This window comes from Scyliorhinus canicula, chromosome 6 (assembly GCF_902713615.1).
Source record: "Scyliorhinus canicula chromosome 6, sScyCan1.1, whole genome shotgun sequence".
Lineage (NCBI taxonomy): Eukaryota > Metazoa > Chordata > Chondrichthyes > Carcharhiniformes > Scyliorhinidae > Scyliorhinus > Scyliorhinus canicula.
In genome coordinates this window covers 69,507,024-69,651,202 of record NC_052151.1, presented here as the reverse complement: position 1 = coordinate 69,651,202, position 144,179 = coordinate 69,507,024, and the positions used below count along the sequence as shown (strand labels likewise).

At 45.8% G+C, this 144,179-nt stretch overlaps 1 protein-coding gene across 3 annotated transcripts; it reads right to left on the bottom strand.

Annotated features, from left to right (window-relative positions):
• Positions 1-66,013: 66,013 nt before the first annotated feature.
• eif2b4 (eukaryotic translation initiation factor 2B, subunit 4 delta) lies at positions 66,014-143,360 on the bottom strand. 3 transcript variants are annotated; one of them, XM_038799468.1, is made up of 15 exons: positions 143,233-143,360; positions 138,018-138,049; positions 117,490-117,640; positions 115,595-115,789; positions 113,409-113,491; positions 111,585-111,626; positions 91,379-91,470; positions 90,309-90,423; positions 79,402-79,478; positions 77,719-77,821; positions 73,691-73,818; positions 73,016-73,190; positions 71,431-71,611; positions 66,816-66,869; positions 66,182-66,318 (listed from the first exon to the last, which is right to left on the bottom strand). In XM_038799468.1, the coding sequence occupies exons 1-14, from the start codon at positions 143,306-143,308 to the stop codon at positions 66,859-66,861; spliced, it is 1,461 nt and encodes a 486-aa protein (XP_038655396.1). In that variant the 5' UTR covers positions 143,309-143,360; the 3' UTR covers positions 66,182-66,318; positions 66,816-66,858. The 3 variants fall into 3 exon arrangements, with proteins under 3 accessions (XP_038655394.1, XP_038655395.1, XP_038655396.1); XM_038799466.1 differs by lacking the exon at positions 66,816-66,869 and having other exon boundaries at positions 66,014-66,318; positions 143,233-143,357; XM_038799467.1 differs by lacking the exons at positions 66,816-66,869; positions 111,585-111,626 and having other exon boundaries at positions 66,014-66,318; positions 143,233-143,355.
• Between the last annotated feature and the right edge of the window lie 819 nt (positions 143,361-144,179).

Genomic DNA, 144,179 nt, shown 5'->3' with positions numbered 1-144,179 from the left:
CGCAGAGGCAGATAGAAAACTTCAAATTGTTGTTTGAACTTTGCCCAATTCGAGCAACGTTTACCGACATTCTGAAGTGATCTGGTTTCTTCACTGCTTCCAATTTGCTCTCGGGGCTTTCTTGCATATTCTGAGATGTGTAGCGGTGCGATGATTTTTCTTTCTTCTTTTCTTATTGCTCACTCTTTAGGAACACACACAACCTGGTACCATGTGGTGATCTTTAACATTAACTCTTCACATGCTGTATATTTGTATAATGTCACATGATCTATCTCTGCTCTAAAGACACTCAGTGGCTTGGCCTCCACAGCCTTCTGCAGCAATGAATTCTACAGGTTCACCACCCTCTGGCTGAAGGAATTTTCTCTCAGCTCAGTTCTAAAGGATCATACCTTCAGTCTCAGGCTGTGTCATCGGGTTCTAGTCTCTCCTACCAGCAGAGCCATCTTCTCCACATCCACTCTATCTAGGCCTCAATATTATGTAAGTTTCAATGAGATCCCTCCTCATCCTTCTGAACTCCAACGAGTACAGACCCAGAGTTCTCAACCACTCCTCATATGACAAGCCCTTCACTCCTAGGATAATTCGTGTGAACCTCTTCTGGAACCTCTCGAAGGCCAAGCATATCCTTCCTTAGATATGGCGCCCAAAACCACTTACAGTATTCCAAATGGAGTCTGACCAGAGTCTTTTACAGCCTCAGCATACATCCCTAGTCTTGTATTCCAGCCCTCTCAAAATTAATGCTAAGTTTGCCTTCCTAACTGCCAACTGAATCTGCATATTAATCTTAAGAGAATCCTGAACTAGGACTCCTCAGTCCTTTTGTGCTTCAGATTTCCAAAGCCTTTCCCCATTTAGAAAAAAACTATGGCTCTATTCCTCCTATCAAAATGCATAATCTCACACTTTTCCACACTGCACTCCATCTACCACGCATTTGCCCACTCTCCTAGATAGTCCAAGTCCTTCTGCATCCTTCCCACTTCCTCGACACTCCCAGTCCATCTGTATATCTTTGTATCATCTGCAAACTTAGCAACAATGCCCTCAGTTCCTTCTTCCAGATTGTTAAAGTATATGGTGAATAGTTGTGGTCCTAAAATTGACCTCTGCAGAACACCATTAGTCACCAGCTGCCACCCCGAAAAAGACCCCTTCATCACCACTCTCCGCTAATCAGTCAATTCTCTATCCGTGCCAATAAGTAATGTGAAGTTACTGTAGTACCAGATGACCATAAGCCACTTCCCCTTTGAGGGGGAGAGCTGACTGGTGTTGATTTAACCTGAGGATCACCACACCTCAGGCAAGGGCAAGGCTGAGAAGGCAGGCCTTCATGAATAATCGCAGCCGGTACAGGAATTGAACCCACAGACTGGCCTCGCTCTGCATCACAAACTAGCTGTCCTGCCAACTGAGCCAAACCGGCTCTCCTACATTTCCAATACCTTGTTCCTAACACCATTACCTCTTATCTTATTTAGCAACATCCGGTACCTCGTCAAAAGCCTTCTGGAAATTCAAATAGATCACGTCCACTGGCTCTCTGTGTAACTTCCTCATTACCTCCTCAAAGAATTCTAACAGATTTGTCAGGCATGACCTCCCTTGATGAAGCTGTGCCAACTCAACCCTATTTTATCATGCACTTCCAAGAACTCCGCAATCTCATCCTTAATAATGGACTCTAAAACTTACTAATATCCAAAGTCAGGTTAACCAGTCTATAATTTCTTGTCTTCTGCCTCCCTCCCTTCTTAAACAGGGGTGTTACATTAGCTGCTTTCCAGTCCTCTTCCAATTTAAAAAACTCAGAGCAAAGTTAGTGATCTCATTTACTTCCCATTAACTTCTTGGAATGAAGTGCTCGAAGAATCACCTGCCACTCACATTTTACCCAGATTTGCTTTAAAGACATAAGGTATATATGAAATAATTTTCAAGAATGAAAATTGCATGTCATATTCCCATCAGCATAATCCTCCCCATTCTGAAGGAAGCTTTAACTATAATTGAATGGCTGTATTTATAATTAGCTAAACATCACCTCCTAGTGGCACTCAAAACAAAAAAACACGAATAACAATTTCAATCCAATAAAACTTAAACAAAATATTTTTTAAACATCATCAAATTATAACCGAAAGCAAATTTTAAAGTCCTATCTGTTGATAGGAGTTTTACACATGTAATTAGTTAAACTCCAGAAGACAAGGAAAATAAATGCTCTGGCGAACTCAACAATGGACAACTGCTCCCAACCAGGTGCTGCCACCATTCAGCATATGTGAAAGAATGTTTTATTATGTGATAATGAAATGGTTTGAAGGCGTAGCAGTCATGAAAATGGGCTGGATTTGCCGTTTGCCCAGCCATGTGTTCCTTGGTGACATGACATTCGCTGGCGATGAGATTCTCTGCTTAGGCCGCTGTCAATGGGATTTCCCATTGAAGCCATCCCACGCTGCCACGGGCAGGGGTGCACTCCCGGTGGGAACAGGGAATCCCAACGGCCGGAGAATTCCAGCCAATATTTCTATTTGTGAGAAATCCAAAACTAGAAACAATAAATATAAGATTGTCACAAGAAAATCTTATAGACAACACAGGAGAAATGTCTTTATCAAAAGGTTGTTAAACCGGTGGAATGTAGTTTCACAGGGAGTAGTTAAGGCAAATAGCATCGATACAATTAGAGGGAGGCTTGATATTTAAGCACATGGTCACCACACTACGAGAAGGATGTAGAGGCTTTAGAGAGGGTGCAGAAGAGATTTACCAGAATGTTGCCTGATATGGTGGGCATAAGCTGTGAGGAGCGGTTGAATAAACTCGGTTTGTTCTCACTGGAACGAAGGAGGTTGAGGGGCGACCTGGTAGAGTTCTACAAAGTTATGAGGGGCATAGGCAGAGTTTAAGGTGCGAAGGGCAAGGTTTAGAGTAGATGTATGAGGCAAGTTTTATACACAGAGGGTAGTGAGTGCCTGGAACTCGCTACCGGAGGAGGTGGTGGAAGCAGGGACGATAGTGACGTTTGAGGGTCATCTTGACAAATACATGAATAGGTTGGGAATAGAGGGTTACGGACCCCGGAAGTGGAGAAGATTTTAGTTTAGACGGGCAGCATGGTCAGCACAGGCTTGGGAGGCCAAAGGGCCTGTTCCTGGTTCTATTTTTCTTTGATCTTTGTTCTCTGAGGGAAAAGGTCAAGAAGGATATACTGATATTGCTTAATGATGAGACTTGGGAAGAGAATTAATTGAGCATAAATGCCAACATAGACCGATTGGCCAAATAGTCTGTTTCTATGCTCAATATGCTCATTTCTATAGTCTTAATGCAACTCAATACCTTTGACTGATTGATTGATATTTATTGTCACTTGTACCGAAGTACAGTGAAAAGTATTCTTCTGCGGCCAAGGGAACGTACACAGTACGTACATAGTAGACAAAAGAATAATCACAAAGTACATTGACAGTGATGCATCAACAAATAGTGATTGGTTACAGTGTGGAACAAGGCCAAACAAGATGGGCATAGGGCGTCATGAATAGTGTTCTTACAGGGAACAGATCAGTCCAAGGGAGACCTGTTTTCTGAACCATTTCTCTTTCTCTCTTGAAACAATGCCCGATACGGTCCCCAAGAGGGCTTTGGCAACCATGGACCTCTGCGATTGGCCCATAGTTTGGCTTGGCAAGGTACTACAGTGGTTCGCCGCCTTCTGCAGATCACTGACTAAAATGTTTTTGTGAACCATAGCTCTGAGGTTTTCAATCAATGCCTTGGAATAGTCAGCCTATTCATTTCTTGTAGGGTTCAGGAGACTCACTTCCTCTTTCAATCTGTGTTCTACTGCGGCAATTGGTTTTCTCCAAACACTCAAGCAGCAGCTATTACTGAGGCTGCATTTTGAAGGAAAGTAAGGTGATTCATGTAATTGTTTTGTGTGAGACAAACAATTTCTCTGTTCAATGGCATAAAGGGCAATTGAAAAATCTGCCATTGCATCTTCCAGTCCGGCTGGCATATGATTTTGAACATCATTCAGGGCTCAAGGTTTTGGAGATGCATGTTCTGGAATTCACCACACATATCAAAGAGGTTTTATTTCAACATTTTGTACAAGTCAGTGTGGGTCAATGTAATCAAAGTGATGACTGTGACAATATGTATATTGTACAGTAAATGAGTTAACAATTTTTAAAAAATAAATTTAGAGTACCCAATTCACTTTTTCCAATTAAGAGGCAATTTAGCATGGCAGTCTACCTACCCTGCACATCTTTGGGTTGTGGGGGCAAAACCCACGCAAACACAGGGAGAATGTGCAAACTCCACACGCACAGTGACCCAGAGCCGGGATTGAACCTGGGACCATTGCGCCACCGTGCTGCCCACAGGGTTAACAATTTAATGTGAATATTTCCAACCACTAGATGGTGTTCAAGAGCACACACATGAATCACATGATACCTTGATTCTGGGAATAGGTGATTAGGCAGGATAGAGTGTCGTCGGGTTTTCGGATGCTCTTTGGATCGAATAATAGTCTTCGTGTATTTTGTAATATTTGTATCTTAGTAAGTTGATTTGAATCTAGTTTAGTTGTAGTGTTAATAAATAAGCTTTGTTTGAAACATAGCTTGATGTTCTTTGTAAGACACTACACTTCAAAGCCATCATCATCCACAAAGTAAAGAACATCACATGGTATCGGGTCTGTACGCTAAGATGAAAAGAGATGTTTATCGAGAAGATAATTTTTGAACGATATGTGTTGAGGCAAAGAGTGCAAAAAGCAGATGAAGTGCTTGATTGCTTCATCACGGATCTGAGACTTAAAGCGCAGACATGTAATTTTTCCATTCTCCTAGACTCGCTTCTGCGAGATCAAAAAGAATTCTACCAGGCTCTGACTGAATCAACAACTTCCAGGTCAAAATGAGATGGAAGGTTTGTAAACTCCACGGCAATTTTGTACTTTGGTAAAGTAGACGTTAATTGGCGCGATTTCAAGCAGCAGTTAGAGTTGTATATCTCTGCCCTAGACCTAAAGGTGGCTAGCAATCAGTGAAAAATAGCATGGTTTCTAACAGTGGCTGGTCCGTAACCCCTGAAAATTTTCAACTTGTTCCAATTTGAGGACGAAGCAGATAAGAAAAAATACAGTAAGGTAATTGACAAATTCAATAACCACTGTCAGTTGCAGCAAAACAAAATGTTTGAACGATATGTGCTCAGGTGAAGATAAAGAGTGCAAAAAGCAGATGAAACGCTTGACTGCTTCATCACGGATCTGAAACTTAAAGCGCAGACATGTAATTTTTCCATTCTTCTAGACTCACTTCTGCGAGATCAGATAGTCTGTGGAATAAAGAGCGATAAACTGCGGGAAAGATTATTGAAGCAGTCTGATTTAACATTAGAAGGCGCAATCAGTCTGTGTAGAGCAAGCGAACTTGCCAGAAATCAGTTCTCTGAAATGTTGTTCGGTGAAATAGGCGTGAAAACTAATGACATGGCCGACGCCATTAATGCTGTGGTGCACCAAAAAAAGAAACATGCTCCAGATGGCAGCCATTTTGCGCATGACATCACTAGCGTCATGTTGTGTAAACAGTGTGGGAATCTCACCAAATTTTAAAATGCTCTGTGTTTTAAAAAACTTGAGCGAAGTGCCAAAAATTGAATCTCACTGCAGATCTGGAATAAAGTCGCAACAAGTTCAGCAGCTTAGTACAGTGAACAAGGGAAGAGCTATACAAGAAATAAGCAGTATAAAACATATTAATAAAGCGATCATACCTGACCCAATGGACGGTGCATTTTATTTAGAAGATTCTTTCTTTGTCGAAACAATAGAAAGTATAGAGAACGCTCAACAGGAAACTACTGATTCAGACATTTTAAAACAGATATCTGTCGTACTGAATAAAGATGATTGGACAATTCCATTAGTAATAAATGGAGCCACAATTAAAATGAAATTGGATACCAGAGCAAAAGTGAATCTCATTAATCAGACAGACCTAGCCAAATTAAAAACTACATCAGTAATTTATGACAATGGCTGTCAGCTGTTGGATGACAATGTGATGACCACAATGGGCACTTGGTCCCTCACAGAACAGATCAAAGAAAAGAAGGTCCCGATCAAATTTGAAATAGTTGAGCCAAAGCGATCTTCACTGCTGGGTGTTAAGGCTTGTGAGATTCTGCAACTTGTGATGGTATTTACAGCTTGGACAGGATCTCATCAATTTGCGATGACCTGGTTGAATCCGTTCTCCAGAAAAGTCCTCACATTTTTCATGGTGTGGGAACACTACCATTTGAATATAAAATCCAGCTAAGAGCGAACACCAGACCAGTCATTCAGCCACCGAGGAGCGTTCCAGCTCCTTTGAGGGAACGTCTCAAAGCAGAACTTGAGCCTATGCAGCAGTTGGGGATAATCACCAAAGTGGAAGAACCATCTGACTGGGTCAGTTCTATGGCTTGTGTGAAGAAAGCCAACGGTGACCTGAGAATCTGTCTAGATCCATAGGATCTAAGTCAGAATATTAAGCGGAACACTACCCGATTCCAAACAGAGAGGAAATCACGAGTCAGATGTCAGGTGTCAAAATTTTAACCACGCTGGACGCATCCAGGGGTTTTGGCAACTAAAGCTAGATGAAGCCAGTAAGAAAGTCGACACATTCAACACACCATACGGAAGATACTGTTTTAATAGAATGCCTTCCGGGCCATTTCAGCTTCCAAAAGTTTCATCGGGCTATGGAGCAGATGGTAAAAGATATTACAGGTGTACAAGTTTATACTGATGACATCACCATTTGGTCATCAAATGAAGAGGAACATAATGCATGACATCTGCAAGTCATGAAGCGAATTGAAAAATTTGGTCTAAAACTGAACAGAGCCAAATGCCAATTTAGCATCTCCAGATTAATTTTCTTGGCTGATCGAATATCTGCTCAAGGAGTCCAGCCAGACGTTGAAAAAATTGTAGCCATCACCAGAAGGTCATGTCTCAAAGACAAAAAGGCTGAATTACAAATGCTGGATGTTGTCAACTTCTTGGGCAAATTCATACCCAATTTGGCATCACGCACCACGGCACTAAGAAACCTTATCAGAAAAAGCATAAATTTCACTTGGTCTGAGGAACACAATAGGGAGTAGTCTGACCTGAAGAGAGCACTCACCACAGCTACTGTTCTGTCCTTCTTTGATCCCAAGAGTAACAAGAAGATTTTGACAGATGCCAGCAAAGACGGCACAGGTGCAGTGCTGTTACAGCAGACAGGTGAATGGCTATGACAACCAGCTTCATTTGCCTCAAGATCGATGACACCAACTGAGCAGCACTTTGCGTAAATTGAAAAGGAGTGTTTGTGTCTACTCACGGATATGGACAAATTCTATAACTACGTATACAGGTCACCAACATTCACGATCATCATCCTCTCGATCCATTGTAAAGAAAAACTGGAATGACATGTCTCCGAGACTACAAAGAATGGTTATGAAACTTCAAAGGTGAGATTTTGAATTAGTCTATACATCAGGAAAGGTGATAGTTGTAGCTGATAGGTGTGCAACTGATGGTCCAGGGACGACGGACATCATCCAGATCATTCAAGCTCAAGCGACCCTTGTTGAAGAAAATCTACCTGTCTCTGATGAAAAGTCGAAGTTCATTAAAGAAGAAACTTCTAAAGATGAAACAATCCAACGTGTGCTGGAGTACATGCGGGATGGTTGGCCCAAAGGAATTTGTTCCAACTACAGAAATATACGAGCGGATCTAAGCAGTGTAAATGGGTTCCTGCTCAGGCAAAATCAAATTGTCATTCCGACTTCTTTAAGAAACATGATCCTCAGCAAGGTGCACAAAGGCTATCTGGGGATAGAAAATGCAAAAGAAGAGCCCGCGAGTCTGTGTATTGGCCAGGACTCAACACTGACATTGGCAATCACATGGCACAGTGGGATACGTGTCAGAATAACCAGTGCCATCAACAGAAGGAAACACTTACATTGCATCAAATCGTCACAACTCCATGGCTGAAAATAGGCATTGATCTGTTTTTCTTCCAAGGCCATGAATATTTATTAGTCATCAACTACTTTTCGAACTATCCAGAGGTAACCAAACTACCCAACTCAAGTTCGAAGGCAGTCATTAAGGCTGCGAAGGAAATATTTGTGAGGCATGACATCCCATTCACCGTCATGAGAGACAATGGACTGTGTTTTGATAGCAGCAAATTGACAGAGTTCTCCAAACAATATGACTTTCAACACGTCATTTCCAGCCCATTTCATCCACAATCCAATGGAAAGACTGAGAAAGGGGTACATTCAGCCAAGAAACTTCTCCAAAGAGTGTGGGATTCCAAAAGCAATCCAAACTTAGCTTTGCTAAGCTACAGAGTGACACCACTTGAAACAGTATACTCACCAGCATAATTGCTGAATTTTAATATGCGCACCACATGGCCCTGTCTAACTGCAGTGAACCTGACAATAACAATGCTATACAGAAGATCCAGCAGAACAGACAGAAACAGCAATGTTATTATGACAGATCAGTGAAGGATCTAGCACAGCTAGTGCCAAGGGATGCTGTACGGGTACAACTTCCAGATGGATGGTCAAGCGTGACACATCTAATTCGCCAGGCAGTTGCACATTCATACATCATCATAACGGGAGAAGGTTCAATCCTTAGGAGAAACCGCAGAGCGTTTCTGAAGGTGAAGTCAACTCTACCTGTATTTCCACAGCTAACAATAGACACAGAACTACTTAAATCAAAAGCAGCAAGCAAGACATTGTTCCAGCAGCAAGTACAACGGTAGCAGCAGTGGAACAGAAACAACTGAGAAGATCCACCGGTCTAAAAAAAGAAACCGGACAGACTCAATCTGTGAACATTAAAAGATTGTTAACTTCTAAACAATAACATTGAAACAATGTATAGCTTACACAGCAATCTAGTCATGTAAATATGTTTGCATATGTCTCCAAATAACTTCAAAGAAAGGGGGATGTGACAGCATGTATATTGTATAGTAAATGAAGGGTTAACAATTTGATGTGAATGCTTCCAAACACTAGATGGTGATCAAGAGCACACACGTGAATCATGTGATACCTTGATTCTAGAAGCAGGTGATTAGGCGGGATAGAGAGTAGTCATGGTTTCAGAAGTTCTCTAGATAGTATAATGGTCTCAGTGTATTTTGTAATATTTGTATCTTAGTAAGTTGATTTGAATCTAGTTTAATTGTAGTGTTAATAAATGAGCTTTGTTTAAAATACAGCTTGATGTTCTTCATCATCCACAAAGCAAAGAACATCACAATGACCTCAAATATGGATCCACCAAAAAATGCTGACCTGTTGGACTCTGACACAGTCTCTTCTTAATTTCATCTTTGCAGTATTATTGGGTTTATTTCTAAGTTGAAGAAAATCAAAGAGCTGGAACATCCTTCATTGAATTTAAAAAACACAGCAAATTGCATTTGTGCAGAATTTTCAGAAGCTCTAAGTTTCCTCTAGTAGGAATAATGGTACCATCCACAGGGGTTGGTTTAGCACACTGGGATAAATCGCTGGCTTTTAAAGCAGACCAAGGCAGTCCAGCAGCACAGTTCAATTCCTGTACCAGCCTCCCCGGACAGGCGCCGGAATGTGGCGACTAGGGGCTTTTCTCAGTAACTTAATTGAAGCCTACTTGTGACAATAAGTGATTTTCATTTTTCATTTCATAATAATCCTTTTATTTGACAAAGAGCTTTGACAAAACGTCATCCAGACTCGAAACGTTAGCTCTCTCTCTCTCTCCACCGATGCTGTCAGACATGCTGAGATTGTCCAGTATTTTCTGTTTTTGTTTCAGATTCCAGCATCCACAGTAATTTACTTTTATCCTTTTATTCAATTGAGTAATTTTGAATGCCCTGCAAATTAATTATATTGGTCAATTTTAACCTCCATCCACCACCAAGGTAAAATCACGTGAATCTGCTCACTCACCCAATCTTGTCCAGCTCCTAGACGGCACTATTTTCACTTCACTTATCACTGAGATGCCACTGCTGCACTGCATGTCAAGCATACAAACAGCAGTGAGAGCTGTGTGACAATAGTTTGGAGATGTGTCAGGAGTTGGGGGTCATATTCCAAGCATCACATCCTCCAAGTAAGAAAGATTCTTGACCCTTCTCGAGGGTATTCCAATTTGCAATGCCTAGCTTGAATATCTTCTACTGATTCAAACATGCAATCCTGGGGGTTGTTATGTTCTGTGGTGTGACCATGGTAATGATGCACACAAAATATCTAGTTCTTTGACAAGTAAGATAGTTATTAACAAAATGACCACGTGGAAAGATAACTAACGAACTAGAATACAAACGGTAACAAATAAGTGAATTCTCCTGGAGCTACTTCTAATGCGACTGTCCTCTCACACGACGTACTACCAACTGCCGATCTCTGGGTGCACATGGTGGATCTCTATCACCAACTGCTGGTCAGAGGTCATATAGATAACTATATACATTAATAGATAACTATATACATTACTGTGCATATGCATATTGCCACACTGGTAAACAAACAAAAGCTGACAATTCCCACAATGATGAACAAATTAAAATAAGCCCTGACTAGGGGTCTATGGGCAGGGATACTCCTTTATGTTGGCAAAAAAAGCATGTATTGCTTAGAATTCTCTGATATATATCAATTTTTTAATCAGTTTTTTTATTCATCCACGGCCAGCCAAGGCCAGCATTTATTGCCCATCCCGAACTACTCTCAAGGAGGTGGCAGTGGCCAGTACAGTTACAACAGTAGCATCTACCCGGCAATGTGGAAAATTGTCCAGTTGTGCCCCGTACCCAAAAAGCAAGACAAACCAACCCAGCCAATTACCGCCCTATCAGTCTACTCTCAGTAGCCTCATGGAAGGGGTCATCAACAGCTATCAAGCAACACCTACTTAACAATAACCTGCTCACTGATGCTCAGTTTGAGTTCCACTCGGGTCACTCAGCTCCTGATCTCATTACAGCCTTGGTTTAAATAATAATAACCTTTATTAGTGTCACAAGTTGGCTTACATTAGCACTGCAATGAAGTTGCTGTGAAAATCCCCTAGTCGCCACACTCTCGGGTACCTGTTCGGGTACACTGAGGGAGAATTCAGAATGTTCAATTCACCAACAGTGTCTTTCGGGACTTGTGGAGGAAACCGGAGTACCCAGAGGAAACCCACAGAGACACGGGGAGAACGTGCAGACTCCGCCCAGATAGTGACCCAAGATGGCAGTCGAACCCGGGTTACTGGTGAGGCGAAGCAACAGTGCTAACCACTGTGCTACCATGCTGCAAGAGCCGAACTCCAGAGGTGAGGTGAGGGTGACTCTCTTTGACATCAGCGTTTGATCGTGTGTGGCATCAAGGAGCCCTAGCTAAACTGGACTCAATGGGAATCAGGGGGAAAACTCTCCACTGGCTGAACTCATATCTGGCAAAAAGGAAGGTGGTTGTGTTTGTTCAAGCTCAGTCAACTCAATCTGGGACATCACTGCAGGAGTTTCTCAGGATAGTGTCCTCAGCCCAATCATCTTCAGCTCCTTCATCAATGATCTTCCTTCCAATATAGGACGGAATTCTCCGATCTCCCGCAGGGTCGGGGAATCGCATGGGGCCGGCGCAAATCCCGCCCCCGCCGTGGCTGGAATTCTCTGCCACCCGGGAATCACGCCCCACCGATCGGCGTGCCCCCCGCGGCGATTCTCCGGCCCACAATGGGCCGAAGTTCCGCCGCTGACAGGCCTCTCCCACCGGTGGGAATTGGAGCACCTCTGGTGCCGGCGGGAATGGCGGCGCGAGCGGGTCTCCGGGGTCCTGGGTGGGGCGCGGGGCGATCGGACCCCGGGGGGTGCCCCCACGGTGGCCTGGCCCGCGATCGGGGCCCACTGATTGGCGGGCGGGCCTGTGCCGTGGGGGCACTCTTTTTCTTCTGCCGCTGCCACGGCCTCCACCATGGCAGAGGCGGAAGAGACACCCTTACCGCGCATGCGCCGGTGGTGACGTCAGCAGCCGCTGATGCACCGGCGCATGCGCGGACCCGCGAAGGCCTTTTGGCCAGCCCTGATGCCGGGCAGCGGACGCCAAAGGCCGTTGGCGCCGGTTTTGCCACCAGTCGGCATGGTGGAAACCACTCCGGTGCGGGCCTAGCCCCTAAAGGTGCGGAGAATTCTGCACCTTTGCGGAGGCACGACGCCGGAGTGGTTGGCGCCACTCCACTACGCCGGGACCCCCCCGCCCCGCCGGGTAGGGGAGAATCCCAGCCATAATGTCAGATGTGAGGATTTTCGCTGATGATCGCACAATGTTCAGCACTATTCATGACTCCTCAGATAATGAAGCAGTCCACATGCAAATGTAGCAAGACCTGGACAATATCCTGGCTTGGGCTGTCAGGTGGCAAGTAACATTCACGCCACATAAGTGCCGGGCAATGTCCATCTCCAATAAGAGAGAATTTGGAAAAACAAGTCTGAAAAATTGCAAGTGTCTTCTGTGAATTGCTAGAAACATTTGTTTGCAAACTATGGGCCAAATCTGAAATGAGTACATCTGGAAGGCCATGTGTGGCAAAAACCTCTTCTTGTAACTTAATGAATGCTTTCAAGGTCAGACAATGAAACTATTTGATTTCAATTCATCGGGAGTAATAGTCAACAACAATGAGGAATGTATTTTCCTTGAGTTGGGAAAGATCCATTCTGAGATGCTCCCATGGTCTGGATGGATATGACAATACCATCAGTGTTCCTGGTGATGGATTTCACAGGTGATGCATTTTGAAATCATTTCCTCCCCTTGCCACCAGCAGAACTTTTCACTCTACGATGTGACTTTGTAACGCCCTGGTGCCCCTGGTGTATTCTCTGAAGGATGTAGAGCCTAAGGACTCTAGGGATGATCAATCACTCATCATAAATCACAATATCATCCATGACAATAATCTTTTCTTTTGGTGGGTATTAAGTGCCAAACTGGGAACAGATTAGAGATGTTGCCATCGCGCTCCTGAAAGAGTTTGGAGCCTTCTCGGGCTACAAACTCAACATGAGCAAAAGTGAGATCTTCCCAGTGCACCCGCAAGGGGGGGGGGGGGGGGGGCAGCACTAAAGGGGCTGCCGTTCAAACAAGCCCGAAATAAATTCCGCTACCTGGGGATCGAAATAGCCCATGACTGGAAAGGGATCCACAAATGGAACCTCACCAGCCTGACGGAGGAAGTTAAAAAGGACCTGCAAAGATGGAACACACTCCCGCTCTCCCTCGCGGGGAGAGTCCAGACGATCAAAGTGAACGTGCTGCCCAGGTTCCTCTTCCTGTTTAGATCCATTCCGATCTACATCCCCAAGGCCTTTTCAAAGCGCTGGACAAACATATCATGGCGTTCGTATGGGGGGGTAAAAATGCTAGGATCCCAAAGAAGGTCATACAAAAAACAAAATCCAGGGGGGGGGCTAGCCCTCCCGAATCTACAATTCTACCACTGGGCGGCAACAGCCGAGCGAGTAAGGGGATGGATCCAGGAGCCAGAAGCCGAGTGGGTGCGTGCGGAGGAGGCCTCCTGCATGGGAACCTCCCTCCGGGCCCTCGCCACGGCAGCACTCCCATCCCCACCCAAAAAACACTCCAGCAGCCCAGTGGTGACAGCCACCCTCCAATCCTGGAACCAACTGCGGCAGCAATTTGGCCTGTACAAAATGTCGGACAAGGCTCCCATCTGCAACAACCATGGGTTCAAACCAGCACTGACTGACGCCACCTTCAAAAGGTGGAGGCAGGACGGGGGGACACTGACAGTCAGGGACCTATACACGGACGACAGGATCGCAACACTGGACGAACTGACAGAGAAATTTCAGCTAGCTGGGGGGAACGAGCTACGGTACCTGCAGCTCAAAAACTTCCCATGAAAGGAGACAAGGACGTACCCACAACCGCCACGCCAGACACTACTGGAAGACCTACTGGACGCAAGTATCCTAGAGAAAGGGAACTGTAGTGACATGTATGACCGACTGGTAGATAGGGACGACACCGTACTGGACGCAACAAGAAGGAAATGGGAGGACGACCTGGGGATTGAGATAGGGTGGGGACTCTGGAGCGAAGCACTGCATAGGGTCAACTCCACCTCCACGTGCGCAAGGCTCAGCCTGACGCAACTAAAAGTGGTACATAGAGCCCACTTAATGAGAAACCGTATGAGTAGGTTCTTCCCGGAGGTGGAGGACAGATGTGAGCGGTGCCAAAGAGGCCGGCCAACCACGCCCACATGTTCTGGTCTTGCCCCGATTTGTGGAGTACTGGACAGCCTTCTTCGAGGCTATGTCCAAAGTGGTGGGGGTGAGGGTGGAGCCATGCCCGATAGTGGCGGTCTTCGGGGTTTCAGACCAGCCAGATCTATTCCTGGGGAGGAGGGCGGATGCCCTTGCCTTTGCCTCCCTGATTGCCCGCCGTAGAATCCTGTTTGGCTGGCGGTCAGCAGCACCACCCAGAGCTGCAGACTGGCTGTCCGACCTCTCGGAATCTCTCCAAATGGAGAAAATCAAATTCGCCATCCGAGGGTCGGACGACGGCTTCCACAGAACGTGGGAGCCATTCATGCAACTGTTCCGGGACCTGTTTGTGGCCAACGTACATGAGGAAGAATAGTCGGGTGGCCAAGAACCAGGGGAAAATGGACGGGAATCGGGGGAAGGTAGCCGGGGGGAGGGGGGGGGGGGGGGGGGGGGGGGGGTTACGGGCTCGGTATGGGGGTTTGATGGCAAGCCAAGGCCCAAAACCAAACTATAAATAAATGCCTATAAACATGTGCCTCGGCCATATTGGGGAATGTAAAATATGTATGCTGGCTAAAGGGGGCGGCCACAATTGTTGTTATGAAGATGCTTACCTGTAAATGTTCATGTTAAATTTTTGTGTTTTCTTTTTTTTTTCTCTCTCTCTAATAATTTGTAAATTGTCATATATAAAATATGAAAACTCAATAAAAAACATTTATTAAAAAAAAGAGATGTTGCCGAGATCTTCCTAACAGCAGTTGGCAGCCCAACTGAGGCTGAACCAGTACAGGTGGCTGGTGTTAGCCTCTTGGAGGCAAACCCTGCGAGAATGGGAACAGTGAGGCCTCCATTAATACCCCCACCCCAGAGCTGTGGCTGCCAAAGGGTCACAGCTACAACCACAAAGCATCCTGGGCAAGGGGGGGGGAGTGGCGGGGGGGGGGGGGGGGAGATTACCCCTCCACACTGATAGCCTGGAAAATCTGGACAAATTTATTTTAACCATGCCGAAGTCTGAGATCCACAGTTGTGGGCGCTCCGATTACCCGATCCACTGTGGAACCCGTCCATCATCCCAAATTGCCAGGGTTGCTCAAGGTGGTCTTTTAATCAGCCAGCTCCAGATAGATGGCGCATATGTGATCCCAGCACCTAAGGATTTTCTCAGTTTGGAAGATTCCACCCATTAACTTGACTTTTCCCTCCAGGATTCTGCCAGGATTCCTGCATATTTCCAGAATGTTCTGTTTTCACAGAATCACATAGTGGAGAAGAGGCCCTTCAGCCCATCAAGTCTGTACCAACACGAGAAAAACACCTGACCTGTCTACCTCATCCCATTTGCCGGCACTCGGTCCATAGCCTTAAATGTTATGATGGGCCAGGTGCTCATCCAGATACTTTTTAAAGGATGTGAGGCAACCTGCCTCTACCATCCCCCCCCCCCCCCCCCCCCCCCACCCCATCCCGCCAGCTAGTGCATTCCAGACCGCCACCGCCCTCTGGGTAAAAAGATTTTTTCTTACATCTCCCCTAAACCTCCTGCCCCTCACCATGAGCTTATGTGCCTTCGTGACTGAGGCTCCAACTCAGGGAACAGCTGTTCTCTATCCACCCTGTCCATGCTCATCATAATCTTGCACACCTCGATCAGGTTGCCCCTCAGTCTTTTCTGCTCCAGAGAAAACAACCCAAGCCTATTCAACCTCTCTTCGTAATGTAAATGTTCCATCCCAGGCAACATCCTGGTGAATCACCTCTGCACCTCTCCAGTCCAATCACATCCTTTCTATAATGTGGCGACTAGAACACAGTACTCTAGCTGTGGCCTCACCAATGTTTTATACAACTCCAATATGACCTCCTTGCTTTTCTAATCTGTACTGCAATGGATAACGGCAAGTGCCCCATATGTCTTTTCACCACCCTATTAACCTGCCCTTTTGCCTTCAGAGATCGATGGACAAACATGCCAATGTCCCTTTGTTCCTCAGGACTTCCTAGTGTCATGCTGTTCATTGAATACTTCCTTGTCAAATTACTCCTTCCAAAGTGTATCACCTCACACTTTTCAGGGCTAAATTCCATCTGCCAGTTATCTGCCCATTTGACCATCCCAGCTATATCTTCATGTGACCCAAGACACTCAGCCTCATTGTTATCCACATGGCCAATCTTTGTGTCATCCACAAACTTACTGATCCTACCCCCACATAGTCATCTATGTCGTTTATATAAATGACAAATAATAGGGGATCCAGCACAAACACCTGTGGTACGTCACTGAACACTGACTTCCAGCCACTAATGCAACTATTTGTCATCACCTTCTGGCTCCGACACCTAAGGCAACTTTGAATCCACCTTATCAAGTTACCCTATATCCCATGTGCCTTCGTTATAAGTGCCTCATATGGGACCTTGTCAAAGATTTTGCTGAAATCCATATAACCTACATCAACTGCACTACCCTCATCTACACTTCCTCAAAAAAGTCAATCAAATTTGTTAGGCAGGACCTCCCCCTGACAAAGCCTCCCGCTGACTATTCCTAATCAAACCTTACCTCTCCAAGTGGGGATGGGTTCTCTCCTTCAGAATTTTCTCCAATAGTTTCTCTGCCACTGGCATGAGACTCTTTAGTCTGTTGTTCCCTGGCTTATCTCTACAACTCTTCTGAAATAGTGGGTCAGAGCGCCTGCAACCTCCTCCCTCGCCTCCCACAGCAGCCTGGGATACAATTCATCCGGAGCTGGATATTTCTCCATTTTAAGCCTGCCCACACCTCCAATACCTTGTCACTCCCTTTGTCAATTTTCTCAAGAATCTCACAGTCTCTCTCACTGAGTTCCAGACCTACATCCTCATTCTCTTGAGTAAAGACAAATGTGAAGTATTCATTCAACACCCTACCTATATCTTCAGGCTCCAATCACAGATTTCCCCCTTGATCCCTGATGGGCACTACTCTTTTCCTGGTTATCCATTTTCCATTGATATACTTGTAGAATATCTTGGGATGTTCCCTACGCTTACCAGCCAGAGCTTTCTCATATCCCCTCTTCGCTCTCCTAATTGCTTTCTTAAGCTTCATCCTGCACATTCCGTGCTCCACTAATGCCTCTCTGTTGATTTGCTCCCCTTGTACTTATTGAAAACCCTACTCTTCATTCTCATTGTATCTTGAATATCTCTGGTCCTCCATGGCTCTCTGGGCTTTTTCCTATCACCCTATAGGGAACATATTGGGTCTGTACCCTCCCTATTTCCTTTTTGAATGTCCCCCGCTGTTCCTCTGTAGATTTCCCCACAAGTAGCTGTTCCCAGTCTACCTTGGCCAGATCCTGCCTTATTTTAATAAAATCCGCTCTCCCCCAATCCAAAACTTTATTTTGCAACTTGTCTATTTCTTTGTCCATAATAAGCTTAAATTGTACCATGTTGTGACCGCTATCACCAAAATACCCCACACCAACACATCAACCACCTATCCGACTTAATTCCCCAGAATTAGGTCCAGCACTGCGCCATCCCTTGTCGAACCCTCTACATATTGACCAAACATGTTGTCATGTATACATTTTAAGAAATCCACTCCATCAAAGTCCTTCACACTATAAATGTCGAGAGGGCTAGAATGTCGTGGGGCAGCACAATAGCATTGTGGATAGCACAATAGCTTCACAGCTCCAGGGTCCCAGGTTTGATACCGGCTTGGGTCACTGTCTGTGCAGAGTCTGCACATCCTCCCCGTGCGTGCATGGGTTTCCTCCGGGTGTTCCGGTTTCCTCCCACAGTCCAAAGATGTGCAGGTTAGGTGGATTGGCCATGATACATTGCCCTAAGTGTCCAAAATTGCCCTTAGTGTTGGGTGGGGTTACTGGGTTATTGGGATAGGGTGGAGGTGTTGACCTTGGGTAGGGTGCTCTTTCCAAGAGCCGGTGCAGACTCGATGGGCCGAATGGCCTCCTTCTGCACTGTAAATTCTATGATAATACAAGAGTAGGGATGTACATCTGAGGCTGTATAAGGCTCTGGTCAGACCCCATTTGGAGTATTGTGAGCAGTTTTGGGCCCCATTTTGGGCAGCACAGTAGCATAGTGGTTAGCACTGTGGCTTCACAGCGCCAGGGTCACAGGTTCGATACCCGGCTTAGGTCACTATCTGTGCGGAGTCTGCACGTTCTCCCCGTGTCTGCGTGGGTTTCCTCCGGGTTCTCCGGTTTCCTCCCACAACTCCTGAAAGACATGCTGTTAAGTCAATTGGACATTCTGAATTCTCCCTTTGTGTACCTGTACCGGCGCCGGAATGTGGCGACTCGGCGCTTTCCACAGTAACTTCATTGCAGTGCTAATGTAAGCCTTCTTGTGACAATAAAGATTATTATTATATCTAAGGAAGGATGTTCTGACCTGAGAAAGGGTCCAGAGGAGCTTCACAAGAATGATCCCTGGAATGAGGAGCTTGTCATATGAGGAGCAGTTAAAGACTCTGGGTCTGTACTCGTTGGAGTTCAGAAGGATGAGAGGGGATCTTATTGAAACTTATAGGATACTAAGAGGCCTCAATAGAGTGGACGTGGAGAGGATGTTTCCACTTGTAGGAAAAATTAGAACCCAGGAATCTAAAACCCTCCCTCCTGCACCAACTGTTAAGAGCGAATTCATCTGCGCTATTCTCCTATTTCTGTGCTCTCTAGCACATAGCACATGCTTTTTAGTACACTGCCTATCTCCCTGAATTCTTGATGCAAGATCTCATCTCTCTTTCTACCTATGTTATTGGTACCAACATGTACCATGACCTCTGCCTTATCAGTGGTTCATTGACTGATTTTGAGTGTCTGCGGTATCTTGCTTCTGACTTGCAGTGACATTATGATGATGCCTCTGTGAAGAAGAGTTATTGGGAGGGAAAACTGTGCTAAAGAGACGGTGAACTGAATCAAGGGGCGGGATTCTCCTCCCCCGGGACTAAGTGCCTGCACCGTCGTGAATGCCGTCGCGTTTCACGACGGCGCGAACAGGGCCTGGGCATGACCTATTTCTGTCCCCCACAGGGGGCCAGCACGGTGCTGGAGCGGTTCACGCTGCTCCAGCCTCCTTACGTGGTGCCAAATGGGCGCCGCGCCAACCCGCACATGCGCAGTTGGGGCAGCTCATTCCTGCGCATGCGCAGTTAGGCCACGCCATCCTGCGCATGTGCGGGGAACTTCTTGCGCGTGCCGGCCCCTCACCAACATAGCGCCGGGGTTCTGGGGCCAGCCACGGAAGGAGGAGCCCCTCCAAGTGTTCCCGCACAGTTCACCGCGGCAGCGACCAGGGGTGAACGGCGCCGGCGGGACTGTCATTTTTTTTGCCGGTCGCTTGGCCCATTCAGGCCGGAGAATCGGCCCTCGCCATTTGCAGCGATTCTCCGAGCGGCCCGGCATGATTCTCGTGGCGCTGGTTTCGGGGGGGGGTGGGAGAATCGGGGCGGCGTGGCACGACTCACCATTTGCGGCGATTCTCCCACCCGGTGTGCCGGGGGGGGGGGGGGGGGGGGGGGGGGGGCGGCTGCAGAATACTGGCCAAGATATTTACTTGCATAGAGAAAGATAGTGTTAGGGGGAAGTTACTTCCTGTCACACTCCAGATCAGTGTTGCAACAAATTACTGAACCAGTGGTCTGTCTATTCACCTTTCCGAGATGGGCGTGCATTGTTAATTTTGGCAGGAGGTGGTAGAAGTGAATTGGCTGCTGTTGTATTGCTCCATGATTTTCCAGTCCACTAAAGCCAATGGGAAGAAAAGCCTTTCTGGTTGCATATTGATCAACAACAGACTGCCTGCCATCCCAGCAAGAGGGAAATTCAACCCCACAATTAAAACCAGAAAAAAAAAATTTCACATCAAAAATAGACAAACAGTAGAAATACAATTCAGGGAAAAGTTGCATTTTACAGATTCTAACCCAAGCTGCTTTGATTGTCTTATGTCAAAATCCATGATTCCTTGCAGAACTGTTGATAGGTGAATAATTCTGGATCATTTTCCAGTTATTTTACTATTTAATATTGATCACTCTTTAAAAAGCCAGACATTAGCATCTAAGTTTCTTCTAGATATAATATGAATGGTAATCTATCAGTTTGTCAGCAGTTACAGCAGTAATTACCCTTAGAGAAGCTATGATGATCTCAAAACATAGGAACATAAGAATTAGGAGCAGAAGGTGGTGGAGTAGTGGCAGTGCCACTGGACTCATAAACCAGTGACTCAGAATAATGGTCTGGGGATTCAAGTTCAAATCCCACCACTGCCGATGGCGAAATTTGAATTCAATGAAAAAAAATAATCTGGAATTAATGATGACCATGAATTAGTCGTAAAAAACCCATCAGGTTCACTAATGTCCTTTAGGGAAAGAAACCTGCCATCTTTACCCATGTGATGCCCGATCCACAGCAATGTGGGTGACTCTTAACTCAGGGGAAATAAATGCTGGCACAGCCTGCAATGCACATCCCATAGAACAAATTTTTAAAAAGTAAGCAATTCAGCCCTTCGACCATTCAATCAGATCTGATCTCTTCTTGATCTCAAATCCCCACCTGTTGCCTTCAATCCGTTTTTTTAATCCAAAATCTCTTTCTTGAAACCATTTTCTTGACTCATATTCCACCACATAATGGGGCAGCGAGGTCTACAAATTCACCACCCTCTGTAGTTCCCCCTCATGTTAGTTCTAAAATATTACATTACTTCACACAAGTAATAATAAAAGAGATAAAGTTGTAAATGCAAAATTACACCTCCCTGATAACACAAATTAAGGTATTTGAGTTGAAACATGCCAAACGTCTTAACACTCTTTGATTAAAAGCATTAACAGTAAGAACTCTGAGTACATGATGATGCTGAAATGTCTGACAGGATGGAATTTGTTTTCCATGTGTACAAACCAGAATATTTACACATAAAGGAACAGTTACCATGCCACATCACGAACTTCGGTACAAGACCTTCCACTCCAAATGTTAAAGACCCCAATGAAGGCAGCTTCATTGCAAATCTAAATCTTGTTAACAAATAATTTTAAAAGATCCTAATCTTGTTCACAATTTTTTTAAAAGCTTGAGTGCTTTATAAAAATATATATATATATATACATATATATGAAAATTCTATTCTTTTACAAAATTATAATCCACGTTATCACCACACATACTGGAAAAATTAAAGTAGATTGATTCTTCAGGTTCAGTTATTAATATACCAGCAAATAAAACTGAATTTAGATGGTTTTCATCGCGCTTTTATAGGTAGGACATTGGAATTGCTTTGAATCCCTCTTTTAATGAGGGCATTTAAATAACCTTGTGAAAAAGGTAACTTTCTAGCTATGTTTGACCAAGAAATTTTACCAAAATTTAAAGCAAAGATGCTTTAAAGTTTGCATCAATTAATCTGTATTCCTCATCAATATAGATGGGAGGATTCAATGTCATGTTTTATTGTATCTTAATACTTGTGATTACAGGCACGAATCTCCCATTTCAACATTAAGTGCTCCCGCTAGCACCGCTTCCGGGTGCTCTGGTTTCTTCCCACAGTCCAAAGATGTGCAGGTTAGGTGTATTGACCATGCTAAATTGCTCCTTAGGGTGAGGTTACAGGGTGGGGAATAGGGCCCGTGTAGGGTGGTCTTTCAAAGGGCTGGTGCAGACTCGATGGGCCGAATGGCCTCTTTCTGCATTGTAGGGATTCTTTTATCTATGATTCTAAAGCATTTAGCATTTTTGAAGTCACTTACAGCTGTCAATTAGACCAAAGATGTTTATAAACATTATGGTTAAGAACAATGGGGGACTTCAGATGTATTCAACTGTGAAGGGAAAGATAAAGAAACAAAGCTCCTGCCTGCTGTGTATAAACCATTAAGCTGTCAATCAAAAGTTAGTTAAAGGTAAGGCACTGTGACTTTGAATGAAAGCAAAGCCTTCAAAGACTCTCAGGGGATTTCAAAGCTTTTCAAAGGTTGTGAGCAATCTAGGAAGTGAGCAGGCCACTGCAAAGGTTTCAAAAGACATAGGCAAGGAGAATGATTTTGACTAGAGAGGTGCCTGAGATCACCATGCCAAGTTTTGATTAAACTCTAACAGAGACAGAAATGGAGGGAGATGTGCAATGGACTCATTATTAAATACGTGATTGCACAATATCAAAGTCTATCCCACAGTTTATATTGGTTGATGCCCCCACTAAAATGGCAGGCAGAGACGTTCAGACAACTATGTTTAAAATTGGGGCGATACGGTGGGGCAGTGGTTAGCACTGCTGCCTATGGCGCTGAGGATCCGGGTTCGATCCCAGCCCCATGTCACTATCTGTGTGGAGTTTACACAATTTCCCCGTGTCTGCATTGGTTTCACCCCCACAACCCAAAGATGTGCAGGGTAGGTGGTTTAGCCACACTAAATTGGCCCGTAATTGGAAAAAACAAATTGGGTACTCTAAATTTAAAAAACACTGGGCTTGATTCTCCAATTCTCAGGCTATGTCCTGACGCCGGCATAGGAATGGTGGTCTTTTCCGACTGCAAATTTGGCGTAAAACGACAACCAATCCTCCATTTTGTGGGGGGGAAATAGGCAGGCAGTGTAGAGCACCCGGCTCTAGCTGGCGAATCAGCCAGAGAATTGCCAGGTCCGTGGCCGCGCATGCGCACAGCGGTGGCCTCCAGCGGCCATCTGATGCAACATGGCAGCGGCCGCACACGGACCTGGCCTGCCAAATAGTGCTCCCCCTTTAGACAGCTCGCAGCCCCTGGACCACCCCACAATAATGTCCCCATCCCCTGCCAAGTAGCCCCTGCCTGTGGATTGGTCCTCCCCTGACTGTGGTGGCGCTGGATTGAGTCTGCAGTCGCCACGCCAAGTTCCCAACAAGTATTAGCATGAGAGACCCACGCCATCGGGAACTCAGCCGGTCGGGGCGGGGCATCGGGGGGGAGGGCCTCAGGCAACGTCCTGAGGCCGTCGATACTGCGAGAGTACGCCGCTTTGGAGGGGGCTGAGCATCACGAAAGCGGCGGCGCGCCCGTTTTCGGCGCGAATGTTGAATTTCCGGCCGATCGCCGAATGCGAATTGCCGTCCACGACCAGAGAATCCCACCCACTATGTTCAACATTAGTGGATAACAGTCCATGAGAGTCTTTGAAATGCTTTGCTTTCATTCAACTTCATGAGCCAGTACCTTTAACTAGCCTTTGACTGACAACTTAATGGTTTATGTACAGCATGCTTCCCAGAGCTAGAATGGGCAGTCTAGCAAAGGGGGCCCCATACCCACAGCCTGTGCCCACCCAATCCCTAGGATTCTTGAGGGTCTCTCCCTCTGTAGCCTGGCAGTGGCAGAGGGGCACATGGGTAAAGGACTTCCCTCCTTGATGCCCCTTGGAGTCTATTGCGCCAGGCCTGTGCTTGTCAAGACCATAGTCCACCCAGTAGAGTTCCTGTCGGGCGAAGCATCAGGGTTCAAGCCCACTAATTATTTGAAAATGAAGGGTTTTGCATAATTACAGGCTTCCCGCACACTCTGGGCAGGGAGCCTGTCTTGTCTGGCAGGGTGGGACAGGAGACTCAGGGCAGGGATGCCACCTGGCACCGATCTCAATCTTCGACCAACGCAAAATTCTCCACCTGGTCTGGATTTGCCATTTTAGTGGAGGGGGGGGGGGGGGGGGGGGGGGGGGTGGAATCCCGGCCTATATGCTTTATTGCGAACGCATTTTTCAATATACAAAATGCCGGGGGCGGTATTCTCCGCTAAGGCCAAATATCGCGGAGGCCGTCATGAACTCGGCTGGGGTTCACGACGGCCTCGGGGCCCGCTCCCCGCACGTAATTCACCCCCACCCGGGGGGCTAGGAGCGGGCCCCCATTGTTCCCGGCTGCGACCTCGCCCGTGAGAAATGACGCGCGAACGGTGCTTTTCATGATGTCATCTGCGCATGCGCGGGTTGGAACCGACAACCCGCGCATGCGCGGATGACATCACCGCGCAGACGGCATGAACCCACGCATGCACGGTGCCGGGCGGCGGAGGGGAAAGAGTGCGTCCGTTGTGGACGCTGGCCTTACGATCGGTGGGCACCGATCTCAGGCCTGTCCCCCCCGGAGCACAGTCACGGTGCTCCCGTCCAAATCGGGCCCCTAGATGCCCCAAACGCATCTGGCGCCCGTTTCACGAATGCAGCGATCAGGTGTGGTTGCTGCCGTGGTGAAACGGGCGCGAAGTGCCTGCCACTCAGCCCATCGGGCTCGGAGAACCGACGTTCGGCGTGAAAAACGGCGAGCAGCGATTTTTCCGAGAGGTGGGGGGGGGAGAATCGCGGGGGCGCCAGGGGGGCGTAAAAAATGTCGGGAGGCCCTCCCGCGATTCTCCCAGGCCGCGTGGGGAGCGGAGAATTCCGCCCTTGGGTTTGCTACCTTTAAAATATGTTTATCTTGAGGATAATTTATTGCAATCCTAACATTCAGCCTTCAGATATCCAAGTATGGCAGATTTATGTGAAATTCCTCTCTTTGTACTTTAGGTATAGCCTTTAACTTATTGGGGTGCGTCTTGTCCTTTTCCATCAGTGCAAGAGGGACGATAACAAGTCAGCACTCATTGTATACATCTACTGATTTTTATTTTGATTGAACTCTAACAGAGACAAATATGGAGGGAGATGTGCAACAGACTCACTATTGATTATGCGATTGCAGGGCGGCACGGTGGTGCAGTGGTTAGCACTGCTGCCTCATGGTGCCGAGGGCCCAGGTTCGATCCTGGCCCCGGATCACTGTCCATGTGGAGTTTGCACATTCTCCCTGTGTCTGCGTGGGTCTCACCCCTACAATCCAAAAAAATCTGCAGGCTAGGTGGATTGTCCACGCCAAACTGCCCCTTAATCGGAAAAAAAGAATTGGGTACTCTAAATTTATTTTAAAAAGATTATGCGATTGTGCAATTTTAAGCTCTATTCCAGCGTTTATATGGGTTAATGCCTCCACTAAAATGGCAGGGGGACGAATTCAGGCAACTATGTTTAGTATTAGCAGATGACAGGCCATGGTTGAATTTCAGACCCTTTTGTCTTTTAATCTGTTTCAGCAGTTATTAAATTAATTGGTTTCTAAAATCTATTGATAATGTAACATATTTAAATTGAACCACCACATTTAAGAAAATCGAAAATTATCTTCCCCAATAAATTAGATTACCACTGCCAGTGTGGGAGAAGGGGATGGGGAGGATGTCTATTATAGCTAAAATTAATTACGTTTTTCCTGTGCTGTCTTTGTAATTCTCACACAATTTGCTTAGAGAATGCATGCATTGTTCAAGATGTTTCTCTGGGGAACTATTAAACCAAGATTGAATATGGCAAAGATACAGCACGATGGAGCAAGGGGTAGGATGTGACTGCCAGACCCATTGATGTACTGTATATCATTTGGATTTGAATAGTTTCTATTATGGATATATCCTCCAGCAGTCATAAACCAAGCCGGCTGATAATTGAGAGAAGTATGGTGAAACCATTTGGTCCCATGTTCCTTACTTTGCAAATCAGTGCTATTTGGAAAGCAGCATAATCCAATTTTATATATTGCATGCAAAATCTTATAAAGAATATAATTATCTCACAGGTTGCAATTTTAGTCTGACACATGAGATTTCAAGGTGGGGGTGGGGATAAGAGATGAGCCTCAGGGTGTTAGGATTGGATAAACTCCCCATAGGGGTGGGGGATTACTATAGATTGGAGAGCACCTGTCAGGGGTTGTAGTTCCTTGGGCGTGGGGGAGTCACACGGGAGGGTAGTCAAGGCATTGGAGAGAGACCCCTAGCTGGTTGGAGGAGTGGGTGAGTCCCATGGGAGTGAGGGGGAGTGGTGATGTGATGAAATTCCCATGGATCTGTACAAAAGTTAAAAGTGGTTTTGATCCTTCTAACATTTTCTGGGTAACTATTGATGGAACTCATTAATAAAAACAAATTACTGCGGATGCTAGAATCTGAGACCAAAAGAGAAAATGTTGGAAAATCTCAGCAGGTCTGACAGCATCTGTAGGGACAGAAAAGAGCTAACGTTTTGAGTCCAGATGACCCTTTGTCAAAGCTAAAAGGGGAAGAAGCTGTTTTTGAATCTGTTAGTGCGTGTTCTCAGACTTTTGTATCTCCTGCCCGATGGAAGAGGTTGGAAGAGAGAATAACCCGGGTGGGAGGGATCTTTGATTATGCTGCCCATTTTCCCAAGGCAGCAGGAGGTGTAGACAGAGTCAATGGATGGGAGGCGGGACGCGTGATGGACTGGGCTGTGTTCACGACTCTCTGTAGTTTCTTACGATCTTGGGCCGAGCAGTTGCCATACCAAGCTGTGATACACCCAGATAAGATGTTTTCTATGGTGCATCTGTAAAAATTGGTAAGAGTGAATGTAGACAGTTTCCTGTAGAAGTATAGGCACTATTGTGCTTTTTTGACGGTAGTATCGACGTAGGTGGACCAGGACACATTGCTGGTGATGTGCACACCTAGGAATTTGAAACTGTAAACCATCTCCACCTTGGCACCAATGATGTAGACAGTGGTAAATACGATACTTCGCTTCCTGAGGTCACTAAACAGCTCCTTAGTTTTGCTGGGAGAGATTGTTATTACACCTTGCTATTGGGTTCTCTACCTCCCTCCTGTACTCTGACTCATCATTGTTTGAGGTCCGACCCACTACAGTCGTGTCATCAGCAAACTTGTCGATGAAGTTGGTACCAAATTGTGCCACATAGCCGTGTGCGTATTGGGAGTATAGCAGCGGGCTAAGTACGCAGCCTTGCGGGGCCCCAGTGTTGTGGACTATCGTGGAAGAGGTGTTGTTGTTGATCCTTACTGATTGTGGGGCGACACGGTGGCTCATGGTTAGCATTGCTGCCTCACGACGCCGAGGACCCGGGTTCGATCCTGGCCCGGGTCACTGTCTGTGTGGAGTTTGCACATTCTCCCCGTGTCTGCGTGGGTTTCACACCCACAACCCAAAGAAATGTGCAGGGTAGTTGGAATGGCCACGTTAAATTGGCCCTTAATTGGAAAACAAAATGAATTGGGTACTCTAAATTTCTTTATTTTTTAAAATCCCTACTGATTGTGGTCTATAGGTCAGGAAGTTGAGGTTCCAGTTTCAGAGGGTGGGGAGCTAAGTCCTTGGTTTTGGAGTTTTGGTACGAGCTTTGCTTGGTTGTTGAAGGTGGAACTGTAGTCAATGGATAGGAGTCTGACGTAGAAGTCCTTGTTGTCGAGATGCTCCAGGGATTTTGTTTTTAAAATTTAGAGCACCCAATTCATTTTTCCAATTAAGGGGCAATTTAACGTGGCCAATTCACCTACCCTGCATATTTTTGGGTTGTGGGGGTGAAACCCACGTAGACACGGGGGAAATCTGCACACTCCACACGGACAGTGACCCAGGGCCAGGATCGAACCTGGGATCTCGGTGCCGTGAGACAGCATTGCTAACCACTGTGCTGCCCAGGGATGAATGTAGGGCCAGGGATATAGCGGCGGTTATGGCGGTATGCAAATTGCCGGTTCAAGACATTCTGGGAGTATGGAGTTGATGTGTCTCAAGACCAACCTCTCAAAGCACTTCATAGTGACAGATGTCAAGGCCAGCAGACGGTAGTCGTTGAGGCACGTTGCCTGGTTCTTCTTTGGCAGCGGTATAATGGTCGTCTTCTTAAAGCAGGTGGAACCTCGGGACAGAGTTGGCGAATTGATGAACCTGCACTGTGTTATAAGGAACAATAAATTAGATATCAATTGAACCAATCCAGCCTGTGCAGTCTACTTTTGTTCCCATGCATCTCGGTAGCAATTCACTTTCCCAGAATACATGAGGCATGATGGTCTTCACAGGTGCGCTATTAGCACCAATCCACTCCAGATTCAGTCCTTGTTCTGTGCTAAGTTAACAAAACTCAGTCAGGCTGACAGGATGAAGGGCTGTAATTGTCCACAGTGCACCTAACCTAGACAACAGTTTACCAGGGTTTCCTTTCCTCATCGTGTCCAATTAATCAGTTGGGAAGTATTGGCATGGACATTGATTGAGGACTGAGTAAAAATGTGAAATGTCAAATAACTTCTGGCACACTTTGCTAAGATTTATCCAGGGAAGTATCTGTGTTAATAAAACTATGTGTCAGAACATATCACTAATAATAATAATATTCATTTAATAATCTTTATTGGTGTCACAAATAGGCTTACATTAACACTGCAATAAAGTTACTGTGAAAAGCCGCTTGTCGTCACATTCCGCCGCCTGTTTGGGTACACCGAGGGAGAATTCAGAAAGTCCAATTCACCTAACAAGCACTTCTTTTGGGTAGAAACAGCACTTGCGTGTATGTGATGTAATCATAGAATCATGGAATCTCCACAGTGCAGAAGGAGGAAATTCAGCCCATCGAGTCTGCACTGACCCTTGGAAAGAGCACCCTACCAACCCTATCCCCGTAATCCCACCTAACCTTTTTTTTGGACACTAAGGGGCAAATTAGCATGTCCAATCCACCCAACCTGCACATCTTTTGACTGGGAGGAAACCAGAGCACCCGGAGGAAACCCATTCAGACACGGGGAGAAAGTGCAAACTCCACACAGTTACCCGAGGCTGGAATTGAAACTGGACCCTTGGCGCTGTGAGGTAGCAGTGCTAACCACCGTGCCGCCCTCAATGGCTGGACTGATTGAACTCATTTTTAATGCAAGGTTTTTGATGTTTGCCCTCATAAATGTTCCTTCTCCACAGCAAAATGTCACCACTTGCGTGCGTGACCCGTAAGTAAAATGAATAGGAAAATCCAGCCATGTTCTCAGAGAAATGTCTCAGTAAGGTGAGGCCACATCCAGAGTTACAATAAACACATTTCAATTGTTCTCAGTGTATGTGACTGTCAGTCATTAAAAATGTAATAAATTAATGCATCAGTAACATTGACTAATCTATTATATGATTATATAGCAACGTTATTTTAATAAACTAATGACTCGTTAGAAGGGGTTTTCTTATTCTTGGATCACAATTGAGAGCTTGAATGGCATGCATCATATTTTTAGCCTTCAATATACTGTTAAGGACATATTCCAGATCCATGGGTCAAATGAGTTACACACGTGACAAAATTCCTAGCCACTAAGAGATTAACTTTGAAGCATCTGCAGCTTTGCACTTTTAAAGAATTAGGAGCAGGAGCAGGCAATTCAGCCCCTCGTGTCTGCTCCACCATTCAATACATTCTTCATTGATCGCAAATTAAAAAGTGAAGATGTATCTGTAAGCTTTATGTCAAAGACGCAAACCTACCATCAATTCCATGCCTATAAGCATACGTTCCAAATAATTGCATTTCTAGCAAAGTGACCTACACATCATGTGACTCGTACAAGAGGTTAATTTTTATTAGGAAGTAAGGGAACGAAATTTAACAGAGATCCCAGAATATCAATAATTCATTCATGGGCATCTCTGGCAAAGCGCAATCCTCAGACAGCACCTTCCAAACCCAGGGCCACTACCATCTAGAAGGACAAGAGCAGCAGATACCTGAGAACTTCACCTCCTGGAGGTTCCCCTTCAAGTCACTCGCCAACCTGACTTGGAAATATAGTGCCGTTCCTTCACTGTTGCCTGGTCAAAATCCCTCCCTAACAGCACTGTGGGTGTACTTACAACTCAGGGACTGCAGCGGTTCAAGAAGGCAACTCACCACCACCTTCTGAAGGGCAACTCGAGATGGGCAACAAATGCTGGCCGAACCAGCAACACCCATATCCCGAAAAAAAACATTAAATTGGATTTGAGAGGATAGTCCTCAGCGGCTAATAAGCGATAAGTAAAATGTAGGCCAGATGAGGTAAGGATAGCATATTTCCTTATCTTAAGGCATCTGTGAACCGTCAGGGATTTTCCCAACAATCCAGCTATTACATGATGATCATTACTGGTACAAGCTTTTTATTACAGATGTGTTTAATTCACCCTGTACTGAAATGATAATCAAATGACTGAAATTTTTAACAAATTGTCATTTGATTCTGAGCAATGCTGGATGCTTGTTAGCATCAATATTGGTATTGCAAGGCACAAAAATGTGAAAAGCCCAAAAGCAACTGGTTACTGACTTCTGAGTGATCCACTTCACAGCCTTCTGAAAATAAATTTAAAATATAGCTAGATTAAAGGAGAGAAATTCTATTAGAAAGGAGTAAATCAACCTTCGGCAAAAAAAATCTAAACTATACACTTTGCAAGTGGTTTTCAACTTCACCACAGGAGGGCAGTAACCTAGTGGAAGTGATTGTCCATCAGGGCATGCCTAATTTTCAAGCACTGAAATTAAAGGGATGAAAATGAGACAAGTCTGTCAACATACAGGCCTTGCAACCAATTGTACCAACGACAACCAAGATGGGAAGGAAATTTAAATTCAATTAATTAAACACATCTGTACCAAAAAGCTTGTATCAGGAATGACGACTGTGTAACAGCTGGATTATCAGAAAAAGTCTTATGGTTACAAATGTCCTGAAGAAAAGGAAATCTGCCACCCTTACCTAGTCTGGCCTACATTTTTCTAAATAATGTAGTTGACTTTTTAACAGCCTTTGTCAACGGACTACCAAGACATTCAGTTGTATTCAAGAGACAGCGCAGCACCACCCTCTCAGCTACCATTATGGTTGGGCAATAAATTATGGCTCTGCCAGTGATGCCCACCTCCCTGAATGAATTTATTATTTTTAAATCACAGAAGACCCATATAAGCAGCAGGAAGGAGATTTGCATTGTTGAGAGTGAAAACAACCCAGTGCTCCCAAGAAAAATGAAATGGTTTGGTGGGGTTGCTGGGTTACAGGGATAGGGTGCGGACATGGACCTATGTAGGATGCTCTTTCGGAGGGTCGATGCAGACTCAATGGGCGGAATGGCTTCCTTCTGCACTGTAGGGATCCTATGATATCTGTGGTTCTATGAAAAGCCACTGTTTTAACTCACGGTGCCTCAAAACCACACTAAAGTGTTGATTATTTAAATACACATATAAATGTTTCATTAAAAAAGTGATAATTTTTCATTCAGCCTTGTAAGAAATTCATCAGACAGAATTCAGAGGCTCCAGAGTTTTTTCAAAGTATTGTATCTTAACAATCTTTTCTTTATTCAGTACTCCAGTGTGCTGTCATGCTGATGCTATTTGGCTCAAACAATGGCCCCGCAGCATGCTCCTCAGGGCCCTGCAGCATTAAAGATGTTCGATACAATTTGGCTGACCTGATTAAAAGGAGCCACCCTGTTAAGAGCACCTGTCAGTTGCAGAATCATTATTGTGCCTTGCATGAGAACAAATAACATTTTAAAGGCGCAATATTAACCTTTGTAGTAAAAACAGAATTGCCCTGTGAATATGGCCGCTGGTACGGTCACCACTTGTAAAACATCCCTGTTTGAGATGGCAGCAGTCTCCACACCCGCCACCTGAGTGTAGTGTTTAGGTCACGAATATCCATTATTCGCAACAATTTTAATAAACCTATTCTCAGAATAAGGCAATCAAAACTGTTCAGTTCTTTTCTAAACTTTACAGTAGCCTCATTTACAAAATCTCATTCTCTTACAGAACAGTAACTGTATACATTCAAACTACTGCTCCCCCCCCGGTACTCACAGGGCCAGGACTATGGCATCGTTGGTCTGATATGTTTGGGATAGCTAGGAGCATTAATCAATGGAAGTAGGGTCCAACAACTTTACGCAACAATATTCAATATTCACTTTAACGATTGTTAAAAGTTTCATATAAAACTATAAGAAGTTATTGAGTCATTGGCCATCACATTAAGAAGTTCGGGGGTATGGAAAGGAATAGTCCGGGGGGGAGGGGGGGGGTGTGGTTAGAGCATAGGGTGTCCTTATATGCCAATGACTTGCTATTATACGTGTTGGAACCGAGTGTGTCGATAGGGGGAATATTGGTGCTGCTTCGGATGTTTGGGTCTTTCTCGGGGTACAAGCTGAATCTAGACAAAAGGGAGTATTTTGTGGTGTCAAGGCCGGGGTTGGGGGCAGGGCTGGGGGGGGCTGCCATTCCGTAGGGCAGCGACTCACTTTAGGTACCCGGGGGTGCAGGTTGCCCAGAAGTTGAGGGAGGCTCTGCAGGTACAACATTTCTAGTTTGGTGTGGAGAGTGAAAGCCGATCTGGCAAGGTGGGATGGTCTCCCTCAGTCACTGAGGGATGTCAGGTACAGGCAGTTAAAATGAATGTGTTGCTGCGATTTCTGTTTATTTTCCAATGCCTGCCTTTTTTCAGAGATTGAGGGAATGATTACTTTGTTCATATGGGGAGGGAAGGTGGCCAGAGTTAGAAAGGTGCTGCTACAGAGAGGAAGGCAGGCAGGAGGTTTGGGTCTTCCGAACCTGATGTATTACTACTGGGCAGCGAATGTGGAGAAGGTGCGGAGCTGGGTCAGAGGGGTTGATTCCCAGTTGGTCAGAATGGAGGGGAGTTTGTGCAGGGGGTCGGGATTGAAAGTACTAGCAACAGCGCCGCTCCCGTTGGCCTCAGGGAAATACTCAGGGAATCCGATAATAGCTTCATTGAGAATTTGGAAGCAGTTTCGCCAACACTTTGGGTTGGGGGCAGGGTCAAGGGAAATGCCCATTCGGGGGAACCACAGATTTGAGCCAGGGAAGTGGGATCAAAATTGGAAGTGGGAAGAGGAGGAGATTAAGACACTAAAAGATTTGTTTCTTAGGGGTCGGTCTACAGCAGGGGTGGGCAAACTACGGCCCGCGGGCCGCATGCGGCCCGCCAAAGGTATTTCTGCGGCCCACCAAGTCATTAAAAAAAAAAAAAAAAAAAATTTAAAAAAAAAATTTTTTTATTTTTTTTTTTAAATTTTTTTTTTTAAGGTTAATGGGGGGGGGGCTGTTTGGTTACTTACTGGTATAGGGTGGATACGTTGACTTGAGTAGGGTGATCATTGCTCGGCACAACGTCGAGGGCCGAAGGGCCTGTTCTGTGCTGTACTGTTCTATGTTCTATATGAGGCGCCCAGAATCATAACCGGGTGAAGTAATTATTTTACTTAATATACTATGCGGCCCTTTGTGAATTGTGAATTTCTGAATGTGGCCCTTGCACGGAAAAGTTTGCCCACCCCTGGTCTACAGGATTGAAGGAGCTGGGAGCGAAGTATGGGCTGAAGCAGGGGGAAATGTTTCGATACATGCATGTTCGAGATTTTGCCAGAAAGGAGATACAGAACTTCCCGGAGGAACCGGCCTCGACATGGCTGGAGGAGGTGCTGGTGACAGGGGGACTGGAGAAGGAGGTAATGTCTGCGGTTTACAAAGCTATTTTGGAAGAGGAGAAGGCACCACTGGAAGGGATCAAAGCAAAGTGGGAGGAAGAGTTGGGAGAAGATATGGAGGAGGGGTTCTGGTGCGAGGTTTTGGTCCTGTCCAAAGCTAGAGGATTACTGGAAGGAAGTTTTTAGGGTAATTTCTAAAGTGGTGCACGTGCAACTGGACACAGGACCCCAGGAGGTCATATTCGGGGTGTCGGACCAGCCAGGGGTGGAAACGGATGCGGAGGCATATGCGAAGGCGACTCCTGATAGGTTGGTGAGCAACCTCTCCACTGTGTGCCCTGGCGTGGCGGGGAGACCTGCTGGAATTCTTGACTCTTGAGAAGGTTACGTTTGAACTGAGGGGACGGACAGAGGGGTTCTACAATTCATGGGCATTGTTCATTATGCACTTTCAAGAACTGGATAACATTGGACATTAGTTGGGGCGGGTGGGTGGGAGGGTTGGGGCGGAGGGGGGCTGTGTGTATTAATGGTGACTATGGGTGATTCCTAACTCCTTTTTGTCATTTGTTTATATGAACATGCGGGCCAATGTTTGGGGTTTGATGGGAGGATGGGATCGTTGTTATTGATATGGGGATTGACATATTTGTTACTGATTATTGTTTATTGTTGGTGGGTGTAAATCTGGGAGAAAATGTGAAAAAGGAGGATAAAATCGGCCAATGCTGGAATTGAGAAACGTGATCGGGTTTGACGCCAGGCGGTTTCACGCCATATCGCAATTCTCCGGTGCGTCGATAACAGCGTCAATGCGTTCCACTCCGCACGTGCAGCAAACACAGTTGGCATATCATTAACGGGCCTGACCCGGTATTCTCCAGGGCTTCCGCGATCCTCCGATTCCACTGGGATGAATTCCGGGCGGCGAGATTCACCGCACCGTGGCTGCTGAGGATACAGAAAGTGTCCAGCATCACCATAGCTTTCTGAAAGTTGTGCCGCTGGCCGGGGAGCTTCTGCCTGGGCCAGGCAATGTAGCAGCGGGGTGGCCAGGAAGTGAGCTGTGGGGTCAGAGTGCACGGGCATGGAGCACCATTGCCGTGACCTGCAAGACATCCATGCAGCTGTGCATGCTGCTGACTGTACACTATGAACTTATGGCCACAGGTCATATGGGTGTCCCCCCAGGGCACCTCCTTAGATGTCCTCTGGCCCTAGCTGATGGGCATGCCATCTTGTTGGCTGGGTGTGTGTGTGGGGAGTGTAATGTGTATTTGCAGCTGCACCTCGTCAGCCTCCTGAATGTCAATCACGGACCCGGCGAATCCGGCACCGTTTCTCATTGGAATCAAATGCGTTCCAAGTGTGCTAGCCACTCCGTGGCCTCTGAATTAGTCCAGGTACAGCGCCAGTTTTGCTGTCATGGAAGTCCACAAATCCTGCCCCAGCGTCAACACTTAGTCTCAGGAACGGAGAATCCTGCCGAATGTATTTCGATTTCCAAAAGGGTAAGATGAGAGCTCATGGTGTTGCACTGATATATTAACATGGTGAGAGAATTGGCTGATTACCAGGAAAGAGGGAGTTTCAATAAATAGGTCATTATTAGATTGGCAAACTAACTAGTGTGATGCCACAGGGTCAGTGCTGGGGCCTCAACTGTTTACAGCAATTCCATGGGATGTTGACATCGCGGGCAAGGCCATCATCTGTTGCCCACCTCTAATTACCTGGACTTAGAACAGGTGGCGGTAAGCTGTTTCTTGAACCCCTGTGGTCCACCTGGTGCTGGTACACTGCAGTACTGTTAGGAAATAAGTTCCAAAATGTTGATCCAATTAAGTGAAAGAACAGTGATTTGTGAAAACGCAAGCTGGTGTTTGGCTTGGACAGGAACTTGCAGTTGGTGGTGTTCCCATTCATCTGTTGCTCTTGTATTTCTAGGTAGTAGAGGTTGCAGGTTGGAAGCTGCTGTCGAAGGAACCTTGGTGTGTTGCTGCAATGCATCTTGTATGTGGTACACACTGCTGCCACTGTGCATTGCTGGTGGAGGAACTGAAAGTTGAAAGTGGTAGGTGGGGGTGACAATCAAGGGGACAACTTTCTTCTGGAAGGAGAGTGTTGTTGGAGCTGCACTGAGCCAGGCAAGTGGACAGTATTCTATCACACTTCTGAGATGTGCCGTGTAGATGGTGGACAGGCTTTGGGAAGTCAGGAGGTGAGTAATTCACCACAGAATTCCCAGCCTCAAAACTGCCCTTGCAGCCATAATATTTATGTGGCTGGTCCAGTTCAGTTTCTGGTCAAGGGCAATTCCCAGGATGTTGAATGGGGGGGGGATTCAGTAATGGTAATGCCATTGAATGATAAGGGGAGATAGTTAGATTGTATCTTGTTGGAAATAGTCATTGGTTGGCACTTGTGCAGCATTAATGTAACTTGCCACATATCAGCCCAAGCCTGGATATTGTCCAGGTCATGCTGCATTTGGACACAGACTGCTTCAGTATCTGAGGAGTCATCAGTAAACATCCCCACTTCTGACCTTATGATGGAAAGAAAGTAATTGATGTTCTTATGTTCTTCATGTGTGAGTTCAGGCCGTGCCTACAGTTTACTCAGCCATCATGGACTTAAGAAGGGAGATTGACAATAAAATGGATAATTGCTAGACATTTGAACACGAGCCACTTCATAGTAATCAGTGATAGGAATCATAACTATTATATTGGTTTGTGTTTTTAGAACTTCCCAATTGTAGCACCCTAAGACCACCATGTCTGGAATCAGCTCATGCAGCAGCACCCTTCTTGCTTTGTATGGCTTCAGCAGCACAGAGTGGGTTGTGTTTGCCAGCTGTACAATAAAAGAGCTCAAGAGGAATCCCTAAGACAGAGCTGCTGCTGCAACAGTCCTCACAAGGCCTGAGTGTATTTTTAGATCACACATACAGTTTCAACTTATCAAATCCGTTTCAAGCTTCATGATTTATTCCTGCCAAGTGCGTAGTGTATGTAAGAATACATTTCGATCAGTTGTGTGCACATATTCTTTCAGTTTTTTGCCATCAAATTTGGAGAATTGCAGGAAGAAGTAGAGAGCCAAATCTACAAGATGAGTAATAGGCATCGAATTATAATCATGGGAGATCAGCCACCCACAAATGAACTGAAGCATTGAAGGGAGAACAAGGAATCAAGTTTATACAGGGCTCAAAGTTCCAACCATCCTGGAACGGTAATGAACCAGGACAGATAGAGGGAATGAGACCATCTCAATCGAAGTGATTACAGTATAGTAAGATTTAAGATTAGGATCGACAGTGGCAGAAATAGGACAGCGAATAACAAGGTAAAAGGATGGAAAGAGAAAATTGTGACGAAACAAGGATGGGAATAAAGAGAAGCTGGGAGAAAATTTAGGAAAAAAAGTGACAGAGAAACAGTGGGAAATTTTTGGAAGGGTTATAAAAAGATTTAAAGAGACAGGTATTCTACTAAAAGCCAAAAGCAATTTAATTCTAGGGCTCTGTGGATGAGTGAAGAACTAAAGGAAGAATGCATGTAAAAGATACCAAGAGAGGAGGATAAAAGAGTATGATACCCAATTATTTATTTTTCCAATTAAGGGGCAATTTAAGCATGGCCAATCCACCTACGCTGCACATCTCTGGGTTGTGGGCATGAAACCTACACAAACACGGGGACAATGTACAAACGCCACACGGTTAGTGACCCAGGGCGGGATTGAACCCGGGTCCTCAGTGTCGTAGGGCAGTAGTACTAACCACTGCACCAACATGCCGCTCTGCATTCTTTTCGTTTTCTGGCCTCAACATCTTTGTCAATCTCCACCGATTGCTGACACCCCCATGGAGCCCCACTGCTCTACACCCCCCACACTACAGTATAAATCTGACCCTGTTTCCAGTTCTCTATCGCTTTGACAAAGAGCCATGCAGACTCGAAACGTTAGCTTCCTTTTCTCTCCACAGATACTGTCAGACCCGCTGAAATTGCAGAGTACTTTCTATTTTTGTATCAAACCATACCTATTTTTTTCAATGTGCGTTATCAATTTGTTTAGTTTGTTATGAATGTTGCATGCATTCAGTTACAGCACTTCTAGTTTTGTCGTCTTGTTATGTTTGTAACATTTGGTCATGACTATTGATGTATTCTTAGGTTTTATCTCTCTGTCCCTCCTGCTGACCCTCATTTCCCATATTATTATCATGGTCTCCTGTCTTGGATCTACCCTTGAATTGCTACATCTCCTCAAGTTTTATCCTCATGGGAGCCACCGTACTAGTGAGTAGGGCCAACACAGGAGGGCAGGGAGAAAGGAAGGTCACGGCGCGTCTCTTAGGGGAGCGGGAGCGCCTGGCACAAAGAGGGGGGAGGGAACGAGGCAGAAGCAGGGGAAGAACACAGGGATGAAACAGAGGGACAGGGGCTGGGGGTGGGGGGGAGGGGTCGGGAGAGTGCAGAACAAAAGAGAAGCAATTAGAAGGTTGAGGTAGAGAAACAGAACGGACACAGGCCTCGGCAGGCATGGAGCAGGGAGAGGAACCAAGATGGCGCCGCAAACAGCCACTCTGGAGGGCAACAGGGCGAAGGGAGACCCTGGAGTGCAGGGCCGCATCCCCAAGGCGGACACATAGCTGGCGGCCATGTAGGGCGCCCCCTGGACAAAGGGAAACTCCGGAGCGTAGGGGCTGACCTCATGGTGAGAGCAGCGACCGTGGCCATTTTGGACAGCCCCCTAACAAAGGGAAACCCCGGAGCGCAGGGGCGCATCCACCGGGTAAGTATGTGTGGTCCCGCAGGACCGGGGGTCAGAAACCCACCATCAGGATTGTTAGCTGGAATGTAAGAGGACTCAACAGTTCAGTGAAAAGATCCAGAGTCTTCGCCCACTAAGAAGCCTAAAAGCAGACATAATCTACCTACAAGAGACGCACCTGAGGGAGAAGGACCGACTGCTGGTAAGGAAGGGCTGGGTGGGACAGACATACCACTCATGCTATGGGACGAGGGCTAGGGGGGTAGCAATATTAATTAACAAGAGGGCGCGGTTTACAGAAACCAAGACAGTTATGTACTCAAGGAGATGGTACGTCATGGTCAGCGGTGTCCTGGAAGGGGCACTGGTGCTACTGATAGATATGTACACTCCCAACTGGGACAACACAGAATTCTTAAAGAAGATCATGGCGCAAATCCCTGATATTGACACACACCAACTGAGTATGGGGGGCAACTTTAACTGCGTGCTGACCCACTGATCGACTGATCAAACCGCAGAGCCAAGGGAACTAGGAGCTTTCATGGAGCAGATAGGGGCAGTGGACCCATGGAGGTTCCTGCACCCGGGAGAGAAGGAATTCTCATACTTTTCACAAGTGCACAAGGTATACACCCGTATCGACTTCTTTGCAGTGGGGAAATCGGTGCTTCCAGGGATCACGGGTGCGGAATATAATGTGTGCTCTCCGAACAGCAGCCATTTTGCCAGCTGCTGTAGGAGGCCACACATCTCTGTGTAATAAAGCCTCGATTACATTCTACTCTCGTCTCGTCATAATTGATAGTGCATCAATTTATTACACAGAGATTTTTCAGAGATGGACCTCTGCATCAAACCTGATCGCCTGCAGCTGCACCCTCAAGCAGACAATGCCAAAAAGGACTTCGAACATTGGCTAGCTTGCTTTGAAGCGTACATCGGGTCTGCGCCAGGCCCAATCTCAGAAGCACAGAAGCTCCAGATTCTGTACACGCTGCTGAGCTCCAACGTCTTTCCCCTCATCCAGGACGTGCCTACCTATGCAGAGACCATGGCGCTACTGAAAGAGAATTACGTTCAGCAGACCAACAAGATCTACGCCAGGCACCTCCTAGCCACGCGGCATAAACTTCCCGGTGAGTCTGTGGAAGATTTCTGGCGTGCCCTGCTCGCCCTGGTGAGAGACTGTGACTGTCAGGCCATTTCGGCCACTGAACATTCAACCCTGCTAATGAGAGACGCATTTGTTACGGGCATAGGGTCTGACTACATCCACCAGCACCTCTTAGAAGGAGCCATGCTTGACCTTGCGGCGACCAAGAAACTAGCGCTCTCGCTCAGGGCCGCCTCAGGGCCGCCTCACGCAATGTACAGGCTTATGCCCCCGACTGCATGGCCCACCCCCCCCCTGTGCACTGTGGACCACGCCAGCGGCCACCCCATCGTGGACCCCATCAGCGACCGCCCTCAGCCAACCAACCCCGGGGGACCCAAGTGGTACTTCTGCGGACAGACAAAACATCCCCAGCAGCGCTGCCCGGCGCGGAGCGCGCTCTGCAAGGCCTGTGGCAAGAAGGGACATTTTGCTGCAGTGTGCCAGGCCCGCTCAATCACCGCTATTGTCCCTGCACCCCCACGTGTGGCCAGTGGGCGCCGCCATCTTCCTCTCCTCAGACCACATGCGGCCCATGGGCGCCGCCATCTTGCTCCAACACGACACGCGCGGCCCATGGGCACCGCCATCTTGCTTGCCTCAGAACCAATGGGCGCCACCATCTTGCCTGCCCCAGGACACGTGCATCCCGTGGGCGCCGCCATCCTACCCGCCTCAGGACCCCTGCCCGCCGGGTACCTCATCGGGCCGCTCATTGCTTGCAACTGTCGCCGACCAGCCGCATCTCGCCTCAGTCACGATCGACCAGTCTCGACCGCACAACCTCGCGACCGCTTCAACAAAGTTGAAGGTTGACGGGCACGAGATATCCTCCCTTCTGGACTCCAAGATCACTGAGAGCTTCATCCACCCCGATACGGTAAGGCGCTGCTCCCTCGTGGTACACCCCGCTAACCAAAGAATCTCCCTGGCCTCCGGATCCCACTCCGTGGTGATCCGGGGGTACTGCATCGCCACCCTCACCGTCCAGGATATGGAGTTCAGTGGCTTCCGCCTCTATGTCCTCCCCAACCTCTGCACTGCCTTGCTACTCGGCCTGGTCTTCCAGTGCAACATCCAGAGCCTAACCCTGAAATTTGGCGGGCCCCTACCACCCCTTACTGTCTGCGGCCTCACAACCCTTAAGGTCGACCCACCTTCCCTGTTTGCAAACTTAACTCCGGATTGCAAACCCGTCACCACCAGGAGCAGACGGTACTGCGCCCAGGACAGGACCTTCATCAGGTCTGAGGTCCAGCGGCTGCTTTGGGAAGGTATCATCGAGGCCAGCAACAGCCCCTAGAGAGCCCAAGTGGTAGTGGTAAAAACCGGGGAGAATAACAGGATGGTCATTGAATACAGCCAGACCATCAATCGGTACACGCAGCTCGACGCGTACCCCCTCCCACGCATATCTGATATGGTCAATCAGATTGCACAGTACCGGGTCTTCTCGACAATGGACCTGAAATCTGCCTACTACCAGCTCCCCATCCGTAAGGCGGACCGCCCATACGCTGCGTTCGAAGCAGACGGCCGCCTTTACCATTTCCTTAAGGTTCCCTTCGGCGTCACCAACGGGGTCTCGGTCTTCCAACGGGAGCTGGACCGAATGGTTGAATGGTACGGGCTGCGGGCCACTTTCCCGCACCTGGACAATGTCACCATCTGCGGCCACGATCAGCAGGACCACGACGCTAACCTTTCCAAATTTCTCCACACCGCCACACTCCTCAACCTAACTTACAACAAGGAGAAGTGTGCGTTCAGCACGAACCGATTAGCCATCCTCGGCTATGTTGTTCAGAACGGAGTTCTCGGGCCCGACCCCGATCGCATGCGCCCCCTCATGGCACTCCCCCTTCCTCCATCGAAAAGGAGGCCCAAGCAATCGTTGGAAGCTGTGCGACATTGGAGGCATTACCTGGCCGGCAGGAGATTCACTCTCCTCACTGACCAACGGTCGGTTGCCTTCATGTTTAACAACACACAACGGGGTAAAAATCTTGAGGTGGAGGATTGAGCTCTCCACCTACAATTACGAGATTTTGTATCGCCCCGGTAAGCTCAACGAGCCCCCCGAAGCCCTCTCCCGAGGTACACGAACCAGCGCACAAGTGGACCCACCCCGGGCCCTGCACGATGATCTCTGTCACCCAGGAGTCACCCGCTTTTACCACTTCATTAAGGCCCATAATCTGCCCTACTCCATCGAGGAAGTCAGGGCTATCACCAGAGACTGCCAGATCTGCGCGGAGTGTAAACCGCGCTTCTACCGGCCAGACCGTGCGCGCCTGGTGAAGGCTTTCCACCCCTTTGAACGCCTCAGCGTGGACTTCAAGGGGCCCCTCCCCTCCACCGCAACATATATTTTCTTAATGTGGTTGACGCGTATTCCCGATTCCCCTTCGCCGTCCCATGCCCCGATATGACGTCTGCCACCGTTATCAAAGCCCTCAACACCATCTTCACTCTGTTCGGTTTCCCCGCCTACGTCCACAGCGACCGGGGATCCTCATTCATGAGCAATGAGCTGCGCCAGCACCTGCAGGGGCATTGCCTCGAGCACGACGACCAGCTACAACCCCAGGGGAAACGGGCAGGTGGAGCAGGAGAATGGGATGATCTGGAAGGCCGTGCAGAAATCTCCCGGCCTCCCGCTGGCAGGAAGTCCTCCAGACGCATTTCACTCGAGTTGGTCGCTCCTGTGCACCGCGACTGACGAAACCCCCATGAACGTCTCTTTGCCTTCCCCAGGAAGTCCACCTCTGGGGTTTTGCACCCAATGTGGCTGGCAGCTCCAGGACCTGCTCTCCTCCGTAAGCACGTGTGACTCCACAAGGCGGACTCGTTGGTTGAGAGGGTACAGCTACTCCACGCCTAAGTAGCGTACTCTGACGGCCGCCAAGACACAGTCTCCTTCAGGGACCTGGCACCAGCTGGGTCCTCACACACACTCCCTCTGCCCCCACGCCACCCTCTCTCGCCCCAGCGCACCCCATCGAAGCCCCCGCTCCAGGACAGTCCGTCTTCCCCTTGCACCCACCCAGGGATGGAAAGGATTCCGACACGCTCCCGGAGTCACCGAAGACCAAGCCGACACCTGAGTCGCGACCACCACTGTGGCGCTCTCAACGACTGATCAAGGCGCCCGATCGTCTAAATTTGTAACCTTTTCTGTAATTTTAAAACCAATCTGTATGTACAAAGATTTCCACCACCGCCGTGGACTCATTTTTAACAGGGGGTGAATGTGGTAGTCACCGCTGTTGTATTATATTGTATGTATTGGTATTACGGTAAGGCCCCTGTAGTGCAGGTACGGGGGTAGATCCCCACCTGCTGGCTCCGCCCACTCGGCGGAGTATAAATGTGTGTGCTCTCCGAACAGCAGCCATTTTGCCAGCAGCTGTAGGAGGCAACACATTTCTGTGTAATAAAGCCTCGATTACATTCTACTCTCGTCTCGTCGTAATTGATAGTGCATCAGCCAGGCAACAACTGGTGGACTCCATTCTGGAAGTCGACAGAAAATACTCCGAGGCCCCGACCGTAGAGCTGCTGGCGGAGAGGAAAAAGCTGCAAATGGACTTTAACCTGTTATCCACTAGGAAAGCAGTGTACTAACTCCGCCAGACACGGGAGACTTTCTACGAACACGGTGGCAAGGCTGGCCGCCTATTGGCTCACCAGCTGAGAAAGCAGGCTGCCAGGAGGGAAATAGCACAGTAACGAATAGCAGAGGCAGACTGGTAACAGAACCAAAGGAGGTTCTTCGACCGGGGACTATACACCTCTGAGCCCCCTAACAGGGACGCAGAGATGAAACAGTTCCTGTACTAGTGGTGTGCCTCAGGGGTCTGTGCTGGGACCACAACATTTCACAATATACATTAATGATCTAGAAGAAGGAACTGAAGGCACTGTTGCTAACTTTGCAGATGATACAAAGATCTGTAGAGGGACAGGTAGTATTAAGGAAGCAAGGGGTCTGCAGAAAGATTTGGACAAGCTAGGAGAATGGGCAATGAAGTGGCAAATGAAATACAATGTGGGAAAGTGTGAGGTTATGCACTTTGGAAGGAGGAATATAGGCATAGACTATTTTCTAAATGGGGAAATGCTTAGGAAATTAGAAGCACAAAGGGACTTGGGAGTCCTTGTTCATGATTCTCTTAAGGTTAACGTGCAGGCTCAGTCGGCAGTTAAGAAGGGAAATGCAATGTTAGCATTCAAGAGGGCTAGAATACAAGACCAAGGATGTATTTCTGAGCTCTATAATGCTCTGGTCAGACTCCATTTGGAATATTGTGAGCAGTTTTGGGCCCCGTATCTAAGAAAGGATGTGCTGGTCTTGGAAAAGGTCCATAGGGCGTTCACAAGAATGATCTCTGGAATGAAGAACTTGTCGTATGAGGACAAGTTGAGGACTCTGGGTTTGTACTCGTTGGAGTTTAGAAGGATGAGGGGGGGATCTTACTGAAACTTACAGGATATTGCGAGGCCTGGATAGAATGGACATGGAGAGGATGTTTCCACTTGTAGGAAAAACTAGAACTGGAGGACACCATCTCAGACTAAAGGGACGATCCTTTAAAATAGAGATGAGGAGTAATTTCTTCAGCCAGAGGGTGGTGAGCTGGTGAATTCCCATGCAGGCGGGGAAGGCACTGGGGCCTGACAGGTTACCGGCAGACTTCTACAGAAGATTTGCACCAGTCCTGGCCCCACACCTAAGGGACATGTTAGCGGACTCACTGGCACCCTGCCCCCAACGCCAGCGCAGGCCACAATCTCACTGATACCCAACAAAGATAAAGACCTGACGGACGGAATGTGGGAATGTGGATCATGCAGACCCATTTCACTGCTGAACGTGGATGCGAAAATACTCGCAAAGGTCCGGGCCAAAAGGCTGGAGGGCTGCGTACCAGAGGTGGTAGCAGAGGACCAAATGGGCTTTGTCAAGGGTAGGCAGCTCACAGTGAGCATCAGGCGGCTGCTGAATGTGATAATGGCCCCCCCGGGGAGAGAACACCAGAGGTGATCGTCTCCCTGGATGAAGAAAAGGCCTTCGACAGAGTCGAATGGTGCTACCTCCTCGAGGTACTGGAACGGTTTGGGCTAGGAGCAGTGATCACCGCCTGGGTGAGGCTTCTGTACAACGCTCCCAAAGCGAGTGTCCGAACTAACACCAGCAGCTCTAAATACTTCCAGCTACAGGGAGGAACAAGACAGGGCTGCCCCTTGTCCCCATCTTGTTCACGCTAACAATCAAACCCCTGGCGATAGCCCTGCGGGACTCCAAAAGCTGGAAGGGAATCCGGAGAGGAGACAGAGAGCACAGAGTCTCACTCTATGCAGATGGCCTGCTCCTCTATGTCTCAAAGCCACAGGAGGGATTGATGGCAATACTGTAAATCCTGAAAGAATTTGGAGCCTTTTCGGGCTACCAATGTAACCTGGGAAAAAGTGAGGCATTCCCAGTGAACCCAAATGGGGGAGGGGCAGAGAGGGGCTCCCGTTTAAAACAGCCCAGAACAGATTCCGTTATCTGGGGATCCAAATAGCCAGAGACTGGACACAGATCCACAAGTGGAACCTGACCAGCCTGGTGGAGGAAGTAAGAAAGTACATTCAACGGTGGGGCTCACTCCCACTCTCCCTGGCGGGAAGAGTGCAGACGATCAAGATGAACGTATTGCCGAAGTTTCTCTTTCTGTTTAGATCCATTCCGATCTTCATCCCCAAGGCCGTTTTCCAAAATGTAGACAGTCTAATCATGGTGTTTGTGTGTGTGTGTGTGTGTGTGTGTGTGTGTGGGGGGGGGGGGGGGGGGGGGGGGGGGGGGGGGGGGGAGAAGAACCCAAGAATTCCCAAACCAAAACTGCAAAGAAGGAAAATCAATGGGCGGCTTAGCTTTACCAAACCTACAATACTACCGCTGGGCAGCAACGGCAGAAAGAGTGAGGGAATGGGTACAAGTACCTGATGCACTATCAATTACCACAAAGACGAGAATAGTGGAACAATCGAGGCTTTATTGAGCAAAGGTGTTGTGCCTCCTGTAGCTGGAACCAGAATGGCTGCAGCTCAGGAGAGCACAACACTTTTAACGCCGCCTACTGGGCGGAGCCAGCAGGCAGGGATTTACCCTTGTACCTCTAATATACGGGCAGTGCCGTAATACATGTAATATACTACTAGTGGTGACTACCACAGTACCCGGCACAGATTGGGTATAAATGGAGGAGGACTCCTGTGAAGGAACGACCCTCTGGTCCCTCGCTACAGCAGCCCTCCCCTCCCCCTCAACAAGATACACAACAAGTCCAGTTGAAGCGGCCACGCTGAGAAATTGGACCCAGTTGAGACAGTCCTTCGGGATAACTAAAATGTCCCCCAAGGCCCCATCTGCGGCAATCACAGATTACCTCCCCCCCCCCCCCCCCCCCCCCAGCCATGCTAAATACCACCTTCAAAAGATGGAGGCCGACGGGGCACACTGACAGTCAGGAACTTCTACGTAGGGCACAGATTGGCGACACTGGACGAACTGAGGAGGAAGTAGAAACTAGCAAAAGGATAGGAAATGAGACACCTCCAAATAAAACACTTCCGCCGCAAAGAGACAGCCATTTTTCTTATCTGAGTTCTCTTTAAATTTGGAACAAGGGGTAATAAGGCGGTGATGCAAACACGGGTACGGCTTTCCCTAATTTCCGGAATACAAACTCCCGACAGTTTTTCGCAACAAAATCTATCAGGTTTACCTTATATCCCTGTTAGTACGCATGCATTAACACACTTCCGAACTCTGGAGGATTGATCAGAACTGCTTGAACACTTGTGATTATTTCTGTTCCCAATTGGATTCTAATTCAACTTTGGGGTTCTCTCGGAGTGGGGGTGGGGGGGGGGGGGGGGGGCACTTCTAAGTCGAGTCCCATCAGAGGTCGGCAATAAATGTTGCTCGTTATGTTTTTCCTTAATTGCTCTGTTTTAATAACCTTTGCCGTAGAGTCACCAGATATCTTTCTGATACCACCACGAGGTTCAAAGCCAAGTGCTGATCAATAACTCAATACACCAGTTAGTAAGTTTGAAATCAATACACATTTATTATACACACAATCAATCACTACTCATGCATAAAGCTCTACTTACTAAACTATCACTATTACTAAAAGCCTATACTTAGCTTCGAATGGCCTACCAGGTCAGAGGAACAAAGGCCTTTGTCCGGTTCTAATTCTGTTGGTTTCGAGCTGGTACGGAATAGTAGTTAGGAGCGTCTATCTCATAGCGTGCTTTGATCTGAGACTTACTTGGTTGATGCAGCTGTTGATGCAGGTCTCTCCTCATTGAGAGCCAACGCCAAGAAGCTGTTAGGCAGGTCTCTCCTCGCTGAGAGCCAAGGCCAAGAAGAATGAACTGAACTTGGGGATGCTATCATATAGGTCCCAGGGGTTTCGCCTCCTTTTGGGCGGACCCGGACTTGGTCCCAATTAATTGGACCAGGTCTCAATCGTTCTCATCGATTTTCTCCGATACTGGAGTTGTTCCCTGATCGTTGGCCTGCCTGGGTGTTCGTTGGCCTGCCTTTGTTCTGGCTCCCACTGGCGCCGGGGAGTCTGTCTTGGTCCCGATTGTTTCGATGTCTCTGATTGTTTCTGGAGATCGCTCATTAATATGTTAATGGTTATTAGTTTCGGTTCTGTCTGGGTTCTGCAAATCTTAATATACAAGAAACCTTGCACCTGCTTGTGTTCCCTGTAGCTGTCCAATTTTCCCTACACTGCTCACGAGTGTCCATTTTGAAATCGGGACGTGGCCACCCCAGGTGGCTACACATGCTAGATACCACCTTCAAAAGATGGAGGTGGGACGGGGCACACTGACAGTCAGGAACTTCTACGTAGGGCAGATTGGTGACACTGGACGAACTGAGGAGGAAATAGAAACTAGCAAAAGGATAGGCAATGAGACACCTCCAAATAAAACACTTCCTCCGCAAAGAGACAGTGGGGAAACCACAAAAGAGAAGAGGATTTCCCTGAAAATGAAAGCAAAGCACAGCTGAAGGCAAAGCGGGGAGTGGGCCTCTGTGTACAATAAAACAAATTTACACGGGTAAATAAGAAAATATGATGTATATTTATAAATATACATTTATAATGTTTATAAATATGAGAAATGGCAATAAAAAAATTGAATAAAAGTTTGATCCTCATTCTGCCTTGTTTAGTTTAAAGTCCTCGCTACTTCCCTAGTTATGCGATTCACAAGAACACTCAGCCCAGCATGTTCCAGGTTGTAGGCCGTCCCAATGGTACAACCCCCTCTTTCTCCAGTACTGGTGTCAGTGCCTCATGAACCGGCGCCCACTTCTCCAACACCAATCTTTCAGCTACTGTTGCAATACCCCAGGCAAGCACACAGTCAATTGCAGCCCCACTCGTCCCGAGTCACAACACAAGTGAATTAATCAATAATTCTTATAAAAGTACCTGAAGTCTTTGCCATTGGCTGTCCGATAATTACAGTCACATAGTTTGTAAGTTTAAACACAATTATTGTTGATTTATAACAAGGACTATCATGAAATCTGCAGTAACTACAACTGGTTATTGACTTCCTAATACTTATTATGCCCTTTAACTGTCCCACCCTCTACCCAAACACACAACACAGAATGGTGGAAAGGGGTAAAAGAAAAGCATCAAGGTCAAAGGATAAGAGTATTTGCTTTAAATGGTGGTTCTTTAGCACACGTTCTTCACAGCAAGCTTGCAGACCAGAGTCTTTGGGTTTCAGCCAGTAAATGTCTTCTTTGTAGTCATTCATTGTGTCCCAGTAGTTTAGAAAAATACAGTGCTCACAGGCAGCAGGCTTTCTGGATACAATGGAGGCGGGATTCTCTCAGCCCGGGGCTGGGCTGGAGAATCCCCAAGACCGGCGCGAATCACGCTATGCCACCCTGATGGGACGCGATCCTCTGCACAGCGGAGAATCGGCGCCATTGGCGCCGGCATGGTCAGCGCTCGTTTCATTTTGAAGCAACAGCAATGTCTGCCTGTGAGGATACTTGGAGACTCCACTCAGAACTTTCACCATTGTTCCGACCTAGATTTGCAACTCTGACCGCAGCAGAGTATTAAATGTATTGTGTATAAATATTTTAAATCGTAGACTTCAGAGACTGGCACCTCCGGAGCTGTTTATGACTGATGCAATCATGTATAACTTTAACTATTTTATGAACAAGATCAATGTAAAGTCCAGTGGTACTTTATGTTTGACCGCTCCAATACCCCGAAGATTGCCTCTCGTGGGCCGCTCTGTGCGCCCCCCCCCCCCCCCCCCCCCCACCGATTCTCGGCCCGAGATGGGCCAAGCAGCCATGCTGAAAAAGCCATGCTGTCCACGCCTGCTCTTACCCGGCGGGACCTCGGCAGGGATGCATCTGGGGGCGGCCTGCTGGGGGGGGTCTGACCCCGGGGGAGGGCCTCCACTGTGCCCCCCCCCCACGGATTCCCGGCACGGGATGGGCCGAGCGGCCGTCGCAAAAAACCCGAGTCCCACCGGTGACATTCACACCTGCTCTCAGACGGCGGGACCTCGGCATGGAAGGGCCCGGGGGGCTGGGGTGGGTAGGGGGGGATCTCCGATGCAGCCTGGCCCGCGATCAGGGCTTACCGATCGGTGGGCCGGCCCCTCTGGCTGACGGGCCTCCTTTCTTCCGCGCCGGCCCCTGTCGCTCTATGCTATGTTGCGTCGGGGCTGGCGTGGTGAAGGGAGCATTGGGGCCGGTGCCACTGCACATGCACGGACCCTGCGGTGCTCAGTTCATGCCAGGATCAGCAGCTGGAGCTGCATAGGTGCGATGGCGTTTCTGACGGCGTCAACACTTTGCCTCAGGATCACAGAATCGCGCCCCTTACTTCTCAAGAACTGCGCCTCCAGTTCCACATTCGCATTCAGGCCTCTGTCTTTCTGTAGAGGAAGTTGGTCAGTCCTGCTTTTGCCTTTTAGGAGAGAGAGTTGTTTTTCTTCTGGACTCTACCTGTACAGAGATTCATCCAGGCTCCCTGCCAGAAACACAGCCTTTCTGGAGGAATAACCAAAACTGAAACCAGGTTCAATCCTGGGAGCTCTGAAAAACATTTCAGTGGGGTCAGATCACCATTGGTTACAGGGCAGAACACAGCCTTTTGGGCCAAATCTTTGACCATCAGCCAAATGAATCAAACCGAGTCTCAGCCAATCTCTGTCATTGGTGTTGGTCAGTCTACGACTCCAGTCTAAACCAGCACAGGCGTTTGCTTGAATTAAAGACACAGGTCACTGCTTCCTTCTGCTTGAATTAAATGTACTTCCTGAAAGACACCTGCCCATAAATCATCCATGAATCAAAATTGTAACAGCCAAAAGAAAAGATTGGGGAAATAAGGAAATAAACAGAAAATAAAGAGGAAGGACCCTCATACTGCTCATTCATCGCTCTAATCTTGTTCACCCTCTGGAAATTTGCATGTGGCTCAGCTAATAATCCAGAGATTATTACTTTGGAGGCTCTGCTTCTTAAGCCTCTCATACTAAGTGGAACCTCTTTCTTGTCCACCTATGTCATTGGTACCTACATGGACCACGACAACTGGATCCACCCCTCCCATTCCAAGTTCCTCTCAGGTCCTGAGCAGATGTCCCAAACCTTGGCACTAGACAGGCAACATTGTCATCTGGATTCTCGCTCGTTCTTTGCTGTAGAGAAGTGATCAACCCTCTCACTACACTGTCCCTTACTACCATGACATTTCTGTTTGCTGCCCTGCTCAAACAGCATGCTGTACTATGGTGCCATCCAGGTTCATCCAAGTTGCAGACTTCGCTTTCGTCCACACAGGTTGTGAGCACATCAAATCTGTTGGATAATTGCAAAGTTTGAGGCTCCTCCACTACTGTCTGCTCGGTTCCTTTACCTGCCTCACTCACGGTCATATCCCTCACTGCTAACCAAAACAGGTGACCCTATTCTTAGAGGTGTGACTGTCTTCTAGAATGAAGTGCCCAGGTATTTCTCCCCCTCCTTTATGCTGAGCAGTATCTGCAGTTCAGCTTCTAGATCATGATTATGGAAATCCTCTCGCTGCTTAGATTTTCTGTAGACATGTTTGTCATGAATCACCTTCGCGTCGAAAGCCCCCCGATATTCCTGCAACATGTAATACTTGATTATAGATATTTCTGTTATACTTGTAGAAGTTCACTGTTTTTATGTTTCTTGCTAATTTACTCTCATTCGAATTTCTCCCTTTTCTTGGTCATCCAAGTTTCTGGTTTCTAATCGACGACCTTACCGTTAGTCTCTGCAGTATAGTTTGCTCTTTCCTTCAAATCGATACTTTATTTAGCCCCAAATACGACGCTGGGGAGCCAGGAAATTACTGGCCGTTATTTGCTGGAAGTGGGAACTGATAATGGCAGTGAGGCCAATGGGGCATCTCGGGTCTTTCCTGCCAATAAAATACTTTTGAAATGTAGCCATTGCTGCAATGTCGGAGACACGGCAGTCAATATCAGAGAGAGAGAGATAGAGAGATAACAATGACAACAACTTCTGTTATATAGCGCCTTTAATATAATAAAACGTTGGAAAATTCTATACGGAAGCATTATAAAACAAAATCTGCCATTGAGCCACAATGGAAAACTAAGAATAAATAAAATATATATATTAAAATATTATATAAAGTTTAAATGTTCAGCAGTGAGACTGAAATTTATTCTCTTTCTGGACTGGAGATTGGGATTGTTGAAATCTCTGTCACTATTTGAAACTTTGCTGCCATCTGTTGGCAAAGGTAAAACTCTCCCATTTAAAAGCTGTATTTATGTTTACCCCTTTAATCGTCAACTTGTTTTAAAATGTCATAAATATTTGCAGAACTGGCATTCCCAACAACTAGTTGTGAAGACTGCTGGCTGTAGCAGAGGAATGTGTTGACACCACTCGCAGGAAGTTATGCACTGTTAGAGAAAGCTCAGGTAAGGGGATGAGGAAGAGCTAATGTTTTCAGAAATCTCAAATAAAAATTCCAGGCATTTTTATTTAAACTGAAAGGAAGGAGCAATCCCAGCTAAAATGTGTAATGTCCCCCCCCCCCCCCCCCGCAGCAAGCAGCATAAATGTAATAACAGATACATACTCCAATGTTAGTTAGATCGTAGGTCTGTGTGGTACAATAAATTACACATCGGTAACTAATTAATTAAAAAAAGTAATATACACACAGTTGCTGAAGATGCAATCTTTGTTGGGAAAATGGTAAAATGAAAAGCAGTTTTTTTATTGCAGACAACATTGCTTCTTTGGTTACGAAATGATAGTTTTTTCAAAAGTAAATATACATGTGATGTATGTTTAACTGTGGAGCGCAAATATATACAAATCGTGATTAATATGTGTCACCATAGTCACACCTGTGGTTGACCAATAATTTCTATTGAATGCTGTAGGTGAAGAGTCATTGTGAGCAAAGTGACTAATGCCACATATGGGTGCAGTGAAAGAAATGGTACCTACATGTGGTATTCAAACAGCTAATTACAAATGTCTCAAAAGCACTAACATTTCTCAGTTTCAGAGTACAGAAACTCAGCACGCATGGACCAGTTGAACTAGGAACATTCCTCGTCACAATGGACGTCTTGGCACTCTACACCAGCATCCCCCAATATGACGACATTGCTGCAACAGCCTCAGTAATCAACACCGACAACTGCCAATCTCCAGGCGCAATTCTGCAACTCATCCGCTTTGTTCTGGATCACAACTTCTGGATCTTCACCTTCGACAACAAGTTCTTCATCCAGACACATGGAACAGCCATGGGGACCAAATTCGCACCTCAATATGCCAACATCTTCATGCACAAGTTTGAACAAGACATCCTCACTGCACAGGACCGTCAGCCAATGTTATACACCAGATACATCAATGACATCTTTTCCTTTGGACCCACGACGAAGAATCACTGAAACGATGACATCAATAAGTTCCATCCCACCATCAGACTCACCATGGACTACTCTCCAAAATCCGTTGCATTATTGGACACACTCATCTCCATCAAGGACGGTCACCTCAGTACTTCACTTTACCACAAGCCCATGGATGACCTCACAATGTTCCACTTCTCCAGCTTCCATCCTAAAAACATTAAAGAAGCCATCTATGGACAAGCCCTCCGTATACACAGGATCTGCTCAGACAAGGAGCATAAGACATCCACAGACGCTGAAAGATGCCCTTGTACGAAAAGGATACGGCACCCGACTCATCGATCGATAGTTCCAACGCGCAACAGCAGAAAACTGCACCGACCTCCTCAGAAGACAAACACGGGACACAGTCGACAGAGTACCTTCGTCGTCCAGTACTTTCCTGGAGTGGAGAAACTACGACATCTTCTTCACAGCCTTCAAGACATCATCGATGAAGATCTTGCCAAGGTCATCCCACATCCCCACTACTTGCCTTCAAACAACCGCGCAATCTCAAACAAACCACTATTTGCAGCAAACTACCCAGCCTTCAGAACAGCGACCATGACACCACACAACCCTGCCATGGCAATCTCTGCAAGACGTGCCAGATCATCGACATGGATACCACCATTACACGTGAGAACACCACCCACCAGGTACGCGGTACATACTCGTGCGACTTGGCGAACGTTGTCTACCTCATACGCTGCAGGAAAGGATGTCCCAAAGCATGGTACATTGGCGAGATCATATAGACGCTACGACAACGGATGAATGGACATCGCGCGACAATCGCCAGGCAGGAATGTTCCCTTCCAGTTGGGGAACACTTCAGCAGTCAAGGGCATTCAGCCTCTGATCTTTGGGTAAGCGTTCTCCAAGGCAGCCTTCAAGACGCGCGACAAGGCAGAATCGCCGAGCAGAAACTTATAGCAAAGTTCAACACACATGAGTACGGCCTTAACCAGAACCTTGGATTCAGGTCACATTACATTCACCCCCCACCATCTGGCCTGGGCTTGCGAAATCCTACCAACTGTCCTGGTTTGAGACAATTCACACCTCTTTAACCTGGGGTTACCCCCTCTCTGGATCTGCAAAGACTTAATGGTCTGCAAATGCTCGCATTCAAAGTATCATCTTGCATCTTTGACTTTGTCAATATGTATGTTTCTGGAACCTACCTCTTCATTCACCTGATGAAGGAGCAGTGCTCCGAAAACTAGTGATTTGAGACAAATCTGTTAGATTTAACCTGCTGTTGTAACCTTCTTACTGTGCTCACCCCAGTCCAACGCCAGCATCTCCACATCATTTCTCAGTTTAGCCTGCCACTCAATGTAGGGGCTATTTGTGTGGAGTCTGCACGTCCTCCCCGTGTGTGCGTGGCTTTCCTCCGGGTGCTCCGGTTTCCTCCCACAGTCCAAAGATGTGCGGGTTAGGTGGATTGGCCATGCTAAATTGCCCGTAGTGTCCTAAAAAGTAAGGTTAAGGGGGGGGTTGTTGTTGGGTTACGGGTATAGGGTGGATACGTGGGTTTGTGTAGGGTGATCAGTGCTCGGCACAACATCGAGGGCCGAAGGGCCTGTTCTGTGCTGTTCTATGTTCTATTTCACCAGCTTTTGACGAGGTCATGACAGATGATTGGAATAGAACTGGAAAAAATCTATATTAGCAACTCTCCCTGCTTCAGATAAACCTCTAAGTCAGAACAATGATGGTCGACAATATCCTAGAATAAAATCATAGAATCTCTACAGTACAGAAAGAGGCCATTCAGCCCATCGAGTCTGCACCGGCCCTTTGAAAGACCACACTACCTTAGCCCTTTCGCAAGCCATGTAACCTCACCCAATGGGGCAATTTAGCATGTCCAATCTACTTAACCTGCACATCTTTGGGGTGTGGGAGGAAATTGGAGCACCCGGAGGAAACCCATGCAGATACGGGGAGAAAGCGCAAACTCCATACAGTCAGTCACGCAAGGTGGGATTCGAACCTGGGACCCTGGAGCTGTGAGGCAGCAGTGTGAACCACTGTGCCACCCCTAACTTGAAAGCCCAAGCTATTCTAGCCAATCACATCTGTGTCACCTTTCTAAATAGCTATTCATATATTTATGTACTTTCTCAGTGCCTTATTAATTTTATTTTTCATTTAAATATGTATCCACTTCCCTTATAAAGCTATTATTGAGTCTGATCCCAACACTGTTTCCGGTAGGAGATTCTATGCCCAGAAACCTTACAGATACAAGGATTCTCCTGATTTCGTCCTTTTAAAAAATATATATTGCTAAATTGATAAAAGCAAATTACTGCGGATGCTGGAATCTGGAGCGGGATTCTCTGATCCTGAGGCTAAATGTTGATGCCATCGTAAACGGCGTCGCATTTCTCTACAGCGTCAACATGGCTTCAGGAGCAGAAATTCTGTCCCCTACAGGGGGCCAGCATGACACTGGAGCGACCCACGCTGCTCCAGCTGCCGATCCCGGCATCAGATGGGCGCCGCGGGGTCTGCGCATGCACAGTGGCACGGCCCCAATCGTGCATGCGCAGTGACACCGGTGCGATTGCTGCGCATGCGCGGTGGCTCACTTCTCTGCGCAAGCCCATACGCAACATGGCGTAGGGCTACAAGGGCCAGCACGGAACAAAAGAGGCTCCCAGCCCGAGAGGCTGGCCCGCTGATCAGTAGGCCCCGATCGCGGTCCAGGCCACAGCGGATGCCCCCCCCCCCCCCCCCCCTCCCCGGGGTCAGATCCTCACCCACCCAACCAGGCCGCCCTCAGATGCATCCGCGCCGAGGTGCCGCCGGGTGAGAGCAGGCAGGTTTTTCAGCGTGGCTGCTCGACTCATCTCGGGTCGAGAATCGCCGGTGGGAAGTGAGGGGGGGGCTGCCCCGCAGAGCAGCCCCCGACCATGCCGGCGCCAATGGCGCAGGTTCTCCGCGTTCAGGAGAATCGGCAGACCGGCGTCGGGGCGGCGTGGCGCGATTCATGACGGTCCCGGAGATTCTCTGGTCGGGCCCCAGGATGAGAGAATACCGGCACCGAAACCAAAAGAGAAAATTCTGCAAAAATCTCAGCAGGTCTGGCAGCATCAGTAAGGAGAGAAAATAGCTAACGTTTCAAGTCCAGATGACCCTTTGTCAAAGGTGATTTCTAAATTGATGTTCTCCCATTACCACGAAACCAACCAATGGTTGGTGTGCTAGCATGTCCCCTTTATGGGGCAGGCTCCACAGACTCCCATGGAGGCCAGTAAATAAACAAAGTTTGGGCATTGCAAGCCTGTTTCAAGTGGCATCAGGCCCAAAACAAAAGCTGCCCCATTCTACGTGAATTGTGATTACAACGATAAATATCTTAAAATGGGAACTGTAAATATGGCACTTTGGTGGGTTATAAGTGTGGTTTTTTACTATGGGGAGTTAAGGTACATTGGCTGGGGAAGGGCAGAAGCTCCAATCAACATCTCTCTTGGGGATCTTTGATGTTAGTATTGGAAACATACTTCATTTTTTACCTTCAGCAACACTAAGAATTATTTAACAACAATAGGAAAACACTAAAATTACCACAACTAAACTAACAATGCACTGACTGTAACAATTCGCTCCCCAAACTGCAGCTTTTGACGCATTTCACTGCACAATCCTACTCTAACAGCTTTCTATGTTCACCTTGATGAGATTGTCCACTCTTATCTATCCAATTATAGCCACACCTTCTCCAGGAATGGCTTCTATCCCTGCCCCTTGCACACAGCACCCCAAGGATCTGGATCTCTTTTTTTCTTATCTAAATACTGTTGTTTGTTCATTTTAATATGGAAGTGAGATGAACTTTCACATGTACACTGATGCCGCTCTGCTTACTCAAAATTCCAACTACCTGGGCAGCACGGTAGCACAAGTGATTAGCACTGTGGCTTCACAGCGCCAGGGTCCCAGGTTCGATTCCCCGCTTGGTCACTATCTGTGCAGAGTCTGCACGTTTTCCCCTAGTCTACGTGGGTTTCCTCCGGGTGCTCCGGTTTCCTCCCACAGTCCAAAGACGTGTAGGTTAGGTGGATTGGCCACGCTAAATTGCCCTTAGTGACCAAAAAGGTTAGGAGGGGTTATTGGGTTGCGGCGATAGGGTGGAAGTGAGGGCTTAATTGGGTCGGTACCGACTCGATGGGCCGAATGGCCTCCTTCTGCACTCTATGTTCTATGTGTATCATCAGACAACTTTGTCCAATAACCAGCCATCGATGAACTACTTTTGTCTGCTCAAACACTGTGACAACTTAAACCAGTGCCTTTCCCCTGCCAAAAAATCAGTACCATCACCAGCAATGTTTAATTCAGCACTCTCTCAGGCTGAACCAGATTGTTCCTAATCTTATTTTGTGAGGGGCAAAAAAGGAGTCATCAAATTTCTACAGTGCAGAAGGAGGCCATTTGGCCCATCGTGTCTGCACCGGCCCTTGGAAAGACCATCCTACTTAAGCCCACACCTTCACCATACTCCCTTAACCCCACCTAACCTTTTTGGACACTGAGGGGCAATTTTGCATGGCCAATCTACCTGACCTGCACATCTTTGGACTGTGGGAGGAAACCGGAGCAACTGAAGGAAACGCATGCAGACATGGGGAGAACGTGCAGACTCCGCAGTCACCCGAGGCTGGAATTGAACTCGGGTCCCTGGAGCAGTGAGGCAGCAGTGCTAACCACTGTGCCACCCCAAGTCCACAATGAGTTGTAGAGAAAAACAAATGTATTTTTAATTAACCCGTTAACTATACACACAGCTCCAGTAGGACCCTACTGGGTCTTCTACAGTCAGTACCAGGCTGGCCGACTCTATTTGTACAAGGGCACATTACCTTAGTGAAGGCTCCCCCCCATCTCCCCACACCTCGGGGAAGCTCACATTATGCAAGCTCCACAGGGTAGTGGAACATCCCTACCCCATCAGACACATGCAGGTTATAACATCTTAGTAACCTATTTAATTATTATTGATGGCAGCCTTCCGTCTCATAAGTTGACCACTGTACTAATCCACAGGAGGCAGGAGTTCCGTCACCACACCAATATTTATTTACAATAACGATATTACAGGAGCAGCTACAAACAGTGCTGCTAGCAGTCCAGTCAACTTAAGACTGCTCACAAAGCCTACACAGGTGATTATATGGCCCCCCTCAATGAGCTATCATTGAGGGAGCTCATACTCCAATTGGCCAACCAATAAAGCCAATTGGATTTCATTACACCCCTCCCCCCCCCCCCCAAGGTCCGAGGAATTCCTGCCAGCTGGCATTCCTCTGAGCTTCTTCCTGCTCTTCATGTCTGGGTCTGTCACCTCTGTGTCGTCCGCCGGGTTGTTTTCCGAAGTGGGCGGGGTGTGCCTTATAGGTGCCCGTCTTTTCCTTGACGACCTCCTTGGAAGTTGTTCTTCCTCCTCCTCGGGGAGAGGTGTCGCGGCGGCCTCGTCGAATGTGTCCATCTCCGACTCTGATGACTGGATGACGGGGTCTGGAGAAATTGCTCGGGGCTGGGGTGTGGGTATCCTTTCCGTCTGGGCTATCCCAGCTTGAGGCGGTCCTGCTTCGCCTGCCTCCAGGTGTGGTTCCGCTGCCCTTATTTGGTCTAGGTGTTTCTTCAGCACCTTACCTCCTATTGAAACCTCATAGGATATGGGCCCTGTTTGGGACTCTACCGTGCCTTTGACCCACGTTGGTCCATTCCCATAATTCTTGACCCAAACCGGTGCCCCCACTGGAAATGTCTCTGCTGCCGACTATTATCATGCCCCCTGCGTTGGGCCTCCTGTTGTTTCTCCACTTTCCCCGTTAAATTTGGGAAAAGGAGACTCAGCCTCGTTTGCAGTCGCCTTCCCATTAAGAGTTCAGCTGGCGGTATACCCGTTGTGGAATGCAGTGTGGTCCTGTAATCAAACAGCCAGCGGGAGAGCTTTGTGTCTATTGATGCTGCCGGCTGCTTCTTGAGTCCCGCTTTAAGTGTCTGGACCGCTCTCTCTGCCAGGCCGTTGGTTGCTGGATGGTAAGGGGCCGTTTTGATGTGACGGACTCCGTTTTCCTTCAGGAATTTTCCAAATTCTCTACTTGTGAATGCCGTTCCGTTGTCCGACACCAATACCTCCGGCAGTCCATGTGTTGCAAACGAGGCCCTGAGTTTTTCAATTGTCGATGCTGTGCTTGCCGTGCTTACCCGGTGGACGTCCAACCATTTAGAGTGGGCGTCCACTATTACCAAAAACATTGAGCCCATGAAAGGGCCGGCGTGGTCAATATGCAGGCGGGTCCACGGTCTGCCTGGCCATTCCCACGGGTGCAATGGCGCCGCTGGTGGCACTCTTTGCCCCTGTTGGCACTCCTGGCACCGACGTACCAAGGCTGCTATGTCTGTGTCCAAACCTGGCCACCAAACGTAGCTTTGAGCTAGCATCTTCATTTTAGACACCCCTGGGTGTCCGTGATGTAACTCAGTTAAGATTGCCTGACGGCCCTGAGCTGGGACGATTACCTGGGCTCCCCATAGTAGGATACCATCTTCTACGGTTATTTGGTCCCTTCTGCTCCAGTATGGGTGCATCTGGGGCTCCACTGGTCTTTCCAGTTCCCCTGTTAGCAATAAATGCTTCATCTTGGCTAAAACTGGGTCTTTTTACGTCCACAACCAAATATGTTGTGCGTCTACTGGTAGGGTGTCCAAAAACTTTAGAGTCATTACTGTCTCCTCTACTTTTGGTATTTGTGGCGGAGTGTCCGGGAGGGGAAGTCTGCTCAAAGCATCTGCATGTGCTACTCGCGTTCCCGGTCTGTGCTCCAGAACGTATCTATATGCCGCCAGTAGCAACGCCCAGCGTTGGATTCTAGCTGATGCAATCGGGGGTATTGACTTCTCTTCTTTTAATAACCCTAATAACGGCTTATGGTCCGTCACTATGGTGAATTTGCGCCGGTACGGATACTGGTGAAATTTTTTTACTGCGAATATCACCACCAGTCCTTCCTTCTCGATTTGGACGTACTTCCTCTCAGCCATCGCCAAGGTCCTCGAAGCATAGGCTATTGGCCGTTCTTCCCCATTCCTTCCTCTGTGGGCTAAGACGGCTCCTACCCCATAGGGGGATGCATCACAAGTGACCACCAACTCCTTCCTTGGGTCATAATGCTCTCGGACATTTTCGGATGATAGCTGTTCCTTAATGTCCCTAAATGCTTGGTTTTGGCGGGTGGACCATTTCCATTCTTGCCCCTTTTTTAGTAGCTGGTGGAGGGGTTCGAAGATGAACGCCCTATTTTCAATAAATTTTCCATAATAGGTTACCAACCCTAGAAATTATCGTAACTCCTGGACCGTGGTGGGAGCTGGGGCTTCTTTTATTGCCCTTACTCAGTCTTCTAATGGATGTAAGCCTGACTCGTCTACTTTATATCCCAGGTACGTCACTTGTGGGGCCAGAAAAACACATTTTTCCCTTTTTAGCCGTACGCCTGCCTTTGCTAAACGCCTGAGCACTTCCTCCAGGTTCCTTAAGTGTTCCCTGTTTGTCCTACCCGTGATTAAGACATCGTCCAAATAAATCGCCACCTGCGGTAGTCCCTGCAGAATATTTTCCATCGTACGCTGGAATATAGCGCAGGCTGGTGACACTCCAAAAGGTAGTCTAGTATAACGAAAAAGGCCCTTCAGGGTGTTGATCGTAACGAACTTCAGGGAGCCCTTGTCCAGTTTTAACTGTAGGTAGGCGTGGCTCATGTCTAGTTTCGTGAACAAAAGCCCACCTGCCAATTTGGCATATAGGTCGTCTATTTTCGGGATTGGGTATTTGTCCAGCAGTGCGTATTTGTTTACTGTCTGTTTGAAATCTCCACAAGACATATCGAGCCGTCTGACTTCAAAATTGGTACCACCGGCGCTGCCCATTCTGAAAATTGTACTGGCCTGATAATGCCGTCACGCTGTAACCTTTCTATTTCGTCATCTACTTTCTTCCTTAATGCAAAAGGTACCGGCTTGGCCTTACAAAATTTCGGAAGGGCTTCTGGATCCACGTGCAAAGTTGCTTTGGCGCCTATGATTTCCCCCAAACCTTCCTAGAAGACCTCCGGGTATTTTTAGAGTACTCCACTCAACTGCCCGCTTCCACTCTGGAAAATTTTCATCCAATCTAATTTTAGGTCTTTCAGCCAGTTCCGCCCAATTAAGCTCGGTCCGGAGCCCTCTACTATCGTCAATGGTAATCTGAGCAATTGTTTCTCATATTCCACAGGTACACGAGTCGTGCCTAGAACTTCCAGGGGTTCCCCCGTGTAGGTTTTAAGTTTCGTCGATGTTTTTGTTAGGGTTAGTGGCTGGTGTCCATCTTTGATTTTTCTAAATGCTGCCACTCCCATTACTGATACGGCCGCACCCGTGTCTATTTCCATTATTGTCGGCCACCCGTTCACCCGTGGGGTAATCCTAATGGGTTCTGCTTTCTTCGTTGTAATATTATATAATTGTTCCCCTTCGGAGGAGGATGGGGCGTCTAGGTTGCGTACTTCCCTGCGTCCCCACCTGCTATTCCTCTTTTGCCACCTCCTTCTAGGGTTTCTGTCGTTGTTACCCCACTCTGTCTGGTGCCAGAAACGGTCCTTCTCTCTTGGGGGAGCCGCAGCCGGTACTTCCCTCTGTCTCCAGTTAGTCCTGGCAGACTTGGGGGCATTTCTGGGGTTTTCCTTTTACCCTCTATTCCTCAGGTTTTTCCTGAGAGCGGCTATCTGGTAGCAGGACCCGTTGTGGTAGTCCCTCTCACAGGTATCTACCTCCATTGGCGTGCCCTGTAGTTCCTGCGCCCCACTTGCTGCCTTTTCTAGGGACAGTGCGAGCTGTAACGCCTGCCTGCAGTCTAGCTCTGTTTCCGCCAACAGGCGTTTCTGTATTGTGAGGTTGTTTATACCACACAGTAACCGGTCCCGAAGCATTTCATTTAGCGTCGGGCCGAATTCACTTTTTTCCGCCAGCCTTCTCAGGCGGGTCAAGAAATTTGTGACTGACTCCCTGTCTTCCCGCTTCGCTGTGTAGAATCTGTATCTACGCAAAATGAGGGATGGTTTTGGGTCGTAGTGCTCTTTCACCAATTCCGTTACTTCTTGGAAAGTTTTCGTGTCCGGCGCATCGGGATAAGTCAGACTACGTATAATGCCGAAAGCAGGATAAGCCGTCTCTTTTCGTCCGTCAGTATATCATTCGCCCGGAAGAAGTAACACATTCGCTCCACATACTGGGACCAGTCCTCAATAGCCGGGTTGAATGCCTCTAACCTCCCAAAAAACTGCATTTTTAAAATGGCAAGGTTTACCCTCCGAGTGGGTTAGCTGGTCTCCGCAAAATTCGTAGTTTAGCTCGTCGCCACTGTAGTAATCCACGGGAGGCAGGAGTTCCGTCACCGCACCAATATTTATTTACAATAACGATATTACAGGAGCAGCTACAAACAGTGCTACTAGCAGTCCAGTCAACTTAAGACTGCTCACAAAGCCTACACAGGTGATTATATGGGCCCCCTCAATGAGCTATCATTGAGGGAGCTCATACTCCAATTGGCCAACCAATAAAGCCAATTGGAGTTCATTACAACCACCATACAGTAAAACATCATCTATGTAATAAAAATTACCTGTTGTGGCTCAGGAGCCCCTCCCTGGCAGTCTCTTCGGCAGACTAAGACAGAAGGCTGAGAAGATGCACGGTTCACTGACGTCTGGTTTGCCTGTGCCCTCTTCTTGGTCAGCCAAACTTTTGTTTCTGCTCGCCTCTTCTAATGCCGGACTCACAGAGGTCACAGCTGTCAGTGTCACTAACTAGCATTGTCATATATCGTTTGGTGTACTTTGATCGGAGGTATCGATACTTAGGAGGCCAAAACCCAGTGGCCAGTTCACCATACAGAAGGTCTTTGGGTATACAGTCGCCAAACATCCAATGAACATGGCCAAGACATTGGCTTAGCAATGAGTATATACTGATGGGAGTTAATATGCTCCAGAACCTCTGAATTGGTGATTTTTTCTGCCGGGGATAATTCGGGTCACAGCAAAGGTAGGAACTGTTCAGCCTTTTATCTGCCCGAACATGTTATCCAGGTTTTACCACTGGATAGTGGGCTGAGGATGCAGACTTTGTAGACCCGCAGTTTGGTGTTCTCCGTCAGGTTGCTGTTCCAAACTCTCCTACTCAGCTTGGACATAACAGCTGCAGCTTTGTGATGTGTTTTGATTTCAGCATCAGGAGGGAGATTGCTGGTGATTGTGGAGCCTAGATATGTGGAGCTACCACCAATCTCTAGTGTCATATTGTCAATGCTGACAGATAGCAGTATGACAACATGCAGATCATGTCATTTGTATCCCTGATGCTAATGTTCAAACCAAACACTTAAAGACATGAGAAAACTGCAAGTGTTCCTCAGTTTGGAACGATGGGGCAGCAGGGTAGCATAGTGGTTAGCATCAATGCTTCACAGCTCCAGGGTCCCAGGTTCGATTCCCGGCTGGGTCACTGTCTGTGCGGAGTCTGCACGTCCTCCCCGTGTGTGCGTGTGTTTCCTCCGGGTGCTCCGGTTTCCTCCCACAGTCCAAAGATGTGCGGGTTAGGTGGATTGGCCATGCTAAATTGCCCGTAGTGTCCTAAAAAGTAAGGTTAAGGGGGAGTTGTTGGGTTACGGGTATAGGGTGGATACGTGAGTTTGAGTAGGGTGATCATTGCTCGGCACAACATCGAGGGCCGAAGGGCCTGTTCTGTGCTGTACTGTTCTAAATTCTAGATAGTGCAGCATCATCAGCAAGGAGCATTTTTCTGGTGTGCCTTTATCGTGGGATGTCAAGTGAGCAAGAACAGCTTTCTGACAATTCTGGTAAGACTCCCTTTGTGATGACCTGAAAACATATGTTAACAGCAAAGAGAACAATATGACAAAGTGCAGGGTCAGAACACAAGTCTGCTTGACCACACTGTGGATATCAAGAGAGGGATTCTCCAGTCCTCTAGCCGTGGTGCGCCATTCGCTGCCGACAAGATTCTTGACTTCCGCCGCTTATCAATGGGATTATCCACTGAAGTCACTCCACACTGCCGGGAAACCCAAGGTCGAGGGTACACTGCCGGCAGAAACAGAGAATACCAACAGCTGGAGAGTTCCAGCCCAAAGGCTTCCACAATGTTGCCCTGTCATGGCTAACCTTAACCAACATGTTTTCATGGGAAGAAAAGGTCACATTGAGCAGCTTCGGTGAGCAGTCAATTCTTTCAAGAAGTTTAAACAGACCACCTTTGTTCACATGGACAAATCCCAGGGTAAGATCGATGAAGGCAATAGAAAATGGTCTCCTTTGTTCATGGCATTACAGCAGTCTGATGGAGAATATCATTTCAATGTTCCAGTTCTGAAACCACATTGGGATTCAGGATAGATGTGTTCAGCGACGATTTGCAGTCTGATAAGAACAACATGGGCAAATATTTTATCCATGATGTTCAGCAGAGAGATCCCTTATAGCTGCAGTTGCCCTTGTTCTTGCACAGGATCACAAATGTTACATAACACATATCCTGGGATCCTGCCCTCACCCTCCAACAACGACAGAGAAGTTTGCATAGCTCCTGCATAAGTGCCGGTTTCCCATACTTGATTAGTTTAGGCAGTATACTACTAGCACCTGGGGCTTTACCAATGCAAGCGAGTCAACTAGCTGAAATTTCAACCCCATATCCTCTCCATCACAAAGACTGCTGACCCACATCTGCAACATTATCTACTTCCATGCCACCTCAGCCTATTCTGCCCGTGCCCATGTCTTTCTCACTTCCAGACTCAACTGCTCCAATGCTTTCCTGGGCTCCCAACATCTCATATCCTGCACCAGACCTCAATCATCTATCACACTTGCTCTTGTTGACCCACATTGTCCCCTCTTTTCCCAAACAGTTAAATATTTTCATCCTTTTATTTAAATCCTCGTGTTTTCACTCCTCCAAATCTTGAATTTTGCCTCCCCATTCTCTGCCAAACTTTTGTTAATCATTACAATGTGTCATGAATTTCCTTCACCCCTCCATTGCTCGCAGTGCTGTCAGTGACTGAGCCCTATGCTGTGGAATTCCCCTACCTAAACCCCTGCCTTCATAGAATTTACAGTGCAGAAGGAGGCCATTCGGCCCATCGCGTCTGCACCGACCCTTGGAAAGAGCCCCGCAACCCCATACCCCAGTAACCCCCACCCAACTTTTTTGGACACGAGGAGCAATTTATCATGCCAATCCATCTAACGTGCACATCTTTGGACTGTGGGAGGAAACCAGAGCATCCGGAGGAAACTCACGCAAACACGGGGAGAATGTGCAGACTCCGCACAGACAGTGACCCAAGCCGGGATCGAACCTGGGACCCTGGAGCTGTGAAGCAACAGTGTTAACCACTGTGCTACCGTGCTGTCTTGTCACATCCTTCCTTAAAAAACTATCTCTCCAACCAAGATTTCAGTGCATTACTTAATATCTACTTCTTTGGCATGGTGTATTAAGTCCCAGTTGAAAACCCTTGTTAATAATAATCTTTATTAGTGTCACAAGCAGGCTTACATTAACACTGCAATGAATTACTGTGTGAAGCCCCCAGTCACCACATTCCGGCGCATGTTCGGATATACTGAGGGAAAATTCAGAATGTCCAATTCACCTAACAAGCATGTCTTTCAGAGCTGTGGGAGGAGACCGGAGCACCCAGAGGAAACACACGCAGATATGGGGAGAACGTGCAGATTCCGCACAGGCAGTGACCCAAGACAGGAATTGAACCCGTGTCCCTGGTGCTGTGAAATAGCAGAGCTACCCACTGTGCTACAATTCCACCACAGTACTGTGTTATGGGCCTATATTAAAGCTGATGTGTTTTTCTTGTTTTAATGTATTATGGGGATGAGTCACTCACCTGATGCAGCTCTCGCATCCTCTCAGTGAAAAAACTAAACTTAGTTGAAGCATGTTTCCAGCATGACTCTCAGCCAAAGACTAGGCTCATAACCACTGAATTTACCTCCAACTCCTTTAACATGTCCAATCAAGTTGAAATAAATTCTTCAATGCAACAAATGACTTAATTTTCTTGCGCTCTCTCTCCACAGAAGTACACAAAGTGTGAACGGCACTCCCTTTATTATTACATGCCAGGTAAACGTGAATAACACTGTAACCACAGTCACAGTGATCCATAGCAATTCATCAGATGGTTCTGCAACATTCCACTACTCCACGTTCTTTACACGCAGTACTACTGGTACGGAGGTACAGGGGATCATTCCCAAGTCTGTGATTACCAAATCAACAAAGTCAGGCGGTGTGACATCATATGCCAGGTTAAGAAGGTGCAGTTTGGAATTATCGTGCCAATTCTTCAGCGGAGTGCTTCCATTCCGAGTCACTAAAAGGTCATCAGGGTCACCTGCAATAGAATGTTTTGAAAATTTACTTACTGCGTTACTGTTAACTTACACCAACTTCATCAGCTGTAAAGTGTTTTTGGATGTTCTGAAGTAATAAAACTTGTAGCTAAGTTCCGCACGCATGAGTGAGGCCTCAACCGGGATCTTGGATTCATGTCGCATTACATTCACCCCCCACCATCTGGCCTGCACTTGCAAAATCCTGCCAACTGTCCTGGCTTGAGACAATTCACACCTCATTAACCTGGGATCACTCCCTATCTCTGGATCTGTAATGAATTGATTACCCGCAAATGCTCACATTTCAAGCAATGTCTGGCATCTCTGACTTTGTCTATATAAATGTTCCTGGAACATACCTCTCCATTCACCTGAGGAAGGAGCAGTGCTCCGAAAGCTCGTGTTTGAAACAAACCTGTTGGACTTTAACCTGGTGTTGTAAGACTTCTTATTGAAGTAATAAAAGGCCATATTGCACTGCAAGTGTTTTACTCACCACCCAACAACAGATGGATCCAATGGTTTATCCATATGAAACATCAATTTTGCACTGAACAAAGCAGCACGTAAATAAGAAAAACAAAATACTGAAGATATTGGAATTCTGCGCTAAAAACAGGAAATGCTGGAAGAACTCAGCAGGCCTGATAGCATCCATGGAGAGAAAAACCAAGTTAACGTTTAGGGTCCATGACTCTTCAGACCTGACAAGGGATAGAAATGTTCTGGGGTTTATGCTTTCGAAGAGATGGGATAGGGCAATTTCAGCAAAATAAAACATCAGGGATAGGTAGGGGCTCAGGTGAGATTAAGTGACAAAGGTGTCATGGAAGCACAACGAAGGGAGTAGTAGTGATAGTGTTAAGTGTGGCATAAAAATCAGATAGCAGAATGTGTTCATGGCAGAACAAAGGTCAGTGCTTTCGGATAGCAAAACATAATAAGAATAAGTTACAGACTGACCTTTGGGGGGGGGGGGGTGACAAAAAATCAAAATGGAAGACATAGATGGTAATCTGAAGCTGCTGAACTTGATGTTAAGTCCAGAAGGTTGTAATGTGTCCAGTTGGATGATGAGTTGCTGGTCCTCAAATTGGTGTTGAGTTTCAGTGGAACATTGTAACAGGCTAAGGACAGAAAGGTAAGCAAGAGGGCAAGATGGCGAATTGAAACAGCAAGCGACAGGAAGGTCAGGGTTAGAGTTGCGGATTGAGTGCATCAGTCTGCGCTTGGTCCCCTCAAACCAGCACTGTGAATATGGATTGCTTGTTCTGCCACAGCAAGTATTCTATTTTTCCCAGAAGAAATTCCATACAAGATTGAGAAAAGGCAATAATGACAAGATCAAACTTCAGTGCACTCAGCCTCAGCTGGTTGGGGAATAAACCTTTGAAGTTACTTTTCAGTCAAGGGCTGATTTTCAATGTTGCTCTCATCTCATAAAGGGATGATGGAACTTGTATGCAAAGGAAAACAAATAAGTGACTTCATCTTCAAGAAAAGTGATTTGGGATAGGTACAATAGTGTAGAAATAAAGTAATAAATACAATAGGGGAAGATGATTGAAAGGGAGGAGGATGAGCAAGTCAGGCCAAGTATAAATGTATATCTTTAATTTCTTAAATGGGTTAACTTTAGTTGTAAAGGACAAATTTTTCACTGCTGATGCTAATTCTGGATAAGTGAGCTACAGTCAGCCCTCACTTAGTTGTGATTGCATTCATGAAAATTGCAACTTCAATGAATTACAGGAATTTGCATAGGAATCAATGTTAAAGCCAGAGGTAGTTTCCTTTGGAATAAAAACAAGTCTGGTAGCATTTGTGGAGTGAGTAAAAAAGTTAATGTTTTGAGTCTGTATCACTTCTTCAGAGCTGGAAAAGGGGGAGAAATGTGACGGGTTTTATACTTTGAAGAGAGGGGGTTGGAGCAGATGGAGCAAAATAGAAGATCAGGGATCTCCAGAGAGATTTGACAAAGACATCTTGGACACAAGACAAAGGGAGTGTTAAAAAAGTGTTGAAGTCTGAAGAAGGTTCCAATAGTGGCATAAAGGTCTGATAGCAGAATATGTTAAAAGCAGAACAAGGGTCAGCACTCTCTGCGGCGTGGGGAGGGGGTTGCAGTATTGGGGGGAGAGGGGGGTGCAGCTTGGGGGGGGTTTAGGAAAATTGTTTTAAAAAAGATTGGAGGACAGGGTTCATGGTTTGAAGTTGCTGAACTCAATGTCAAGTCCAGAAGCATGTAAAGTGTCTAATCAGAAAATGAGGTGCTGCTCCCCCAGTTTACATTGGGCTTCACTGGAACATTGCCACAGGCCAAGGATGGAAACATGAGAATGAGCAGGAGGGTGAAGTGAAATGGAAGATTGGGGTCATGTCCCTCTTTCTCTTCAGAGCCTGGGCCCCTTCCTGACAGTCTGCAGGAGGCCAAGCCCCTGTCCCAAGCTGCAAATGGAGCCGGGGTGCGAAAACCGGAAAAGAAGCTGGTTGGGGTGCAGCTGGAAATGGACGGGGTGGACAACTTGTTGAGATGGGGTCCCTAATCCCTCCACCCCCACCCCAGGTTACTTACACCTCATTACCTGGTGAGTGGCTGGGGAGCTACCTGCCCCTGAATCTAAGCATCGCTCACTCCCTGCAGTCTGAGCATCTGTTAACTGCGGCAGCAGATGGCCCAGAGTGCAGCAAGCAGGGGTGCGAGGCCAAAGTGTAGACAATGCAAATCCAAAACTGGCAAGTCGAAACTAAAGGCCCTAAAAAATTAACAATTTTAAAGTGAAACGACTTATGGACGATTTAAAGTAAGGATTTCCAGTAAACTACCATAGTGTTAAGTTTGTTTTCGCACAAGTAGGGCTGAAAACTGAGCAATAAAAGGCTGTCATTCAAACAGAGTCTGCAGGATTCAAGCTCAGGCCTAAAGGTGAAAGCACATTTTAAAGTGATAATGATTGCGCAGTAATCCACAAACTACAACTTGAAGCAGGGTATATGATGCGAACATGCAAATTAGGAGCAGGAATACCCCATTAGGCCCCTCAAACCTGCTCCACCATTCAATAAGACCATGGCTGATCTGATTGCACATTCGCACCTACCCGCAATAATTACCCCCCTCCCTCCCACTCCGTTTATCACAAATCTATCTACCTCTGCCGTAAAAAATTTCAAGGACTCTGCTTTTTGAGGAAACGAGTTCAAAAGATTCAAGATCCTCTGTGAGAAACAAAACTCTCTTCATCTTTAACCCCTTATTTTTAGACAGTAACCCCTAGTTCTAGATTTTCCCACAAGAGGAAACATCCTTTCTATATCGATCCTGCCAGGTCCCCTCAAGGTCCTATGTTTCTTTATTTTTGTATTCAATTTCCCTCACAATAATTACTTGCTGTACTGACATACTAACCTTTTGCAATTTATGTAGCAAGACACCCAGATCCCTCAGGATCTCTCGCTATTTACATAATATGCTTCTGTTTTATTGTTCTTGCCAAAATGGACAATTTCACATTTTCCCACATTATATTCCATTTGCCAGATCTTTGCCCACTCACTTAACTTAGCTACATCCCTTTGTAGTCTCTTGTGCCCTCTTCACAATGTACTTTCCTTACCTACCTGTGTGTCATCAACAAATGTTGCAACCATACCTCAGCCCCTTCATCCAAGTCACAGTTATATAAATTGTAAAAAGTTGAAGTCCCAGCACTTACCCTTGTGGCACTCCACTCGTTACATCTTGTCACTCAGAAAATGCACCATTTATGCTTACTCTCTCTTTCCTGTTAGCCAATCTTCTGTACAACGTAATATGTTAATCCCTACACCATGAGCTTTTGCACAATAACCTTTGATGTGGCACCTTATCAAACAACTTCTCCAAATTTAAGTACAGTACATCCACCAATTCCCTTTAATCCACAGCATATGTTACTTCTTCAAAGAACGCCAATAAATTGGTTAAATATGTGTGATTTCCCTTTCACGAAATTATGCCGGTTCTGCCTTGATTTACCTTAATTTTTTCCAAGTGACCTGCTATAATGTTGCAATAGCTTCTAAAATTTCCCCTTGTTAAAGCTAACTAGTTGTAGTTTCCTGCTTTCTGTCTCCCTTCCTTTATGAATAAAGGAGTTATATTCTCTATCTTCCAATCTACTGGAACCTTCCCCAAATCTAGGCAATTTTGGAAAATTAAAATCAATGCATCAACTATCTCATGAGCCACTTATTTTAAGACCCTAGGGTGAAGTCCATCAGGGCTTGAGGACTGGTTTGCTCACAGCTCCAACAGTTTGCTCCCCTGATTGTAGTTTTCTTGAGTTTGATTTTCCTTTCATTTCCTGATTTGCAACTATTTCTAGGATATTATTTGTACCTTTATAGTGAAGAGTGATGCAAAATACCGGTTTAATTCATCTGCCATCTCCTTATTTTCCATTATTAATTCTCCAGACTCACTTTCTACAGGACCAACGCTCACTTTGTTAAGTCTTTTACATAATTATAGAAGCTCTTCTCCTTGGTCTTTATACTTCTAGCTAGCTTTCTCTCATATTCTAATTTTTCCCTCCTTATAAATTTCTTTGTCATTCTTTGCTGTTTTATATATTGTGCCCAATAATATAACAGACCAAATTAAGGGAACATAAAGTGGTTCAATGTTATCTTACTTCAGTGTAGGCAAATGTATTTTGCGTTAAAATCACTCTCCTTAATAAATTAAATTATCCATTTTAATTTACCGTGCTATAGCTTGCTTGTGATCAGGGTATTTTTAAAAAAAATTTAATGTTGCAGGTATTAAAACATTTAAACTTTCACCCTCAGCCCCCTGCAGCTTCCTGCGCTAATTCCTCTTTCATTGCTAGGACCAGGGGAGAGAGAGATAGAATTTTGCTTCTCAGATCACAAATGATGGCACTGGTATTCAATAGTAATAGTTTCCTTAAAAAAAATAAAAATCAGTTATTGTTTTCCAACAGAATTTTGCTTTTACCCACAGTAACACTTATAAATGTGCCCATATTTAACAAATCATGTAACTTTATAAATATTTTCCTTTATTCAAAATTATAATTATTTAAAAGAGTAAACATAAAACCTACCCAGTTCATTCGATACAAATGAATCCGTCTGAACTCTTTCACAAAACTTGTGTGTTTCACAGCAGACCAGGACTGGTACATTGTATGCTTTTGCCACAAGTGCTATCTGTGATGTTCCCACACGTGACATCACGTAGCCATTAGCCAGAAGGGCGTGTGCTCCCAGGAACACCTTAGAAACCTGTGCAGAAAATTAGATTGAATAGTTTAATGCAAGACGAGGGATTGGCTAAATATCACTTCAAAAAGTAAAACATAAACAGGCAGCTCATTTAAAAAAAATAAATTTAGAGTACCCAATTTATTTTTCCCAATTAAGGGGCAATTTAGTGTGGCCAATCTATCTAACCAGCTCACCTTTGGATTGTGGGGGTGAAACCCAAGCAAGGCGAATGTGCAAACTCCACACGGACAGTGACCCAGGGCCGGGATTCGAACCCCGGTCCTCAGCACTGTAGTCCCAGTGCTAACCACTGCGCCACTGTGCTGCCCTTCAGGCAGCTCAATTAACTGCTTGCAATGGAAGAAAGGCTGTGGAAAGAACATTTTGGACACTACTTCATCCATTTTCAGTCACCAAAATCTGTGCATCTAATTTGGATCATGCCATTTCTTCTATAATTTCAGATGCATCCATATTTTGAAGATAGTAGAAAACAGTGCAAGTTGGCCTAGCAGTCTCATTATTGTTGCTTTTTAAAATTTGTCCTAATTGACCTGTGGTGGGATTAATTTGAAATTAAATTTGAAAAATAAATTATCTTTGTTGGTCTCCCACCCTCTAATTCCATAACCCTTTCCTGGTCTTCTACTGCGTACCCTATTTTCCTCCACCTATGGCTTTCAGCTACATTTTCTCCTTTTTTCTATCAATTAACATTATGTCTGTCTCCTTTGTTCTGCACCCTGTATTTCTTTCTTACTCTTGCTGCATATATGCAACATAATCATGATGAAAGTTCATGACCCGGAAAAACAAACTCTTTCTCTCTCCACAGATGCTGCCAGGCCTCATAGTTCCAGTATTTTTTTGTTTTCACCTCAGATTTCCAACATTCACAGCTTAAACCTGGCCTTGTCTGTCCTTTTCATTGCTTTTTTTCTGTACATTTCTGGCTGCCCATAGAAATACAGCGCTAAATACAAGGCTCCAAACATCTAATCACATAAACAAAGGTGTCATTCTCTGGATATGAAGTCACGGCCACTGGAATGTCAGCCTAAACTTTATACCCAATGACAAAGCAACACCGTGGGCCCCAAGCTAAACTCCTGAACAGTTACTGATGAGAAATTAGTACAAATGATAGTGTCAGTGCTCTCTGATAGTTCTGCAGATGAAGATCTTTCATTCTCAACTCCAGTATTCCTTTCAGTCCATACCCAAGCAATGTTATTTGAACTTGAAGAACCAAACTGGATAAAACAAAGCAAAGTATTTTCCAATCACTCAGTTCCTTATGATCCTGCATACTAAAGGGTGAAAAAAATAATTATTGGATTTTCACAGGACATCCTAAGCTGAAGAGGTACTCACTTCTTAAGCGATAGGCAAACAGGTGTCAAAGGGAATTTACAAACATACCTCAGGCAGGATATAGGACACAGCACTAATCAGAACATATGTGCAGTGAATCCCATTTCGTACTAGTCTCCGGAGTGTCTCCCTTCCTTCCAGTTTGGGCCGACTGTCTACCACAATAACTTTGAACTTTTTCGTCTTATGGGCATCACAAAGAATAAAGCTCACCAATGAAGAGCTGAGAAAGAAGAAAATAAAATCTCTTCAAAAAGAGTGCAATTTGAAGCATCACGCTATCATTGTGTTACACCGTTCTACAATGCCAATGTTATTTTCAAGAAAGTTTAATTAGTTCTGCTTAGATCAAGTAATCTTGTTTGACACCTGCCAATTTGCAGAATAATGTTACCCTCACATCACACGTAATTTCTCCCCCCAAACAATGACAGCCCATCTCCCGAAAAAGTGTTGAACGGTTCCCAAGTAAACAGTAATGCTCAGTGACATGGAGGACACACATCCAATCGAGCTATGTACAGAAAGTATGCAAATGTCAAAAAACACAAAGGTCTCCAAGTTAAAATGAATAGAAACTTTGAAAAATTAGCCTAGTTTTTGTACGTATCTACTGTATCTTTTCAGGCAACAATTTCTCTTGTGGTTACTGTGCTATAATTTTAGATAACCACTGAAGAGGAATCAATTATAGAAAAATTCAACATTTCTAATATAACTTACCACCCGTACACCAGAATTACATCGCCATCATTAATTTTCTCAGAAGCTGATTTCGATATGGCTTTAGCAGCCAGGTGAATCTTCTCATTTACGTACTTATCTATACACTGTAATAGCACTTCCTTCGCCTAGAAGTAATACAAGAGATGACTTTGTAGATTCTTGCTTTTTAAGATATTTTAGAGGAATAAACCGTAGATCTTGCACAAGTAATACAGGCTGCAGCAATAGTTCCTCCTTGTGCGGTAAATTCAGATACAAATGCTGGAAAATGGGATTAGAATAGTTAGGTGCTTGATGGTTGGCATGGACACGCTGGGCCGAAGGGCTTCTTTCCATGCTGTGGAACTGTATGACTCTATACTTCAAACATATCACAAAGCCAAATAGACTTGAAGATTTTAAGCAACCCATCAACATATAAGAAAGGAGGGCAGCACAGTGGCACGTTGGTTAGCAATGCTGCCTCACGGCGCTGAGGTCCCAGGTTCGATCCTGGCTCTGGGTCACTGTCCGTGTGAAGTTTTCACATTCTCACCGTGCTTGCGTGGGTTTCGCCCCACAATGCAAAGATGTGCAGGTGGATTGGCCATGCTAAATTGCCCCTTAATTGGAAAAAATTAATTGGGTACTCTAAAAATTAAAGGAAAAACATATTAGAAACGAACAAGGCATCGGACCAGCTCAGCAGGAAGAGAGACTCCTGTACTTGGACGTCATGCCACCAGGTAGCTCTGAGTGGACTCAGAAGATAGTCACCAGCAATGTTCCAAATTCAAGGGCTCTCCTTACTTAAAAAATATTCCAGACGAAGAATGAATCATTGAACTTAGGTGAACCAGGTGCAAAGGTTAGGATATTGTCGCAGGAAAATCGACTAGACTTTCAGCAACTTCGCATGACTTCTACTGAGAATATATTCACTCTTAATATGTGATCTGCCAACACATGCCACCTTACACAGTGGCCTAGTGCCACCTGGCCAAAATGCATCTTTTGGCAACATACAGGGAAAGATGGATAAAGTCAGGTCACTGATGAGCTCGATGGGCTGAGTGGCCTTCCCACTCATTTGTTGTGATCTCTGGACCTGCCAATGATCGAAGGGTTTAAATTTTCTTCATGAAAAAAAATTAGAAAAACAAAGGAAACAAAACACCTTTCCCTCCACGGGAACTATTAATTACTCATAAAATATGCTGTCAAGGTCTTTTAATAGTTCCAATATTATATCACAACAGGATCCTAAAGGGGCTGGTTTAGCACAGGGCTAAATCGCTGGCTTTGAAAGCAGACCCAGGCAGGCCAGCAGCACGGTTCAATTCCCGTACCAGCCTCCCCGAACAGGCGCCGGAATGTGGCGACCAGGGGCTTTTCACAGTAACTTCATTTGAAGCCTACTTGTGACAATAAGCGATTTTCATTTTCAAGATGTTACTACAATGCAGTAATGTTAACCGAAGTACTCTGCGAACATGAGATGAAGGCTAGTTATCTACTGAAATTACACCCCTGCTGTTAGATTCTTGAAAATAGTGGTATTTAAATATGACAGGATTTTCTGCTCACTGACTAAATGTTTCAAATTTTCATTGAACTAAATAGTTAAATTTCAAGGACAAGTTACATTAACAATCTTTATCACTTTAGCACACCAGCCTGTGACCTCAGAAATGTTTCTGATTTATTTGATACTTTCCTCTAGCTTGTATCCAGTTCAGAAGGAGGTCAGAGTATCAGGTCCACTTTAATCAAGTGTCACGTACAAACTTCTGTGAACTGTGTTAGCTGTTGTAAAGTATGGAAAGATGTAGAATTTCTTTGCTAATGATATCCAGGAAATTAGTTTTTGAGTCAAGTAGGTTACAAAACTCTTTCAAAAGAGTGAAAAATGTTGGACCAGGGTGTTACGATGAGGTTTCCAGACAGAATTATAAACCGTTTGGGTGATGTTAAGGGTGGTGTTAATGTTGAATTGGTGTTGCAATGAAATGCATGCTGTAAATCGGTAATTAAGCACAGATGTCCCTACCTGGGGGGAGGACTAGGTAATCATTGGAAGAATATATAAACTAGTTCACTCCATGTCTGGTGAGGAACTGGAGGAGTCTGTGACCTTGCTTTGCTATCTTGGAAGTAAACATGTTTTAATATACAAGCTAGCTTCAGACTTGTTCTTCAACATAGAATTATTGGAAACAACAGGTGATTAAGTACATGTACTTGCAGAAATTGGGCCTATTTTTACATTAGTGAATCAGCACTAAACGGGATACTGAGTATAAAGTCAATTCCTATAGAATTATGTTTTCTTTTTTATTCCCCTTCTGAAGTCAAACTATATAAATAGTTGTTTGGTAGTACAGAACTTGAGCACTGCTGTAAAATGAGACATGCTGTCAAAGCTTTTCATCTTGCACTCATCAGGACAGAATGACAAGAATATCAAATTTCAAAGGGAACAACAACTTAGACTGCATGAGAAAAAGTGTTGATTGGCTGGTGAAGGTGGCGCCCGCATTTTTTCAGTTTTCACGAGTAACATGTCTTCCAGGGAATGGCCAATAACCTCCTCCTACACCGTACATATTTCCTTACACATATATCTATAATAATAATCATCTTTACCGGTGTCACAAGTAGGCTTACATTAAAACTGCAATGAAATTACTGTAAAAATCCCCTGGTCACCACACTCCGGCGCCTGTTCGGGTACATGAAGGAGAACTCAGAATGTCCAATTCACCTAACAAGCACGTCTTTTGGGACTTGTGGGAGGAAACCGAAGCACCCGGAGGAAACCCACGCAGACATGGAGAGAATCCGCAACGGCATGTAAGAATTTCCTTAAACATCTTAACGGGCTCCATCCCACCTTTGAAATGGAACAGTCTGATGAGCTCACCGTGCTAGTCGAGAACTCTGCTAATAGATTTTCTACTACTTTCTATCGCAAGCACCTTCACTAGTCAATAAACACATTGTGACTCCTCCAGCTCCACGCACTACAAAATTGATCTGATCAGCAACCTCGGAATTAGGGTCAGCACCACTTGCTCACCATGCAAGCTTGATGCCAAAATAGGGCACATCAAAGCTATCCTGCGGGATAAGGGCTACCTAGAGCAGATCATTGTTCACTGCCTATCATGTAAACTCAGGAACATGCCCAAGGTTACCACTTTCAGTTCTAGCCAGTCTACCTTGGATTACACTGGAAAGTAAGGTGTCTCCAGAATTTGAGCATCTGGTGAAGGATGCTGCCAATAATTCAAAAAGACATTCTATCGATCAAGCTAATGAGCAGCGCAGCGATCGAATTTCAGTGCCGGTGTAATGCCTAGTATGTCTAATGACTAGCCGACTGTATCAAGCGGCACATCCTTTGGCTGTTCAGAATAGGTCGAGTACGGACTGCATTCAACACACCCGTCCTTGCAAAAACTCAAAACATTGGGCCCGACATTAGATATGATTCTGCAATTGGGAAGCACTTACATAACAATATTGAATGTTCTAAGAGTTGAACGAAGAACCAATTCAAGATTATCAGTCAGGCGCGCAATGGGGCTCACTTATGCTTGCTAGAAGCTACATATCACACACAGGGCCATGTCCTCTGTAAACAAAAATAATATGTCCAGGCATTATATCTTTATCAACTAAACAAAAGCTTGGGGTCATTTTCCTGGGGCATTATCCATGACAACATCTCAACCTACCGGAGTTGAGTTGCCTTATTTGAATTTAAACAAAAGCAAGGGGATAATGTTTGCCTTGTGCATTCTCCATGGCAACACCTCCACCACTCAAGAGTCCATTTGCCAACCCTTTTCTTCATTTTGAGATTTGGTATTCTCATGATTCCGTCCTGACAAATGCAAGATGAAAGGCCATGACAACATGTCTCTTTTTACAGCAAAGAAGGAAAAAAAGATGTCCTTTATGTCTCAGACAACTCTTGTGCTTATTTCTGGAACTCTTGCAAATTACTAAATTCCTTTTAAAGTATAAAACTCTGGTCTTACCTCTTCCTCACGCATGCTTCTAGCAATATTTGAGATTTCCTTCTTTATGAACTTTATAGCATTGCCCATACTTGCTGAGAGTGAACGACACTGATTCAGGAAACTGGAAGACAGAAGCAATACATCAACAAAAAATAAATCCTTAAAGAACAGAGCACACACAAATCCCATTTATTAACTTGCGTATAATTCTCAATCAAGATCATTTTGAAAGATAGATGGGTTGCCATGGAACAACACACATTATTATCCAATGATTGGTCCAGATAGACACAGAAAGGAATTGAATGTGCATTATTATGAAGAACCGTTAGATTACCAAAAGGGTCTGTGGGAAAAGGCACACTGCCCTTGAGTTGTTGAAGGAACTTGAGCAAGTAGGCTTCAACTCACCAGAGAGGAAATGTGACTTGTGTCACTTGTAATCTTCAATCTAACTCCACCACAGACATGCTCCTGCCATTTCATTTCTTGTCATTTATGCTACTGCTTTCAAGCTGTACTATGGGGAAGGGTCCTATAGAGGGATTTTTCAAAAACAATTCATGGGATGTCAGCCAATTACGTATTTCTAATTTCTCAAGAAGGTGGCAGTGCGCTGCCCCTTTGAACTGCGCCAGTCTTTGTAGTAAAGGCACTTTCTCATTGCTTTCTCATTGCTTTTGCATAAGCAGGTTCCAGGATAACGACAGAAGAAGTCAGGTACTGTGTCACATCATTTGTCTCCAAGCTCGACACTGTGCCACCACATCGGGGTTCCTTTACCAAATCATTTCTGCTGGGCAATTTTGCAAAAAGGTTTCTCAGGGAGGGAGAGGGGGGGGGGGGGGGGGGGGGGGGAGAAGAGAGAGAGGGTTAAAGTGAAAAGTTTGAACACAGTGTCAGGTTGGCGGCTCTTTATCTCGTGGGTACTTCTATGGGCTTTTCTCAAAGTTGGGTTCTCAGCAACCTCTTCAGGTACTTTTGTGATGGCAACACGTCAGAGGTGACCCTGTGGTGGGAGGGCAGATGCCAGCTTCCAATCTTTCAGATTCAAGTGAAAAAGAGCAAAAGGCTATAAACAGCACATCCACATGCATGCCCCTGCACATTGATCCTCAAATAGTTCTTGCCACTGTTCAAAAGAATTGCTTTTTCACTGTTATATGATTGCCTCGATTTTGTAGCGTCCTGTCAGTTTCCATCTGCCTCCGCAGCTCTCACCTTCCCCAGAGGTGCTCATGGTTGCCCCTCCCATGGGTCCCTCCAACTGCCCTCCCAGACTATCTGCCACCTGTAGCCTCAATTATACAGTGATAATGAAGGCAGCCTGGCGAATGGTCATCTCCCACAAGATTACAATGAAAGGTGCACTTCTGGCACAAGTGGGGTGGGGACTTGTAAACATTGTTTTTAAAGTGGAGAAAATTCTGGCCTTTGTCCTCCCTTGAGATACGCATCGAATAGATCAAAATTCCTGCAAACTCTTTTCAGAGCTGTAGGAACTTCTATACAATTAGTTATTTAAGTGGCTACACCCTTTTAAATTTAACCTACATCACTCTTTTTACACACAGGCACATATCAGTCCTGTGAATTTTTAATACTGGGTCATGATTAAATAACTGCATTTAGTACCAGAAACCATTTCACACTTTTAGCGAGAACAGATGTTTTCTACAGATGACTAAAGTAGAGAAATACCTGATGTCTGGCTTCAGTTTATTGACCAAGTCCCTTGATAACTCTTGACGAGGAGGAGTTGAGTAATCGCGGATGACCTGAAGCAGGGCCAAAAATACCATATTCAGCTTCAGTGTGAAGAGGCTGGCCGCATCACACATTTTAAGATCTATAATGTGCAAAATTACCTTTAGGCATGCCTACTTTTATAAGATATCATGTGAGGGAACAGACAAAAATACGTAAAATCAATCAGAGCATTTTTCCAGGATTGATGCATTACGGTCCCTAAATAATCCCAGTGATATAGAATGATGCTGTTCACTTTGTTTTACCTCAGTCTACACTACTGATTATGTTTGCACTGTACAAGTCTGATAGTAGTTTACCATTGCTGTGCATTTCTTTCTCAGAAGAGCTATATATTTGCCAATGATACACATATATAGATTTTTCAGTTGTGGGTCGAATTTCAAGAGCAAATGATTGGCCAGTGGAGTATCACTATTAATCATTGGGCAGGGCCAAAGTTTTTACTTGTACTCCAAATGAAAGTAAGTGTGATCCAAAAATATTTCATTTCATGATTTTTATTTGCATTGTGTCAAAGTTCCTTTGGTCAAAGTTCAAATCCCTCAACTGGGAAAGTCTCCTGAGCAACCTACTGGGTAAAGAGACAGTTTTGTGTGTGGCAATAAGCAATATAAATAAGGGGCGCGATTCTCCGACCCCCACGCCGGGTGGGAGAATCGCGGGAGTGCCGGGTGAATCACGCCACGCCGCCCTGGCACCCGCACGCGATTCTCCCATCACCCTCAAAACGGCGTGTCGCGTTTTGCGACAGGCCGCTCGGAGAATCGCAGCTCCGGTCGAGCGGCGATTCTCCGGCCCAGATGGGCCGAGCGGCCTGCCGAAACCGACTGGTTCACGCCGGCGCCAACCACACCTGGTCGCTGCCGGCGTGAACAGCGCGCAACCGCTGCGTGCAGGGCCTGTGGGGGGCGGAGGGAGAATCGAGCACCAGGGGGGTGCTCAGGAGGGGTCTTGCCCGCAATCGGGTCTCTGAAAGACGCACTCTTTTCCCTCCGCCGCCCCGCAAGATCAATCCTCCATGTCTTGTGGGGCAGCGGAGGGGAAGACGGCAACCGCGCATGCACGGGTTGGCGCCGGCCAACCTGCGCATGCGCGGGTGACGTCATTCAGGCGTTGCCGGGGCAGCACGGTGGCACAGTGGTTAGCACTGCTGCCTCACGGCGCCGAGGTCCCACGTTCGATCCCGGCTCTGGATCACTGTCTGTGTGGGGTTTGCACATTCTCCCCGTGTTTGCGTGGGTTTCGCCCCAACAACCCAAAGATGTGCAGGCTAGGTGGATTGACCATGCTAAATTGCCCCTTAATTGGAAAAATGAATTGGCTAATCTAAATTTATTTAAAAAAAAGAAAGAAAAAAAAATTCAGGCGTCGCCAGCCGCGTCATTCAGGCAGCGCGGTTTTGACGCAAGCATCAAGGCCCGGCGCGCGAGATTGACGCGCCGCCGCTCCTGGGGGGGGGGGGGGGGGGGGGGGGGAGAGAGAGAATAGGGGGCGAGGAGCGGCCTCCGACGCTGGAGTGAAACACTCCGGTTTTCACTCCGGCGTCGGCACTTAGTCTCCCTTTGGGAGAATTTCGCCCAAGGTCTTAAGTTCAAATCCTGAATTAGCTAAATCAGCCCAACAGTTGGGATGGTACTGCTACTAAGCCAGGAAAGGAAAACAGAAATCAATCAGCCAGATTCGTGCTCTCAGGAGAGAGACAGAGAACCTAGTGGAGTGGTGTAACAACAACAAACACTCCCCCAATGTCAGCAAAACTAAAGAGTTGGTCATTGACTTCAGAAAGCAAGTATCGCAAACACCCCTGTGTGGCGATAGTTAACAGCTTCAAATTCCTAGGTGTGCACATCATCAACAATCTGTCCTGGTCCACCCACGTCAACGCTACAAACAAGAAAGCACAACAGCGCCTTAACTTCCTCAGGAAACTAAGGGAATTCAGCATGTCCACATTGACTCTTACCAATTTTTATAAATGCAGCATAGAGAGCATCCTATCTGGCTGCATCACAGCATGGCAACTGCTTGGCCCAAGACCGTAAGAAACTACAGAGTCGTGAACGGAGCCCAGTGCATCACGCAAACCCGCCTCCCATTCATTGACTGTGTCTACACTTCCCGCTGCCTTGAGAAAGCATGCAGCATAATCAAAGACCCCTCCCACCCGGGTTAGTCACGCTTCTAACTTCTTCCATCGGGCAGAAGATACAAACTAATAATAATAATAATAATCGTTTATTGTCACAAGTAGGCTTCAATGAAGTTACTGTGAAAAGTCCCTAGTCAACTGTTCAGGGAGGCCGGTGCGGGAATTGAACCAGCGCTGCTGGCCTTGTTCTGCATTACAAGCTAGCTGATTAGCCCACTGTGCTAAACCAGCCCCAAAAGTCTGAGAACACGCACTAACAGGTTCAAAAGCAGCTTCTTCCCCAGCTACCAGACTCCTAAACAACCCACTTATGGTCTAAACTGATCTCTTCACACATCTTCTCTACTGAGTAGCACTGCACCCCATATACTCACCCGATGTCTGTGTCTATGTATTTATTTAATATTTATATATGTCCTATTTTTTTTTCATATATGGAATGATCTGTCTGGACTGTACGCAGAACAATACTTTTCACTGTACCTCGGTACATGTGACAACAAAACAAATCCAATCCAAATCTTGATTACTACCAGTTGATTCCTACTTAAAATGTAAACAGATGGTTGTTGCAAAGCAAATGATCAATTTCAATGGTAATAGTCTCCATTTGCTCATAATTTCCTATTTATGTGTTGTTTCTTTAATGTCTTAAAGCTTCTGTCTATCACTTAACGTGAGATAATTCTCTTCAGACTCCTATTTATTGACTACAGCTCCGCCTTCAACACCATAATCCCAGCCAAGCTCCAAAACCTAGGACTTGGCTCTCCACTCTGCAACTGGATCCTTGATTTTCTGACCAACAGACCACAATCAGTAGGAATGAACACCAACACCTCCTCCACAATAGTCCTCAATACCAGTGCCCCGCAAGGCTGCGTACTTAGCCCCCTACTCTACTCCCTGTACACAGACGACTGCATGGCAAAACTTGCTTCCAACTCCATCTACAAGTTTGCTGACGATACGACCATACTGGGCCGGATCTCGAATAACGACGAGTCAGAATACAGGAGGGAGATAGAGAACCTAGTGGAGTGGTGTAACGACAACAATCTCTCCCTCAATGCCAGCAAAACTAAAGAGCTGGAAGCAGAGTACTGTACACACCCCTGTCAGCATCAACGGGGCCGAGGTGGAGATGGTTAGCAGTTTCAAATTCCTAGGGGTGCACATCACCAAAAATCTGTCCTGGTCCACTCACGTCAACGCTATCACCAAGAAAGCACAACAGCACCTATACTTCCTGAGGAAACTAAGGAAATTCGGCATGTCCACATTAACCCTTACCAACTTTTACAGATGCACTATAGAAAGCATCCTATCGGGCTGCATCACAGCCTGGTATGGCAACTGCTCGGCCCAGTACCGCAAGGAACTTCAGAGGGTCGTGAATACCGCCCAGTCCATCGCACAAACCTGCCTCCCATCCATTGATTCCATCTACACCTCCCGCTGCCGGGGGAAAGCGGGCAGCATAATCAAAGACCCCGCCCACCCCATGTCCTGCATTAATATGGCCACCTACCACTTAAAAATTGTGTTTCTTTGTCTGTCTCGCCCCTATTCACCTTTATTGAAACCTCCTTTAGTTCTTGTTGATTATTTTATTAATTCTGACTGGGCCAGCATTTGTTGCCCATCCCTATTTGCCCTTGAACTGAGTGGTTTCCTTGGCCATTTCAGAGGGAGTTAAGAATCAATCACGTTACTGTGGATCTGAAGTCACATATAGGCCAGACCAGGCAAGGACAGCAGATTTCCTTCCCTCGAAGGAATTAGTGAAACAAATGGGGTTTATACGACAATCGATGACAGTTTCATGATCACCATTATTAAGACTAGCTTTCAATTTCAGATTTTTATTAGTTGAATTTAAATTCCACCAGCTACCTTGGTGGCATCTTAATCCATGACCAGAGTATTAGCCTAGGCTTCTGAATTATCACTATAGCACCATCTCCTCCATAAATTCAGGTATTTAGTTAGACCCACTTTTGCTCTCTTTCATCGGGGCACTGGATGAGATCAAAATAGAAGAGAAGGGACAGAATGACTGGTAGAAGTAGTTAAGCCAACTGGTCCAGATGAAGTGCATCCTAGATGGCTGAGGGAAAAAAGGGTAAATGTCGAAGAAGTGCTCACACAATCTTCCCATCTTCCTTAGATACCGGGGTGGTTTCAGAGCTCAAGAGAACTGCAAAACTTACAGCCTTGTTCAAAAAGGAGGGATAAACCTGACAACTACAGGCCAGTCAATTTAACCCAGGTGGTGGGGAAGCTTATGGAAACTAAATTCCAGGGAAAAATTTACATCACCTTGGACAAATCTGGACTAAGGAGAGCAAGCATGGACTTGGTTGACATACTGGACTGAGGTCACAGGGAGGGTGAATGAGGGCAGCGTAGTTGATGTTGCTCACTCGGCTAAATCGCTGGCTTTTAAAGCAGGCCAGCAGCACGGTTTGATTCCCGTACCAGCCTCCCCAGACAGGCGCCGGAATGTGGCGACTAGGGACTTTTCATAGTAACTTCATTGAAGCCTACTCGTGACAATAAGCGATTTTCATTTTCATAGGCATTTGATTAAGTATCATATTTTGATGGTTGGCAAAATTGAAGCAGCATGGATAAAAATTTGGTTAAAGGACAGAAATGCTGGGCTGAATGGCAGTTTTTCGGACAGGAGTGGGTATGTACAACAGTGTTCGCCACGGATTAGTTCTTGATGCACAATTAATCACTCAGACTTGGGGGCACAACACTCAATTCAGAAATTTGGAGATTATACGAAATTTGGAGTGCAGCAAAGAGTGAAGATCGTCATAGGTTTAGACATGAAATGGACAGATCAGTGATACGTGAAATTCAATGCAGTAAAGTGTGAGGTGGTAGATTGCAGTGGGAAGAATGGAACGAGACAATACAAGATAAATGGTACAATATTAAAGGGGGTGTAAAGGTGTTTGTGCACAAATCTTTGAACGTGGCAAGACAGGTTAACAAAGCAATTCATAAAGCATATGGGATGCTGGGCTTTATAAATAAATGGAAAATGTACAAAGGGAAGTTATGCTAAACAAATATAAAACAATAGTTTGGTTCCAATTGTTGCTCAATTTTGGGAATCATGCTTAAAGAAGAATGTCAAGGCCTTAGCAAGTACGTCAAGACTTTGGAAAGGGTACAGAAGAGATGTACTAGAATGGTTGCAGGGATCAGGCTCATTGTTCCATGGATAGATTGTAGAACCTCAGAGTGTTCACCATAAAACAGAGAAGGCAAAGCAGACATTTAGTAGAGGTTTATGAAGGGTTTTGAGAAGAGTAATATGGAGGAACTGTTTCTAATGGGAAACATAAACTAATTCAGAGGTCACAGATTTATGGCGATTGATAAAACAAATCAAAGTAAATCTTGATTGCCCGATCAATATAAATATTGGACTTTGTCTGCCCTTGATAAAAGCCTGTCTGATCTTCCACCACTACCTCCGGCACTCAACTCTGCAGTCGCCTCCCCAGGGCCTTCGCCAGAACTTTAGTGTCAGTGTTTACACGTGAGATGGTTCTGTATGAAACGCACTCCATCAGGTCTTTGTGTTTTTTAGGGATCAGTGATATCTAGGCTTTTGCCAGCGTGGTTGATAGCAAGTTGTTGAACATCTTCTGCAAGTGCGGGGCCAGAGCTGTCGCAAGCTACTCACAGCATCAAACAAGATCAATGACAAAGAGTCATCCAGACTCGAAATGTTAGCTTCCTTCTCTCTCCACAGATGCTGTCAGACCTGCTGAGATTGTCTAGTATTTCCTGTTTTAGTTCCAGATTCCAGCATCCGCAGTAATTTGCTTTTAAGATCAATGAGGCCTTCGCAACTTTCCACTGAGAGCTGTACACCTCTGAGCCCCTGGATGGGGACTCAATTATGAGGGTATTTCCCGAGGTGGTTCTTTTGTTTTGGGTGAAGCTGAGTTTGTTAATTTAGCGGTCGATTTCCAGGTTAAAAGGGCAAAAGTTAACGTTTCTTAGAGGAGAGCCACCTCTTCCCCACTGTCACCAGACTCCTAAATGGCCCTCTTATGGACTGACCTCATTAACACTACACCCTGTATGCTTCATCCGATGCCAGTGCTTATGTAGTTATATTGTATATCTTGTGTTGCCCTATTATGTATTTTCTTTTATTCCTTTTTCTTCCCATGTACTTAATGAACTGTGGAGCTGCTCGCAGAAAAATACTTTTCTCTGTACCTGGGTACACGTGACAATAAACAAATCCAATCCAATCCTTTTGCCCGACTGTTCATCACATCACCACCATCGGAAGTCAAATATCCCATTCTCTTTTTTTCCAATTAAGGGGAAATTTAGTGTGGTCAATCCACCTTCCACTGGGCAGCACGGTATCACAGTGGTTAGCACAGTTGCTTCACAGCTCCAGGGTCCCAGGTTCGATTCCCGGCTGGGTCACTGTCTGTGCGGAGTCTGCACGTTCTCCCCGTGTGTGCTCTTCGGGAGGGTTTAAACTAGTTCAGCAGGGGATTGGGAATCTGAATTGTAGCTCCAGTACACAAGAAGCTGAGAGTAGTGAGGTCATGAGTAAGGTTTCAAAGTTGCAGGAGTGTACTGGCAGGAAGGAAGGTGGTTTAAAGTGCATCTACTTCAATGCCAGGAGCATCCGGAATAAGGTGGGTGAGTTTGCGGCATGGGTTAGTACCAGGGACCTCGATGTTGTGGCCATTTCGGAGACGTGGATAGAGCAGGGCGAGGAATGGTTGTTGCAAGTGCCGGGGTTTAGATATTTCAGTAAGTTCAGGGAAGGTGGTAAGAGAGGGGGAGGGGTGGCATTGTTAGTCAAGGACAGTATTACGGTGGCTGAGAGGACATTTGATGAGGACTCGAATACTGAGGTAGTATGGGCTGAGTTAAGAAACAGGAAAGGAGAGGTCACCCTGTTAGGGCTTTTCTATAGGCCTCCGAAAAGTTCCAGAGATGTAGAGGAAAGGATTGCAAAGATGATTCTGGATAGGAGCAAAAATAACAGGGTAGTTGTTATGGGGGACTTTAACTTTCCAAATATTGACTGGAAACACTATAGTTCGAGTACTTTAGATGGATCCGTTTTTGTCCAATGTGTGCAGGAGGGTTTCCTGATGCAGTATGTAGGTAGGCCAACAAGAGGCGAGGCCGTATTGGATTTGGTACTGGGTAATGAACCAGGACAGGTGTTAGATTTGGAGGTAGGTGAGCATTCTGGTGATAGTGACCACAATTTGATTACGTTTACTTTAGCGATGGAAAGGGATAGGTATAAACCGCAGGGCAAGAGTTATTGCTGGGGGAAAGGCAATTATGATGCGATGAGGCAAGACTTAGGATGCATCGCCTGGAGAGGAAAACTGCAGGGGATGGACACAATGGAAATGTGGAGCATGTTCAAGGAAAAGCTACTACGTGTCCTTGATAAGTATGTACCTGTTAGGCAGGGAGGAAGTGGTCGAGTGAGGGAACCATGGGTTACTAAAGCAGTTGAATCACTTGTCAAGAGGAAGAAGGAGGCTTATGTGAAGATGAGACGTGATGGTTCAGTTGGGTCGCTTGAGAGTTACAAGTTAGCTAGGAAGGCTCTAAAGAGAGAGCTAAGAAGAGCTAAGCGAGGACATGAGAAGTCTTTGGCAGGTAGGATCAAGGATAACCCTAAAGCTTTCTATAGGTATGTCAGGAATAAAAGGATGACTAAGGTAAGAGTAGGGCCAGTCAAGGACAGTAGTGGGAAGTTGTGCGTAGAGTCCGAGGAGATAGGAGAGGTGCTAAATGAGTATTTTTCGTCAGTATTCACACAGGAAAAATACAAAGTTGTCGAGGAGAATACTGAGATACAGGCTACTAGACTAGAAGGGCTTGAGGTTCATAAGGAGGAGGTGTTAGCGATTCTGGAAAGTGTGAAAATAGATAAGTCCCCTGGGCCAGATGGGATTTATCCTAGGATTCTCTGGGAAGCTAGGGAGGAGATTGCTGAGCCTTTGGCTTTGATCTTTAAGTCATCTTTGTCTACAGGAATAGTGCCAGAGGACTGGAGGATAGCAAATGTTGTCCCCTTGTACAAGAAGGGGAGTAGAGATAACCCCGGTAACTATAGACCAGTGAGCCTTACTTCTGTTGTGGGAAAAGTCTTGGAAAGGTTTATAAGAGCTAGGATGTATAATCATCTGGAAAGGAATAATTTGATTAGAGATAGTCAACATGGTTTTGTGAACGGTAGGTCGTGCATCACAAACCTCATTGAGTTCTTCGAGAAGGTGACCAAACAGGTGGATGAGGGTAAAGCAGTTGATGTGGTGTATATGGATTTCAGTAAAGCGTTTGATAAGGTTCCCCATGGTAGGCTATTGCAGAAAATACAGAGGCATGGGATTCAGGGTGATTTAGCAGTTTGGATGAGAAATTGGCTAGCTGATAGAAGACAGCTGATGGGGCAGCACGGTAGCATGGTGGTTAGCATAAATGCTTCACAGCTCCAGGGTCCCAGGTTCGGTTCCCGGCTGGGTCACTGTCTGTGCGGAGTCTGCACGTCCTCCCCGTGTGTGCGTGGGTTTCCTCCGGGTGCTCCGGTTTCCTCCCACAGTCCAAAGATGTGCGGGTTAGGTGGATTGGCCATGCTAAATTGCCCGTAGTGTCCTAAAAAAGTAAGGTGGGGGGGGGGGGGGGGGGGGGGGGGGGGTTTGTTGGGTTACGGGTATAGGGTGGATACGTGGGTTTGAGTAGGGTGATCATTGCTCGGCACAACATCGAGGGCCGAAGGGCCTGTTCTGTGCTGTACTGTTCTATGTTCTAAAGAGTGGTGGTTGATGGGAAATGCTCTGACTGGTGTCCAGTTACTAGTGGTGTGCCACAAGGATCTGTTTTGGGGCCGTTGCTGTTTGTCATTTTTATAAATGACCTGGAGGAGGGCGTAGAAGGATGGGTGAGTAAATTTGCAGATGACACTAAAGTCGGTGGAGTTGTGGATAGTGCTGAAGGATGTTATAGGTTACAGAGGGACATAGATAAGCTGCAGAGCTGGGCTGACAGGTGGCAAATGGAGTTTAATGCAGAAAAGTGTGAGGTGATTCATTTTGGAAGGAATAACAGAAAGGCAGAGTACTGGGCTAATGGTAAGATTCTTGGTAGTGTGGACGAGCAGAGAGATCTCGGTGTCCATGTCCATAGATCCCTGAAAGTTGCCACCCAGGTTGAGAGGGGTGTTAAGAAGGCGTACGGTGTGTTAGCTTTTATTGGTAGAGGAATTGAGTTTCGGAGCCATGAGGTCATGTTGCAGTTGTACAAAACTCTGGTGCGGCCGCATTTGGAGTATTGTGTGCAGTTCTGGTCGCCACATTATAGGAAGGATGTGGAAGCATTGGAAAGGGTACAGAGGAGATTTACAAGAATGTTGCCTGGTATGGAGGGAAGATCATATGAGGAAAGGCTGAAGGACTTGAGGCTGTTTTCGTTAGAGAGAAGAAGGTTAAGAGGGGACTTAATTGAAGCATACAAGATGATCAGAGGATTAGATAGGGTGGACATCGAGAGCCTTTTTCCTCGGATGGTGATGTCCAGCACGAGGGGACATAGCTTTAAATTGAGGGGAGATAGATATAGGACAGATGTCAGAGATAGGTTCTTTACTCAGAGAGCAGTAAGGGCGTGGAATTCCCTGCCTGCAACAGTAGTGGACTCGCCAACACTAAACGCATTCAAATGGTCATTGGATAGGCATATGGACGATAAGGGAATAGTGTAGAGGGACTTTAGAAGGGTTTCACAGGACGGTGCAACATCGTGGGCCAAAGGGCCTGTACTGCGCTGTAATATTCTATGTTCTAATGTACACCACCTTCAGCTGTATCAGCCCCAGCCTCGCACACCGAGTCAAGGCATCTCTGGGCAGCACGGTAGCACAAGTGGCTAGCACTGTGGCTTCACAGCGCCAGTGTCCCAGGTTCGATTCCCCGCTGGGTCACTGTCTGTGCGGAGTCTGCATGTTCTCCCCGTGTCTGCGTGGGTTTCCTCCGGGTGCTCCAAAGACGTGCAGGTTAGGTGGATTGGTCATGCTAAATTGCCCTTAGTGACCAAAAAGGTTAGGTTATTGGGTTACAGGGATAGGATGGAAGTGAGGGCTTAGGTGTGTTGGTGCAAACTCGATGGGCCGAATGGCCTCCTTCTGCACTGTATATTATATGTACCCTCTGCAGCAGCTCGCACCACAAACTCTCCTCCAGCACCACCCCCAAATCTTCCTCCCACTTTGCCTTAACCCCTTCCATGGACACCCCACCCTCCTCAAAAACGCTACCGTAAATCGCCGAGACAACTCCCCTCTCCAACTCCCGCTGACAGCACTGCCTCCAACAACGAAGAGGCAAGCGCTAGCTCTGTGTTAAATCTACCCAATAAAAAAGACAACCTGTCATTGCAAGGACCTACTAGTTGGCTGAAATTCATCAGTACACAGGAAGAAATAACTGCATTTGCAAGCTCAGGAACTTGAAGGCCACAATATTTTGGTACGGCTTTCAACTAACCGATCTCACCTCAGAGAACCAATAAATGAGATAAAAAGAAAAAGAACCATCTATTAAAGGCAAAACCACATCTTTGGTGTTGTCTCTTCTGCAGGAGGTAGATTTGCTGTGTTTCATACCTGTTTAAAAGCATGTAGTAATGCTATACATCGTGCATTGGACCCTATGATAATGCCTTGAGAGTACTGCAATCCGAGGCGTACAATAGCAGGGTGAAGCACAGTTGAGGGGATGCTGCAAAGAATCAAAAAACAAATAAGAATGCAAGTGCCAAGTGCTTTGGTGAACAGTGCTAAAGTTATGCAATGAGCTGAAGGCCTACATGTAATCTGAGGTTTTACTACACCAGCAAAACTAATTGCTGAACATGATCAGTGTGGTAAAAAACACAATATTTAAGTTAGAATTAGCATTCTGTTGATTGATGGAAAATAACATATCTAGATGTCTAAAACCTAGCAAAGGTGAAGCTCAGTTGAAGTAGGCATAATCTTTACTTTGCTACACGGCAAATGATACAAATTTTGCAATAGGTACCTAAAGTTCTACAACTCTGTATAAGTATGAGCTTGCTGACAGCAAGTTACAATCCACCCAAACCCAACCTCCGAAAGACAAAAAAAAACATGGGTTCACATTTTCAACATCAAATTACCATTTCAGCTGTGCCACTGTAAAAGATGGTCTGAGAGAGGTCTAGCAGGGAGGCATGTCATCATTGGTTTGGCTTTCCTGCATCTTCTTGAAGTCAGTTTCACAGCTATACTAGCAAGGTGAACCCAGCTATCTTTCCAGGCATGACAGTGCCATTCTCGGGAATGGAATTAAATCATTATAAGTCAGATTGTTAAATGCTGTGGAACTCGTACTCGAGATTCTCAAACTTATATCTAGAAATTACATGGGAAATGCTTCATGAAAATATACAAGCTTTGCATAGGGTTTCAACTGGAAATGAAATTTTAAAACTGTGCCAAAGGACTCTTTTGTAAAGCCAGAAAGTATGCTTGAAGCAGCTTTGTGATTGAAAATGAATCCAATGATATGGTGCTCCACAACAGTGGGGGAGAAAAACGGTTGTCAAAGGCGTAGTCTTTGTAAGCAGATTCTTTATGGCTTCAACCCAACCACAATAATTTCTGGTACTTCATTCAGCAATAAAACAATACATGAAGGCAAACCTACTTACGTCAGCTGTTGAGTCAGTGGCATTTTGCGACTGTACTGGTGTAAATGTAGAAAGAGAATGTCTTTGCTGCCATAATCCTGCCTAAGTGGAACCTATAATAAACAAAGATAATTTAAGTACCTGCTTATACTGTGAAGTAAAATTTACTCCTTTTAATATCAAACCAAAATCAACACATTAATACTGCCAATAAAAGCACAGTAGGAAGTCTTACAACACCACGTTAAAGCCCAACATGTTTGTTTTGAATCACTAACTTTCAGAGCACTGCTCCTTCATCACCTTCACCTGAGAAAGGAGCTATGGTCCGAAAGCTAGTGATTCAAAACAAATCTGTTGGACTTTAACCTGGTGTTGTAAGACTTTTTACTGTGCTTACCCCCAGCCCAACGCCGGCATTTCCACATCATGGCTTCCAATAAGAGCACTAATGTTCAGGTAGAACTTCAGACCTTCTTTACAGAAACAATTCTTCAATTTTACTATCTAGAACACAGTTTTGCATGTTCCTGACGTGTGAACAGTTGTTTTTCATAATGATTAGAATTTGCAAGAATATTGATGCATGTGGATATAATGCACTGTCTGCACATTGTCATTCCCTGGTGAACACATGAGCACTACTGCACTAAGGAAGAATATCACTGACTAAAATTGAAATCAAATAAATTTATTTTAAAGAATGTTGCATAGGGGTAAAATCCAACAAATATTCAAAAAAAGTAGTGCATGGGAATTCTTAATGGTGAGCTTAAAGGCAGTTTTTTGGATTCTATTCACTCTTTCAAATTGCATGTTAAATCAACATTTTTTTTTAAAAAGGTAATGAGTCTTGTTTGGTTCTTCCAAAAGCACTTAGTCTCCAGGAACAGCATGAATTTTACTGATGATCAAGAGTAGATTGATTGGGCTGTAAGTGGTTAGGATAAATTTGTTCTGCTTTTGGTACACAGGACATAACCGGGTAATTTTCCGCATTGCTGGGGATGTCTATGTTGTCGCTGTACTGGAACAGCTTGGCTAGGGGTGCAGCAAGTTCTGGAGCACAGGTCTTCAGTACTATTGCCAGGAACCACAGCTTTTGCAGTAATCAGCCGTTTCACATTTGAGTGAATACGATTGGCTGAAAGACTGGCACATATGACGCTAGGGGCCTCCAGAAGAGGCCGAGGATGGATTATCCACTGGGCACTTCTGCTGAAGATTGCTGCAAGTGCTTCAACTTCATCTTTTGTGTTGGGTGCCCCCAAAGGTTGGGTGGCGTTACTGTGTTACGGGGATAGGGTGAAGGTGTGGGCTTGGGTAGGGTGCTCTTTCTAAAGAGCCGGTGCAGACTCGATGGGCCGAATGGCCTCCTTCTACACTGTAAATTCTAAGACTCTATGATCATTGCGGATGGGGATATTTGTGAAGCTTCATCCTCCAGTGGCAGGACTGGTTGTGGGAATGCTTAGCTCTGTCTATTGCATGTTGCTTACATACATAGTCCTGTGTTGTATCTTCACCAGGTTGAAACCACATTTTTCGGCATGCCCGGTGCTGCTCCTGGCATGCCTTCCTGCACTCTTCATTGAACCAGGGTTGATCCCCTGGTTAGGTGGTAATGGTAGAGTGGGGGATATGCCGGGCCATGTGTTTACAGATTGAGGTTGAGTACAATTCTGCTGCTGATGACCACACGCCCTCACGCATGCCCAGACTTGAGTTGCTAGGTCTGTTCTAAATCTATCCCAATTAGCAGGGTGAGTGCTACACTACATGATGATGGGTATCCGCATTGTTTAGATGGAACTGTGTCTCCACAGATATTGTGCAGGGTCACCCCTCCCAATACCGTGGACAGATGCATCTGCGGCAGCCATGTTGGTGCAGATGAGGTGTCATACACTTTTCCCTCCAGTTAGTTTTCTCACCACCTATCACAGACATAGTCTAGCAGCTATGTCCTGTAGGGTTTGGCCAGCTCCATCAGTCATGGTGTTACTGAGCCACTCTTGTGATTGGCATTAAAGTCTCCCACCAGTGTACATTCTGCACCCTTGCCACCCTCAGTGTTCTGCAAGCAGTGTTCAACATGGAGGAGTACTGATTCATCAGCTGGGGTCATCAGCTTAGGGGTTGGGAGGAGGGGGGGAAAGCAATGGTGGCATAGTATGTGGTAATCAGCAAGAGGTTTCCTTCCCCATGTTTGACCTAATGCCATGAGATTTCATGTGATCCATAGGTGATGTTGAGGACCCCCAGGGTAGCTCCCTCCTGACTGTGTACCACTTCTGCTGGGTCTGCCCTACCGGTCGGACAGGACATACCTGGAGGTGATGACGGGTGGTGTCTGAGACATTATCTGTAAGGTGTGAATCCATAAGTATGCCCATGTCAGACTGTATCTTATTGTCTGTGGGACAGCTCTCCAAATGCAAGTAAGGAGGACTATGCAAGATTGGCAGGGTTTAGTTTGGAGTTGTCCTTTTCGGGGACAACCTGGTTTCATTTCACATTGACGTTTTTAACTGTAGGAAACAACTGGGTGGGAAAAGAGCGTTTCGGAGTCAACCATGTTGCTGTGGGCCTGGAGCCGCATGGACAGCAGATTTCCTGGAACACAGTCCTGGAACGCCCTCCCTAACAACACTGCGGGTGAACTTGCATCATAGGGATTGCAGCAGCTCCATCAGAAAGCTCACCACCATCATCTACCGGCACGGTAGCACAGTGGTTAGTACAGTTGCTTCACAGCTCCAGGGTCCCAGGTTCGATTCTCGGCTGGGTCACTGTCTGTGCGGAGTCTGCGCATTCTCCCCGTATCTGCGTGGGTTTCCTCCGGTTTCCTCCCACAGTCCAAAGATGTGCAGGTTAGGTGGATTGGCCATGATAAATTGCCCTTAGTGACCAAAAATGGTTAGGTGAGGTTACGGGGATAGGGTGGAGGTGTGGATGCTCTTTCCAAGGGACGGCGCAGAATGGCCCCTTCTACACTGTAAGTTCTATGTCTATGTCTATCTCAAGGGCAGTTAGGAATGGGCAATAAATGCTAGCCTAACTAGCAAAGCCCACATCCCATAAATTAATTTTTTAGAAGTTGCAATTATTGGGTCCAGTTGCTTCAGATCATAACTATTACTTTTTTTCTAGGTTCTGATAATGATTTAGGTTTTGCCACTTCAACCATTCAACCATTGTTTCTTTATTTGTTCCAATACCATATTTTGCCTTGTAGTATCATCCCCTTTATCACTTAATTACTCTTAACTTTCCACCTCATCAGAGACCTCCCCTTTTGGTCTTTCCTCTCCTCCTCCATCTGTCCTCCCCTACTTTTTCCCCAGCTCCAAATAGCTTATCACTAATTTCCTCACGTTCTGATGAAGTCACCAACCAGAAACATGAACTGTTTGTCCTTTTTTCTTTCGTCCATGAGATGTGAGCATCGCCGGGTTGGCCAGCACTTATTACCCATCCCTGAGGGCAATCAAGAGTCAACCACTTTGTTCTAGATCTGGAGGCACATGTCGGCCAGACCAGGTCAGGACAACAGATTTCCTTCCCTGAAGGACATTAATGAATCTGATGGGTTTTTGCAACAATCGACAATGGTTTCATGGTCACCTTTTGATTCCAGATTTTTATTGAATTCAAATTTCACCAACTTCCACCACCTCCTCTCACCATGGGCAAAATTCTCCGACCCCCAGCAGGGTCGGAGAATCGCCGGGGCCGCCGAAAATCCCGCCCCCGTCGTGGCAGAAATTCTCCGCCACCCGGGAATTGGCGGGGGCAGGAATCACGCCCCGCCGATCGGCGTGACGTCTGCGGCAATCGACGAGGCCCCTGCGGCGATTCTCCGGCCCGCGATGGGCCGAAGTCCCGCCGCTGTGAGGCCTCTCCCGCCGCCGAGGTTTGAACCACCTCTGGTGGCGGCGGGATCAGCGGTGGGAGCGGGCCCCTGGGGTCCTGCGGGGGGCACGGGGCGATAGGACCCCGGGGGTGCCCCCACGGTGGCCAGGCCCGCGGGGGCACTCTTTCTCTTTCGCCGCCGCCACGGCCTCCGCCATGGTGGAGGCAGAAGAGAATTCCCCACCGGCGCATGCGCAAACCGGCGAAGGCCTTTCGGCCAGCCCCGGCGCCGGGCCTGAAAGGCCACTGATGCCAGTTTTGGCGCCAGTCGGCGTGGTGCAATCCGCTCCATCGCGGGCCTAGCCCCCAAAGGTGCGGAGAATTCCGCACCTTTGGGCAGGCCCGACGCCGGAGTGGTTGGCGCCACTCCCCTAAGCCGGGACCCCTGCCCCATAGTTCCTCCAATTTCTGCTTTTAGTGCTAATATAAGTTTTGACATCACAGGATTTACAGTGCAGAAATAGGCCATTCGGCCGATCGAGTCTGCACTGGCCCTTGGAAAGAGCACCCTACTGAAGCCCATGCCTCCACCCTATCCCCATAACCCAGTAACCCCACCTAACATTTTTGGACACTAAGGGCAATTTATCAAGGCCAATCCCACTAACCTGCACATCTTTAGACTGTGAGAGGAAACCGGAGCACCCGGAGGAAACCCACGCAGACACGGGAGAATGTGCAGACTCCGCACAGAAAGTGCACATTCGAAACCAAGAATCGAACCTGGTACCCTGGAGCTGTAAGTGCTAACCACTATGCTACCATGCTGCCCCCACTGTGCCTTCGTGCTGACATGAGTATTATAGACCATTTATAGTTTAGCATATCGTCCCAGTTATCTTTAGTAGATTTCCAAATAATTTCTGACGAACGCAGTGCTAGTTCCTCTAGTTAGCGACTATCAGTACGAGCTCAGTGATTGAAAATCAGTCAAAACAGCAGTTCAATAAAGCTGCATTCACTCACCTGTTTCTCCCTATAAAGTGGGCGCATTCTCAGAGGAATTAAAGGGATGGATAATATAACTGTGGGAGGGAGAGTCATCACCAACATTCGCTGGAGCAACAAATGAAGGTGACTTGCAAAAAATAATTGATAGAGATGATGGAATTCAATTGCAAGAAAATGTAAATTATGGTAACGACATAAGAAAAGGACATTCCCGTATGCAACATCACAGTAAATGGAAGCAAGTTCGAACACGTCAATCAAACTATCTAGAAAGCACAAAAACATTAAATGTCAAAAGCAGTACTGGAATTCAAAAATGGGTTGGACAAGCCAAAAGAATCATCACAACATTCAAAGAAATGTCAGTTTGAGTCTTGAAAAGAGGATTCAAGAGTACTAAAATGTTGTGTCTCATCAGTGATGAATCATGAATGTGAGGCATTGGGAAACAGAAAATCAATAGCTTTGAAATGTGATGCTGAAGAAAGATCCTAAAGCTAAGGTGGGCAGAGAAAAGAAGTAAAGAACTACTATATGAGGCCAGAAGAAGAAGAGAACTCTTAAACAATTTCAAAGAAAGACAAATAGGAGTTCTGTGAACATGTTATCCATGCAAACAGTTGGAGTACCTAATCTCCACTAGAAGGATTGAGAGAAAAGAGCAAGAGGCATTTCTCGAAGGAAGGAGCTCAACCATCAGAACTCCAATAACAGTGGTGCCATGCTCACAAGTTTTGGAAGACCTTGGCTACCTACACCAGCTGGGTGTGGCATTTACACAATGAAGATGCAACATTTTGATATGAATTATTAACTCAACATAATATTCCTGACAAAAGCACTATGTACATCTAACTTTTGTGTGGAAGATTAAACATTTTAAGTTACCCTGAATAAAACGAACAGGAGCTTGGCTGAGTAGCAATGACCAAAACAGCGTGAGCAAACAATGAATAGATAAATACATTAAAAAGATGCAATATTACAAGTAAACTGCAAGATACTAATAAGAATATAGTGAACCCGGAGACAAGAGACATTAAAATTAAACCAGAAATACTGCAGACGCTGGAAGCCTGAAATAAAAGCAGAAAGTATTGGAAATACTCAGCAGATCCATGAGCATCTACGGAGAGAGAACCAGCGTTAATGTTTCAGGTCGAATGTAACTTCTTCATAACTGAAGGAACATACAAATGTGATGGGTTTTCTGCTGTTGAAAGAATGGGTAGAAGGAAAACAAGAAGGTTTGGGTTAGAGGGCAGAGAGAGTAAAGACAAAGATGTCATGGAACAAAAGGAAGCGAGGATGGTTGCAGTAGAGTGTGCGTGAATAGTAGAGTAATGAAGCAAAAGCATGAAAACGTTAAGGCCAGCACACAACATCAAAAAATGAGTCAAGACGAGGGAACAGAGTTGATGGTCTGAAATTATTGAGTCCTGAAGAATGTAAAGTGCCTAATCTGAAGATTAGATGCTGTTTCTCATGGTAGTGTGGAGCTTCATTAGAACATTATAGTAAGCTGAGGACAGAGATGTGAGTGTGAGAGCAAGATGGAGAATTAAAATGGCACCTAATCAGGTCATTCTTGCGGACTGAACAGAGGATGTTCTGCAAAATGGTCACCCAATCCGCATTTGATCAATGTAGAAGGGACAACATTGTGAACAGCGAGTACAGTAAATTGAAAGCAGTATATCACTGCCTCACCTGCAAGTGACATTAATGTAGCCAGCAAGAAACAATATTAGTACGAGCCGAACAAATTGGGTGAGCTAGTTATATGCATATTAATAGTTGCTTTGTAGCCGAGTACTGCTAAAAAGAGATGCTGTTGAAACTTTTTGTCTTGCACTCAACAACTGGACAAAGGCAAGAGTGCCAAATTTCAAGGGGAGCAACAATTTATACTGTACAAGAAAAGGGTGCTGACTGGTTGGCAAGTCAACTCTGATTGGCTGAAGCGTTTTTAAAATATTTTTATTCAGGGAATATTCAATTTTACAACATACAAAAAAGACAATCAAGTTTATACAATTTTTATAAAACTACCCCTACACCTCCCTCATTTATCCAAACCCCCACCCCCATCTATTGGCTGACGACTACCAGCTCTTTAAAGGTAATAAACGGCATCCACCTTGAATAGAACCACTCCTCCGACACTCTAATGGCTTACTTGATTTTTCCAAATGCAGGAACTCTGACAGATTCCCCAACCATACTGTAGCCTTCGGAGGGCCTATGCCCTCCACCTGAGCAAAGCCCGCCTCTGGGCTATAAGAGAGATGAAGGCCAGAACATGAGCCTTCTTCCCCTCCTGCAACCGAGGAAGTGTAGAGAGTTACTCCTGAAGAACGTTCTGTACCTGGAAATATTTAAACCCATTCCCCCTCAGGAACTGGAACTTCTCCACCAGCTCCTTCAGCCCAGCGAATCTATCCTCCCCGAACAAATAGCTAAACCTCTCGACTCGCTCCCTCTCCCAGATCTCTTCAATGAATCCACCCCGGCCGGTATAAATCTAAGGTTCCTCCAGATCGGTGCCATTAGCGACATAGATTTCAGTTTGAAGCACAGACTAAATTGGTTCCATATTCTCAGAGAAGCTGTTACCACTGGGCTCGTAGAATATTTGATGAGCGAAAACAGAAGAGGAGCTGTACTAAGTGCCCTCAAACTTGAACCTACACACAAGGCCTCCTCCATCAGACCCCAAACTGACCCTGAGTCCACTACCCACCCCCACACTTTCTCAATGTTTGCTGTCCAGTAATAATTCATCAAATTCATCAATTAACCCCCCCAGCCACGCAATTGCCTATCCCTCTGCAGGAATGCCCACTACTCCCAGGGGAGGGGAGTCTTACCTGCACCTGGGAGGGTCTTACACAAAAGTCGAGATCAGTTTGTTAACTCTACCAAAAAACGGCTTCAGCAGAAAGATTAGAAGCCACAAAAATGCAAATACGATCCTTGGAAGAAAGTTCATTTTAACCATCGGGACGCTTCCCGCTAATGATAACAGGAAGGCATCCGGAATGTCTTCAAACACGCCTTCACGTCCTCTACCAGACTGGCCAGGTTGAACTTGTACAATAAGGCCGAATCATGAGTCACCCGTATCCCCAGGTACCTAAACCTAGTCCTGTTCAGCCGAAACGGCAATATCTCCACATCAGCTCCCTTCCCTGGAGGTTTCACTGTAAATACTTCACTCTTGCCCACATTCAATCTATATCCTGAGATGGAACCAAACTGCCTCAACACTTCCATTATCATCCCCACATTAGCGAGTGGGTCCATAAGATATAACAATAAATCAGGCGCGTACAGTGTTACGACGGTCTGGGCGAGTGCACGGTCAGTTCAAGCCCCACAGACCCCGGAGTCCCAACATAACTGCATTAACCAATAATTCGTGACCATCTCAGTAGGTCTGACAGTATCTGTGGAGAGAGAAGGGAGCTAACGTTTCGAGTCTGGATGACACTTTGTCAAAACTAGAGAGATCTGGAAACGGGGTCAGAGTTATACTGTAGTTGATGATGGGGGTGGGGGTCGTGGAGCAGTGAGGTTGGATAGAGGGTCAGCTATAGGTGAAGATAGAAAAAGAAAGGAATGTAAATGGGGGTGATTAAGACTAAGAAGGGTGCTGACAGTGGCACATAAAGAGATTAGAATGCGTGAATAGCAGAACAAAGGTGACCAGTACGTAATAGCAACTGTGAATATTTGGCCAAAGTGGAGTGGGGGGGAGGGGAGGTGAACAATGGTGAGGGAAAAACAAATCAATGGAAGAAATGAAAATAAATTGATAGAAATTAAAAACTGGGTACCAGTGGTGGAGAGATTTCACAGTCTGAAGTTGTTGAAGTCAATGTTAAGTCCGGAAGGCTGTAACGTGCCTAATCGGAAGATGAGGTGCTGGTCCTCCAGTTTGCGCTGGGCTTCACTGGTATATTGCAACAGGCCAAGGATGTGACATGTGGACGTGAGAGCAGGAAGGCGAGTTGAAACGGCACCAATAATTTGTGTCTCCCGAAGATCTTTAACCCTTGATTGCTCCAATGAGTTACAGACAGCAGATTTATAAAATATTGACAAACTGTTTATTAATAATGATGTGGAGATGCTGGCGTTGGACTGGGGTGAGCAGAGTAAGAAGTCTTACAACAACAGGTTAAAGTCCAACAGGTTTGTTTCAAGCACTAACTTTCGGAGCGCTGCTTCTGCACTGCTCCTTCACCTGAGGAAGGAGCAGTGCTCCCAAAGCTAGTGTTTGAAACAAACCTGTTGGACTTTAACCTGGTTGTAAGACTTCTTACTGTTTATTAATAACAAGAGGAAAAGATGAATGTGTAACGAAATAACACAACAATGATCTACCAATCTACCTATTCCCAAAACCTGGACCATCCTCCACCCAGACACACAAGGCAGACACATGGTAAGAGTAAGGGAGGATAAAGAAAATGGGGATTAATGGGGAAGGTTTGAGATGACTCTTCGCTGTTGCGGTTGCAGCCTCTGGGAAATAGAAGTTACTCAAGAAGTTCAGGTTGGTACAGTTCCATCCTTCGACAACCAGGTGGCATTCTACCCAAGTGTTCCAGGTCGGTGCAATTCCGCCCTTCCACCACCAAATGGAGCTTTACACAGGATTTGGTTGATGTGCATCCACCCTTCTCCCACCAGATGGAGCTCCTGCCTCCTTGAGATATGACTGGGCTTTAAATCTGAGTTTGCTGCCCTTTCATTTGCCTGGTTTCTGTGCACAAATGCCAGCTGTATTTTAAAGAATGCTCAGTTCGCGCTCCGCCCAGCCTTCCAGGCAGAGGATTAAAAGGTTACAGATCTGTGAGTGACTGCTCCATAAACTCGAGTGTGGTCTGTCCTCTCACCAGGAGAGCCTTCACAGAACTAGCTTGGAGGTTTTGGATATCGTCTGGCTGAGAGAGAAAGGGCAGGAGAGAGACAGTGTCTTCCAGCTGCAACCTGGCAGAAACCTTTCCAGACAAAATAGCTGACATCAGCTTTGACGAAGGGTCATCTGGACTCGAAACATTCTCTATTTTCTCTCCCTACAGATGCTGCCAGGCCTGCTGAGATTTTCCAGCATTTTCTCTTTGGTTTCAGATTCCAGCATCCACAGTAATTTAACTTTATTCAGAGAGATCGGCTTATATAACCCACATTCCATGGGATCTTTATCCATCTTTAGGCTTAAGCAAATGGATATCTGTGCCAGAGTGGCCGGCATCACCCTGCAGGACAGAGAATCGTTAAACATGTCCAACCAACTCTGTTGCAAATGTTTTATAAAATTCCACTGGGAATTTGTCCGGGCCCGGTTCCTTGCCCGGACTGCACAGAACAGATACATTTCATAATTTCCCCCAGCCCGAGAGGCGCAGCCAGTATCTGCCCTCTTTCCCTTCCCACTGATGGGAAAATCAACCCATCCAAGAACTGTACCGTCGTCAAGTCTTCCTCCCGAGGCTCAGAACTATGTAGCTCCTGGTAAAAGGTCTCAAATACCCCATTAATCTTTTCTGGATCAGAAACCAACTGTCCCCTCAGGTCCATAAGCTGAGTTATCTCCGGAGAAGCTGCCTGCTGCCTTAACTGGTGAGTCAATTAGTGACTGGTCTTCTCCCCATACTCCCCTCTCGCAGGACAAAGTTGGCAACTGCTTTCCCCGTCGACACCAACTCAAACTCCATCTGGAACTTCTTCCTCTTCGCCAACAGCTCTGCTGTTGGGGTAGCAGAGTATTGACTGTCCACTGCAAGAATAGACTCCATCAATCTCTGCCTCTCCTTTAATCAAAATTAACTCCCCCTAAAAACTGCCTTTAATGCCTCCCAGAACGTGGAAGGTGAGACCTCCTCATTCTTATTAAACTCCACAAAACTCCCAATAGCAGAAGCTATCCTCTTGTGCATCCCTTTGTCTGTGAGCAGTGCCGTATCCAGCTTCCACGGGGGTCACTGCACGAAGCCCTCCTCCAAACCCAAATCCATATAAGGCGGAGTGGGATCAGATATGAATAGTCCGCCCACACTACCCCGGGGAATAAAGAGTTACACACTACAAAGAGGTCAATGTGTACATGTGAAAAGGCAAACTCTTTCTCCCTCGGGTATCTGAATCTCCACGGGTTCACTCCCCCTATTTGCTCCAATGGCAGCTCTTTCACCACCCCTGATGTCATAACCATTTGGGATTTGGGGCACAACCTATATAATCTGGGATCAAGCACACAATTAAAGTCCCCCCCCAGTGTGGCATGTATACATTCACCAAGACCACCAGAGCACCCGCCAACACCCCACTCACTATCACATCTCTCCCTGCTGAATCCACCAAACTATTACTCACCGATAAAGCAACCCTCTTATTAATCAGCACGGGGGGGGGGGGGGGGGGAGAGAGAGAGAGAGAGAGAGAGAGAGAGAGAGAGAGAGAGATCCCCTCGTCCTCATGTCAAAGCTCGAATGGAACACCTGTCCCATCCACCTCTTCCTCAGCCTCATCTGGTCCCAAACTTTCAGATGTGTCTCCTGCAAGGAAGCAACGCCAGCTTCAAAATGTTTAGATGGGCAAACACCCAAGAACTGGTCAATTTTACCCCCTTAGGTTCCAAGTAACCACCCTGGTTGGAGGTCTCCGGCAAACCGCACCCCCTCCCCCACTCTGCTCAGCCATATCTTACCCGCAAGGATGTCTGTCCCTGCCCCCGACCCCCTCAAACGGCAAACAAAAACCCTCCCCTCTCCCATCAAGCCCCACCCCATCTCCATCCCAAACAAAGAAAACCCACCCAGCATAGGCTTGTTACCTCAACGAAGGAAGAAAACAAGCCCACTCCCCTCTCGCCGCAACCAGCCGTGGCTCCCTCCCCCACTTCACCCACGTTAACTAGCATATTTACCAGCAGGGTGACCCCCACCTGGGGAAAAGTGAAAGTTATATATTCAATAAATCCACAAACAGCTCCCTTACCCGAACTCAAGTTTAGTATTGAACTTTATACAAACCCATCCCCACACTCACCCCCATCGCTCCCCGACATTTCCAACAATGAAGGGACAAAAAAAACAAAAACGCAAAACCCTGATACAAGATTAAAGACAAAACAAAAACATGTAGATTACACATAGCTATAAAAAGAACAAAACCCCACCATTCAGGTGAAACCAACTACTTCATTCAAACATCCCACAGTCCATGTTTCTTAACAAAGTCATTGGTCTCCTCCAGCGTATCAAAGTAATGGTCCCCGTCTCCAAGCGTTACCCGCAGGCGAACCGGGGAAAGAGCAAAGAAAATTAGAAAACCCAAATTAAAGGAGGAGGTAAGAGTACAGGTTAACAATGTGGCGGATGGTTACCAGAAAATAAAGGTGAGGGACAGAAGAGGAATGCTCCAAGGAATTAAAGCAGGGAAGGGAAATTTAACAGTGGAACAAATTTAAACGCATTGTAATGCACAAAGCGTTCGGGACAAACTTAGTGAGTTAACAACGCAAATAAAAACAAACGGGTATGATTTGGTGGCAATTAGTGAAATATGGTTATAGGGAGACCAGGGATGGGATTCTCTGACCCCCCCGCCCCGCCGGGTACGGGAGAATCCTGCCCCAGGAATGGGAATTGAATTGTCAAGGGTACACTGTATTTCGAAAAGATTAACAGAAAGGAAAACGAGGTGGCATAGCCCTACTGGTGAGGAAAGGCATCAGTGCTGTAAGGAGAAATTAAGTAAGCACTGAAGGGCAAGATGTGGAATCAGTCTGGGTAGAAATAAGAAATCGCAAAGTCCTTGGCAGGAGTAATCTACAGGTCCCCAAACAGTAGTTTTGCAGCGAGGCACTGTAAAAACCAGGAAATACTGGGGGCTTGTCAGAAACGTACGAAACTAATCATGGGTGATTTTATTATGCACATAGACTGGATGAATCAAATTGGCAGAAGTAGCCTGGAGGCAGAGTTCACTGAATGTATAAGAGATTGTTTACTGGAACAGTATGTTGGGGAACCAACCAGGGAGAAAGCTACTCTCAATTTGGTATTGAGGGAGGGTTCATTAATGACTTCATAGTTAAGGATTTTCTTGAGAGTTTTTAAAATTCATTTACAGGATGTGGGAGTCACTGGTTAGGCCAGCATTTACTGCCCATCCCTAGTTGCCGTACAGAAGGTGGTGGTGAGTTGCCTTCTTGGACCGCTGCAGTCCTTGAGATGCAGGTGCACCCACTGTGCTGTTAGGGAGGGAGTTCCAGGATTTTGACGCAGCGACAGTGAAGAAGCTGCGATATATTTCCTAGTCAGGGTGGTGAGTGACTTGAAGGGGAACCTCCAGGTGGTGGAGTTCTCAGGTATCTGCTCCTCTTGTACTTCTAGATGGTAGTGGTCGTAGGTTTGGAAGGTGTTGTCTCAGGAACATTGGTGAGTTACTGCAGTGCATCTTGTAGATGGTACACATGGCTGCCACTGTTCAGCAATGGTGGAAGGTTTGAATGTTTGTGGAAGGGGAGCAATCAAGCAGGCTGCTTGTCCTGGATGGTGGCAAATTTCTTGAGTGTTGTTGGAGCTGCACTCATCCAAGCAAGTGGAGAGTATTCCATTGCACTCCTGACTTTTGCCTTGTAGATGGTGGACAGGCTTTGGGGGGTCAGGGGGCGAGTTACTCGCCGTAGGATTCCTAGCCTTTGACCTGCCCTGGCAGCCACAGTATTAATATGGCTAGTCCAGTTCAGTTTCAGATCAATAGTAACCCCCAGGATGTTGATTGTGGGGATTCAGCGATGGTAATGGCATTGAATGTCAAGGGGCAGTGGTTAGATCCTCTCTTGTAGGAGATGGCCATTGCCTGGCACTTGTGTGGCACGAATGTAACTTGCCACTTGTCAGCCCTAGCCTGGATATTGTCCAGGTCTTGCTGCATTTGGACATGGACTGCTTCATTATATGAGGAGTCGTGAATGGTGCTGAACATTGTGCAGTCATCCGCAAACATCCCCACTTCTGACCTTATGCATTCAGCTCTTTTGTCCATGTTTGAACCAAGGCTGTAATGGGATCAAGAGCTGAGTGACCATTTCGGAACCCAAACTGAGCATCCATGAGCAGGTTATTGCTGAGTAAGTGCTGTTTTATGGCACTGTTGATGAGTCCTTCCATCACTTTGCTGATGATGGAGAGTAGACTGATGGGGTGGTAATTGGCTGGGTTGATTTGTCCTGTTTCTTGTGTACAGGACACACCTGAGCAATGAATGGTGGTGGACAACTAAACAACTCACTGGAGAAGGAGACTCCACAAATATCCCCATCCTCAATGATGGAGGAGCCAGTGTAGATGCCAGTGTTGTAGCTGTACTGGAACAGCTTGGCTAGGGGTGCAGCAAGTTCTGGAGCACAAGTCTTCAGTACTATTGCCGGGATATCGTCAGAACACATAGCCTTTGCAATATCCAGTGCCTTCAGTCATTTGTTAATCCTATTTGCTGAAAACATGACATCTGTGATGACGGGGGAACCTCCAGAGGAGATCGAGACGAATCATCTACTCGGCATTTCTGTCTGAAGATTGTTGCGAATGCCTCAGCCTTGTCTTTTGCACATATGTGCTGGGCTCCTCCATCATTGAGGATGGGGATATTTGTAGAGTCTCCTCCTCCAGTCAGTTGTTTAATTGTCCACCACCATTCACGGCTGGATCTGGCAGGACTACAGAGCTTAGACCTGATGCGTTCGTTGTAGAATCGCTTAGCTCTTTCCATTACTTGCTGCTTATGCTGTTTGGCACACAAGTAGTCCTGTGTTGCAGCTTCACTGGGTCGACACCTCATTTTTCGGTATGCCTGATGTTGTTCCTGGCATGCTCTCCTGCATTTTTCATTGAACTAGGGTTGATCCCCTGGCTTGGTGGTAATGGTAGAGTGGAGGATATGTCAGGAGTCGTGACTGTAGAATTCAAAATTCAGCTTGGGGGCAAGAAAGTGGAGTCCCACACTTGTGTTCTGGAATTAAACAAAGGAAATACATCGGCAAGAGAACAGATATGGCCCGAGTAGAGTATACAGGAACGCTAAAAGATAGGGCAGCTTATGAGCAGTGGCAGTTTTTTAAGAAGATACTCAATTCCTCACAACTAAAATATATCCCAGTGAGGAAGAAAGATAGGAAAAGGGATAAACAATATCCATGGCTAAACAAGGGGGTAAAGGACAATATAAAGACAAAAACCAAGGTACATCATATTGCAAAGCCAGTGGCAGGCTGGAAGATTGGGAAACTTTCAAACATAAACAAAGGGATTTCAAAAAGGTAATAAAAAGAGCCTCAAAGCTCACCCTCCCACCCCAGCTTTGGGTCATCTGCAAATTTGCAGATATTACAGACTGGATTCCCAAGCTGCGTGTTTCTTGGCCATGGGCCGTGATTCTATCTTCCCGTCACTTGTAAATGGGATTTCCCATTCTAACCACTTCAGGCCGATGAGAAACCCACGGGTAGGGGTGCGTTGCCGGTGGGAAAAGTGACTTGCAGCGACCGGAGAATTTTAGCCTCACCAAAGAGAAAATGCTGGAAAATCTCAGCAAGTCTGGCAGCATCTGTAGGGAGAGAAAAGAGCAAACGTTTCAAGTCCAGATAGATGACCTTTTGTCAAAGCTAAAAGGCAGAGAAAGTGGGAAATATTTATACTGTGACGTGAGAATGAAAGAGGAGTCATAGCCACAGAAACCCAGGGAAACGGGGTGCTAATAGCCACAGAAACCAAGGGAACAGAATGCTAACGGCAGTCCCCAGAGAGAACAAAAGGTTTGAAAGGCCGAACAGCAGAGAAACTAACATCAGAGAGTAAACTGTGACAGATGTAGATTTGGGGGGGGGGGGGGGGGGGGAAGGGGGAAGCAAAGGGGAGAAAGAGTAAAGAAAGGTGGATAAGATGGGAGGGATTAATATATATAAAGAAAGACAAGAAAGAAAGAAATGGTAAAAGACAGTTAAAATGAAATGGGATGAAAACAAATGGGTCGAGGTGGGGTAGAGCTAATCATCTGAAGTTGTTGAATTCGATGTTGAAACCAGAAGGCAGTCGCGTACCTAACCGAAAGATGAGATGTTGTTCCTCCAGTTTGCGTCGAGCTTCACTGGAACATTGCAGCAGGTCAAGGACAGACATGTGAGCATGGGAGCAGGGTCTTGTGTTAAAATGGCGAGCACCAGGAAGGTCAGGGTCCTGAATGCACACAGACCGAAGGTGCTCAGCCAAGCGATCACCCAGTCTGCGTTTGGTCTCTCCGATATAGAGGAGACCACTTTGGGAACAGCGAATGCAAAAGACCAAATTGAAAGAGGTGCAAGTAAAATGCTGCTTAACCTGGAATGAGTGTTTTGGGCCTGGGATGTTAAGCATGGAAGGGGTAAAGGGGCAAGTGTTACACCTGCAATTGCATGGGAAGGTGCCATGGGTGATGGGAGAGATGTTGGGTACGGTGGAGGAGTGGATTAGATTATCTCTAACGGTCTCTGCGGAATGCTGGCAGAAGGATTGAAGGGAGATGTGTTTGGTGGTGGCATCACGCTGGAGTTGGCGAAAATGGCGGAGGATTATGCTTTGCATATCGAGGCTGGTGGGGTGAAATGTGAGAACGAGGGGGACTCTATCCTTGTTCTGGGAGGGAGGGGAGGGGGCAAGGGTAGTGGCGCGGGAGATGGACTGCACATTGTTGAGGGCCCTGTCAACAACTGTAAATGAACACATTTTAAAAGCCAGAACAGTTGGTAGGATTTTGCAAGCCCAGGTCAGATGGTGCGTTGTCGTGCGTCCTGAAGGCTGCCTTGGAGAACGCTTACCCAAAGATCAGAGGCTGAATGCCCTTGACTGCTGAAGTGTTCCCTGACTGGATGAGGACATTCCTGCATGGCGATTGTCGCGCGATGTCCGTTCATCCATTGTCGCAGCGTCTGCATGGTCTCACCAATATTCCACGCTTCGGGACATCCTTTCCTGCAGCGTATGAGGTAGACAATGTTGACCGAGTCGCACGAGTATGTACTGCATACCTGATGGGTGGTGTTCTCACGTGTAATGGTGGTACCCATGTCGATGATCTGGCACGTGTTGCAGAGATTGCCGTGGTAGGGTTGTGAGGTGTCATGTTCACAGTTCTGAAGCCTGGGTAGTTTGCTGCAAACAATGGTTTGTTTGAGGTTGCGCAGTTGTTTAAAGGCAAGTAGTGTGGGTGTGGGGATGATCTTGGCAAGATGTTCATCTTCATCTATGACGTGTTGAGGGCTGCGAAGAAGATATCATAGTTTTTCCGCTCCGGGAAAGTACTGGGCGACGAAGGGTACTCTGTTGGTTGTGTCCCGTGTTTGTCTTCTGAGGAGGCCAATGCGGGTTTTTGCTGTGGCACGTTGGAACTGTCAATCGATGAGTCAAGCGCCATATCCCATTCGTACAAGGACATCTTTCAGCGTCTGTAGATGTCTGTTACGCTCCTCCTCGTCTGAGCAGATCCTGTGTATACAGAGGACTTGTCCATATGGGATGGCTTCTTTAATGTGTTTAGGGTGGAAGCTGGAGAAGTGGAGCATCGTGAGGTTATACATGGGCTTGCGGTAAAGCGAAGTGCTGAGATGTCCGTGGGCTTGCGGTAAAGCAAAGTGCTGAGTTGTTTCTTCTTCCCTTTCTTAATAATCCCTTGGCCCTCCTTTGCTGAATTCTAAACTGCTCCCAATCCGCAGGTCTGTTTTTTCTGGCCAATTTGTATGCCTCTTCCTTGGATGTAATAATATTGCTAATTTCCCTTGTAAACCATGGTTTGGCTATCTTTCCGGTTTTATGTTTGCGCCAGACAGGAATAAACAATTGTTGCACTTACCCACATTCTCTTTGAATGTCTGCCATTGCCTATCCACCTTCATCCCTTTAAGTAATGTTTCCCAATACATCTTAGCCAACCCATGCCTGATACCACTGCAGTTTCCTTTATTAAGATTCAGGACCCAAGTCTCAGAATCAGCTACGTCACTCTCCACCTTGATGAAAAATTCTATCATTTTATGGTTGCTCATCCCTCAGGGGTCTCACACAATTAGATTTCCAATTATTCCTTTCCCATCACACAATACCCAGTCTAGGATGGCCTGTTCTCTAGTTGCTTCCTCAACAAGTTGGCCCAGAGAACTATCCCGTATATACTCCAGGAATTCCTCCTCTACGGTATTGTGACTAATTTGGTTTGTCCAATCTATATGCAGATTAAGTCACCCATAATTACAGATGTTCCTTTATCGCATGCATCTCTAATTTCCTGTTTAATGCCATCCCCAACATCACCACTACAATTTGGAGGTCTGTATACAACCCCCACTAATGTCTTTTGCCCCTTGTTGTTTCTCAGCTCTACCCATACAGATTCCACATCGTCGGAGCTGATAGCTTTCCTTATTATTGCATTCGTTACCTCTTTATTTATGTTTTAATTTTTTTCCAATTAAGGGCAATTTAACGTGGCCAATCCACCTACCCTGCACATCTTTGGGTTGTGGGAATGAGACACACGCAGATATGGTAATTACCTCTTTAACAAGCAATGCAATCCCATCACCTTTTCCTTTTGTCTGTTCTTCCTAAATACCCCATGACATTCAGTTCCCATCCCGGGTCACCCTGCAGCCATGTCTCCATAATGCTGACTATATCCAACCGGTTGGCATCTATTTGTAATAAGCCTGAGATTACTACCTTTGAGGTCCTACTTTTCAACTTGCGTCCTAACTCCCTGGGCGCGATTCTCCGCTTCCCACATGGCGATGAGCGGCCTCCGAGGCCGCCGTGAAACTCGGCCGTGTTCACGACATCCCTCCCGATTTTTCTCGGGAGCGGAGAATTCCGCCCCCTATATTCTGCTTTTAGGACTTTGTCACTTTTTTAACCTATGTCGCGTGTACCGTTGTTTACCATGACCACTGACTGATCACCCTCCCCCTCCAGAATGTCCTGTAACCGCTCTTCGACATCCTTGACCAGGGCACCAGGGATGTAACATACCATACTGGAGTCTTGTTTGCGGTCACAGAAACTCTTATCTATTCCCCTTACAATTAAATCCCCTATAACTAGCCCTTTTTTTGCAGTAGAGCCAACTGTGGTGCTATGAATTTAGCTTCCCCCCCCCCCCCACCACAGAGATCAATCCCCTCAACAGTATCCAAAGCGGTATCTGTTTTGCAGGAGAATGGCTCAGGAGATTCCTGAACTAGTCCTAGTCCTCTTGCTCTACCTGGTGGTCACCCGTTCCCTTCCTGTCTGTGGAGCCTGAGCCTACAGTGAGAACACCTCCCGATACATGCCATCCATGAGAATCTCTGGCTCACAGGTGCTCCAGTGTCCTTAGCCGCCACTTCAGTTCCAAAACACAGGCTTCCAGGAGCTGAAGCTGGAGACACTTCCTGCACACATGCTAGCCCCAGACACTGGAAGTATTCCTGGCTTCCCACATGGAGCACACCGTGGCTTTGAGCTCTCCTGCCCTTGGAAGATGCTGAAAATCAGATAATATCAACTACTCTACGGACCTTCTTTCCTGGTCCTCCTTACTACAGAATTTGGCCGTACAAACTATAAACCACAAAAAGACCTCACAAACTATAGCGATGAAAGTAGTAACTATTACCTGGCCTTACCCGCTACTTACCAATCAACTCTCTTCCTTGTAGCTGCTGCTGCTGCAGCAGGGCAAGACCACTCTCTGAAGATTTTTTAAAAAGAAAAGAGCACCACTTTCCCTTCTGCACCGAGTTTCCACTATGTTGCAAATTCCTGATACCACACTCACCCTGGCTGTCTCTCACTCAGGATATGCTCTCTCCCACTACTGATGCGCTTAGCCCACATATATTCATATGCAGGGACTTGTCTTTCCAGGCAAAATGAACATTTCCAGGCACTGTGACTCTTTTTGAATTTAGCGAAAGCATGAGGGACAATAGGTCCCTGGTGCATTCTCCATGGGAATGCCTGAAGACCAGAGTCAATTTGCCAACAAATCAGCACCCTTTTCTCATGCAGTATAAATTCTTGTTCTCTTTGAGATCTGGCATTCTTGTACCTGTTCTAACATGTGCAAGATGAGATGTTTTGTCAGCACGTCTGTGCAGCAAAATGTGTATCTGCTACAGGAAACTGGTTTTACACATTGATTTTACTTTTAGGTAATGCAAACTCTGTTTGAACAATTCTCATCTGAACCATGCATTTATGCTATCAACTCACAAAATAACCCATTAAAATCCTACTCTGAAAGCAGGAAAACAAACAATTAGCACACAGTTCCAAACCTTAAACTTGGGACCCTTTTTAAAGCAATCTGTTGAATGAGCCTGAAAGAGATATTCACAACTATACTTAATACTGCACCAGCAATACAGATCATGGTTTGATTAATTTAGCCTCAAATCAAGTTGAATATAAATAATTGCATTATTCAGGTCCAAAATATTAATAGTCACCCAAGTCCTACAAAATAAGTGGTGGACTTAATGACATGGATCATGATTTTATCTTAAATTGGTGAAACACATAAATATTAACAAGGTAATGGCATCACAGAGCAGTAAAATTCAGCTTTGTGACTTCAGTTCTCTGCAAAGCAAGCTCTTGAACTTTTTCAATCTTCTGGAATTCATTAATGGATGAAGAATAGAAAGAAAATGTAGATATCCATCACTCATTCTTAAGAACGGAATTGATGGATTCAGGGATCAGTTATGGCTCAATGTTTCATTCTGATGTGTATGATCCAGGAATCCATACAATAAGTTCAGATTTCTTTTTCCAAATCCAACTTTCTATTAACTTGTGGCATCTGTACCCAATTAAAAGTGTGCAAGGATGAAACTAGACCCGAAGATCGATATATCATGTCTTAAGTTCCTATACAAAGAGCCCACAGACTGACTCAAACATTGTGAGTGAAGGAGCAAAGGAAATAGGTGTGGCAGTTAAAATGAAAACTGTGCAAGTACTGACAAAGTGATCAGAAGATTGACATTCTGTGGCAAGTGACTCACCTCTGGACTCTTCAAAACCTTTCCGCCATCTACAAGGCACAAATCAGAATGACTTGCCAGTATGAGTGCAGCTTCACAACTTCAGAAGCGCAACGTTATCCACGGCAAAGCAGACTGTTTGATCCATACCCTATCCAACTTAAGCATTCACTCTCTCCAGCACTGGCATAATGTGGCTGTTGTGTACCATCGACAAGATACACTACAGCAACTCACCAAAGTTTCTCTGACAGCACCCCCAAACCCATGACATCTCTGATCTGGAAGGTCAAGGGCAGCAGGCACAGGAATATCAAGTTCCCCTCCAAGTCACACATCATCTGACATGGAAATATAGTGCCATTCCTAGAACTCCCTCCTTTAACAGCACAGTGGAAGTACCTTCAAGACCTGAACAGGTGGTTCAGAAAAAGAGCTCAGAACCGCCATGCTAAGAGCAACTAAAGATTGGCAACAAATGCTGGCCTTACCAGCAATGCCCAGATCTGTGAATTTATAAAAAAAGGTTTACTATGTTGATAAAATTTAGGCATTACAAAAGTGGCTTTCAGGGACGGTCACGACAGTGGCAGCTCAGTATTTCAACATGCCATTTTGCTAAGGCATGTACAATGAACAAAGGTGATGTCTTTTATTCTCCCACTTCAATTAAAAGGTTGAAAATTTCTGGATTAAACATCACAAGGTAGGTTAACCCTGGTCATCTTTACACTTCTCTTCTGGTAGGTAATAACAAGAGACCAGAGGAATTGTATATGGGGAACCTGACTGGATAAGTACCATTTAAAAATAGAAAATGGAGGGCAGCATGGTGGTGCAGTGGGTTAGCCCTGCTGCCTTACGGCGCCGAGGTCCCAGGTTCGATCCTGGTTCTGGGTCACTGTCCGTGTGGAGTTTACACATTCTCCCCGTGTTTGCATGGGTCTCGTCCCCACAACCCAAAGATGTGCAGGCTAGGTGGATTGGCCACGTTAAATTGCCCGTTAATTGGAAAAAAATGAATTGGGTACTCTAAATTTATTTTAAAAAAGAAAATGGAAATAAAAAGGTTAAAATAATCCAAACAGAATGAATTTTTAGATTAAACGGTACCTGTTGCCGCTCCAGTTTTTTGGCCAGCTTTTTAAGAGCCGCAGGGTCATCTGCCTGAATGTGATCTGGGAGTCGTTTTACCACTGTGGGAAAGGGGTTCAGAAGATTTACTCAGGAGAGTGAGTATCAGTGCAATAAAAACATGTATATTAAACTCTCAGTTCTTTTAAAATCTTTCTTTAAATCTTCAAAACAGTACTTATTGTATTCTCTTGAGAGTCAAGTAACATTCAGTGACAATCAGCAAAGGTTACACTTTAACAAAACGATCAAACACAATATAAAGCTGCAGGAATGCAGATAGAGTGGTAATTTAATCTTGGGTTTAGGGTGAAAAAAAACTCATAAACTCAAGCTATGTTCGTTCTTCTACTATGGATTCATATCAGAAATTAGGCGAGCCGGTTCAAGCTGACCAGAACCGTTATGATGTGGCATTGCATGCACAATGTCTCTTCATTGAGAGTGGACCACGTTTTTTAGAAAAATACATAGCAAATATTATAGGCTGTTACTGGACCATACTTCATTTAATGGCTTTGAACATGAGTAGAATATGCATTTAATGCTAGATTATATTAAACACATTTAAATGGAAATCTTTTTATCGCACTCGTCAGGTTATTGCAAGAATACCAATATCAACTTTATACTGCATGAGAAGAGGATGCTGATCGATTGGCAAGTGGAACCTGATTGATACAAGTGTTGCCATGGAGAATGATTAAGTTGATGGTGACTAACTGTTAACTGCCAAGCTTTGTTTGAAATTTAAACCAGACAGTTCGACACGGATTAGCCAAGGTACTGTTCTGTGGAATGAACCAACAAATGACTGTCAGTTATTTTGTTTAGATGAAACAGATGCAATGTGTGTATTCTTTCTGTCTGCAAAGAAGATAGCCCTATGTATTAATATTTGCAGCTTCCAGTACGCACAAATGTGCCACACTGCAAGATTGACTGACAATCTTAAATTAGTTAGCAACTTAATTTTTAAGCAGAGCGAGGATTATTTAACAATCTTTTGAAATAAAAAGCGCAAATTTAAATAGAACTGCTCATTTGCATTTAGGTGCAAAAAACCATGGTGGGAAGTGAAAACCTTATCCAACAATTTCTACAGTATAAATTGCAAATTGTTCCAATGTTGACAAACAGTTCTCAATGGCCTCATATTTATTACTGTTTCTCAGCCCCACTCACCACCATAGGAGCAGAATTAGGCCATTTGGCCCATCGAGCCCACTCCGCCAGTCCATCATGGCTGATCTCATTTGGCCTTAACTCCACCGTTCTGCCCGTTCTCCATAACCCTTCAACCCATTACCAATTAAAAATCTGTCTAATTCCTCCTTAAATTTACTCAGCATTTATTGCCCATTACTAATGCCCTCAAGGGGGCAGTTAAGAGTCAACCACATTGCTGTGGGTCTGGAGTCACATGTAGGCCAGACCAGGTAAGGAAGGCAGATTTCCATCCCCGAAGGACATTAGCGAACCAGATGGATTTTTACGACAATCGACAATGGTTTCATGGTCATTATTAGACTTTTAATCCCAGGTATGTTTTGAATTCAAATTTCACCATCTGCAGTGGTGAGATTTGAACCTGGGTCCCCAGAGCATTACTCTGGGTCACTGGTTTACTAGTCCAGTGACAATACCACTATGCCACGGCCTCCCTATTTTCTAGCTACCTCTTATCCTAAGACTATGACCTCTCATTCTAGAATGCTCCAAAAGAGGAAGCATTTGGCCCACATCTACTTTATCCATACCTTTTATCATCTTGTATACCTCAATTTGATCTCCCTCCATTCTTCTAAACTCTACAGGGTATAGGCTTAAATTGTTCAATCTCTCTTCATAGAACAGACCCCTCATCTCTGGGATCAACGCAATGAACCTCCTCTGAACTGCCTCCAATGCCACATTTTCCTCAAATAAGGGAACCAAAACTGTGCACAATACTCCATGTGCGGTCTTACCAATGCATGTATAGCTGCAACAACCATACCTTTATACTCTATTCCTTTAGTTATAAATGCCAACATGCCATTTGCTTTATTATCTGCTATACCTGCATGCTAGTTTTCTGTGACTCATGAATGAGGTCTCCCAGATCCCTCTGCGACCGAGCACCCCGAAGTCTCTCGCAACTCTTAGTGTGGTAATTTTTTTACCTTGCTGAGGCTCACTCGGTACAGACTTTGTCTTCCCTAAAGCAGCAGGTTGACTCTGGTCAGGTTTCTTGGACTGTTTTGCACGGTCTTCCTGCTTTGCTTTCCGTTCAGCTCGAAATTCAGCTTTGTTTCTTCCAGATGGACCTTTTTCACTGCCGACAGGCGTGTCGCCTGTTGCAGTATTTGTTGTTGAAGCTAAAACCAAAGGAGAACAAAGGGCAAAAGTTAATCAGGATTTTCTAAAATTTGTTTCACTTCAGCTTTGCAAAATACAAAAACTAATTGAAAAACTAAGGCAGTACATCACATCAGTAGTTAGTAATAATCCCTCCCATGGTAGATAGAGGCACTAGTTAGACATCTCACAAAATCCAAACGAAAGAAGCATTAGTGGACAAAATTGTCTGAAGGGAATATATTGAACTAATTTACTTCTTTTACGGTTGTCAAACTAAAACTAAATAATGATAGAATTATAGAATGGTTACAGCACAGTCAGAAGCTTTTCTGACTGCAGTGTCTCTGCTGACTCCCTGCAAGGGCAACTCGGCAAATAATAATAATAATCTTTATTTTCACAAGTAGGTTTATATTAACACAGTCATGAAGTTACTGTGAAAAGTCCCTAGTCGCCATATTCCAGCGCCTGTTTGGGTACACAGAGGGAGAATTCAGAATATCCAATTCACCTAACAGCATGTCTTTTGGGACTTGTGGGAGGAAACCGGAGCACCTGGAGGAAAGCCACGCAGACATAGGGAGAATGTGCAGACTCAACGCAGACAGTGACCCAAGTCGGGAATCGAAAATGGGACCCTGGAGCTGTGAAGCAACAGTGCTACTCGCTATGCTACTGTGCCGCCTGATCTCACTCCCCCCTGTAGTCTCACAATTATTTTCTCTTGAGATAATTACCCAACCTTTCTTTTTCTGTTCATCCTTCCAGGCCAAGCTGACCATGTACATTAATACCCTTTTGAAAACCACGAGTGGATCTACCCCCAACACACTCCCGGAAGTGCATTCCTGATCACAGAACTCGCAGCGTAATTTTCCTCCCCTCATATCGCCATTGGTTCTCTTTTCATTCGCCTTAAAGTAGTGTCCTTGGGTTCTCAACACTTTCACCAATAAGAATGGTTTCTTTCTATCTACTCTGTCCAGGTTCCTTGTGATTTTGAACATGATTCTGATCTTCAGCTTTGGAGCCTCCCAATATGTTCATTTAACTGCAGACTCTTACTTCCAATTGTCATACTACAAATTTGTAATCCTGCTGTTTTAGGTTTCTATAAATGCTATTGCTGCACCAACATGACTAACAGTCAACTTACCCCCAAGCCTTTAACATCTCTCTCCAATGTCAAGTGATAAAAGGATAGGTGTGTCGCCTGACATGACTCACTTTTATTATTTTTCTTTTTCCTTCTCTTTCTGGTGAGAAGGGAGGAGGGGAAAAGGAATAGGAAAGTCAATCCTCAATCTAATGATTCCTCCTCCTGCTATTGTGAACCATTAATTTACCAGGTGCCGACTTATGTGTATTCACCTTAATCATTCGAATGGCAGCTCAAAAATAACAGACTAAAAAGGTTTTAGCTTTTTATACTTTTACACAGTGATACTTTACTTCTTACACATGCAGAAGTTGATAAGTGTGGACACATAAAGGGCAACCCAGCATTTCCTGTTAATTTAACAAAATTGCAGAGTTTAGAAATCTTCAATAGCCTTGTAATGGTAGATAATGCTTTAAACATCCCAGTCAACCTGTGGGAATTTAATGCCATTAATGCTCCGAAAGATGGAAAATGTTTTCTTCCTCTGACACTGTTAACCCAAGATTGCATGCAAAAGGAAATTAGCCATAGGAGCAGAAAAAAAGAGCAGTTTACTTTTCTGCTGTTGTTGCTGTTTATTTTTGCCATCTGTCGAAAAAGAATTTCCACCATCTGTGGTCTTATCTTGCCTCCTGTATTTTTTCTGCTGTTTCTTCTCCTTCCTCAGTCGTTGCTTTTCTTCCTTGGACAACTCTTGGCCTTCTAACTATCAAAATAAATTTTTAAAAAGACATTGTTTACGTAGCTGCGTTTAAGAAAAAGCAAGTTCAGTTTGTATAACATAGGAAAATCATTTAACAGAATGACACATCACACTAGGAGAAAATTGCAACGTTCCCAGTTGGAAGTGTGAACAATTCTTTAATAATAATATATTATGCAGAGAAAAAAATGATTGCAAAGAAACAACAATAAATAATGGTGGTTGTTATCCAGGGTTGCCTATAATCACATCACTCATCAAACTTGTAAGATATCAGCAATGTGAATTAGTGCGTATGTAGCAGGCAACAAACAAGTACACTAGCTTTGAAACATTTGCAAAATGTGTTACAATGAACACTTACAGAGAAACTGATTTTAAAAAAAATATTGAGTGTTCCTCGAAGGACTTCCGGTGGCAGCATGTAAGGTCGCACATAAGATAGTTCGCGCTACGGTATTGTTTTTTTGGTCTTTTTTGCCCAGTTCCCAGAGGATGCTGGTGGACAGTCCCGACCTATCACAAGCACTGGTCAACGAAAGTATGTCGAAAGTTACAAAAAAGGTTGCTGGAAAGAAGGGTACGAATGGTAGTCCTTTGATGGAGCCAGAGTGCAAGCTCACTGGGATGGAAGATGACGGAGACGACATAGGTGGGTGTGGCCGTTCCTATCATAGTGGAAACGCTGACTGGAGTAATAAACATGAACTTGAAAAACAAGTTGAGAAACATTTTAAAAGGCAAGGAAATGAGATGATTGAACATCTATTGAGGAGGCGCTTGACCCAATATATAACTTCATTGCAGTATTAATGTAAGCCTACTTGTGACAAAGATTATTATAAAAAGTTGGGAAAAACGCTGTGAAAGAACATTGCGAGGTGCTGAAGTGTGGAGGAGACCTTGTGGCAGAATAGCGACCAAATTGCCTTGTTGGAAGCTGACATGCTGCTGGTGGAGGAGAGAAACATGAGCCTGAGGGTGAAGGTCGAGGACCTGGAGAACAGGTCAAAGAGACAGAACCTCAGGATCGTGGGCCTGCTGGAATGGCCAAGTGAGTAATTTTCCCAGATGTTAGCGAAGCTGTTGAGGTGGAGAGGAGAGAGGAATGAGCAGATGCCCCTCCAGCAGAGGTCTCGAGCAAAGGAGCCACCATGTGCGGTGATACAGCGGTTTCATAGCTTCCAGAGAAGGAGCAGGTCCTAAAATGGGCCAAAGAGAACTGGGACGCGAGGTAGAAAGGAAGCAACATCCAGATTTATCAGGATGTCGCGGCAGAGCTAGCGAAGAGATGTGTTTGTTTGGTGGCGGGAGGGGGTTGGCGAAGAGGAAGTATTTTCTTTGGTAGGCACGGCAGGTTTTTTAAGTTGGGGGGAGGGGTAGAGTACTGACAGTGACCAGGGGTTTATCTTTGATTCACTTTACGGATGGGATTGGCAACCATCTTGGGTGGGCCCTGGGTCTAAGAATTTGGGTAAGGATGGGATAATTCCTTATGGTGGAAATGGCTGAGTAAAGGGAGGGGGGGGGGGGGGGGGGGAGAGAGAGAGAGAGAGAGAGAGAGAGAGAGAGAGAGAGAGAGAGAGAGAGAGAATCCCCGATCAGACTAGTCAATTGGAATGTTAGAGGACCAGGTGGCAGGTAGCCCGGAAAAAGGTTGAGAAGTTACTCTCACTTGAAGAATTTAAGGGCCAGTTTGGTGCTGTTGCAGGAGACCCACCTGTTGGTGAGGGATCAAACAAGGCTTCGGAATGGTTGGGTGAGCCAGGTGTTCCACATGGGCTTCGATAGTAGGGTCCGAGAAGTGGCAACTTTAATTAAGAAGAGGGTCCATTTTCTAGTGGGAAGGGTTGTGGTGGATCAGGGAAGCAGCTATATGGTGGTCACTGGGTTACTGGAAGGTAAGTCAGTGATGCTGGTGAATGTATAAGTCCCGAATTGGGAAGATGTAACATTTATGAGACTGTTTGCTCCAATACCGGATTTGGACTCGCAACAGTTGATTCTGGGATTATATAAGGCTCCCTCGCCTAGTATTCACACCACAAGCTCAGGGTGCTTTCAATTAAATAGGGGAACGAAACAGGGGTGCCCCATGTTCCCCTTCTTGTTTGCATTAGAGATAGAGCCTTTGGCCATCCCTTTGAGGGCTTTGGTTAAGTAGAGGGGGATAATTAGGGGAGAGGTGGAGCATAGGGTGTCCCTGTATGCTGATGACCTTCTACCTTACGTGATGGACCCATTCCCCACTATGGGTAATATGGTGGAACTATTGAGATGCCTTTTACGGGTCTAAATTAAATCTGAAAAAGAGTGAGGCTTTTCTGGTGAACCCCCCGGGGAGGGAAGCCAACCTGGGGGTGCTTCTATTTTGCGTGGCCGGATCCAGTTTTAGGTATTGACTGGTTCGAGATTGGGCCCAACTTGTAAATTGATTTATACTAGCCTGGTAAGTAGAATCAAGACCGACTTGTAAAGGTGGGATAACCTTCCCCTGCCCTTGACGGGCAGGGTCCAGTCGACCAAGATGAACATTCTGCCACGATTTGTTTTTTTCTCAGTGTCTGCCGGATTTCCTTCCGAAATCCTTTTCTGGGAGGGTCGAGAAGTGGAGACCATCATTTATACGGGCGGGCAAGACTTCGAGGAATCGTATGCCAGTCCTTCAAAGGGATAGACAGTTTGGGGGGGGGGGGGGGGGGCCTGGCATTACCGAATCTGATATTTTATTACTGGGCAGTTAAGGCCGAGAAGGTGTTGTTTAGTGTAGTGATCCAAGGGCTACGTGGGTGTAGATAGAATTGAGGTCATTTTGGTGTCTGGTCTGGGGGCATTAGTGACTGCCCCGCTCCATTCTCACCAATAAAGTATTTGTCAAATGCAGTGGTTGTTTCCACTTGTGAAGCTATGGAGACAATTTAGACAACATTTTAAATTGGGGTTAGTGTTGAAGCTCTCCCATCTGTGCTAACTATCAGTTTGAGCCAGCGAGATTAGATGCCACGTTTGGGGGTGGGAAGGGAAGGGGCTGGAAAGAGCGTGTGATTTTTTTTCCCTAGAGGGGCAGTTTGCCACTCTAGAGGAATTGATGGAAAGATTTGGGTTTGCGGGTTCAAATTTATGTGGATACCTCCAAGTTCGCAACTTTGCGAGACAGATTTTCCCAACGTTCCCCGTGGCGCCAGCAGCATCTCTAATGGACTGGTTCCTTTTGCTCACAGAGTCGAAGGGGGCACCGCCAGTATTTATGGACGGAATTTGTCAGAGGTTTCGGTGTCAGTGGAAGGGGGAGGTTGGTGGAGGAGTTGGGTGGTGGGGATGATGAGGTGTGGTGTGATTCCCTACACAGGGTGAACTCCACGTCCTTGTGAACGATGCTTGGTTTGATCCAACTTAAGGTCGTTTTTAGGACACACCTAACCAAGTCGAGAATGCGCTGTTTCTTTTTAGGGTTGGAGGACAAGTGCGAGCGCTGTTCAGGTCTGGCTAACCACACTCACATTCTCTGGTCTTGTCCCAAGTGTGTGGTTTTTGGGTTCCTTCTTTAGCACCATGTCGGCGATTCTGAAGATTGAGCTTGAGCCCTGTCCTTTAGCGGCCATATTTTGGGTGTCAGGAGCTGCAGGCAGGCGCAAGGGGCCGATGTCCTGCCTTTCGCTTCACTGATTGCCCGGAGGCGAGTACTGATCGGGTGGAGGCCTTCATCTCCACCCAGTGCAGCTGGGAGATCTGATGGAGTTCTTACACCTCGAGAAAGTTAAGTAGACTGCAAGGGGAGCAATCGAGGGGTCTCATCGAAGATGGCAGCCTTTTACGGTTTATTTCAAGGAATTGGTCACCGTTAGTTGTTAAGGGGAGGGGCAGAGATTTAGGTTTTGTGAGGGGCTGTCATTGAGTCTCATGAAAGTACAGTTTATGAACTGTGTCAACAATTTAATGCTGACATTTAGTATAGCCATGCCTTTTTTTCGAGTCTTGAATAAAAAATGGAAAATGCTAGAAAACGCTTAGCAAGACAGGCAGCATATGTGGAGAGAGAAACAGAATTAACAGCCCTGATAATTATGAGGAAGGCAAACGCAGACAGGGAACACATCACTAGGGATGCTGAGGTCATGCCAAATTTAAACAGCAGGACCTCATTATATTTTTTTTCATTCTGTTTCCAGCCAGCTAAATCTATACAGGATGTTCTGGCTCATAGCACACTCCAATTTCCGACCTCCATCTCAAACGGTCCAATGTTTTCATCAACTTTATTGAACCATAGAAAAAAATCCGCAAAAAAACACTTGAAGGCATTGAAAATTATTTTCCAGCAAGCAGTCAGCACCAATTTTAAAAAATCATGGAAGGCAGAGCTTGCCAAAAATAATTAGTTCAGTTATAATCAAGCAGCAAATTAAACATTTTTTGGGGTGAAATTCTGCTGAAGATATGCACAATAGTACTGGGAACTGGAGCTCTTTTCCTGTTTAGTCACATCTGCCACAAACATTCAAGTCAAAATAGTTCTGCCTGCTCCAACCTCAAAAAAAGTCTGTACTGAATTTTAAATTTCATTTTCCCCAAAGTAGATAAACCGTACGGCTCATCAGACTGCGAATGGGGTAAATTTTTACAAAGCAAGGAGATCTACATGAAAGAAGCAATTGCACACCTACATTCCCATTGAGAGTTCCCACTGGGTATATGAAAGTATCAACCACGGGCACTTTTGTGCGATCAATCAAGACCCTTAGGAATGGTGGCAACTTGAAAATGAAATTTCATTTGAACCCTTGCAAATGTGCAGAGTTTTACCTCAGAGATCAAAAGACAGAATCCTAATTCACTGCACCATTTATTCCCAAAAGGAGGATTGATTTTATCAAAGTCTGCTTGGGTGAGCTTTGCCCGATTCCACCAACATTAAACAGCACAATGTTTCATATGTAAACCAAGACCTCAACCTTCCACCACCAAAAATGAACTGCAACATTTTTAGGCCACTGTATGGCTTTTTGAGACCATCTCTAAACTGGCATGAATGCAAAACACAGGTAAATAATAATAATCTTTATTGTCACAAGTAGGCTTAGATTCACACTGCAATGAAGTTCCAAGAGAAGTTCACTCTTATCTGTGATAAAACATAAAACTGCAATACTTGATTTTAGTTGGAAGGTCAGTTCCACCCAACATTAACTGGTATGTTCCTCTGCCTGCTGTCAATTCTGTCAAAATTCATGGAAACAGAAATGAATGACAAACTGTTTCAGTATTTCGATCATTTCAAACTGGTATATATTTGGCAAAATTCCTCACAGCAAATCAGGCAATTAGAAATGCTTTCAATCTCATTGTCAACACATGGTGATTCATTCAAGGACAGGACCATGTTCGAGTACTTGTCCTTAAAGATCATGAGCCTTTGATTGTGTGAAATACTGTCTCAATAAAAAACTGTCCTCTTATTACATCGCTGGAGCTAGAGAAGACAAAATCCTGACCATGGCAAATAGACATACATCCGATACTACCTTCAATGCAGAATCCATTCAGACATGTTTTGGAGACCCAACTATATGTCCTTGGGTAAATATTCTGGTCCCGCCCACCGCAGCAATGTCACGGGCAGGATCGACAACTTGACAGACCATTTAAAGGTCCATTGACCTCGGGAGAGAATTTCCGGTCTTGGAGCGGGCGTGAACGGAAAATCCCACTCCTCAGTCTCACCGAAATACGTTTGCAACTTTCATGCCAAAAGTGTCCTTTTTAATCATGACACCACATTTAACAAAAATAATTTACTTCTTACTTGAAGCATAATAAGTCAACGTGGAATTGAATAATAACTGGACAGATAATTGGCAGCACGGTAGCATTGTGGATAGCACAATGGCTTCACAGCTCCAGGGTCCCAGGTTCGATTCCGGACTGGGTTACTGTCTGTGCAGAGTCTGCACATCCTCCCCGTGTGTGCGTGGGTTTCCTCTGGGTGCTCCGGTTTCCTCCCACAGTCCAAAGATGTGCAGGTTAGATGGATTGGCCATGATAAATTGCCCTTAGTGTCCAAAATTGCCCTTAGTGTTGGGTGGGGTTACTGGGTTATTGGGATAGGGTGGAGGTGTTAACCTTGGGTAGGGTGCTCTTTCCAAGAGCCGGTGCAGACTCGATGGGCCGAATGGCCTCCTTCTGTACTGTAAATTCTATGAAGATGATGCACTATCTCACATACCAGAATGATCAGTCCAGCATTTGTTAGTAATGATAGAAATCTCTAATCTTTAATCATGATTCATATTATTTTGTTCAGTCCCTCGCTTATGTAAGGGCTACTCTGGCATAAACAATGTTCAAGTTGTTTAGGAGATCTAATTAAAAAATGCAGAATCTCAAAAAAGTTTATTTTTACTTATCAATTTTGGCAATCACAATTTTCTACAAAACTCATAACACATTACTCTTTGGCAGGCTGCAAGTGAAAAATTATTTATGTTTGTGTTAGACTCAGTCCAATAGCACACATTCCAATATTTTGCAATTTGTGGCATCCTGTCCAAAGTTTTTTGGAAGTCTAAACAGCGAATGTCCACTGGGCTTCACTCATCCACTATTGTGGTGACATCTTCAAAAATGTAGTCAAACTTGTAAGACATGGCTTTTTTCTGAAGCCACTTTGGGTATCCCTAAAACGACTCTCTTCAGCTAAGTAGTCATATATTCACCCCAAATGTATCTTTCCCTATTACTGATCCATCTGGTATTCTTTTTGTGAAGATTGGAAATAGATTAACCTCCTTGCAGTTGAAGGGAATCATCCCAGAGTGCGTTGAACTACGAAAAATATAACTAAAGGGCTCACAAAGCACATTTCCCACGCTCGAGGATAGGAGACGGGAGAAATATTATCCAGGTATTGTAAATAGGGTAATTAAATAAATTTGTCTACTGTTTCACACAATCATTTCACACATAAAATCAAAACCAGTGTTGGTTATGGGTTTCCTGAAGCTCAGACCATGTGTGATTTTCAGAAAGGGTATTATATTGGGTCATTGCCAATTACTGCATCAACATAAAGGATGAAAACACAATGTAATCTTGTTACCAGCAGCACATTACAGCAAATGTATTTAACATCAAGGAAGTTAGTCAGCAATATCACATGGTTTACTCTGGCTAGTAGCCATTCATTATTTCATTATTTTTATTCATCTGATTAGAAGGGGAAAAAATGATTCAGAATACTTGCTTCAAAGTATGATTTTATTTTCTGATATAACCCTTCGTAATCACAGCATATTAGATATCTAATTGTATTTATTGCACTGTCCAATAGTCAAGCCATGTCAGAGGTTGCAGAATCAAAGACAAAGATATATGTACATCATAGAATTTACAGTGCAGGAAGGAGGCCATTCGGCCCATGGAGTCTGCACCAGCCCTTGGAACGGGCACCCTACTTAAGCCCACGCCTCAACCCTATTCCTGTAACCCAGTAACCCCACCTAACCTTTTGGACACTAAGGGGCAATTTATCATGGCCAATCAATCTAACCTGCACATCTTTAGACCGTGGAAGGAAACCGGAGCACCCGGAGGAAACCCACGCAGTCACGGGGAGAAAGTGCAAACTCCACACAGACAGTCACCTGAGGCCGGAATTGAACCCGGATCCCTGGAGCTGTGAGGCAGCAGTGCCAACATTCTTACCAGTTATTTTATTAGATTATATTTCCACCTTTTATCATGACCCCACGTCACCCCGTTTCCCAAAAGGTATATTCACAAGCTTCACCTACATTGTTTTAATGCTAGTTGTGCAAAACATATCCAGGGTAAGTGAGTTAATAGTTATCTCTCTGTGAAAGTGCCTGACCACCACATGGCATTCCACTTCAATCATTTCACTTAGATTACGTGGGAATTATGGACTGAAGCGAGAATTGCATTCCCAGAGAGCTGCATACACCAAAGGTTTCACGAGCAGCCATTCCAGCTGTAATGTTAAAGACTTGTACTTCAGAACCAGCTGTCCCTCTAGCCAAACTAGCCAGAAGAGCTACAACACTGGCATCTATTTGATTAAGTATAATTGCCCAGGTATGTCCTGCCACAAAAAGCATGACACATCGGATTTGGCTCCATCAGTCTACACTCAATTAATAGTAAGTTGATAGAAGGTGCAATCAAATGGCATCAGCTCGACAATGACCTATTCACCGACTTGTCTCAACATTAGGCAGAATCGAACAAAATGTGGATTGGGAAGTCAATGGAGACTGGGGGGGGAAAGCTCTTCACTAACTGGAGTCCTACCAAGCATAAAGGAAGGTGGTTATGATTGTCGGACCCCAATCATTTCAGCCTCAGGACTTCCCTGCAGAGCTTCTCAAAACAGTATTCTCAGCCAAACATTTTCATAGAAACACAGAAAATGTGTGGCACAGGGACCATTTAGCCCAAATGTTTTAAGATTCACAAAAGAGCTATAAAGCCTAATCACACTTTCCAACTCTGAATCCATAGCCCTGTCAGTTACAACACTTCTGATATATACCCAAGTATTTTTTTAATATGGTTATCATCTTTCTAGGCAGTGATTTTTGATCCCCAACACTGAAACCCCAATGACGGCGAAATCGCGGGCACCGACGCTTTCGCGATTCTCCGTCCCCTGAAAATCAGCGTTCTCTAGGAGTCCGCCGCACGGCCGGCCTGAGGTTATTGCCTGAAGCCCGCCCCGCGATGCTCCGTCTCCAACCTGCCGAGTTCCCGACGGCGTGGGACTCTCATGGTCTCTTCCGTTGTAAACTCAGCCGTGCGGCTTCCGACTCAGTCCAGCCAGCACCATCACAGTCGGGGGAGGGCCGATCCGTGGGCAGGGGGTATTATTCGGGGTTAGGGGCACTGTGGAGAGGCAGTCCGTGGCGCGCAAGCCAGCCGAAGGGGGGAGGGGGACTACTTTGGTGGGCTGGGCCCACGGGCTGCGTCCGCCAGGAAACATGGCATGGTCACGGACCTGGCAATGCTCCAGGCCGTATCGGCAGCTAGGGCTGGGAGCTCTACACTGCTTGGCTGCTAGCAAGCCCCCCCCCACCCTCCCGACGCCCCCGAGCAGGCAATCGGTGGCCATTTTGTGCGATGACCGTTTTCACGCCGTCATGGGGCCTTAGTCTCCAGAATGGTGAATCCCGCCCAGTGAGTTTCTGAACCCTACCACCATTTGGTTGAAATAAATAAATTACACCCCAACTCCCTCCCGATCCTTCTGCCTATTACTTCAAATCTATGCCCCCTGGGTATTGACTGCTCTCCGAAGGAAAGTAGCTCGTTCCAATCTCTTCTACTTCTCAGTTCTCTATCAAAAGACAGATCCAACCCACAGTGCAATGATCTCCACCATGGATAGGGCAAAGAGGCAGGTCCCAAATCCGCCCCATTCTGTTGGCACCAATCTGATTTAGAGCAAGCATCCAGCCAATTGACCCAACCAGCCACCCCTGAGAGTCTGAGTTGCCGTGGCAATATGCACATTTACATGCATGTTGGTATCTGGAGCTATGAATAGTGATAGGAGCCTCCAGCTTTATTTCCATCACATGGCTGAGCAGGAATCTCTCCCCCTCTTACTACCGCCATTGGCCTGTGTTGGAAAGATTTTCAGATTGATACTCAACCTGCTTGACCATGTTATGAATACACCTTCCTCAGCCATCAAGTCCTTGCTCATATCTTCTATGTTTGGATAACAAAAATATTCCATATGTCTTCTGCTCTGTAATTTCATAGATCTGTGAGCCTGTTCTCCAATGGCCCTCTGTTCCTTTAAACTTCTTGGTGTCCTACAATTTATTCTGTAATCCCTTGCCTTGTGTGCTTTCCCTAAATGCATTACCTTCAGCAAGTGGGCGGCACCGTGGCACAGAGATCAGGATTCAATTCCAGCCTCAGGTGATGGTCTGGGTGGAGTTTGCACTCTCTCCCTGTGTCTGTATGGGTTTCCTTCCACAGTCCAATGATGTACAGGTTAAGGTAGATTGGCCATTTTAAATGGGGCAGCTCGGTAGCACAGTGGTTAACACAGTTGCTTCACAGCTCCAGGGTCCCAGGATCATTCACGGTTTGGGTCACTATCTGAGCGGAGACTGCACGTTCTCCCCGTGCCTGCATGGGTTTCCTCCCACAGTCCAAAGATGTGTAGGTTAGGTGCATTGGCTATGCTTAATTGCCCTTACTGTCCAAAAAGGTTGGCTGGGGTTAAGGGATAGGATGGAGGTGTGGGGATAGGGTGGAGGTGTGGGCTTGGGTGGGGTGATCTTTCCAAGAGCCAGTGCAGACTTGATGAGCCAAATAGCCTCCTTCTGCAGTGTAGGAATTCTATGGTTCTATGGTATGCCTAGGCCAGGATGTCACCAGATCGGCGCTGCAAGGAACTGTGACTGAGTGGAACAAAGTTAGAGTGGGTCAGAGGGGAAAGAGAGATATGGGTCGGGATTTTCCTGAATCCCGGCCAAGTGTTGACGCCGGCGTCAAAACCGGCACGAGCGATGCCGGCTTCAATGTGTCTCCAGGCCCAATCATTCTCCCTGTCCTCGGGGGCCAGATGGCGCCGGAGTACTGCGCGCTGATCCGGCGGCAAAAGCCGAGCTGGCACGTGTCCGCGCATGCGGATCACAGCCTTTGCGCCGGCCAGCGGGCAACATGACGGAGCCCTACAGGGGCCCGGCGCGGAGGAACATTAGCCCCCCCCCCCCCCCCGGAATTAGCGCGCCCGGCAATCGGTTGCCCCCGTGGAGGCCCCCCTGGGGTCGGCCCCCCCCCCCCCCCCCCCCCCACCTCGACGGACCTCGCAGCCAGAACGCCGAGGTCCCGCTGGGTAGGACCACACGCAAACAACGCCAGCGGGACTCGGCGGGATTTGCTCGCCCCCCCTAGGTGCGGGCTCGGAGAATCCTGGCCATGGAGTTTGGATAATGGTGTCTAGAAGCAAAGGTTAAATCAAAGAAAAGGGGATTTAAAAGTTGGAAAATTGTGGTGCAGGTGGGGATGGGCACCTTTATTCTCTACAGAAGTAGGAATTGTAGGAGGAAGAGGGCAGCTTAGTGGTAATATCAATTGATTAGTAATCAAGAGGTCGAGGGTTCAAATCCCACCATGGTAATTAATACATCTTGAATAGAAAGTTAGTCTCAATAATGATGACCATGGGAACTACCATTGATCCAACTAATTTCTGTCCCCTTTAGGTTGACTCAGATGACTTAGCCCTGGCTGTGTTCCCCAGAGGAACAGTTATCCTCACCATTCAAAACCGAATACTAATTAGAGTACAAGATATACTCGGGCACTTCATCAACACCTACTTGGTTATCTCCTAGTGTCTGGCAACCCATCCACAACCTCAAACATTCACTTCTGCCACTGTCGAGTACAATGGCAGCCGTTTCTATGATGTACAAGATGCACTGAGGCAACGTGACAGTGTATTAACAGCACCTTCCAAACCTGTGACCTCTAGCACCTGGAGCGAGGGCAGCAACTTCATGGGGATATCATCTGCAACATGCTACCTGAACTCAGAAACATGTAAAAGAACAAAGAACAAAGAAAAGTACAGCACAGAACAGGCCCTTCGGCCCTCCAAGCCTGTGCCGACCATGCTTCCCGTCTAAACTAAAATCTTCTACACTTCCGGGGTCAGTATCCCTCTATTCCCATCCTATAATCACTATTCTTCCACTGTCACTGGGTCAAAATGCTGAACTCCCTCCCGAACATCACTTCAAGTATACCTACCACATAGACTGCAGGATAGAAAGGCGACGGTCACATTCATGATTCATCACATGAACAGGTAATAAAAAATACAAAAAAAGACAAGGGGGTAGAAAAATATGTGGGAAAAAATGGAGCAGCAGTCAAAACGCATCCACAAATGGATATGGGTTAGGGTTAAATAAGTTGGACTACAAAGAAAATATTAAGATACATATATCTGGTATCAAAAGGAAAAGGCGATGAGATAATAGGACGGAGAATTAAAATCAGAGCTCCTGTGGTGGAATAATGTTGTCAGATGGATGGAATTGGCATGGAGCCTCATAGAAATCTACAGTGTAGAAGGAGGCCATTCAGCCCATCGTGTCTGCACCAGCCCTCCGAAAGAGAATCCTACCTAGACCTATGCTCTCACCCATCCCCGCAACCCAGTAACCCCACCTCAGCTGCACATCCCTGGACACTAAGGGGCAATTTATCATGGCCAATGCAGCTAAGCTGCACACCTTTGGATTGTGGGGGGAAACCCATGCAGACACGGGGAGAACGTGCAAACTCCACAGTCACCCACGGTCAAAATTAAACCTGGATTCCTGGCACTGTAAGGCCCTGTATTGATGTAGTTATCCAAGTTCAGAGACATATGTAGCAGATGAGTGCAGTGCAGAGAATATCTGAAGTGGGCCCTGATGAAAATATTTCTGTGAGAAATGAACACTGCTCAGTATATCCTTATTAATATTTGTGCCTCAAGCCCAAATGGGAGCAATAATCCAGGAGAGGGCCACTCCACTGCAGCTCCTTTCAATAATTTTTTTTAATAAATCATAATTCAATAGTACCATTTGATGCTTCACAACCTTGGATTAGGTTTAGCATTCCTTATAAACAAATTAACAAACTACCCTCAATCTCAAAACAATTTACAGCACAAGTGTTTGGCAATGCATCTACTCAATAAGAAATGTTTGAACACTGTTTACCTTCTGCATTGCCAAACAGCATCTGATGTCAATTTAGATTTCGGCTTAATCAACAGCAAGGCTATACAATCTGTCTGAGCCTCACACCATTTGCATTTAGCATGGTATGGAGTACAGAGAAAGTGCTGTCTCAAAACTGGCTTAACAAGCGTCGAGCAGGGGCTAGGGGAGGTCTGTTTATGTGAGCAGAGACACCTCCGAAGTCTGAGAACACGGACGAACAGACTCAAAAACAGCTTCTTCCCCACTGTCACCAGACTCCTAAATGACCCTTTTATGGACTGTCCTCATTAACACTACACCCTGTCTGCTTCATCCGATGCCAATGCTTATGTAGTTACATTGTATATCTTGTGTTGCCCTATTATGTATTCTCATGTATTTTCTTGAATTCTGTTCAATTCCCTTTTCTTCCCATGTACTGAATGATCTGTTGAGCTGCTTGCAGAAAAATACTTTTCACTGTACCTCGGTACACGTGACAATAAACAAATCCAATCCAATCCAATCCATTCTGTAAACTTCTAGACTGCTACATTTTCAGAGACAATTATGTGTATTGGCTATCCATGCATCTAGGGTCCTTTCCAGGGCAAGAGGGTTAAAGTTATAGGCAGGGGTCAAGTAAAATGAACATGGTTTTGTCTGGCAAGAACCTGATGTACAGTTACTAGTCTCGGCACAGTTGCTGCTGAGTAAATGCATCCTTGCAGCCCCAAGACAGTTTCAATGAAAGTTTACATGCTCAACCTGAAACAGCAATGACTTCCGGTGGCGGCCATGGAGTGAGAGGGCGCTTATTTGGTAGCTCCCGCTCGTGGTGGACTTTTGGGACCTCCGAGGGTTTCGCCAAGCAAAGACAGGAGTACCGATTAAGACGGGGTGGAAGCCTAGGAACTGGCGATCCAGAAGGTGGAAGAGAAGGTGGCTGAGCACGAGGACCAACTAACCACGATGGTGGCGGAGATGAGGGACTACCAGAAAAGACTGCAAGAGAAGGTGGATGATTCGGAGAACAGGTCGCGCAGGCAGAATTTGAGGATCGTTGGCCTCCCGGAGGGCAGCGAGGGATTGGACGCAGGGGCATATGTGGCGCATATGTTAGAGAAGCTGCTGGGGGAAGGTGCGTTTACCCGACCCTTGGAAGTGGACAGGGTGCACAGAGCGCTTGCGAGGAAGCCGCGGATGAATGACCTGCCGAGGGCGATGTGGTGAGAATGCACCGGTTCCAGGATAAGGAACAGATTTTGAGGTGGGCCAGGCAGACAAGGAGCTGCAAATGGCAAGACAACAAGCTGTGCATTTACTGGGACTTGGGTGCGGAACTGGCCAAAAGAAGAGCGAGCTTTAACAAGGTTAAATCAGCACACTTCAAGAAGGGGGTGAAATTCAGCATGCTGTACCCAGCTCGTTTGTGGGTCACTTACGAGGGCCAAGAGCTTTATTTTGGATCGCTGGATGAGGCAATGAACTTTGCTAAGGACGGGGACTGACAGGTGATTGAGGACATTGAACTTGGGGGGTGAGTAATTCTGTGCCTGTGCTGCAAAATCTATTTTCTTTTTAAGCTGTGTATGTCATGTTTTTGTACCAATTTTTTGGGCAGTTTTCTGTGCGGGTTAACTTTGTTCTTGTGGGGTAATGGTGGGTGGTATTTTCTTCTTTGTGTTTGTTGGGGATTGTGATGTTTTGCATATGTATGTTCGAGCGGCGGGGGAGGGAGAACAAAAGGGGGTCGGATGCTTGGCGCATGGGCGACCAGGCTAGCTGGGCGGACAAGCTCACGGAACCTGAAACAGTGGGCCTTCTTGAATTCATTAGATGACTTGCCTCTTTTGTCACTGGGTGCTAAGCGTGTATGAAATTTCTACAAACCAGGGAAACTGAAACATCAAATAAAGAACGAAGCTCAACAAAAACAGGTTTTAACATAGAACATAGAACAGTACAGCACAGAACAGGCCCTTCGGCCCTCAATGTTGTGCCGAGCCATGATCACCCTACTCAAACCCACGTATCCACCCTATACCCGATTTAGAACAATGGATTTTGTGAAAGAACAGCTTTGTTGAAATGGGGAACCCTATATCCAGCATCCATTGCTGTAGCGAAATGATCCTGCTTCAGGAAATGAATGCTTGCACAGTCCAGTTTTTCTTCCATTCTAGATGCTGGAACAAGTACACCCCATTCTACAGTACATACATTGACCATTTTGAAAGGAGAGACATCTGCAAAAATCCTAAATTGTCTAGAATTTACAGATTTCACTCTTTTCAAAACTCAAAGAGGGAACAAAATGGACAATAAAGGTCAAGACCCAAAAGTAGCCGACTTAAGCAAGAACATCAGATGAACATAAAGTTTTGATGGTAGCTTTATAATAACCACCCAAACTAGGACTAGGGCTTCTATCAATTCCAGTGCAGTCCTTCTGCATAGGAGAGTTGGGACATGGTATGCTGCCATCGCAAAATGAAAACAACACTGGATGCTGTGCACGCGCACACTGTGGGATTGGGGATGTTTCACATCAACCAGACATTAGGCTGCACGTTTCCAATTCTTCACAACTTTGGATTAAGAAATGTTGCCCGAATTCCCTACTGGATTTATTAGTGACTGTCTAATATTTAATATTTCTAGTTATCAGAAACATATCACCCCACAATCTTCTCTTTCTTGCCCAGGCTATGCAGCCTTTCCAGATGAGGACAATTCATCCAATGCTTCTAAAGCCTTTTTATAATAAGGAAGATTAGAACCGTGAACTGTACAAGTGTAGACAAGAGGAGACAGTGGCATAACGGTACAGGTTGAATGTCAGGGCTGAGTACATTTTGGATTTCAGATCATTTTATTTTTTGAATACCACTTTTAGGCCTACTTGTATTTCAATGGTCTAAGTCCAGGCTAGCTACAGTCTAAAATAAATAAAATGGCTAGAAAAATAAGATGACCCACTGAATAATAAAGATCGGGTGCGATCAGCAAAGTCATCTCGGGTCATGTCAGCTCGGGTTAGACTTCCTAATGGTTCATGAGGCTCAAAAACAAAAGACGGGTGTTTGGAAGTGTTCGGATTTACAGAAAAATGATACTCGGCCTGTAATATCACTGAATTAGTAATCCAGAGGCCAAGGCTAATGGTTTAACATCTCACCATAGCAGTTGGTGGAATTTCAATTCAATTACAAAAATCTGGTGCTGGAGACGGCACCCAAACTGGAATGGGGTCAGTGATGGAGGCCTCACTTTCCCAACCTAGCCCCACGCAGGACAAACCTTCCCTCTCCTCGTTCCTGAACTCCTCCAGTCAGCCAAATAATTGAGCCAAGTGAGGTGGCCTTAAATGGCCACTTCTTTTTCATTCTTTCACTGGATGTAGACATTGTTGGCAAGGCCAGCATTTGAAAAAAAAAAATGAAATGAAAATCGCTTATTGTCACGAGTAGGCTTCAATGAAGTTACTGTGAAAAGCCCCTAGTCGCCACATTCCGGCGCCTGTCTGGGGAGGCTGGTGCCCAGATTACCCTTGAGACGGTGGTAGTGAGCTGCCTGCTTGAACCATCTACTTGGACCGCTGTAATCCATGTGGTTTAGGTACACAGTGCTACTAGGAAGAGTTGCAGGATTTTGATTCCACAACTATGGAGGAATAGTGATATAGTTCCAAGTCAGGATGACATGTGGCTTGGAGGGGAACCTGCAGGTAGCGCTACTACCATGTATCTGCAGCCCTTGTCCTTTTAGATGAAAGAGGTCACTGGTTTGGAAGGTACTGTTGAAGATGCCTTAGTGAATTTCTGTAGTGCATCTTGTAGATGTTTAGGTTGACGGATTTGGTACCTATCAAGTGGGTTGCTTTGTCCTGGATGCTGCTGAGCTTAAGTATTGTTGGAGCTGCACCAATCCAGACAAACGTGGAGTATTCCTATGCACTCCTGACTTGTGTCTTGTTGATGATAGATTGGCTTTGGGGAGTCCGTTACAGTCTGCAGAATTACCAGCCTCTGATCTGCTCTTATAGCCACAATATTTATGTGGTTGGTCCAGTGCAGTTTTCTGGTAAACCCAAATATGTTAACGGTAGGGAATTAAGCAATTGTAATGCCACTGAACATCATGAGGATGATGGTTACATTATGTCTTGTTGGAGATGGTCATTGCCTGGAACTTATGTGGCACTTAAAATACCTCATTTGGGGAGAGTGCAGGCAGGCTACCTTAGGCCTCACCTGCCCCCCTGTAAAACTGTGGACAAAGGGTGAGAAGGCAGCAGGAAGGCCATTCGGGAATTTTACGGGCCCCTCACTTGCAAATCCACCATCGGTGGACCGAAAGGTCTGCCCTGACTGTGCTCCTATCAACCCATTTTAAAAATCCAAATAAAGGCTGTGGCTTCTTTATCTGCTGCTATTCATGTAATGAGGTTACTCGTGTTAGGTCGGTAGTTCCAGGTCATTGACCCAGTGATGATGAGCAAATGGCAACATATTTCCAAGTCATAATGCTGTGTGACTTGGAGCTGATGGCCGTTCTACGTGCTCTTTGGCCAGCTGATGAAGGATTGGCTTTTTGGAAATGAAAGAAAAAATGGATTCCTCGCCAGGAAGGCAAAAATTGGGAAGAGTGACTAAAAGTTGTTTTTTGGAAAAAGGAGTGAACTTGATGGTTTAGGAAATAGGTTCAAATGGTCAGGTTGTCAGCTGATAGCACCAAAACTGTCAGTTGAAGATAGGTGGAGATACAGGGCACAACCAGAAGATGAGAATGTGTAGGGTTGAGAATGGAGGGGTTACAGGTAGCGAGAAATACAGTTTGGAAAACTGTGAAAATGTCAGTCCATGAATGGGGCAAGATGTGATTTTTAGTTTTCTAGGAAGAGGAGTGATATTGGGTCATCAAAATGAAATTTGCTTTGACTGTCAGTCTATATATATTTGCTTATCAAAAGCAAATAGTCTGATAAAGAGTAGAGAGAGGGAATTGTAAGAAAGAGTTGGGTGCAGACGGTGTCCATGTTACAACTGATATTGTGATTTTGCATTAATGTTACTATGGGGCAATATGCCACTGAGAAATAGGAGATTAGAACATAGAACATAGAACAGTACAGCACAGAACAGGCCCTTTGGCCCTCGATGTTGTGCCGAGCAATGATCACCCCACCCAAACCCATGTATCCACCCTATACCCGTAACCCAACAACCCCCCCCCCCCCCCTTAACCTTACTTTTTAGGACACTACGGGCAATTTAGCATGGCCAATCCACCTAACCCGCACATCTTTGGACTGTGGGAGGAAATCGGAGCACCCGGAGGAAACCCACGCACACACGGGGAGGACGTGCAGACTCCGCACAGACAGTGACCCAGCCGGGAATCGAACCTGGGACCCTGGAGCTGTGAAGCATTTATGCTAACCACCATGCTACCATGCTGCCCACAAATTGTCAGATTGTCAAGAATAGATCTTTGGGGGCCACGAGTGATAATGGTGTGGAAGTGGGAAGTCATTGCAAGTGTCACAGTCTGGTCAAAAGCTGTAGACAGATCAAGGAAAGGTGGTTTACCTTTGTTACAATCACATAGGATGTAATTTATTACATCCTAAGTAATTTATTACTTTGATGTGAGCCATTTTGGTACTGTGGCAGCAGCTGAAACCTGATCAGAAGGATTCAAACATGACATTTTGGGAAAGACTGGCAGGACTTCTGAAGGTGACAACACGTTCAGGGATGTTGGAGAGGAAAGTGAAGTTCAAAATTACATGCTAGGTTAAAAGGACGATGGAGGTCAAGCATTTTGTTTTGAGGAGGAGAGAGATGGAGAGAGAGACAGACAGACAGCGAGAGAACCTGTCTCACAGACAAAATAAACAACAGCCTGATATAATCATAATCATGAAATCCTGCCTTACAGACAATGTCCCAGACACCACCATCACTTGGTAATTCCTGTATCACTGGCAGGACAGACCTGGCAGAATTGGCAGCACAGCGGTATACAGAACACCACTTGGAGGAAACACTGAAGCTGACAAGGCTGCAGAATGTACTCTGGGGGGACTTCAATGTCCATCACCAACAGTGGCTCAGTAGAACCTCCACAGACTGAGTTGGCCAGGTCCTAAATGACATAGCTGTTAGACTGCGACTGCGGCAGGAGGTAAGGGAACCAACAAGAGGGAAAAACATACTTGACCTCATCCTCACCAATCTGCCTCTGCAGATGCATCTGACCGTATCGGTAGATGTGACCACTGCACAGCCCTTGTAGAAACAAAGTCTCATCTTCACATTGAGGATGCCCTCCATCGTGTTGTGTGGCACTACCACCATGCTAAATGGGATAGACTTTGAACAGATCTAGCAACTCCAGCCTGGGCATCCATGAGGCGCTGTTGGCCAACAGCAGCAGCAGAACTTAGTCAAGCACAATCCGTTACTTCATGAACCCGGCACATTACCCACTCTACCATTTCCACCAAGCCAGGGGACCAACCCTGGTTCAATGAAGAGTGCAGAAAGCATGCCAAGAGCAACACCAGTCAGCCTAAAAATGAGGTGTCAATCTAGTGAAGTTACAACACAGGACTATTTGCACGCCAAATAGCATAAGCAGCAAGTGACAAACAGCTAAGTGAAGCCAGAGCGGAACTAAAACTTGGGTCAGAGTTCCTGTAATTTCCTCCCACAGCCGCCTGGGATACAAGTCACCCAACCTGGCGATTTGTCCACTTTTAAGCCCACCAGAATCTCCAAAACCTCCTCACTCCCTATGTCAAACTGTTCAAAAAATCTCAGTATCCCTCTCCCCAAATTCTGTACCTACATCCTCCTTCTCCCGAACGAAGATAGATGTGAAGTACTCGCTTAACACCCTACCAATGTCCTCCAGCACCACGAAAGGGCCCTATGTTTTCCCTGGTTGTCCTCTTCCCCTTAATATCTTTAAACTGAATTATTCACAATTGAAAAAATGAGGCTAAATATAACACAAATTCTTAGCTCACAGACCACTTTGAGGAATCACCTTTTACATGATCATGACACTGTCTTTTAAATCTATTTTTATGAAAACATAATTTAGCACAAGCATCCCTGCATTTGGCTTATTTTTGTTTTAACACAAACAATCCATCTGAATTCAAAAGTCAGCAACATCAAAATAAAGAGTACGGCTTGAAACGATATTGTCATAATGATTGCTGCCGTAAGGTATTCTGGCATGGTATCTTGCCACAGTAACTTTTTATTTTACATTTAGAGTACCCAATTATTTTTCCAATTAAGGGCCAATTTAGCATGACCAATCCACCTCCCCGACACATCTTTGGGTTGTGGGGGCGAAACCCACACAAACACGGGGAGAATGTGCAAACTCCACACGGACAGTGACCCAGAACCAGGACCGACCCTGGGACCTTAGCACCGTGAAGAAACAGTGCTAACCACTGTGACACAGTGCTGCCACTTGCCACAGTAACAACAGAAAAACACACGACTTATGGTTCAATTAGAAAAATCCAAAAAGGTGAGAAGAGCTTACAGAAAAAGCCTCTCCCCCCACCCAGTCCTGCTACAAATGGGTATTAAGTGAAAAGCAAAGTCAGCACCTACCTTTTCTTGGATGGCTTTCTTACCCTCGCCATCTAAAATAAACAAACACAAAGCAGAAAAACGATTAATTACTATGCAGTATATAACAAAGGTTATTTATAAGTGTCTGTAGTTTTGCTCGCTAGCTTTGTTCCAATTCTTGGAAACTCTCAGAGCAAGTAGATCTTCAACTAGAAATCAAAGCCAAAGAATATTACAACGTTAAATGTAATTGATATCATGGATCTCATACGATGGGAGTTTCCAATTCCAAGTAGATGAAATGCATCGTCTGAGGGTTTGCAATGACACAAGCTGGATAGCCTAGGATTTATAGCACACAAACAGGCCAGCCACTCCAATCAGTCATTGATGGTGAATATTACATTTTCTCATACTTTTAAGATGGCAACAAGTCATGAAAATGCTGTGAACATATTCTTCAATGGTCCTATATACTGTATTTATGAATACAATACTTGGTCTGGCTGAATATTTCTGTTGTGAAATAAAACCATTCAGAAAAGTTAAATACCTTAAGCATAAAACTTGGTTCTGACAATAACTTATTGATCTAGGGGACATATCCGAGGGTTCACTCACTGAGTCTATATGGGTAGAACTGAAAAATAAGGAGGGAGAGATCACTTTGATAGGATTGTACTACAGGCCCCCAAATAGTCAGCGGAAAATTGAGGAGCAAATATGTAAGGAGATTACAGATTGCTGCAAGAAAAATAGGGCGGTAATAGTTGGGGACTTTAACTTTCCTAAAATTGACTGGGACAGCTTTAGCATTCGGGGCTTGAATGGAGAGAAATTTGTTGAGTGTATTCAGGAGGAATTTCTCATGCAGTATGTGGATGGTCCGACTGGAGTGGGGGGAAAACTTGATATCCTCTTGGAGAATAAGGAAGGGCAGGTGACTGAAGTGTTAGTGAGGGATCACATTGGAACTAGTGACCATAATTCCATTAGTTTTAAGATAGCTATTGAGAATGATAGGTCTGGCCCAAATGTTAAATTTCTAAATTGGGGCAAGGCCAATTTTGATGGTGTTAGACAGGAACTTTTAAAAGTTAATTGGGGTAGTCTGTTGGCAGGCAAAGGGACAACTGGTAAATGGGAGGCTTTCAAAAGTGTGTTAACCAGGGTTCAGGGTAAGCATATTCCTTTTAGAGTGAAGGGCAAGGCTAGTAGAAGTAGGGAACCCTGGGATGACTCCGGATATTGAGGCCCTGGTCATCGGCGTGCATTGGCAGCTCTCTTAAAGAGTATAGCAGTTGTCGGAGTTGAGTTATAAGAGAAATCAGGAGGGCAAAAAGGAGACATGAAATTGCTTTGGCAGATAAGGCAAAGGAGAATCCAAAGAGCTTCTACATATACATAAAAGGCAAAAGAGTAACGAGGTAGAGAGTAGGGCCTCTTTAGGATCTACAAGGTCACCTATGTGCGGATCCACAAGAAATAGGTGAGGTGATAAATGAATATTGCTCAGCAGTATTTACTCATTTGGGGAAATAAATAGTGATGTCTTGAGGAATGTACATATTACAGAGAAGGAAGTGCTGGAAGTCTTAAACATCAAGGTAGAGAAATCCCCGGGACCTCATGGAATGTATCCCAGGACGTTGTGGGAGGCAAGGGAGGAAATCATGGTCCCCTAGCAGAGATATTGACAGCCACAGGTGAGGTGTCCGCAGGTAGGAGGGTAGCAAATGTTGTGCCTTTGATAAGAAGGGCCACAGGGAAAAGCCTGGGCGCTACACACCAGTGAGCCTGACGTCTATGGTAGGTAAGGTGTTAGAAGATATTCTGAGAGACAACATCTACAGGCATTTAGAGAGGCAAGAACTGATTAGGGACAGTCAGCATGGCTTTGAATGGAAATCATGGGCAAAATTCTCCGACCCCCAGCAGGGTCGGAGAATCGCCCGGGGCCGCCGAAAATCCCGCCCGCGCCGTTGCAGAAATTCTCCGCCACCCGGGAATTGGCAGGGGCGGGAAACACCACCCGCCGATCGGTGAGCCCCCTGCGGCGATTCTCCGGCCCGCGATGGGCCGAAGTCCCGCCGCTGGGAGGCCTCCCGCCGCCGTAGTTTGAACCACCTCTGGTGGCGGCGGGATCAGCAGCGCGAGCGGGCCCCCGGGGGGGCGCGGGGTGTTCGGACCCCGGGGGGGTGCCCCACGGTGGCCAGGCCCGCGATCGGGGCCCACCAATCGGCAGCGGACCAGTGCCGTGAGGGCACTCTTTTTCTTCCGCCGCCACCACGGCCTCCACCATGGCGGAGGCGGAAGAGAATCCCCCAGCGCGCATGCGCCGGTGGTGACGTCAGCGGCAGCTGACGCACCGGCGCATGCGCGAACCGGCGAAGGCCTTTCGGCCAGGCCGGGCGGCGGGCGTCAAAGGCCGCTGGAGCCGGTTTGGGCGACAGTCGGTGTCGTGCCAACCGCTCCGGTACGGGCCTAGCCCCTCAATGTGAGGGCTTGGCCCCTAAAGGTGCGGAAAATTCCGCACCTTTGGGGAGGTCCGACGCCGGAGTGGTTGGCGCCACTCCGCTACGCCGGGATCCCCGCCCCGCCGGGTAGGGGAGAATCCCGCCCCATGCCTCACAAAATTGATTGAGTTTTTTGAAGGGGTAACCAAGAAGGTATAGTCACAAGTAGGCTTACATTAACACTGCAATGAAGTTACTGTGAAAATCCCCTGGACGACACATTCCGGCGCATGTTCGGGTACACAGAGGGAGGGCAGTGCAGTCGTCATTGTCAACATGGACTTTAGCAAGGCCTTTGACAAGGTACACATGGTAGGTTGTTGCATAAGGTTAAATCTCACGGGATCCAGGGTGAGATAGCCAATTGGATACAAAATTGGCTTGACGACAGAAGACAAAGGGGTGCTTGTAGAGGGTCGTTTTTCAAACTGGAGACCTGTGCCCAGCAATGTGCCTCAGGGATCGGTGCTGGGTTCACTGTTCTTTGTTATTTATATTAGTGATTTGGATGAGAATTTAGACGGCATGGTTCATAAACTTGCAGATGACACCAAGATCGGCGGCATGGTGGACAGTGAAGAAGGTTATCTAAGATTGCAACATGATCTTGATCAATTGGGCCAGTAGGCCGATGAATGGCAGATGGAGTTTAACGTAGATAAATGTGAGGTGATGCATTTTGGTAGAGTCAATCGAGGCAGGACCTACTCAGTTAATGGTAGGGAGTTGGGGTGACTTATAGAACAAAGAGTTCTAGGAGTACAGGTTCATAACTCCTTAAAAGTGGAGTCACAGGTGGACAGGGAGGTGACAAAGGCATTTGGTAGGCTTGGTTTCATTAGTCAGAACACTAAATACAGGAGCTGGGATGTTTTGTTGAAGTGGTACAAGACATTAGTAAGGCCACACTTGGAATACTGTGTACAGTTCTTGCCTATTATAGAAAGGATATTTTTAAACTAGAAAGAGCACAGAAAAGATTTACTGGGATGCTACCGGGACTTGATGGTTTGAGTTATAAGGAGAGGCTGGATAGACTGGAACTTTTTTCCCAGGAGCGTAGGAGGCTTCGGGTGATCTTATAGAGGTCTATAAAATAATCAGGGACATAGATATGGTAGATAGTCAACATTTTTTCTCAAAGTCAGGGGAGTCGAAAACTAGAGGCCTAGGTTTAAGATAAGAGGCTAGAGATACCAAAGGGTAGAGAGGGGCAATGTTTTCACACAGAGGATGGTGAGTGTCTGGAATGAGCAGACAAAGGCTGTAGTAGAGGCAGGTACAATTTTGTCTTTTAAAAGGCACAGTGGTTAGCACTGCTGCCTCACAGTGCTGAGGTCCCGGGTTCGATCCCGGCCCCAGGTCACTGTCAGTGTGGAGTTTGCACATTGACCCCGTGTCTGCGTGCCGGTAGGCCACACTAAATTGCCCCTTAATTGGAAAAAAAATTAATAATAATTGGGTACTCTTAAATTTACATTGAAAAATTGTTACTTTTAAAAAGCATTTAGATAGTTATATGGGAAAGCTGGTAATAGAGGGTTATGGGCCAAATGTGGGCAATTGGGACAAGCATAGTGTTAAAAACTGGGCAGCATGGACAAGTTGGGCAGAAGGGCCTGTTTTTATGCTTACTGTAAACCTCTATGACTCTATAATATGCTGTCCAGAAGTTAACATCCGTTATCCACAAGTTAATGATTACCAAAGTGGTATTGGGCTGGAGCTGGAGACCACTCCCCCAATATGTCTGACCGGCAGGGTGGTTTACCATTTTCTCCCAACAGTCATCTGCTCCACCTTGTCAATTTTTTTATATTTCTCTTCAACAGGTTGTCCTGCTTTAACGATTCATGTATTCTCCGAGCCTTATGTATGTCTCAATTCCCTCATCATGCTTTCTTTTGTTTTATGGTATGATTACTTACGTCATTTAACCAGCTTCTGTCCCTCTACCTATAATAACCTTACTGGGAATTAAATGTCTTCTTGTCTTTCTTTCTCAGCTGTTATATCTTCCAGCTCTCACAGGTTATATCGGAAATGTTTACTTTTCCTCCCATATATGCTGCCTGACAGGTTGAGATTGTTTTTCTGAGTTAGCCCCTCAAAAACGTGTGAATTGAAACTGCACAATTTGCAGTATTTGCCAAAGACAACAGAATTAATAACTTGTATATAAAAGCAAATTACTGTGGATGCTGCATCTGAAACAAAAACAGAAAATTCTGTACAATCACAGCGGGTCTGGCAGCATCTGTGGAGAGCGAGAAGTGAGCTAACGTTTCAAGTATGGATGTATCTTTGTCAAAGCTTTGATAAAGAGTCATCCAGACTCGAAACATTAGCTCCCTTCTTGCTCCCCACAGGAATAATAACTTGGTGGAAAGGATAACTTTTAAAATACAAATTAAAGTCGCATGCCAGTTCCAAGAAAACCAACGGTTTCTGCTGCCAGCATCTATTGAATTAAACTGCAAAGATGAATTGACAGTCATGCACAACATTGGGGATGTCATTCACGGTTCTATCCGCACCAAAATCAAAAGAAATGTATTCATTTTGCAAAAGCAGGAGACTGGTCGCCGTCGCGGGAATTGCATCAACTTCCGGCGATCCACCGACACGAGGCCTCGCAATAGTATTCTCTGTTTGTAACAATAAAAACATCAGGCCGAATCTTAAATTGTAATCCTTCTCTTCTTACAAATTACTGGAGAGGGTCATCCGAACCTTACCCGGAGCAGAGCTGGTGCTCGCGCTGTTACTCGGAACCCCGGGTTGTCCGGGACTTGTTCTATCTCCTTCAGACATTCTTCACACTGCCCGGCACTGCGCCTGCGCACAGCCACTGTTCTCCCTTCTGTCACATCTCAATGAGAAGGTGGACGCATGCACCAACGTGCACCAGTATCACCATATTCAGCTTTGACAAAGAGTCATCCAGACTCGAAACTTTAGCTCCCTTCTCTTTCCACAGATGCTGTCAGACCTGGATTCCCAGGATTTTCTGTTTTTGTTTCAGATTCCAGCATCTGCGGTAATTTGCTTTTGTCATTATGCTCCACTCCATTGAAAATCATTGAGCAATGTATCATTTTGTCAACGACAATAAAAGTACTGTATCACAGAACGCGCCTCATCGCTTTCTGTCAGGGATTCTTCACTGTTTCACATTTAGTTAAGTTTCGAAAGGCATTTTAGGTGCAATTAAGAAAAGCAATTTAGCCCAAATGTACAAAAGAACACTGTTAGTTTGCTGGAAATGCTGGTCTGGTAGTTTTTTTGCCTGGGTTCTAAATCACCCATGACAAATACTACCAGACCAGTATTTCCAGTAAACTAACAGTGTTCTTTTGTACATTTGGGCTAAATTGTTTTAGAACCAAGGCACAAAAACAGGAAATATTGGGAATGCTGCATTAACAGCTTTTGTGGTGAGAGAAAAGGAACAAGTTTAACATTTCAGATGACCTTTCAGCATGAAAGTCGTTAACCTAAAATGTTTCTCTCTACATATGCTGCCAGACCTGCGAAATATTTTCAGCATTTTCTGTTTTATCTCAAATTCTGAGAGCCTGCAGTATTTTGTTTTTGTATTACTGTTGCAATAAAAGAAAAGTATAAATGACTTAATCGCGGCAAGTTGATAACTGGTAATTCTCATTTGTGCTGAGTTTTGTCA

Bases quoted from the DNA above. Each gene is read 5' to 3' on its own strand.
- eif2b4 (XM_038799466.1), bottom strand. From the start codon at position 143,308: ATGTCTGAAGGAGATAGAACAAGTCCCGGACAACCCGGGGTTCCGAGT. The intron at 117,641-138,017 runs GTAGGTGCTGAC...TTATTTTGATAG, and splicing joins AGAAAGCCATCCAAGAAAAG to TTAGAAGGCCAAGAGTTGTC. The intron at 115,790-117,489 runs GTAAACTGCTCT...CTTTGGTTTTAG, and splicing joins ACAGCAACAACAGCAGAAAA to CTTCAACAACAAATACTGCA.